Source organism: Simochromis diagramma, unplaced genomic scaffold, assembly GCF_900408965.1.
Source record: "Simochromis diagramma unplaced genomic scaffold, fSimDia1.1 OVJJ01000344.1, whole genome shotgun sequence".
NCBI classification, from domain to species: Eukaryota; Metazoa; Chordata; class Actinopteri; order Cichliformes; family Cichlidae; genus Simochromis; species Simochromis diagramma.
The window spans coordinates 11,058,421-11,184,336 of NW_024387375.1; the positions used below are offsets into that span (position 1 = coordinate 11,058,421).

General features: G+C 40.1%; 6 protein-coding genes and 2 long non-coding RNA genes across 13 annotated transcripts; 6 read left to right on the plus strand and 2 right to left on the minus strand.

The window, feature by feature from the left end:
* Window positions 1-836: 836 nt before the first annotated feature.
* Window positions 837-5,866, minus strand: LOC120719443. The gene is made up of 10 exons (XM_040008600.1): window positions 5,701-5,866; window positions 2,907-3,233; window positions 2,628-2,732; window positions 2,506-2,556; window positions 2,038-2,136; window positions 1,730-1,921; window positions 1,594-1,641; window positions 1,443-1,505; window positions 1,326-1,355; window positions 837-1,247 (listed from the first exon to the last, which is right to left on the minus strand). Exons 1-10 carry the CDS (start codon window positions 5,771-5,773, stop codon window positions 1,189-1,191), a joined length of 1,047 nt encoding a protein of 348 aa, XP_039864534.1. The 5' UTR covers window positions 5,774-5,866; the 3' UTR covers window positions 837-1,188.
* Window positions 5,867-17,766: 11,900 nt separating this feature from the next.
* LOC120719710 (P2X purinoceptor 5-like) lies at window positions 17,767-31,658 on the plus strand. The gene is made up of 13 exons (XM_040009140.1): window positions 17,767-18,282; window positions 20,628-20,778; window positions 20,873-20,944; window positions 23,947-24,022; window positions 24,145-24,241; window positions 24,599-24,679; window positions 24,795-24,936; window positions 25,788-25,924; window positions 26,089-26,182; window positions 28,509-28,574; window positions 28,675-28,757; window positions 30,086-30,148; window positions 30,318-31,658. The coding sequence occupies exons 1-13, from the start codon at window positions 18,158-18,160 to the stop codon at window positions 30,445-30,447; spliced, it is 1,317 nt and encodes a 438-aa protein (XP_039865074.1). The 5' UTR covers window positions 17,767-18,157; the 3' UTR covers window positions 30,448-31,658.
* A 6,461-nt stretch (window positions 31,659-38,119) lies between these two features.
* On the plus strand, window positions 38,120-39,409 carry LOC120719712. Its single transcript, XR_005692739.1, has 3 exons — window positions 38,120-38,594; window positions 38,961-39,043; window positions 39,332-39,409. It is a non-coding gene; the product is annotated as an uncharacterized LOC120719712 (long non-coding RNA).
* An 8,592-nt stretch (window positions 39,410-48,001) lies between these two features.
* LOC120719711 lies at window positions 48,002-49,989 on the plus strand. Its single transcript, XR_005692738.1, has 4 exons — window positions 48,002-48,016; window positions 48,966-49,064; window positions 49,243-49,347; window positions 49,495-49,989. It is a non-coding gene; the product is annotated as an uncharacterized LOC120719711 (long non-coding RNA).
* A 2,221-nt stretch (window positions 49,990-52,210) lies between these two features.
* LOC120719758 (putative uncharacterized protein ENSP00000383407) lies at window positions 52,211-60,105 on the plus strand. Its single transcript, XM_040009222.1, has 8 exons — window positions 52,211-52,586; window positions 54,056-54,223; window positions 54,534-54,580; window positions 55,419-55,459; window positions 55,759-55,842; window positions 56,599-56,693; window positions 57,701-57,824; window positions 59,282-60,105. The coding sequence occupies exons 1-8, from the start codon at window positions 52,563-52,565 to the stop codon at window positions 59,371-59,373; spliced, it is 675 nt and encodes a 224-aa protein (XP_039865156.1). The 5' UTR covers window positions 52,211-52,562; the 3' UTR covers window positions 59,374-60,105.
* Window positions 60,106-62,330: 2,225 nt separating this feature from the next.
* On the plus strand, window positions 62,331-67,789 carry LOC120719757 (SAM domain-containing protein SAMSN-1-like). Of its 2 annotated transcripts, none has more exons than XM_040009220.1 (8): window positions 62,331-62,501; window positions 63,275-63,355; window positions 63,659-63,787; window positions 64,310-64,427; window positions 64,539-64,696; window positions 64,809-65,021; window positions 65,164-65,311; window positions 66,986-67,789. In XM_040009220.1, exons 1-8 carry the CDS (start codon window positions 62,448-62,450, stop codon window positions 67,138-67,140), a joined length of 1,056 nt encoding a protein of 351 aa, XP_039865154.1. In that variant the 5' UTR covers window positions 62,331-62,447; the 3' UTR covers window positions 67,141-67,789. The 2 variants fall into 2 exon arrangements, with proteins under 2 accessions (XP_039865154.1, XP_039865155.1); XM_040009221.1 differs by having other exon boundaries at window positions 62,332-62,501; window positions 64,545-64,696.
* A 708-nt stretch (window positions 67,790-68,497) lies between these two features.
* hspa13 (heat shock protein 70 family, member 13) lies at window positions 68,498-73,865 on the plus strand. The gene is made up of 5 exons (XM_040008617.1): window positions 68,498-68,672; window positions 68,765-69,105; window positions 69,246-69,459; window positions 69,635-69,802; window positions 71,899-73,865. The coding sequence occupies exons 1-5, from the start codon at window positions 68,648-68,650 to the stop codon at window positions 72,468-72,470; spliced, it is 1,320 nt and encodes a 439-aa protein (XP_039864551.1). The 5' UTR covers window positions 68,498-68,647; the 3' UTR covers window positions 72,471-73,865.
* Window positions 73,866-74,257: 392 nt separating this feature from the next.
* gdpd5b (glycerophosphodiester phosphodiesterase domain containing 5b) lies at window positions 74,258-114,955 on the minus strand. 5 transcript variants are annotated; one of them, XR_005692695.1, is made up of 18 exons: window positions 114,571-114,952; window positions 99,853-100,026; window positions 89,309-89,412; window positions 86,839-86,932; window positions 86,614-86,673; window positions 86,135-86,233; window positions 85,244-85,337; window positions 83,896-84,041; window positions 82,665-82,747; window positions 81,218-81,368; window positions 80,167-80,388; window positions 79,826-79,983; window positions 79,555-79,702; window positions 78,192-78,274; window positions 77,512-77,526; window positions 76,188-76,300; window positions 75,711-75,980; window positions 74,258-75,540 (listed from the first exon to the last, which is right to left on the minus strand). XR_005692695.1 is itself a non-coding variant. In XM_040008615.1 (17 exons), the coding sequence occupies exons 2-17, from the start codon at window positions 99,967-99,969 to the stop codon at window positions 75,458-75,460; spliced, it is 1,770 nt and encodes a 589-aa protein (XP_039864549.1). In that variant the 5' UTR covers window positions 99,970-100,026; window positions 114,571-114,954; the 3' UTR covers window positions 75,442-75,457. The 5 variants fall into 5 exon arrangements, 3 of the variants coding, with proteins under 3 accessions (XP_039864549.1, XP_039864548.1, XP_039864550.1); XR_005692694.1 differs by having other exon boundaries at window positions 75,702-75,980; XM_040008615.1 differs by lacking the exon at window positions 75,711-75,980 and having other exon boundaries at window positions 75,442-75,540; window positions 114,571-114,954.
* Between the last annotated feature and the right edge of the window lie 10,961 nt (window positions 114,956-125,916).

Sequence of the window (125,916 nt, forward strand, 5' to 3'; positions counted from 1 at the left end):
AACACGGCAGCTCTTTCCCTTCCCAACCAGTCGGGTAACCCATGAATCGAGTGAAATTATTCTGTTTGCCCTCTAAGACCAACCTGCAATTGTTTTGTTGTGAAGTAGCCTGTCAGAAACTGCACATGACAAACTTTGCCAGCTTGCCCCCTCCATCCATCCATATGGATAAACAAAAAAACGACACATTTAAAATGTAACCTAAACCATTTAGGCAACCCCACTCTCCATCAATTCCGACCTTTTTGCATACACTATTGAAAATATCACGTTATGCTATAGGCTACATGCCGTTAGGCAGAGGGCTCTTTTGAGCCCATTTTTCGTTACAAATTTTAGGATGATCTCACGGAAATCTGTGAATAAATACAAAGTTTTCAAACTGAAGTCAGTGACGGGAAGACATCACACTTTTTAGAGATGGAACTGCAGAAAAACCTAAAACCTTGACATGATTATGAATAATAGAATTATGGACGTTTCTCCGTTTTTGTGGATTAGCCTTTCCATAACTAACGTCAACTACTGTCCTACTTTGGTAAGACTGAAATTAATGTCTTTGACTGTCTTTAGTAGGTGTCTCCTGTGAGAAAGTTAGAACACCGTCCAACTGTCTAAAGATGCAGTCTTTAGCCTAACTGGTTGTTACTGACTCAGCGATGCTCGCAGACATTTACGCACTGTGTTGTGACCTGATTGTGACAGAACAGTGACGAAGAGTGCGATTTTTTTATTATACAAAGAAAAGGTTTTCCACATATGCAAAAAGTGCCCTTTTTTCCCCCTGGAGCACTTGCCCCCCAAAATGTCTGTGCACGCCACTGACTATGACAGAAGGTACAAGCGCTGACAGTGAAAGCACCGTAGAACTGCTTTAACATGCAGTGATAAAAGTCAAACCAAATTTAGTACATACAGGTTCTTTTATTAAGTTTAAGTAACACACATCTCTGAATGTGTGTACATTTAGATTGCAAATATATTATATGTGAAGATCCATAAATGATGAACTTTAGTAAAAGAGCATACAAACATCAACAGTTCAGAAACAAGAACAGTACAGGGAGTGAAGTAAGTGCAGTGATACTACAAACAAATACAATAAGACACGAATCACTTCAAAGAAATAAAATAAACAAATCAGTAATCCTCACTGTGGAAGGAGTTTAAATCTCTGTCCTTCATTCTCTACAGCCGGTTGAGCTGGTCTGAGCTTGTGTTGTAAATCGGGTTATTGTATTCACAATCTGAAAAGGAAGAAACAGCAGTTCAGTGTACAGTATTATTTGATTAGTAACATGCCCACAGATGAAGTCAACACTCACTGTCTTTGTTTTTCTTCCTCTCGCGGCCAACTGGAAAAGAAATGTGAGTTAATAAAGGAATCTGTGTTTTGTGTTTATTGTCAGACATTCTCCTCATTTATCATCAACTCAAACTACCTCTCTTTTGATTCTCCGCCTGCTTTGATGTGGCGTGTTGCTTGCGGAGATCGCGTTGGTTAACTGTGAAATAAAACGGATGAATCAAAATCGGACAGAACTGAACTCATAATAATAAAATAATTTAAATGTAAATATAATTAAAGATTACCGTAATAATGCCGGCTGAGACTTGCTTGCCGTAACCTGCTGAAAAGCTCTAATGGGGTAAGAGAAGACAGTTACTTCACACTGTTATTTAGAAGTCACCAGTAATGCAGTAAGTAAATTGACTTTTTTCCAAGCACCTAAATGAAATCTCTGTCTGGTTCTCTGACTTTCCACCCTTTCAAAGTGAAACTGATCCACGTTTGGATAAATCCCACCACTGCTGTGACCGGGCTGTTGAGGCTGAATGCTGTCCAGATACTGCACAGCTCCACGTGAGTCATAGTGATTTCTGGGGGGTTCTGCACTTGCTGGGCGCAGGTTATCATTTTCTGTTGTTCAAAAAAAGATTTGTTTAAAACGTACTCATCATTATTTCTCAGGTGGGAGACAGTTACTTGATTGTATTTTAGCAAGTAAGGAGGGAAGAAAAGATGAGTAAACTCACCGTAGACGAGATTATTACCGTAGGCTCCTGCTGCCTGTTGTACACGCACATGTACACCCACTGGTACATTGATTGTTGGCATAGGTGGAGCACTGGGATCTGCAGTGGCACATTTGTCAGAGCAAATTAAGGGTCTATTCAGAGAATTTTGGGAAGACAGCTATTCCATGTCTTGACAAATTTTTACAAATTTTGTCTGCTAAATATGAAGCCAGCAGGTAGTTACTTCAGGTTAGCATGTTAAACACTGAGCTGCATGTAGGAAACAACAAACCGGCCTGCGTCTGTTACCTTTTTCCAGTGAAACAGCAATGTTATTTTAGTATATATATTATATATACATATCTTTGTAATCCCAATTTAAATTCCCTTTTAGTTTTTTAGTGTTCGTAAAATATGGTAACAAGTGAAAAAAATTACAAACAAAGGATGTAACACAGATATGAATGTATGGCATAGACTCTGTACCTGCAATGGTGGGAATCTCGGCACTGTCCTGTGTTTTGTTTTTACTGCAAACTGAAACAGAAGCAAACTGTATTACTAAACCACCCAGTTTCAGCTTTGTGTCTGACATGTCAGGTTCTCACCTATGCATTTCCAGTAGATGTAGAAGCTGACAACAACCATCAGAAGGAGTGCAGCCACACCAATACAGATGTAAATGACTGGCCACATGTCGGCGGTACTTGCACCTGCATGAAAAGTTGTGGTTTTACAAAATATGTGTCACAGGAAACAGTCGCTTAATCATTTGTCCCTTCTCGTGTAATGGGTCTTGAGGTTTGTGACCCTGGAAAGGAAGAAACTCTACAGGCTGCTGTTTAGTATTGAATATTTAACATAGCTTAAAATAAAACTCCACTTACGACTTTCCATGACTTGAACACACTGCCGTCCACAGCGGTAACACCCTAGGTCAGATATTTCAAGCTCATCAATTCTAATAGAGTAGTTCCCGTCGATTTGCTCATTTGAAAAGACTTTGACTCGGCCATTTCTGGGGTCCAGGAACTTAACATGCCCTTGAGATGAAAGCTGGACCATCTCTGCCTGCTTTGTGGCAGCGTGGCTCCATGTCACCCAATTGGAGCTGTTTGGTCGAAGGTTACATGGTAGGAGTACAGACGAGCCAAGTGAAACGGTCTTACTGATCTTCTCACAGAAGTTAACTGAATCCTCACAAGATTTTTCATCTTCAAGGAAAAAATGAAATATAATCAAGTTTAGTTATTTCATATTCAAATGACCAAAAAGTCATCACAATAAATACAACTATATTATACAACCCTTACACATTGATTAAAACTGGCCTGTAGTACTACGTTAGTGTAAAAATTTATGATCTTTAGTAAAAATGTTAAAATGATTTAAGCAATTTTAAATGTTTCAACAGAGTAACCATATCTTATGCCAATGTACAGTTACACCAAAAGTAGTTAAAAACTGAAGCGGCAAAGGATCTGTTGATACAAAAACCACAAAGCGTGAAACAAAGTAACATCAAATCAATTATCATCATAATTTTGTGTGCTTGCTGTCTTCTCTGAAAGACCGATATTTGAAAAAAGCTTATATAGGGAATGAGAACAGACATTTTTTTAATAGTTCTTACCACAGCAAAATAAAAAGTTCAGTTAAAAGCGAACAATGTTTACGATGACGATAAGATTAGCTGAAGAGAGCTGACGACAAAAAAAAAAATCTAAAAGCTTATAAATATTAAAGAAGATAATATTATATTATAAATATTATAGAATATTATAGAAGATATGTTATACTTGTACAACAATAAACAAACACATAAAAATAATATAGTGCATGACGGGGAGGTTTTTTCTTATCTGATGGGTCATATGTTATATATTGGATAAAGATACTAGAAATGAAAAAAAAAACAACAACAACAACTCATTTAGTTTCTGCATACACACAAAAATTTAGGCTGACCACAAATAGTTGCACAAAACAATATTGATAAGGAAATGTGCCCACACTGACCAGTACGTTAGGTAAAATTCAGCCTTTCATTAATGCAAATATCACCCAGTGACATAACAGCAACTTCATGCATTTAGGCAAGCGGACATAATCAAAACAACCTCTTGATTTTCAAACCGAGTATCAAAATAGGGTAGAAAGGTGATGTAAGTGACTTTGAATGTGACATTGTTGTTGGTGTCAGAGGAGCTGTTCTGAGTATTTCAGAACAAAATGCTGATATATTGTGATTTTTCCACACAACCATTTCCTGTGGGCCACACCCCACTGTGGGCCACTTTGTCAGCTAAGAATGGGAAACTGAGGCCAAAAGTCACACAGGGTCACCAAAATTGGCCGAAAGCAATTTGGAAAAACGTTTCATAAATCTTAATATCAGCCACAACATTTGGGTGCTAGGGTCAGAATATGGCATAAATGCCTACCTGAGTATTGTTGCTGACCATGTCCACAGTGTGCCTTTATGACCACTATGTACCATCATTTGATGGCTACTTCCAACAGAATCACTGTAGTCAAGTAGTCACCGGATCTTATTCTAGAGCATTTTTGGGATATGGTCGAACAGGAGATTCACATCATGGATGTGATGAATCTGCAGCAACTGTGTGATGCTATCATATCAATACGGATTGAAATATCTGGGAAACTCTTACAGCAACGAGTTGAATCTGTGACACAAAATCATTACAGCGGCTCTGAAGGCAAATCCCGGATTCAACGCAATATAAAAATAATATATCCAAAGAGGTGACCGGTGAGTGAATATGCATTTCTCTGTATTAGACACCAAAACGTGAAAGTATACAGTATTGATTTGAAAAGTGAGACATTAGGTGAGAAAATATTCTATCAAAAGGTAGCTCTCACACCATGGATCATGATCCTGCTGAGAGAATAATCATTCTGTCTTTTAAGCAGTTTGTCAGTCTTTTTATTTATCTGATTGTTTTTCAATTTCCCTCTGCCTACTTCAGAGCTCACACCTCCATCAATTAGTACAGATTCATTTAGATCACTGTCACCAAAAACGAGGCATAGATGGTTCCCCTCTGTGCTCTTTTGTGCAGTCTGGCTGGAGTTCATCATACAAATATTTTAATCACTGCACGCCTGTAGGCTGAATTCACACCTTCACTCTTCCTAAATAAAGCGCATATAACACGCTTTGAGTGCTCCAGGAGAGTAGCAAAGTGCTACATAAGAATGAGTCCATTTACCATTTAAATCACTTGATTATTATATTTAATTAGAAACATCTTATTCTTACTTACTCTCATTGTGTACATTCATGTCACACAAGTTTAGACTTTTTTGAAAGTATACTGACTGTGAAGACCAGATTAAGATGAAGATAAAAACCAAATGAAGACCACAAAAAAGTGCATGAAGACTGACAGTGCTTCACTTTTTCACTGAACTTGTGTGATCTGTATATGGCATTCAACTAACCTTTCTCGCATCATTTACAGTTTATGTTTCCTTAATATTGACAAAATTATTTTATTAGAAAATATATTCAGTGATATGCCTTTTTCTATCAATATCAGTAAAATCGGAATGTTACAAAATCACTGTCTAAATACATTAAATTTTTCATTAACTTTTCATTAGCCGACTTCTATCTATCTATCTATAGATATATATATTTTTAAAACTTACCATTTGAAGACACACACGTGAGGCACAAGGTAAAAAGGAGCGGCCACCTGGCAGCGTGCATCTTCCTCAGCATCTCGTACAATGTGAGCAGCACGATGCTATATTAATCTATTCATTATCACAGAAAGAAACCACAAGACCACAAGTTTCAGTTGTTTAAAGCAATGGTTTGCCATATTTACCTTTATATGGGAGTTATATGTTTAGCACAAAAATCAGTGATCTTAACTGAATGCTAGTAATGCTACATTTTTAACTGAAATGTGTAGATAATTACATTTCAAAGAGTGATATTGTATTTCTGACTGAAAGCAGAAAGCACCTGCTGCGACATTCTGCTTTAGACCACTTCCTGTGGAAGCTTGCTGATATTTCCTGGGCAAGAGGCCCCCTTATGAAAGCCACGCATGAATACATAAAGTGATCATTAGCTACTGTAATCAAAAGACAAGTAGTACATTTTACCCACATCAGTCACAATGGCTGTGTTGCTAGGCAAACTGCTGAAGTTTATTGTAGGTGTTGTAGCAAGTTGTTTAATAAAAATCAAAAGGCTTCAATACTTCAATACTATCCAGATTTCACCCATTTATTGAGACTAAATGTTAGTTTTCATCAAAAAAATATATTTCAAGAGTAAACTGAGCATCAAAATGTAAGTCTTAATGTGACAGTGTAATAACGTGACAGTATAATAGTTTGTTTGTTTACACTGTATCAAATGTGGTGATACTTTGTGTGGTTTTGTTACCTTGCAACTTGCAAATATATTAAAGGTCACATACTTCCACCACTCAAAACCATACCTCTGCAGTACTCAGTGATAGCGCATGGTTACTGTTGGGAAATTCTTTATACGGGTCAAGGTGTCACATCCTTTATTTAAGTTGATTGTACAAGTACCCCATAAAAATCTCTACAGTGCATGCTTGTAGGAAATGTTTACTGCTGTTTTTAAGACTCCGTGTTTCAGTTAATTTTGAGTATGTTCTATTTTTCTGTCAGCATGTGGTATCAACGATCAATCTCAGTGTTTACTATGATTATATCACTGTTCTTTGCATGTTTTGCTGTTCCTGGCAGCTGTGTTATTATGTTTGCACTGAAATAAATAGTCGATGTGCAAAAGAGCAAAGCTTATGGTTATGGTAGTATGAAAAGTATCTTCCTTGGAAAGTTGGCTTACTGTCACGTTTAGAGTCTTTGATACCTCAGTGGTCCATGTGATTGCATTGATATTACAATTTTTAATATTGGAGCAAAATGATTTGTTATTTAGGTAACACCTTCATTAATAAAAACAGGGATTGAATACTGAAAGACTTTAATAACTATATGTTGAGACCTGTGTGATTGCAGGGTCTTTACCATACATCATTTAACGTTCCTTGAGGTGACTGTTACTTAAAAACTATTACAATTAAAAAGGGAATTATGAAAACAACAAAAAAGTCAATGTGTGCTTTGTATGAAAAACACATGAGTGAAAAAATTGGACAAAGTCCATCAGTTTAAAAACAGAAATGAGTAATGTAAAAATATTAAAACAAGCAAAGATTTTAATGAGACATTTGATTACAGCTTCTTTCCTGATTGTGCTTCCTTGCTGCTTCATCTTTAGTTTTTGTGTTTGGTTAGTCTTTTATCTTTTATCTGAGACAGTGCTGAGCAGCATCTCAGAGATACAGTTCAATTAAATTCAAATCAATTTTATTTATATAGCGCCAAATCACAACAACAGTCGCCTCAAGGTGCTTTATATTGTAAGGAGGACCGTACAATAATAGTAATATTTAATATAATATAGTGTGCAGTGTGGTGTGGTTTTGCCTCCTGCTGGCTGTTTACTGTAAAAGCTCAAATTCAAGCTTTTCATAAACAAGGTTCCTCTATGAATGCTGACATCTCTGAAGGGCTGCATGATGGAGAGCTCATTATGACTACAAAATGGAAAAATGGCGAAAATACAGTGGACATACAAACAAGCTGCAAATGAGTAGCAGTAATTAAAAAACATATGATATGTCAATTAAACAGGTGATGTGTAGGATAACCATGTTAAACTGTGCTATAGACTCTAACAGCTGCAATGACCTGTGGTAGCGCTCTTTCCTACACTGTGGGTGTAAAAGTCTCCTGCTGAACGAGCTGCTCAGTGCTCGTGCAGTCTTATAGAAGGGGTGGGAGGTGTTGTGCATGATGGATGTTAGCTTAGACAACATCCTGTCCTCCCAAACCTGCTTGATGTCTTGACCTGCTGCCCGTCTTGACCAGTTTTTTAAGTTTCCCCCTGTCCCTCTCTGCCATTCCACCACTCTAGCAGATCACAGCATTAGAGATAGCAGATGCCACCACAGTGTCATAGAACGTCCTTAAGATGTAGTGATAGTGATATTTCTGTTAGTATTCCTTTGGTGTTCTCTATTACAAAATGTAGAGATGTTACACAGGTTCTGTCATAGTCATGGGAAAGGCGCTACTGACTATCTAGGAGCTCAGTGACAGGGGGACCCTTATATTAGTGTTTTTTGTTTTTGTTTTTTGTTTTTGTTTTTTAACTCCCAGAGCAGTTGAGGTCTGTATGGCTTGAAATAATTGGGCTGAGTGACTAAACTTTGATTCCAAAAAAACCTGAAAAAGTGGAGATTCTCTGATTCCACTTTCAGCTCTTACAAATTATACCAAATTGTTTAGTTCAACCCACCTCAGACTCACCTTTACACCACAACTAATTTATTAGGGGACTGCTAATGTACACTGAGTCCAATCTTTCCCCAGGAAAGTAAAATTGGGGTATCAAATAGAAAAGAAAGAGAAAGCAAACTGAAGGATGTTGACCGTTAGCAGATGACTTCCTTTAGTTTGCTTTCTCTTCCTCTCTTTTAAGTTTTTTCAAAAATAAAATCGTTATTGTACGTTGGACCAGTGTTACTCAACTCATGTCTTTTGGGGCCCAGAAGGCAGTCTGTGGAAGTCAGTGCATTTCAGGCTGATGAAATGGCTTTCAAAAAAAAAACCCAAAAAACAACAACAACAAAAAAGCAACAACAATGAAGGTCTAGGAATGCCATAAGCAGAAGCAACTAGCATTTCTGCCCCAGCGGGTGGAATATAACTAGGTTGGATTTGATGATTTGAGGAGAGAAGTAACAAGTTTGGCCACTTTCAACACTTCCTCTGCTTCCTTTAACCTTCCTGTTGTGCATGACAACTGCTGTCAGGGTGCTTAATTAAGGCCTTTAGTGCCTCTACCTGCATTTGTTGAGCTTCTTTCTCTTGGGTTTGAATTTGCTGATAATCCTAATCCGCCTGCATCCACCTACTGCAAATCAGTAGCATCTGTTAGTAAGCACTCTTGATTCTCCCAGAAACATGGATGTGTAGTTTACATATTACTCATTAAACAATGACAACAAAAATGCAAATAGAACTGGTAAATGTTAACAATTAATAACACATTTAGACAGGCTCATCTGGTAACACAAGAACATTTAAATAGATTGCCTAGACTAGCATATGGATGATACCTACCACATGGAATGCAAAGATACAGTTAGCTTCCACAGTAACTCCCCTCGATACAAATTACAGGTCTTGCAGTCAACTAATAACCACAAAAGCCCTGGCCGGTAATAATCTTTTTATTATTCACAATTGCTTCATAAACGCACAGAAGGAAATGTCCGGTGCATTTAAGGCTTGGAATCACTAGTTAAATTGTCTCCTGTGCACCTCCAGACTCACAGATTCTTCTCCTGGGCCATTCACACTGTTAATAAAAACTTGATTAAGGCAGCAGCACCCAGGACAGAGGAGGTGAAGCCTAGACAAAACACAAGGCATTATTTCACAAAGAAAAAAACTAATATGCTAAATGGCCTGTATTTGTATAGCGCTTTTACTAGTCCCTAAGGACCCCAAAGCGCTTTACACATCCAGTCATCCACCCATTCACACACTGGCTACATTGTAGCCACAGGCACCCTGGGGCTCACTGACAGAATAGGATGTGGGACCTATGGAATCTGATGGGAAAACAACTAGTATAAGGAACTGCTCTCATAGTTAGAGATTGATGAGGCACAACACGTAAACTACGGCAAGAGGGAGCCAGGAAAAGGTCGGGGGAGATATCATCATCACCCCAACCCACGATTGGGCACCAAGCCCCAAATACAATAGTAGAAGGGGTGTTAAGTGTGAGAGGAACTAACCTGAAAGATAGGATCATGGCGACACTTGAAACCTGGACCCTGCGTAGCTGGTTAACAAGTTGGCATGAAGTGCCCTCTAAAGGTCTACTTAATGATGTGAATACAACATTGAACAATTCCTACTGCGACCATCACCGAGACTTATCAGCTGATCAACACTGCGGCAGCAGTGATTAATGAGATGCTTGGCTACAAAAAGGGAAGCCACAAAGAGCAGCACCCTCCATGGAGAAGGAGACTAGAGGAAATTAGCCAACTAATGGAGTTACAGAAAGGTGTAATGAAGAAGGTGCCTAAGAAGTATGGCGATCTGTCCATACCTGAAGCTTTGGAAACTGCCAAGCAAAAACTCACAGCTTTGGCCAGATTGAAGAGGTATACCAGAGAAATAGAAGGCAGGACAATACTCCACAGAACCATCCAAGGTGTACTCTCAGTAGCAGGGGAACAATATGAGAACAGCGCCAGCAAGCCTGTAGATGGAGCACTACTGGAAGAGCATATGGGAGAAGGACGCAACCCATAACCACAATGCTCAGTGGCTAGTGGCTCCAAGAGTAGACCATAGCAACTTCCCAGAACAGGGTCCAGTAACCATCACGGTTAGCTTACATCCAAGAAAGGGCACCAGGCCCTGACATGATTCATGCCTGACATGATTCATGCCTGACATGATTCTGACTGCACTCAATGAGTGTTTGGCAGCACAAATGAACCAGCCATTGAGACACACCCAGAATGGCTAACTGAAGGCTGGACAGGCCGGAGCTCAAAGGGCACCCAGAAGGGACCCGTTCCATCCAACTACTGGCCAAAAACCTGCCTAAGTACCTCATGGAAGCTCCTTCATAGCGGTGAAGATGAACAGGCACATGACTCAATAAATTAGCGGGGCACAGAAAGGAATACCAGAGGAGTGAAAGACCAGCTACTGGTAGACAGAGCAGTTGCCCGTGACTGCAGGAGTAGACTGACCAACCTGTGCACAGCCTGGATTGATTACAAGAAAGCCTATGACTCGATGTCCTACATGTGGATCCTGGAATGCCTAGAACAGGGGTGCCCAATCCTAGTCCTCGAGAGCTACCGTCCTGCAGCTTTTAGACGCATCCTTCTTCTGACACACCTGAATCAACTGAATGCCTTGTTATCAGGCCTTTGCCAAACTTGATGGCATGCTGAAGAGGTAATCACACCATTTGATTCAGCTGTGTTGGAGTAGGGATGCATCTAAAAGCTGCAGGATAGTAGATCTCGAGGACTGGGATTGGGCACCCCTGGCCTAGAACTATATAAGATCAACAGGCTCTTAAAGCCCTCATTGGGAAATTAATGGTGATGTGGCAAACAACACTGGAGCCCAACTTCAAACCTATAGCACAGGTTACCATCAAGTGTGGGATCTAACAAGAACATGCCCTGTCCCTACTGCTGTTCTGCTGTCATGGCAATCATGCAACAGAGACAGAAACCAGAAGACTAAGAACTCTAACAATGAACCAAGAAGACTAGAAATTATAAATAATGACAAAATCAAAGTCCAGTTATAATGCAAAACTCAAAACACTGGGTCACTGACCCAGGACGGCGACAACTGCATAGGCCAGAATTCCCTAAGTGACATCATTGACAGGACTGGCTACAGATACTGCCTATGCAATGGAGCAGTTGTCAGCCACCTCCTATACATGGATGACATCAAGCTGTATGTCAAGAGGGAACAAGACATCTATTCACCGATCCACACCACCAGGATATACAGCAAGGACATCGGAATGTCATTCAGACTGGATAAGTGTAGTCGGATGATAAAGAAGAGAGGGAAGGTGTTCAGAACTGAGGTGATTGAACTACCAGAAGGCAACATTGCAGACATAGAGGATAGATTCAAGTACCTGGGGATCACACAGCCAAATGGGAACCATGAAGAGGGCACTAGGAAAGCTGCAACCACCACGACCTGCAGAGGGTCAGTCAAATCCTGAGGAGTCAGCTGAATGGTAAGAAAAAAATCTGGGCTATCAACACCTACGCCCTGCCCGTGATCAGGTACCCTGTTGGCATAATAAGTTGGCCAAAGGAGGAGATAGAAGCCACTGACATCAAGAACAGGAAACTCCTGATCATGAATGGAGGGTTTCACCCCAAATCCAGCACCCTGAGGCTGTACGCTAAGCTGAAGGAAGGAGGCCGGGGACTGGTGAGTGTCAGCACCACAGTCCAGGATGAGGCAGCAAACAACCACGAATATATCAGGAAGATGGCCCCAACTGACAGTGTGTTCAGTGAATACCTCAGGCAGCAGAAACTCAAGAAAGACTAGGAAGAGGAGGCACCATCATGGAAGGTCAAGCCCCTGCATGGTATGTACCACCGGCAGATAGAGGAGGTGGCTGATATGCAGAAATCCTGCCAGTGGCTGGACAAAGCTGGACTGAAAGACAGCACAGAGGCACTAATCATGGCAGCACAGGAGCAAACTCTGATGGTGGGGTCTATCACACCAGGCAAGACCCCAGGTGCAGGCTGTGTAAAGATGAAAAATTGAGAAATACCAAGGGGTAAGAGAGAACAGTGGTCCCAGTGGTAATCGGAGCGCTAGGTGCAGTGACTCCCAAGCTAGGCGAGTGGCTCCAGCAGATCCCAGGAACAACATCAGAGATCTCTGTCCAGAGGAGCGCCAAGTATGACATTATATCATAAAAGCGACTCTAACATCAGTGTTAAAGTTCCATAAAAACAAACATGTTTGGACATTTAATTAATTTTTCACAGATATGCTGAAAATTGCACTATTTACAATCATTATAGTATGTCTTGATGATCTGTTTTCATTTCTGATGTGCCTTAGCTCCTTGATTGTGTCTCTATACTCCACTGAAGTCTTACACTGAGACGTTCAGCTGCATGACCCACTCTTTTAGCATTGAATCAGCTCATATTAAAGTGCACTGGATCATAGATGGGTTAATTTCCCACTCAGCAATTCAATCACAATCCCTCTATATCTGCTATGGAAAAGTTTGATTTATTGATTTGTTTTAATCATTTCTTATACATTCATTCTCAAGAAAGTATATTTACTTTTTGTTTGGACAGAATGTTAATGCTCAATAATGATAAAAGCTACACCATCTACATCAAGAATTGTATCCAAAATTCTTAAATTCTGTCTGCAGGAAAGTTAATCAGGAGGGAAGAGACATTAGCCCAACCTATGACAACAAGGACAAATATAAGGACAAATAGAGTAGCTATAATAGAGTAGGGGGTTGGTAAATTATATTAAACATTTGTCTTTAAAAAAAAAAAAGAAACAAGGAATGACTATTTTGGGTGGTTTTTTGGTTTACAAATCTGATTGAGGGAAATAATTGTTAGTAACATGGTTTTCAAATGTAAGATCAGTAGTTTAGACAAGTGTTTAAAATCCACATTTGCTAAGCTAATTGGATGATAAGAACAACAACTCAGAGGATCCTTGTTCTTCTTCATCATTAAAGAAATGAACACTTAGTACAGTGTTGGAGGCAGTTTGAGAGACTGAGATGCAAAATCAAAACTAAATGGTCATTTTACTTTTAGGAGAAAGCGATGCTCACCTTCCCTGCCAATTTCTCAAAAAACATTTGTGGTGAACCTAAAAAATGCCCATGTTGCACTTAAACGTTGTGCACAGGCAATCATGTTGGGTGCATTATCAGTGATTAAACATGTGATCTTGTTCTGTATCCTCCATGAATGCAGAAGGACTCTCTTGATCTACTTCAGGTGCTAAGCTGTGTGGGTCACAGGAAATTTAGAGAAGCCCCTGCTAATAACGAAGGATGCACCCAAACTGAATACTGAGGTGTGTTTTTATCAAGTAAGACATCAAGTAAGGCTGATACCAGAAGACAAGCCACTACTCTGGTTTTGTGGTGTGAGATGCAGGGCAAAGAGACTCCAGCTGTTTGTGAATGGCAAGGTTTTGGGTGGTTATAGACCACCAGCTGCTGATTTAGCTGTGGCCAAACCAAAGAAGAACAGAGCCCAGAGAGGGTGCACTAGAACTGTGTTGGTACTGTGTTTCTGTCACCTTGGGCGATATACAGACCCTACCAAACCATAACAACTAGAAATGTGAACAAAGTTTTGGCATCTTAATATTAACCACTAGGTTACATTATGCCATTCACCATGAGAGCTACAATCCTTGCTCCAGCAGGTTTGGGCTAACGATAAGGATTGAGATCTGCAAAGGTGGGCTTACTGTGGGAGTTTGGGCTTGGTGGGCTGTGAAGGTACTGCAGGTGGCCTTTTTTATGGAAACGCACTGTAAAAAACAGGACCTCTTCTGACCACGGGGAAGGTCTTTATTTGTAGCCAAAGCTCTAAAACGTAGGGAAATGTAGTAAATAGTCCAACATTTATCCTCTCCTTCATATTTCTCAAAACTATCCGTCTTGATGCTTGACACCCCTGATCTCGATGATTGAATCCCAAAGTGTGGTCGGAGCCTTTCGCTAATGCTTTCAAGGTGGGCAGCAGTAATAACCAACCCCAAATCAGGGAAAAATGTGTAATAAGGATGTTGGTCATCTCCATTTGAGGACAGGCATGCAGAAGTTGCAGTGTGTTGCAGTACACTGGAGTAACAGTAGAGGGAGATATTTTATTTCAAGCCAACATGAAAATAATCAAAGCATTTAAACATACATTATTAACACATTCAAATGCAAATACATATCAGCCGCCTAGCTTAATAGTTGTGATTCCTCTCCTTGATGTGTTGAAGCTTTGTCCTCCTTGGTGCCTATGCATTTGACCTAGAAACAAAAGATGCCACACTCAGTACAGTCCTATCTACCAGCCAACAAAAACACTTAAACCATTCCACAAGAGATAACAGAAATCATAATCATATGCGCTCGACAACTAACTGTATTCCTAGTATAACAATCCCACGCCAACTGCCGCTCCACTGCTCTCTTAAGTAGGGCTTATTGACAGGCAGATCAGCAGCAGGTGAGGGATTAATCCCAGGTGTGGCTGGCTCAAAGGCAGGAGGCTCTCCAGGCACACACACAAACACACAAACTCACTCCAACTCGTGCACAGGGAAGCAAGGGACCAGGAGCAGATCACACCAACAAACAACCATAAGCATTCGAGAAGACAAATGAAAGTAATAAATATTCATCAAACCCAAAAATAACGCATGATCCCTGGGTCACAGTCCCAGCCCCATGACGACGTTGTGGGTGCAACAATATTATTTCATGAATGACTTTTTCACAGTATGCCTACTAGTCATCCATACATGCAGTGATATGATTTGATTTGATTTTTTTTTTTTTTTAGAAAATGTGTTTCTTTTCTCATTTTATTGATTATTATTAAGACAGGGATTTGTTAAAATAGATCTGAACAGTATTGCAGAGGCAGATTTGTCATGATGAAAACAAATCGCAGGTTTTGTTAAATGCAATTTTAATTTTTGAACTTTACCTGTGAGTAATTTCCAACCAAATATCTGTAGTTACAATCTAGTATCACGGCAAATTAACTGTTTACAATCCAAAGCATTTCAATTTTATATCTTAATGGGCAATTAAGGCGGGATTATAAGTGATTACATTACAAATTAAATAAACAGAAAAGCAGTTAGGGGGGGGGGGGGGGGGCTTAAAAACAACACAACGTCAGTGCCTATATGGACACTGTGGCTCCATTAAAAACCAGACTGCCTAAAACTAAATCTGAGCCCTGGCTGAACGACATGACCCGAGCTGTCGGACTCGACTGCCGTCGAGCTGAGCGCAAGTGAAAAAGGACAAACTACAAGTGTCATTCCAGATGCTGAAGGACTGTTGGCGTCAATATCAAAGAACTGCAAAAGATGCCAAAAGAAAACACTTATATGACATTATTTTTGTCAAATTGCCGTGTTTTATTTAAAACTATTAACTCTGTTCTTAATGCACCATATACTGACTGTATCGAGCCCTCATCAGAAGCCTGTGAAAATTTTTTACACTTTTTTATTGACAAGGTCTCCTCCACAAGGGCTCAAATCTCTCCTTGTGCTCATGACCTCTCAGTCTCTGTTTCCTGCTCTGCTGCCTTTGACAGGTTTGAGCCTGTGACTCTGTCCTTTTTAAAGGAGACTGTTGGTCATCTTAAGCCTGCAGGGTCTCCAAATGATGCTGTCCCTCCTCGACTTTTAAAAGGGGTGTTACCTACAGTTGGTCCTTTGGTTCTTGAGCTGGTAAACCATAGTCTGATGTCAGGTGTTGTCCCTAAAGATTTTAAACATGCAGTAGTCAAACCCCTGATTAAAAAACCTGCTCTTGATCCTACGGTTCTTGCAAATTACAGTCCTATCTCCAAACTACCTTTTCTTTCCAAAATTCTTGAAAAGGTAGTTTACAGCCAAATAATGGCCTTCCTGGAAAAGCAAAATGTGTTAGAAGTTTTCCAATCTGGTTTAAAACCCTTTCATAGCACTGAATCAGCCCTTTTAAAAGTTTTTAATGACATATTTTTAGCGACTGATGCTGGGGACTGTGTTGTTCTTGTGCTTTTTTTGACAGCTGCGTTTGATACCGTGGATTATGCCATTTTATTCTCTCGTTTGGAGCACTGGGTGGGCATTAGGGGCCCAGCACTGGAGTGGTTCAGGTCCTACTTGGCAGGGGCGAATTTTTTGTGTCAGCCTCGGTGACTATGTGTCGTCCTCCGCTCCCCTCTTGTGTGGTGTCAGTTCTAGGGCTCAGTTCTAGGCCCCCTCCTCTTCTCTTTATATCTGCTTCCTCTTGGTTCTGTACTGAGAAAGCACGGCATTGCTTTCCACTTTTATGCTGATGACTGTCAGATCTATGTCCCTCTAAAGAAAAAAGGCAGATACCTTACACAGCCATTACTTCAGTGTCTCGATGACATTAAGGTTTGGATGTCTGTTAACTTTTTAAAATTCAATGATAAAAAGACAGAGGTGATGGTTTTTGGTAGCCCCACTGAGACCCCAATGTGTATGTAGATTCCCTGGCCCAGTATGTTAAGCCAACTGTCACAAACCTAGGGGTCAAAGTGGACTGTGATCTGAAGTTTAACAATCAAATTAAGGCAGTGGTAAAATCTAGCTTCTTTCACCTCAGGCAGCTGGCAAAAATAAAGCCAATTCTTTCACGGCAGCACTTTGAGACAGTGATCCACACCATTGTTAGCACTCGGCTGGATTACTGTAATGCACTTTATATTGGGGTCAGCGCATCATATATTAGTCATCTACAGAGGGTGCAAAATGCCGCAGCTCGTCTTTTAACTGGCACTCGAAAGTTTGAGCACATTTCCCCTGTTTTAGCTTCACTTCACTGGCTGCCCATTTCTTGTAGGATTCATTTTAAAATTCTTTTATTTACTTTGAAAGCTCTCCATGGCCTAGCCCCATCTTATCTCTCTGAGCTGCTACAGCCTTATACACCCACAGCTGCTCCTGAAGATACCCAGGACTGGCCGTAAACTTAGAGGAGATCGTGCTTTTGCTGTAGAAGCTCCAAAACTGTGGAACGAGCTTCCTTTAGAGATTAGACAGGCCAGTTCTTTATCTGTCACTCTTGGAAACCCACCTCTTTACCGACACCACGTGAGATGTTGGTTTTTATTTTTATTTCAGTTGTTTTTAGGTGATTCGATGCTGTTTTATCTTGTTTTTGTTTTAATGTAGGGCTGTTTTAATTTTATGTTTTATTTATTTATTTTGCTGTTTTCTGTTTTTCTATTGTTTTAACTTATTTTCTGTACAGCACTTTGTTCCTGTGCTGGGTATTTTAAAGTGCTTTATGAATAAAATTGGATTGGAATTGGATTAAAATAAATAAGTAAATTTAAAAAAATAACAAATCATGCAGTTTAAAAACAAGTAACTGGATTAACAAACGTAACAATGAATACAGATTTTAATCAGGCATTTTATAGGAGACCCTTTCCTGTTTTTCCTTGCTTAATTTGTTTTTACAGTTAATTGTTGCGTGTTGATGTTCTTTTACCTTTTCCATTCTGCCTTGCCTTTGATACTAGGGAAGTCCAACAGTAATACCTAAATACATATTGTGGCTAATGTACGCTTGGCGGTGGTTGTGCAATGAGGTGTGTTTTCGCCTCCCACGCGGTGTTTGCTGTAAGAGCTCGCATCGAATCTTTCCATTACAATCAAGTTTCGTTTTAACACTGACATCAAACTGCAGACTAAGAGCTGCGTGATGGCCACGGCCGCGATCAACTCCTTACTGAACTACAAAACAGAAAAATACATTGATACAAAAAATAAGGCAGTCGGAGTGTTGCACAGACTTTTTCAGTTATCTGTCATTGGTTACATAATAGGGTAAGTGCATTATTGCCACGTATAATTTCCTGCACTGTACATGTTATTACTTAACGGGTTAACTTAAAATAAGTCACTGAACAAATATAATAACATTTGGGCTTTGTCTGTAGCATATCGTTTGGTAAACAGAATAAAACAAACAAACAAAAAATATTAATTTTTGAATGAGCGGTTCATTTATTGTATTGAATAGTAGACTATTCGCACGTTACACGCTTATTTTATACTTTAAAGAAGTAAGCAAAATTAAAAATAAAATGCTTAAAATGTCAGAATTTTGACCTGTGCGTTTGAGCAAATACCACATGAACGTTTCTCTTTCACTGTTTTGTTTTTTGTTTTTGCCTAAACCTATGCGCACTTGTGGCATGCGGTTCAGCGTCTCGCTTTACCCGACACAATTCAAAAGTGTTACCTGGGACACAACAGGGGCGGAAAACGGAACACAAGGGGTCTATTCCTGGCTTACCGATGACAGCCGAAAACCGCACACAGTAATCTTTAGGTGTCATGTGGGTAGAATGTAGAGAACTGTGCATATAAGTCTGCACAAAACAATTTTTACACAACAGTTATCTTTATAACTGAGGTTAAATGTTTTGGTGTGTGAAAATGCCTCAGATTATATTAGGTTTATGACGTGCAGTGTTTGAACCACGATCTGTTAGGATTCCTTTAATGTTATCAGCACAAAGATCAGAGAGTCCCTGTTATAGTGGGAGGAAAAGGGGGGCTACCCACTCATTCATGGGGGGGGGGGGGGGGGGGGGGGCTTTAATCCAAACTTTGTTTGTATTAATAGTGGAGGCTTTGATGTTGCTTTTATCCCTTAGCAAAATTAGAAAAATGGGTTAGACCACTTTCACAGCTAAGATATTAGGTTACTGCTAATGCACACTGTTACTGTGGTCTTACCTCAAATAAAGAAGAATATGAAAAGCACACAAATGTGACTAAGAAATCATTTGGCTATGAGCTGCTGTTAATATCAGATGTGACACAGTGTTAATGAGGACAGCTGAACACAATGAAACAGCAGGTCCTTCTCCAAATGATGTGACACAAGGTGAGATCGTTTAGTGGCAACTAAAAAGTATTATTAGGAATCATTTTTGAGGATTGCAAATGTGGGGAGGTTTCAAACTGTGCAGACTTTGTGGAAAACCTTTATCATTGATTTTCATTGAACATGGCATATGAACTGCTCATTACTGGCCACCCCAACAATACCCACTGATTGTCATGTACAGCCGCTGGCTAACTTATTCCTTTAAAACATTCGTCAGAGATGTGGGTCAACATGGAAGAGGGTCGCTGAGACTGCTTGTATATTGTCACAGTTTGCTGATTTGGGAGACTGTTTTGAGTGTGATGTAAATACAGAACACAGGCAGGGGTTTAGCAACAAAACAATCTGCTTTATTTGGCTGTTGTAAAAAGTCCAAAAGGCAAAACAGAACCCTAAGAGAAGAAACTAAACTGAGGCATGGGAACAAACTGGGACCAGGAGACTGATGGGACAGATGACACAGGAAGATGGCATTTTCTATAAACACAGAAGGGCAATCGGGGAAGTAGATATAGTTGAACTAAATCATGGAGGATGTGAGAAGGCGAAGCAAAACTAAATGAAAAGCACAAGGGACAATTAACTATCAAAATAAAGCAGAAAGTGAGAAGCGATAATTAAACTACACCAAGTTCATTGCCCTGGAGAACAGCTACAATCTCAGAGCCAGTAGCTGGCCGTGGTTTAAAGTGCCCCTTGCAAACACAGAGTCAGGAAACATTCGGAAAGTCCTCCGAACGTTCTCATTGTCTCACAGCACGTCCTCTGAGAACCACTGGTCCCTCATTCAATAAGCCCAAATTTTACTTGAGGTTAGTATTTGTAAGCTTTCAGTATAACCTCCTATCTGCTAAATATGCTAAAGTATTTTATTCTGCCTATGCGAACAATGTAAATCGCAGTGTGGACTAAACCATTTTGGTTCTTTTTAAGAGATGAAAGGACCCCTGAGCCTCCACAATATGTTGAAATCAAAGTTCAGTCACACAGCCAGTTCATTTGGGCAATTTACTTATGGAACTAATTAATTAATAATAATAAAAATGTAAACAAAAAAACAAACTCTTCATTCCAGGCCTTGCAAGGTTAGAGAGTCCCACTAAGCCAACCACTTTGATACACCTGACTAGCAGTATCACCCCTCACTGCATACTGTATGTCACAAAAGACAGCTGAAAAAGGCAAAAGCATATAAAATATTTGCATAAGGTTTGCACCAAAGCTTTTACCAAAGACCTGCGAGAACACTGGGTAGTTCTGCTTTGATTTAAAGGTGGGTTTTCATAGTCAAGCAAGGCTACCAGGAGATAGATGATGCCATCCAGAGTTCTGTCATAACTAAAGTGAAGGGAACTGCGGTGACCAACACCAGTGAATCTGGTCTGCTTGTGTGGGGACCTGAGGAGTATGTCATCCCCCCACAGGTGAGAACACTTTTAATATTTCAGACTAGATTAAAGCCATGCACTGCTGATGAGACTTTGACATTTTGTCTGTTATTTTCTTTTTGTCATTCAGGGTGAAGATGTTCTGTTTGTTGTAACCAGCTTCTTAGAGACACCAAACCAGAAGATGGGTTACTGTGCTGAGGTGAGAACATTTTGTTTTCACTTTAAATCACTGACTGGACATAATAGACCACAGTGATGGTATTTCTAACTTTAACTAAGAGGTGTTTTCATTGTTTTTAGATTTGATGAATGGCAGCGGTGATGATCAGGTCGTTGTCTCAGTTTTAATTGCTGGTCATTCTACAGACTCATTTGCCATCAAATAAAACAATTCTTCTAACATTCCCTTGTTTTACTGGCAATGGAAATATTGCCTCTCGTGTTGATTTCACTTTCACTTTAACCTTTCACCTGCCAGCCCAATGTTTCTAGCATGCACCACACCACAGACAGTTTCCTCTTGCAAGTACAGGTCAGATAAAGTGTGTCATACTGTGTTGCAAGTAAATGATGTTAACTCTAAGGAGAGTATCCACTATTTATTTAGGGATTTGTTTCATTTTGTCTGTTACTTACAGGAAAAAACTTTTTCTCAATAAGTGATTACATGAGATAGGTAACACCATAAAGTGCCAGAATGTGGAATAATTATATTTTATGAAACTACTTTATCACTCTGCATGTGAATATAACAGACTGTGGAGGCTTCCTCCAGTGCTTCATGGCCCACCTGACAATAGCGTGATGTGTTTAAAGTTATACACATTGGTTTGTGGCTGACCTGTAATTCCTCTCCTGCATGGTAACATATTGTTTGCACGGTAGCAGAGAAGTGTTTTCCTCACACCTCTTAACCCATTTTGTCACCTCCATCATCATCATATGAGTGTGTATGTGTGTCAGTATTCATGATTTATTTTCAGCTCACAATATACAGTATGTGAACCCAGAAGACTCTCTGGGTTGCCTGCCTGATAGCCATCAGCTAAGAAGAAGAGCCAAACAAACAGCCATAAAAATGTGCTCTTATAAATATTGACCAAAACCAAGAGCAGGGTCTGACACTTGCAGGGGAGCCTTTTGGTATCATGCAGCATGTGCCATTTTTAACGGTCGAGTTCTAGTAAAATAGAAAAAGCACAGACATGCATCCATTTAACACCCTTGGCTTCATTTAACTTTCATATTCACCATGTTGCTAGAATACAGAAATCTTCTATTTTAGATTAAGATATTCTTGGATGCTAACAAGTTCTGGCTGCTTTAAATATACTGAAATTTACTTTTTGTGTTATATTTGTAAATTCTGACTTTGTATCCCTTATTTTTGACTTACATTTACATATGTACAGTGGGGCAAAAAAGTATTTAGTCAGCCACCGATTGTGCAAGTTCCCCCACCTAAAATGATGACAGAGGTCAGTAATTTGCACCAGAGGTACACTTCAACTGTGAGAGACAGAATGTGAAAAAAAAAAATCCATGAATCCACATGGTAGGATTTGTAAAGAATTTATTTGTAAATCAGGGTGGAAAATAAGTATTTGGTCAATAACAAAAATACAACTCAATACTTTGTAACATAACCTTTGTTGGCAATAACAGAGGTCAAACGTTTACTATAGGTCTTTACCAGGTTTGCACACACAGTAGCTGGTATTTTGGCCCATTCCTCCATGCAGATCTTCTCGAGAGCAGTGATGTTTTGGGGCTGTCGCCGAGCAACACGGACTTTCAACTCCCGCCACAGATTTTCTATGGGGTTGAGGTCTGGAGACTGGCTAGGCCACTCCAGGACTTTCAAATGCTTCTTACGGAGCCACTCCTTTGTTGCCCGGGCGGTGTGTTTTGGATCATTGTCATGTTGGAAGACCCAGCCTCGTTTCATCTTCAAAGTTCTCACTGATGGAAGGAGGTTTTGGCTCAAAATCTCACGATACATGGCCCCATTCATTCTGTCCTTAACACGGATCAGTCGTCCTGTCCCCTTGGCAGAAAAACAGCCCCATAGCATGATGTTTCCACCCCCATGCTTCACAGTAGGTATGGTGTTCTTGGGATGCAACTCAGTAGTCTTCTTCCTCCAAACACGACGAGTTGAGTTTATACCAAAAAGTTCTACTTTGGTTTCATCTGACCACATGACATTCTCCCAATCCTCTGCTGTATCATCCATGTGCTCTCTGGCAAACTTCAGACGGGCCTGGACATGCACTGGCTTCAGCAGCGGAACACGTCTGGCACTGCGGGATTTGATTCCCTGCCGTTGTAGTGTGTTACTGATGGTGACCTTTGTTACTTTGGTCCCAGCTCTCTGCAGGTCATTCACCAGGTCCCCCCGTGTGGTTCTGGGATCTTTGCTCACCGTTCTCATGATCATTTTGACCCCACGGGATGAGATCTTGCGTGGAGCCCCAGATCGAGGGAGATTATCAGTGGTCTTGTATGTCTTCCATTTTCTGATGATTGCTCCCACAGTTGATTTTTTCACACCAAGCTGCTTGCCTATTGTAGATTCACTCTTCCCAGTCTGGTGCAGGTCTACAATACTTTTCCTGGTGTCCTTCGAAAGCTCTTTGGTCTTGGCCATGGCGGAGTTTGGAGTCTGACTGTTTGAGGCTGTGGACAGGTGTCTTTTATACAGATGATGAGTTCAAACAGGTGCCATTCATACAGGTAACGAGTGGGGGACAGAAAAGCTTCTTACAGAAGACGTTACAGGTCTGTGAGAGCCAGAGATTTTCCTTGTTTGAGGTGACCAAATACTTATTTTCCACCCTAATTTACGAATAAATTCTTTACAAATCCTACCATGTGAATTCATGGATTTTTTTTCACATTCTGTCTCTCACAGTTGAAGTGTACCTCTGGTGCAAATTACTGACCTCTGTCATCATTTTAGGTGGGGGAACTTGCACAATCAGTGGCTGACTAAATACTTTTTTGCCCCACTGTATTTACCATTTAGTTCGATATACTATATCACACAGTGTGTGAATGGGTGGATGACTGGATATGTAAAGCGCTTTGGGGTCCTTAGGGACTAGTAAAGCGCTATATAAATACAGGCCATTTACTTGGTTCTGTGTTGTGTTTTTTTTTTTGTTTTTTACATTGCCTCTGTCCTTTTTTTGTTCTCAGAGCCACAAAGTGCTTAATGGCCACTGTAGTGTTGACGAGGACTGTAAAAAGGGAAAGATGGTGGAGTCTGGTCATGGTGAGAAAGAAACATCCTGATATTAAATCACTATTGTGAAACATGTCTGAATCAGAAACTCTTTTCACATGATCATCTAGATGTTTTTAAACAGGTTTTTTTTTTTTGTCTGTTGTCTAAAGGAGTCATGAGCGGCAAATGCATAAGAAACAATGAAAACTCCAATGGGACCTGTGAAATCTTTGGCTGGTGTCCAACTGAAAAAAACATCAAACCACAGTGAGGACGAATTTGAAATGACCAATCCTCCTTTCTCTCTGCACTAACATGCACAAACATTCAGGCAAATCATTTGTAGTTGTCATTTATCGGGTCAGCACAACAGGTTTGGCACTAAATCTAAACTAAGGATGTCCTACACTGAGACACTCAGCTTCATGACCCAGTCTTATAATAGTATTGTATCAGCTCACATTAAACAGCACTGGGTCATAGATGGGTTCATTTCCCACTCAGCAATTCAATCACAATCCCTCTCTATCTGCTACAGGAAGGTTTGACTTTGATTTGTTTTTATTGTTGTCTTATACATTTATTCACAAAAATTTATATTTACTTAACATTTTGTTTTCACAGAAAGCCTTTGCTCAAAAATGCTGAAAACTTCACCATCTACATCAAGAATTTCATCCAGTTTCCTAAATTCTCATTTTCAAAGTAAGTCTTCTTTAACATTTACAACAATATCTCATTGTACTTGTTGACTAGCTGGATATTGCTGTGTGCAATAAGCAGTTCACATCCATAAATATGTGTTTTTCTTAACTCTGAGGTCCAACATCCTCAAAACAACTGATCAATCCTACTTGAAGAAATGCAGATATGATGAGAAACAATACCCCTACTGCCCCATCTTTCGCCTGGGAGACATTACGAGAAGAGCTGGATGCAACTTCCAAGACATGGCCACACTTGTTAGTATTACATTGTATTTTCTCAAGATTGTGTTAATGTGATATAACCTCAAATGTTACTTTCTAACACACATAGAGTTTATACCCCAACATAATTATGATGACTGAATCCATGACTTAAAGGTTTTTTTTAGTTACTGTTATTAGTCATGACCTTTGCTCATTGTTCTTGGGAGAAATTGTGAGACAACCGAAACATGTCCCACTGAACAAAGTTTCTCATGTTTCCTACTTCATTAGGTACAACTGTTCAACTGTCCCAAATCATTCCACTTAATGATTTGGGATCATTAAGTGGAATATCTAATCAGCCAATTACAATGCACCAAGTCAATCCATTTAGGAATTAAGACATGATCAAGATTACTTTCTGTAGTTCTATTCCTTGATAGCCACAGTGTACCCATTTTCTGACAGCTTCTTCCAGCAGGATAACGCACCATGTCACAAAACTCTGACAAAACCTGATCTCAAACTGTTTTTGAACATGGCAATGAGCTCACTTAACTATAATGGCCTCCAGTCACAAGAGCTAACAGAGAACCTGTGGAATGTGGTGAAATGGGAAATTAATTCCCTTGATGTGCAGCTGTGTGGTTCTGTCATGTCATGTGGACTGTTCTCTGTGGAATGTTCAGTGCCATGAAGAATTAGTTCTTTGTGTTCTGAAGGATTAAAGGGGTCTGATCTGGTACTAGCAGGATGTAGCTAATGTTTAACAAATGTTTTCTATACAGCTGTGAATGAACGCAGGTAAAACACCACTAATGGAATGCATACAAGTATCCAAATTTGAATACATGTATAAAAATAAAAATCTTAGAATAAGCATGTTTTCACTGTTTTGTTAGGGTGGCGCTATTGGCATTGTGATACAGTGGGACTGTGACCTTGACAAAGGCACCTCTCACTGTAATCCAGAGTACCAGTTCACTCGCCTGGATGCCACTGTCTCCAACAAGAGCATCGCAACAGGATTTAACTTCAGGTGAGGCTCACTGCAGAGCATCTTTGTTGGCATGGTGCACAGACATGTAATCATCTTTACAACTTATGAAAGGAATAAAGAACCATAACCATTCTAAATTACCTAAAGGTTATTTATGTTTATCTTTATTTTATTTTTTATATTTTTGTTTTCTTCTCTAACAGACATGCAAGATACTTTAAAAATGCTACTGGTGAAAGCTATCGATCTCTATACAAAGTTTATGGCATACGATTTCATATCCTGGTATATGGGAAGGTATGTAAAATGCATCAGTGACAGAATGAATGCATAAATGGTGCCAATGCATTACAATAAGATAATTTATGTAATAAAGCCAATACATATAACACCAATGCAAAAATACCATTATTATTAGTAGTAGTATCCTATCTTCTTAGGAGAGGGGTTATTAGGAATGATTTGACAATTAGACAGAATACAGTAATTAAGGGCATAAACTGCAAGAACGTGGAACATAAAATCAGACTTTATGCGGATGATGTGTTACTTTTTCTCCAAAACTCACAAACCAATCTCTCTGGGGTGATTGCATTGATAAACTCTTTTGCAAGAATATCAGATTACTCAATTAACTGGTCAAAATCTACAGTCCTTCTGATTAATTGCTCCTTCCATAATTTTTCTTCTACACCACTGCAAACTGGAAATATAAAATATTTAGGTATTAATGTTTCTCCCAAGCTTGCAGATCTAACCAAATTAAGCCATATCCCACTTTTAAAGACAGTAGAAGGCGACCTGGCTAGATGGAAATGTCTACCCATATCACTCATGGGAAGGGTTGCCGCTATAAAAATGATGGTCTTACCAAAAATAAATTATTTATTCTCAATGATCCCAACTAAACCACCATAAGATTGGTTCAGATCTCTAGATTCATATATGTCCAAATTCCTTTGGAAAGATAAACCCCCATGTATAGGCTTAAAAAAACAATACAAAGAACCAAGGATAAAGGAGGATTAGAATTACCTAACTTTCAGCACTACTTCTTAGCCAACAGGCTTCAATTTATCTCAGGATGGCTAAAACATACCCTCTTAGATGAACCTTGGCTAGATGTAGAACACGTACTTTGCAATAATCTAGAGATTTCAGATCTACCATTTATCAGCTCAAACATCCAACAACATGAATGCTTTAAAAGCATCAACATCAGCTCTTCTCTGACAGCATGGTGGGAGTTTCTAAAATTGACGGAGTCTTCATTAATCCCATGCAAATGCACGCCTATCTGGAACAACCCTGACATGTTACAAAACAATATGATAAACTTTCCAGATTGGAGTGGTAAAGGAATCAAATATTTAGAACATGTATTAGAAGGAACAGAATTTATTCCATTTGACAGACTAGTTACACAATATGGGATCAACAAGAAAAGATTTTTAGAATATCAACAAATTAAATCCATAGTAAAAAAAGAAATTTAAACCCCGTCAAGTTGAACTACAAACACCATCGAGTGTGGAACAATTTCTTACTCGTAAAACCCCAAAATTACTCTCCAAAATATACAGAATGCTTTCTAAAACAGATGAATCAATATCACTTCCTATTGCAAAACGGGAAGCGGATTTATCAGTTAACTTAACTTTTTTCACTGCCCTATGCATTGCCAAGAAAACAGTCCTCATGAACGGGAAAAATAAAAAATAATCTTAATTCTAACCAATATAGAAATTATCTAATAGATACAGCCTCTGCCACCACATCAGATCAATTGCTCTGGGCTCCTTTGATCAGCTCCATCACCTAGTGGGGGTGGGGGGTTATAGTTTGGTCCCACCTTCGCTGTTGTGATTGGTATGGGGTAGGGACAGGCTTGGGGCGTCGGGGGATTCCCCAGGGGCGTCTTCCTTGGAGGGCTCAACCTGGGGTTGCGGTCATGTCCTGTTAAGGGCTCTCTTGGCTCTTAGGTGATGGTTTCCTCGTGGCTGCATGCAGCGGGGCTAGGGGAGGGTCTGTGCTGATGGACGTGGGTTACTGACCTGGTAGCCTGGCTGCCCCTGGGTGGGTCCGGGTCGGGTGTGGGGTTCTGGGGGTGCTCCGTCTCCGGGCTGGGGCCCTGGCTGGGCCTTGGGTCCTGGTTGGTATGTCGCCGGGGTTGTGGGTGGGTGGGTGTATGGGGGCTCAGCCCTGGCGCAGGGTGCCAGTACATCGAGCCACCTGAGGGGCTCTTCAACTGGTGGGGGAGGCTGTTATATCTTGCAGGAGGTCTCCTCTCTCCAGGAACTCACTCTGCAGATGGGGGAGATACAGGAGATACAGGAGAAGAACTCAGCCTGGGTGTCTATTGTCTTGTGTAGTCTGGAAGATGAGTGGATGACGGGGTGGGTGCAGTTTTCTCTGTGGTGGGGTCAGGTGGGCTGTCCTCTTTCTTTGCCTTTAGACAATAATTCTGATGGCAAAAGAACCAAACGGGACTGGTGAAAAAAAGAAAAGAAAAAAGGAATGATTTGAAAAGAGCACTGCAGTCTTTGCTCTTTGAACAAAAATAAATTGTAATAAACTTTAAACTTTTTAAAAACATCTCTTGGGTTTCTGATCTCCTCCACAGGCTGGAAAGTTTGCCATAGTCCCCTTGGTTGTCAATATTGGTTCAGGACTGGCTGTGATGGGAGCTGTGAGTATCATTAATAATTAAATCAACATGATATTAAATGAATTGAACAGCATTTTTTTTACATATATATCACAGAATTGAATAAAATTCTTTTCAACAGGGAACCTTCTTCTGCGACATTGTCCTCCTTTATTTAACTACGGGGAAGAAGTCTTACAAAGACCAGAAGTTTGAAGTCTTAAAGTATGAAAAGCAACACACGAGTACAGATGTAGACATTTCTTAGGTTTTTTTCCATATTGAAAGGACCACAGTATGTGTGTATAGAGAATAATGAGCTAGGATAACTTCACATTCGATTTTTTAAAATACATATATTTAATATGATATATAATTTGAATAGTTTGATTGATTTAATAATTGAGTCCAATAACATATGCTATTTAAAATCAAGACATAAGCTTGTGTTTTGGGGTTAATTAAAAGCTATTATGGTCCTCACAGGACATAAAACATGCTTAACCTTAAACATTTCCAGGAGTTATGCTGAGCCCTACAACACTGATAATCACTTTATTACAAGTTCCCAGTTTCATTTGTAATAATAATAATAATAATACATTTTATTTAAATAGCGCCTTTCAAAGCACCCAAGGACACTGTACAACAGATAAAAACTGGAAATATACACAATGATAAAAATAGAAGATAAAAGTTAAAACATACAGAAATTTAAGAATAGGCAATTTTAAACAGATGAGTTTTGAGGGTGGACTTAAAAAGAGAGAATGAACTAATATTTCTGAGGTCCGGGGGTAGGGAATTCCAAAGTCGAGGGGCAGAGCAGCTAAAGGCCCTCCCTCCCATTGTGATCAGACGAGCAGAGGGAACAGAGAGAGAAAGAGAAGATGAAGATCTGAGGCAGCGGGATGGGAGCTTCATCTGTAATAAGTCAGAGAGGTACGGTGGAGAGAGAGAATGAATAGCCTTGAATGTATACAGAATTATTTTAAAATGGATGCGAAATTTGACCGGGAGCCAGTGAAGTTGCTTCAGGATTGGGGAGATGTGGTGGGTAGAAGAAGTCCTAGTAATAATACGGGCAGCAGAGTTCTGGACACGTTGGAGCTTGTTGATAGATTTTTGTGTAAGGCCAAATAATAATGAGTTGCAGTAGTCAATTCTAGAGATAACAAGATTATGGATGAGAATGGCAGTGGCGTGAGGTGTGAGGAAGGGGCGGAGGCGATTAATGTTACGGAGTTGGAAATATGCTGCACGTGTAATATTATTGATATGTGAGTTAAAGGATAATGTGCTATCGAGAATGACACCCAAGCTTTTCACAGAGGGAGAGATAGGGACCAGCGAGTTATTGATGGCGAGAGAGAAATTGTTAATTCTGGATAGCAGTCGTTTAGTGCCAACCAGAAGAAGTTCCGATTTATTGCTGTTGAGTTTAAGAAGTGACGTGTTTTCATTGTGGTTTATTACTTGTTATTAATAAAAAGATCCTACATCATTCATTATTATCTAACTATTGAAGTAATACAGTTTTTACAAATTTTCAGTCAGGAAAAAGTGAAGAAAGGTGAAAACGTCCAGGAAACATGCAGTAATGGGCTGTCAGAGGGGTATGTTTCTGCTCTCATTTGTCTTTAAAGACTGCATTGTTGCGCGTGCATGTGTGTTTGTGTGGATTTTGATTTCTAGTTAAGGATATATGTTCATTTATGACTAGAAAAATGCATTTCTGGTGTGATCTGTGGTTAATTTACGCTTCTTTACTATTTGTTACAACAGGTCTCTGATCTGCAGAAACTGTGCCATGAAAGATATGAAGAACAAAATGGAAAAGGACAATCAAAATAGTGTAACATATCAACTATTAAGTGTTCAAAGGTCATGTCCTAACCTCATTTCACAAGTTTAGCCATAAAATATTTTAGCATCATTATGAAGAACATAAACCAAGTTTACTGAACTTTTATCTGTTTACTTTCATGGCTGTGACTTTTTTTTTCTTTTAACACTATTCAGTTCAATTTAGAGTTATTTATGTAACCCCACTTCACAATAACAGTCACCTCAAGGTGCTTTATGCTACGTCCACACTAGCCCGGATAAATTTAAAAATGGCATTTTCGTTTGAAAATGCTCCATGTCCACACTATCGTTTTCAGTTGTTTTCACAGAGTTGTGTGCCCTCATTGAAACGGCCAAAAATTCCAGTCCTGCGCATACATGAAACGCAGGACGATTTGACCTACCTCATTTCTATCTGCCATTTATTTACTTTCCGGCTCTTTAAAACATTGCAAAAAAATGTTGAGGAAAACCACAGAGTTTTTTAAATAGACTAACAATGAGGTGGAGTTGTTGCTGCGAGTATAACGAAAGTACAAAGTTGCAAAAGCGAGTGAGAATTAAAGAAATTGAAGAAAAGCTATCTGGAGCATGTACAAACTGATATTAATCTTTAATAATGCTGTCAAAACTGAGAGCATCACATGACTAAAATGTGTCATTGTTTTCGAAAAGGCTCCGGGTTCACTGTCCACACTGCGACGTGAAAACGGCGTTTTCAAATGTATCCGCTTTGGAGAGCGTTTTCAAAACATTGCGTTTTCCTTCACAGAAAATGCCGTCTCAGTGTGGACGGAAGGTCAAAACGGAGAGAAAAAGAGGCGTTTTCAAACAAAAACATAGTGTGAACATGACCTTATGCTGCAAGGTCCTTAAAGCACTAGAAAACACCACGTGTAAGGGAAAACTCTCTTTTAACAGGAAAAAGGTTTCTGGCAGGGCCAGGTTTGGGTAGGGGCAGCCATCTGCAGTGACCTGTTGGGGGTGAGAGGAAAGAGAAAATAAGAAAAAGACAGTATAGGACAAAAGGGACAAACACGCACAGGGAAAGAGAAGGCGAAAATCTAATTCTATGCTGCAGTGATATGTAAACACATGGGGAGTTAAGGAACGTGAGTAGTGACGAAGTTTCACAGCAATCTGAGCCCACTGCAGGATAGCTGAGTCATGGTTCTTAATGTGGTACTTTGAGGCCTTTAAGATATGATTGGGGCCTGATTCTTCAAGATTTTACAAGTGAGAAGGATTTTACATACAATGCTGGATTTACGAGGGAGTCAATGAAAAAAGTTAATATTTTAGGACTTTTATCTCTTTTTCTTGTCCCTGTCAGTGCTCTTGCTCCACTGTTTTGGATTAATAGTCCAGCCTACAAAAAATGCAAGCATGAACTATATTTTCAGCATCACTCCTATATAGGAAAGTTTCCGTTTAAGAGATACTGTGTAGATGAAAGAAATCAGTGCTACATTTTTATTTAAATTGACTAACGATGTATAAGCATGTATAATGTAAAAATTACTGATACAAGCACAGACCCCTGTGGAACTCCATGAATGTGTGATGAATGGTAGAATGTCCAAGCGTCATGGAGGGCTTTTGTTTTAGTAGAGTAACAAACAATTTGCAGTGAGCATGTACCACTATAACCAACCAGATCAACCTCTGTGGGAGCAAAGTTTAGGTGGCTGCTTTGTATTTTGTTCGCACATCCCACTGAAGAGCATAACAAAGGAGGAAGCACTTCTTTAAATTTGATTACATCACTTCAGAAAGACATCTAGTGTTTTCCAGTGCTGTGCTGTGTTCTATAGAAATACTGTTAAATGTTCATTGTATGTTTTAGTTTAAGTACCCTGAAGCAGCCGTTGTTCTGTTTTGGTATTATATAGGTTAAACTGAATTTATTTCAACTGAACTGAATTGAAGTGAATTGAACAAGAGCTTCAGAGAGCACAAATCCCCACAGAAAGAAAGGGGTCATACGAAAACTTTGGTAATTTATGTCGTTTCTGTTGCGTCACGCTGGTGCTGGGCTGGTTTTATTATAAAATGCTACATCAGCCTGCTTTTATAACAACACACTGATCCCTGATCTTTGACCTTGAAACAATATATACTATAATTTTTCTGGGTCAACTATGACCTTGGGTACTAACAGTGAAGGTCAAGGTCAAATGCTTAGCCAACCTAGCTACACATGAAGTTTGAAGAAAAATTGTTTGTAATATCTGAACTGAGCAAAAAAAGAAAAAGAAAGAGAAAGTCTGTAGTCATTCAGAACGGTTGGTCTGTTTATGCTTGATTTTCATTGTTAAATATTGGACACCTCACGTATGAAATGGGCATTCAGTGTCATTTTATCACAGTATTGTTTTTCATACTTTATATGATTTTGAAAAACTTCAAATAAAGATGTTGATAAGAAATTATGTGTTGTTTCTATCATACCTTTTAGTTGCTTCCTTGATGTGATCTTTTGTAACGCTCCTATGTACACATCTACACACAGTGGAGACACTTGCACAGATGCTGTGTGACAGTTGATCAGTTCTTGTTTATAGATTGTGTAAATATTGCAGCACAACGTGAAATGCATTCCTTCCTTTTTTTCTCAGATAGGGGATTTAGTCAGCCAGCTGTCGGTTAATATAGTTTATTCATGGTGACATCATTGAAATAATCAGATTTTAAAAAGAACTTTCTGCTGAACAAGTAATTTTTAAACCTTAGCGGTGGAAGTGCATTTTTAATGTATACTTCATATAGATGAATGATAAATTAATATATGTGTGTGTTATTTTCATTTAGAAAATGACAATGATTTGATCTGAATTTGTATTTCTATTTTCCTTTATATCCACAATGTTTTAAATTATAATGTAAATAATGCAAATAGTATTACAACTTCTTATGTTAACTTAACTATGATAATGTAACTTTGTTAATATAATTGTCAGAGTAACAATATTAAATACTTTGTCAATATTAAAAGTAAGAGTGTAATAACACAAACACAACATTAAGGTTTTTGGCCCCAAACAAACCGACTTAGACATAATTTCTCTGGTTGAATTAGTGGAAAACACACTAGTTTGCACCTCCTCAGTGTTGCCTACAGATGTCACCAAAGGACAGCTTCACAACTGTAGCTTGCACAGTATCTCCGTGAAGGTTCTCAGTCTTCCAGGTCACCAGAAGCTTGGAAAGAAAACCGTCTGGACTTTTTGAAATTGCTTGAAGATGTTTCATCTCTCATCTGAGAAGTTCTTCAGACCTTGCACACTATCCCTAAAAGATAGCAATGGTTGCACAGCTGAATAATGCTTTCTGACAACAAATAAACGCTGTGTCTAAAAAAAGTGGTAAATCTCTTTCAAAAGAATACTGGAAAGAACTGTATAGGAGACTAGTAAAGCAAGACTTTAATTTAATAATAAAAGAACTCTACCTCCCGAACTAACACAAATATTAAAACAAAGAATAGCAGTAGGGCGTGTTTGCACTGAGAAGCCAGATTGTTCAGCTCCTCAGACCTGAGGAGCCCAGATGTCATCCAAAGACCAGGAGGCGCCACCAGGAGCCATTTAACACAGGACACCTTAAATAAACTGTAGGGGGCATCAAATAAATATTAAATAGTGACAATAAAAAAAACTAGTTGACATACGTATTACTTCATTCATTACATCTCGGTTGGACTGTTGTAATTTGTTATTATCAGGAAGCCTGAAACCTACCTGAAAAGTTGATCCAAAATGCTGTGACAAGATTATTAACAGGAACTAGAAAGAGAGAGCATATTTCTCCTATATTGGCTTCTCTTCATTGGCTCCCTGTTAAATCCTGAATCAAATTAAAAATCCTTCTCATCACATCCAAGGGTCTTGAATAACCAGACCCCATCTTATCCTAATGATCTTATAGTACCATATCACCCCATTAGAGCATTTTGCTCTCAGGCTGCAGCAAGGGCGTAGATTTGGTTTTGGCATTGGTGGGGACGGATAATTCAACCACTGAAGTCTGCCCTGTTTCTTTTTCTATTTTTTCCCTTTTTGTCTTTGCTTCTTGATAAAAAAAAAGGAGTAACATACTTGCCTACATATGCTATTCTACATGCTTTTAAACTATTTAAAATTACAATTCATAGTTTTATATGTGAATTATATATGTTAAATTACTATTAAACAAATGACTGACTAAGTATTTTAGACTTTAGTTTACTTCAGCCATAATCCATATAAATCAGGTGTCATACAAAGATAAAAATACAGTCATGACAATAAAAGAATATGACTTTAAGGACTTAACAACATTACTTCAGTTATAGTACACCAACATCTCTGATACATTAGCACTAAGGGAACACTGAATGACCTGGTGGTTTTTGTCCATAAAACTACTCATCTAAGATTTCCACAAAGTAAAAGATCTCTCAGCAAAATTATGCAACATTTTAGGCGCACTATTGTCCCTGTTACAGCAACAGACATGGACTACTGGTGTCCCACACAACAACTCAATGTCCACTATGTGAAGGAGCCAAACACATGCCTGCTCCTCTCGTTAACTGAGGTAAACTGCTGGCATATTTGTTTTACATCTATACTGTCCAGTCTCTCCTGGTGGACATGGCACACAGCAGCATTGTTTAAACTCATTTGAGTCATTGTTGACCTTAGCCATGTTTTTAGTCTTCTGAGAGCACTTAAGCTTCTTTCAGCCTCAGTACATGTGTTTTATCCTCAGATTAAAATTATTATTATGTGCTTGATGTGCCTCATCTTTGGCCCAGGCTCTTCTCCTCTGACTGCACTAGGACATATTGCCACCTGATAAAATAACACATTGATTCGTGCCATATAAAAAGTGAGACATGTCAATTCAGATTCTTTGTCAAATATACACTAATAAATCAATTTACATCAGCAGCCTAACAATTGTCATGATAATAAATACTAGTTAATCTATAGCACCGAATCATCAGTCAGTCACCTGTGACCTCACATCTTCACCTCTGTCTGAGCTACAACATGGCAGAGCTGCCTCTGTCACCTGATAAATAACAGTGAGACATTCCACATACATGCAGTCACACATGTGCTTCAAAAACAGTAATGAACCACCAAGTCATCATCCAATCTCTCCTGTGATCTTGTATCACCATTGCTCTCTGAGCTTTGTGTTGGTTCTTCTGTCACCTGACAAATAGGACATACATGACAAGAAGAATAAAATGTGGAGCTGCTTCAGTGTTTCTGTCAATTTGTGCAGATCTTGACTCATCGGTGATGTTTGTAGGGTGAGTGCATTTTTAAAACAATTTGTGCAAACTGCACTACAAGGTGGAATATTTGCAAAATCATGACTACCTCTTGATATTTTGTCTCAAACATTAACTCTATGAATATGTCAGTACCATTAGGATGAAATTATTGTGTCACCAACATTTTAACGTTAGACATGTAATTTTAACAGCCTCTGTAAACTAATATCCTGGCTTGCTCGAGGCTGCCGTTTTCTCTGACAGTTTCAATCAAAATTAGAAATGCTACTCTGAGACTGGGATAACTAATAGTGCTGCCTGTTGTGCAGTTAGTTTCCAAAACACATTATTCATGGTTACATAAAGTTTTAGACTGACGTGGGCCAAAGCCTAGCATAGCCTGTAATGTTATTATGGCGGACACATTTTATGAGTGAACTTGGCTTTAATTGACTTGCAGGTTTCTTTGAAAAATATTTTCTTATATCCAGGTTCTTCCTTTTTGCTGCCATCCTCCTTGCCGCTGCTAAAACTAAACAGAGCTCTCTGAAAGGCACAGCCAATCACATTGGCCATATTTGTCACATGATGTAGGACTCCAGTAGAGAACGTAATTTAACTCTTTCTGCTCCATTGGGTGAATGAGACGTTGACAGATCGTTTTTTTCTTTCTGTCGTTTTTCTTTACTGGCAGAGATCAAATTATTGGTGGAGACAATTCAATAATCGCTGGATATTGGTGGGGACATGTCCCTTCCATGCCAAATCTACGCCCTTGGGCTGCAGGCTTACTTGTAGTTCCTAGAGTAGCCTATTTAAAAGTAAAATGGGAGGCAGAACCTTTAGCTTCCAGGCCCCTCTTCTGTGGAACCAGATCCCAGCTTGGATTAGGGAGACAGACTCCTTCTCTAATTTTAAGATTAGGCTTAAAGCTTTCCTTTTTGATCAACCATACAGTTAGGGCTTGATGCTGTTATTTTTAGATCGATGCATGGAAGTCATGATGGTGATCACTCTACCTGTGAGTGGAGTTGTGGAGCTTTTTGATCAAACTCTTATATTGTCTGATACACAATTCTGTGCTAATTTAATAATGTGATAAAAACTTAAATCTCTACATATTCTTAATGTTGATAATGACAACATGACAATCATGAGACAAACCTTTGCACGTGTGTATTTGAGGTAAAACATCTAAGACCGATAAAAGACTTACAAATAGAGAAGTTACCTTTGCCTCGTTCTTTGATATACATAAATAATTTAATTATGCTTTCTATTTACGAAAAAATAAATCTCACGCTCATGTGTTGGTTCTCATATTCTAAGGCCTCAACCCTCTGTTGTCTGTAAGACTTGTTCTTCATAAAGTTGAGAAGGACAAAGACACAAAAATAGGTTCCCTGTTGAACAGAATTTTATTCAGTTCTGTGACTTATGTAATACTGTCAGCCTCTTTTAATAACACGTTTAATTAATTATTAATGTAATTGTCACTCAAATGGCTTTTGTATAAAAGAGATTAATATTTAGGTTTCTGCAGTTAAAATATTTTTGTTGGACCATATTGTTAAGGTGTGTTTTCTCTTGTGTATGACAACAATTTTTGTTGCCCCGCTATTATCGCGAGGTTTGGGCGTGTTTATAAGAAACTGTGAGGCCTGCGGTTCATCCACTAGCTGTACAAGGTATTTGTTATAATTGTGTTGTAATAGTCTGCAAATTTGTAATGTATGGTGTTCACCAGTAGCGGTTTTAGATACGGGCGACACGGGCGGTTGCTCGGGGCGGCATCGTGGTGGGGGGCGGCATCACGGGCATCGGCAAAAAAAAAAAAAAAATGCTCGTACTCATGCTGCCCGACGTCAGCCAGCGCATATTGGGAATGGTACAGGCACCGATTGGTTTTCTGTCGCCCATTTCCTGGGAGTAAGGGCGCCCTTCGTCTGCGAGGTGTGCCTGCTGCTTGTGGCGCAGAGAGGAGAGGGCGGGGCGGCGGGGGATTCTCTGACCGGCTGGAGCAGCATCTAATAACCAACTCACAAAATAAAAACAAACCAACAAACACGCCAGAGGGAGTGTTCGCCCAGGGCGCCAAACAAGCTAGGACCGCCAGTGGTGTTCACATTACTTTATATGTTAATTTCAGAACCCACAAGACTATACTATTATTTAGCAGAGTGAAGCTGACCCCCCACCCACTTGAAACGTAAAGGCAAATAGGCGGAGCGGTTAGTGCTACGTTTGTGCAGATTTGTGCAGGTAAAATTAGCGTTTGTGCTGCTACGGTTTTTGAGATATTAAACATTATTTTATAGGTCATTCAAAGGTCACCATCCCCCCAGACTGCTCCAAAACAAACCAAAATGGTCTACTTTTTTAGTGCTACGTTTGTGCTGATTTGTGCAGGTAAAATTAGCGTTTGTGCTGCTACAGTATCTGAGATATAATGATTTTAATTATTGCGGCCTACACTGTATAACACCAGTGTCTGTGGCAGTGAGTTTCAGCAGCTGTGGAGTTTTTCACTTTTTCTAGGCTTGCTGCATATTAACTTTTATTAGTTTACACTTTAGTAACACAATTTATTCAGCGGAAAGGTCAATATTTCTTTTGTTACTAGTGCAGAAACGTACACAAGGTAGGCTAAAGTTTTTATTTTTTCTGTGGCAAAACTGAGTTTCATGTGAAGTGATTCACGTATACCTAAATTATTATTATTTTTTACATACCCAGTTGGCCTCTATGATTTTGTTTTGAATTATATATGTTCATTATTATTAATGTAGCTGTCTCAGAAAAAATGAAGTGTTTGCTTTGATAGGTTGTTACCTACGTGTAGAAAACTGAATATTCCACAGCACCTAGGCAAGGGATCTTCAACCTGCGGCTCTAAAGCAACATGTGGCTCTCCGGCCCCTCCACTGTGGCTCTTATAAGTCCAAGTAAGTCATTTTTTTATTATAAAGACAACAAGAAAGGGTTCTGTTAACAGTTTGTTTTTTTTATGAAATATCTGCATTGACTATTCACTGAATGTACAAGGCTTTTAAAAGTGATTTAATGTTTCTTAGGTTCAAATCTGTTTACTGTAATTTTCAAGTTGGTTGCCCATCTTTCCTAATTTTCAATTGTTATGGAAAGGACTCATGTAGCTGGCTTCATTTTAACAAATACTTTTTTCCGATATAAAGCTTTGATGATTCATTGTCTTATCAAATCTAAAAATAAGCATTTTTATTTACATTTCCATAGCTTACACGACACAACAACTCATTTTCTAGATATTTATAGGCTCTTTCTTTTTTTAGGCTCTAGACAGGTTTTGTAGCAGCAGGGGGAAAAGGGGCCCTTTGAAATGAAAAGGATGCTGACCCCTGACTTAAGCCACCAGGTAAACACAAAACAAATACAGAAAAATTATTGACAGAAAAATGGAACGGTTACTTTCAAGGCGACTGGGTGTGTAAAAGCAAATATACATCAGACTGACAAAGAAAAGAGTGTTAAAAGATTTTTAATTTAGAACTTTAACTTTATGTGCAAAACTGAACTTACTGATAACACACACTAGCCATTTGAACACATGTAACTGTAATGAACCAAATAAAACAGAAAAATGCAGGCAGCACTCATTATACTGTGTATAACACAGCATGGGGTTGTATTTTTTTCTTTTCAGATGCTCCTGTCACTCCATTTCCCAGGTCATCATAGCACTCCCACACACATGGAGCTCTCCTGCAGTATGCAGTGTAATACCCCAAACCATCAGTGGTCATCTTTCCATGGAAAGCAATTAATGCCCTCAAAGTGAACGACTTTCCTTGGAGAACCAGGTTGGAGGGAAATTCATTCAGTGGAAATTCTGTTTGGTTTGCAAGGTCAGTATCAATCCACACGATATCTCCAATGTTGTAGCTGTGAGTAACTGTCCCTGCACAGAGCTCATTTCCTGTGGTGCTATCTTCTGTTTTGAATTCTGATGGACACAGAGATGGATTGGAGAGTGGCCTGAGGCAGGTAGACTCAGGTAGGCCAAGTCCTGCTTCCACAGTAGTGCCAAGATGAGCCATACCAGACTCTTTGAGGACAGAGATGGCAAGAGAAACAAATGGCACTTCCCTTGTCATCCCTTTGCCCTCACACAGCTCTTTAGCGATCTGTTCACGCAGGTTTCCAGACATGAACCACTTGGAGTGGCCAGTGTGCAGGGAGAGATCTGTATTTCTCATGAAACACTGGAGCACCATTGGACTATTAATTGCTGGCTGTCTGTCACATGACATTTCTAACTGGCCATGACACTCCTTACAGTCGCCTCTGATGTCCAGATAATTATTGTTGACAGTTGGATGGACCTTTGCTCTACGGAACACAAGTGTACATGTATTTTTGATCTTCTTCCATATAAGATCGTTGATGATATGAGTCCAAGTGCCAGGTTTCAAAATTGTGTATTCCCTTTTTTGGGTAGGAGAAAACTTGTCATTGTATTCAACCTTTTCAGGAATAAATTTAACCCAGTCCTCAAAAGGGACTTCTAGTTCAAAAGTTTGACAGTTTTCTTGTCCAGGAGAAATGCAATGTGAATCTAACTCTCCTTCACTATTACTTTCCTGATCACTGATTTCCAAAGCTGACCAGATGTTGTGTCTATTTAGCTTCACAAAAGTGTACAGGGCCTTTGCTGACATCTTGTCTTCTAGCTACTGACTCAGCTCTTTCCAGACTGATGCAGCTGTAATGGCTATTTTGCCATTTTGGACTATGGCCTCTTTTGAATTGCAAAGAACTGCAAAAATGGAAACCTTGTCTACAGATGGTTTTCGAGGCATCTAAAAAAAAAACACACTACGATTATGATGGAGCAAAATGTGATTTCTGAACTATATATACAGCCAGGAGCAACCCCTCCCCCAAGTTCTCCACCAATCTACACTTTCATATTTTGTGGAATTATTGTTTTTAAGATGGAGCTATTGAATTTGTGAGTTTATTAAATTGAGTCTGAGTATTTAACCCATGTACTGTACAGCACTTTAGTCCAGTGTGCTACATGTTTTAAAGTGCTTTAGAAACTTTTTTCTTGGACATTTTTGAAAATGTTTAACATTGAAAAAAAATCCTTTTGATCCAGACAGTTAGCTATATCATGTATTAACTCAGTAACTAAAACCTCAGTATTTTAAATGTAAGCTTACCTTGTTCAGAAATCAGATGAACGCTGTTCTAAGAATCCTTCAGACACAGTAATGCCAAATAATAGTTTTTTCTGCCAGAAAATGTGTATTTGATGCAAAAGACTGCTAGCTTGTTCGTTTCTCAAATAGCGTTCATAGGAGTGTAAAATGTTCAAATGTAGTTTTCAATAAAGTTTTTTTAATCCACTCTAAATAAAAATAAATACTCAAGCATTTGCATCGTGGTTTTATGAACAAAAAGTGATTGAAGTAAAGAAATTGAAGTTAAAAAAAAAATACACTCATTACAAATTTAGCTGAGAGGGTTTTTTTTAACAGAACTTTATTGAACAAGTGAACACACAAAGTGAAAGGTCATTTGAAAAAGACATTTTTCAGCAGTAAACCATAACAGGATATCTCAAATCATAGCAGCATAAACGCTAATTTTACCTGCACAAATCAGCACAAACGTAGCACTAAAAAAGTAGACCATTTTGGTTTGTTTTGGAGCAGTCTGGGGGGATGGTGACCTTTGAATGACCTATAAAATAATGTTTAATATCTCAAAAACCGTAGCAGCACAAACGCTAATTTTACCTGCACAAATCTGCACAAACGTAGCACTAACCGCTCCGCCTATTTGCCTTTACGTTTCAAGTGGGTGGGGGGTCAGCTTCACTCTGCTCGATTATTTGTCTAGAACGTCCGAAGGCGGCCACGAGGTAATATTTTATTAAAGCACGCGTGTTACTTTCAGCGGAATAAAGAGCCTAAATCTTTTGTGTTTATGTTTGTAGTTTTCACGGTGTCCAATAAGTAAAAGAAGCCGTGCCTGTGATGTCGTTTTGGTGTTGCAGTGAAAACTCACCCCAGCCTGCGCCGGTGAGAAGCTCATTAAGAAGAGTGGTGTGTGACGGTGCAGTGGTGCGACACAAGAGGTCGCTATCACACAAGCTCACCACTCACAAGCAGCCAAGCACAATAGCAACAACGTTATATAACTGGAGTAAATTGGAAATTAACAAAGGGCAGTGTTAAAAGTAGAGTAAGAGTGGTTTAAATCCACAGCGAATTTCTATAACACATCTGTCAAAGGTTACTTAATTTCTGCTGTACTTCAAAGTGATGCTTTGTAGTTTATGAAAGTGTTTTGTGTGTTTGTATAAGGTAAAATTACATGTGAAGTTTACAAAGTTCTTCAAGTTAAAGTACACATATATTAAGAATGAAAGTCGTTATAGCTAAAGTATATAGTAACAGTAATGCCAAAGTAATACTCAAGTTACGTATAAGTTACAAATTTAAAGAAGTATTTTGAAATCAAAGCTTAGTGCATTGACTGACATTTAACTAGACTCACAAGATGGCTGACAATGATCATGAAGAGCAATACTGCTGAGCAGATTACAGAACTATATATAATATAACTTCCGGCACCACTCCGAGCTGGCAGCCAGCATCAGCAGCTCCGACCTGACCGAGTCCTTTTTTCTCTTTAATATATGCTTCTTTGTTGTTCTTGTGTTTCTTGTTTTTGTTTTTCTATTGTGGACTGCTGTTCCCCACAATGGAGCTCAGAATTCTATGGACAATCGTGTTCTTTATTACATTTTTTACCGCATCTGTGTCCAGAGAGCGCGTGGAGGTCCGACCTCCCATTGTTTTCAGCAGGGATCAGCTGTTAGCCCCCTGGGCCTCCGCTGCCCTGCCTACCGCCGAGCAAGCCAACATCCCCTGCGAGGTGAGGAGGAAGAGACGTGGTACTCGGGCCGGGATCGGGCGTCGCAGTAAAGTTAGGAGGTACTGGCCAGCAATTCCATCTATTATTATGGGGAATGTGAGATCTCTCCCCAATAAAGTAGACGAGCTGGCGGCTCTTACCCAACATCAGAGGAGCTACAGGGAGTGCAGCCTGATGTGCTTCACAGAGTCGTGGCTAACCGCGCTAACTCCAGACTCACACATAAACATGGATGGTCTTCATCAGATCCGGGCCGACAGAACAACGGAGAGTGGAAAGAAGAGAGGAGGGGGTCTGGCTGTGTTTGTGAACGATAGATGGTGTAACTCTGGGCATTTATCTATCAAAGAGACGCTATGCTGTAAGGACATTGAGCTGCTAGATAGAACCGCGAGAGTTTACACACGTTATTGTGATAGCTGTGTATGTCCCGCCCTCTGCTAACGCTGCAGCAGCCTGTGAGGTCCTGCACACTGTAACCAGCAGACTCCAAACACAGCACCCTCAGACCCTTTTCCTGATCTCTGGGGACTTTAATCACATCTCCCTGTCCTCCACTCTCCCCACCTTCACCCAGTATGTCACCTGCCACACCAGAGACAATAAAACATTGGACTTATTGTATGCCAACACCAAGGAGGCATACAGCTCATCACCTCTCCCTGCCCTGGGGGGCTCAGATCACAACCTGGTTCATCTCCAGCCTGTGTATAAACCTCTAGTACACAGAGAACCAGTTGTGAAACGCACAGTAAGGAAATGGTCGGCAGAGACTGAAGGGACTGTTTCCGTTCTACTGTGTGGGACAACCTCTGCAGCCCCCTGGAGGATGACCTCAACAGCATCACAGACTGCATTACGGATTACATGAACTTCTGTGTGGACAACACCATACCCAGCATAAAGGTTCGGTGTTTTTCTAATAACAAGCCATGGATAAATCCTGAAATTAAGGCTCTCCTCAAGGAGAAGAAGAGAGTCCTTAGATCTGGAGACAAACAGGAGCTGAGAGTTGTCCAGAAGAAGCTGAAATGGAAGATAAGGCAAGGAAAGGAAAACTACAGGAGGAAGATGGAAGAGCAGCTGCAACAGGACAACATCAGAGAGGTTTGGAACAGCCTGAAGACAATCTCAGGACAAAAACCAACCCCACAGGGTGCAGGAGACTTGGGCTGGGTGAATGACCTAAATAAATATTTTAATAGGTTTGATCAACCACCCACCCCTCCCCCAGCATCGTTCCTGGGGAAAGTACCACAGCTGTGGAAGACATCCTGTGTGGTATCGGTACCAAAGACCTCCCATCCCAAGGACCTCAGCAGCTACAGGCCGGTAGCCCTGACATCACATCTGATGAAGACCCTCGAGAGGTTGGTTCTGAACCATCTGCGCCCCCTGGTGAGGTCTTCATTGGAGCCGCTGCAGTTTGCTTACTAGCCTGGCATTAGGGTGGAGGACGCCATCATCTACCTCCTGCACCGAGCTCTGACTCACCTGGAGAAGCCTGGAAGCACTGTGAGGATCATGTTCTTTGATTTCTCCAGTGCTTTTAACACCATCCAGCCACAACTTCTGAGAGACAAGCTGGAGCTATCAGGAGTGGACCGCCACATGTCCAAGTGGATACTGGACTACCTCACAGAACGCCCTCAGTATGTGAGGACAAAGGGCTGTGTCTCTGATATGCTGGTCTGCAGTTCGGGGGCCCCACAGGGAACTGTGCTGGCACCGTTCCTCTTCACCCTCTACACTGCAGACTTCTCCATCAACTCCCCACGCTGCCATCTACAGAAGTTCTCTGACGACTCTGCCATAGTCGGCCTCATCACAGGTGAGGACGACGCAGAGTACAGACAGTGGACTCTGGACTTTGTAGACTGGTGTCAGCAGAACCACCTGCTGATCAACTCCAGGAAAACCAAGGAGTAGGTGGTGGACTTCCGGAGACGCAGACTCACCACACTGACACCGGTGAACATCCAGGGAGTGAACATTGAGATAGTGGACTCTTATAGGTACCTGGGTGTTCACCTGAATAATAAACTGGACTGGAGCCACAACACTGACGCCCTTTACAGGAAGGGTCAGAGCAGAGTCTACCTGCTGAGGCGGCTGAGGTCATTTGGAGTACAGGGAGACCTTCTATGACTCTGTGGTGGCATCTGTCATTTTTTATAGTGTAGTATGTTGGAGCAGCAGTTTATCGGCAGCTGAGAGGAAGAGGTTGGATAAACTCATCAGGAAGGCCAGCTCTGTTCTGGGATGCAACCTGGACCCAGTGCAGGTGGTGGGAGATAGAAGGACTCTGGCCAAAATAACATCTCTGTTGGACAGAGTCTCGCACCCCATGCATGTAAATGTTGCTGAACTGCAGAGCTCCTTCAGTGACAGACTGCTGCATGCTCGATGCATGAAGGAGCGTTTCCGCGGGTCCTTCCTCCCAGCAGCTGTCAGACTGTACAATCAAAACTGCTCCCAACAAACATAGATGTTTACATCTGCACTGTAACTGCAATAATTTAATCAACCGATTCGCACTACAACCTGGGTTTGCCTCTTATCTGTAGTTAATTTTATTTTATTTAATAATTGTACAGTACTCTGTTTATAGTAACCATTGTCCTTGATGTAAATATGTAAGAAAAAATTGTGTATGTTTCTGTTCCGTGTCCTGTGTACTGTTTATTTGTATATGTGTCTTTCTGGCTGCTGTTACAACCAGATTTCCCCTTGTGGGACAATTAAAGGATTATTCTTCGATTCTAACTACAGACTGTTTGTAAAAGTGAAAGAGTAAGAACACTGAAAAGGGTAAAGAGATCAAGAGGAGAAACTTTCAGAGCGCGAATTGAATGAAGTGATTAACAACATAATGTCACCTGCAGAGATGTACAAACCATTTATGAACAAATACGCCAAAGGACACGCTGGAGAGATTGTATCTCTCGGCTGGCCTGGGAATGCCTTGGTGTTCCCCCGGATAAGCTAGAGGAGGTGGCTGGGGAGAGGGAGGTCTGGGCTTCTCTGCTTAGGCTGCTGCCCCCTGCGACCCAGCCCCGGATAAAGCGGAAGAAGATGGATGGATGGATACACCAAATACAAACTGCAGATTCAGACGCAAAGCGCAAAGTAGTGTACTTCACTTTCCTCATTCATTGTTAAAAGAGCTGAAAAACAGCTACAAGGAGACTTTGCAGATAGTGATTAAGAGCCATGGCCAGATGTTGGGTCGTGCTTAGGATCTCAAAGTACCAAATCAAGGTCAAAATCAAGAAGGTCTAAAAGTGGTTCAGGTCAAACTGATGACCCTCTAAAGTTTAAAGTCTGGCAGTTGTCATTTGAAACCATGATTGAAAGAAAAAACATTTCAAAGAATGAAAGACTATTATCTCAGGAAGTAACTCGGTAGACCCACAAAGAGAGCGGTTGAAGGATTTCTCCTAGTGGGCAGAGATGAAGCATACAACTCAGCTTGGGAAGTGCTGGAAAAGCTATTTGGAGATCTTTTCACTACAGAAAACGCTTTAGAGACAAACTTCACAGTTAGCCTTAAATAAGCTCCAAGGATGGAAGTGAGTTGAGAAAGTTTGCTGGCTGTGCAGCTGTGATGCCACAAATAAAATCATTAGATGGAAATTCAGAAACTCTTGTTGGTTGACAACAAGATGGAACCGCACAGCTATGAAAATTTGTAATGAATTTTCCATCAGCTAGCCATATGGGAGGTATCTGGGAACGCCAAATTCGGACAGTATGAAGCATACTAACAACAATGCTAGACAAGTCCTCAAATAGGCTTGATACAACTAGTCTAAGAACACTCCTTTACAAGTCAATGGCATCATTAACAGCAGACCATTAAGTGTGGAGTATCTTAATGATCCCTTGGATCCGAAATCATTAACTCCTAATTACATATTAACGATGAAATCTTCAGTCATTCTCCCCCCTTCCCGGACGGTTTTGCAGGGAGGATTTGTATTTGAACAAAAGATGGAAAAAAGTATGTCAGGTTGGGTGTCAGGCGCCACCTCTCTGGGGACATCTCAGGCCCTCCAAGGTTTGGAGGCCTATCTCCCCCTACCACCACTTCCCCTGCCAGTGGCGGACTCCCTCAGACATCGGTGCGTTGGTGGTTCTTTGTGTCCGGGGATGCGCGTCCAGGTACACACCGGCTCACGCCCCGAACCTTTATCGGGGCCTGGAGCCTGGGGCTCGCTCGGGCCTCTTCGGAGGTGGGGTGCCCCCGGCCTCTCGGCCTGGGGCTCGGTCACTCAGGCACGGCTGGCTGCCGGCGGAGCTCACGGGCGCGTCACTGCAACTCCCCCTGGCTTCTGCTCCGCGGCTGCTGAGTGAGCCCTCATCTGGGACTCTCCTCAGCTCTTTCTGGGACAGTGCCGCGGCTGCCCCTCTGTTGGTCTTCCTTGGTCTCTTGTGTTCTGGGGGCCTCTGGATGTCTGGAGTTTTGATCTCCTCCATACCTGCTTCATGCCCTGGAGGACGGGGCTGTGGCCCCCCCACACCCTCTAGCAGATCATTACATGAAGGAACCTTTTAAAAAAAAACAAGCGCGTCCATGCTCACAGGTGTACACACGGGTGATCACACCCACAAACTACACCCTTTTTGGCTCCTACCTCAAAGCACTCTGTGTTCTGTTGATCTTATGTGCTGCACAATAATGTTTAATATTTAGTATTTACTGTCATATTCCCATATATCATTGTGATGTTGTTTATTCTATTACTCTTGTTCTCTTCTGCTTGTTTTCTTTTTTCTTTCTCAGCAGGTGACCCAGGTGATTGATATATGCATTTTTTTTCTTTTTTTCTTCTTCTGCCCATTCTGTTGGTTTTTGTCTTTTGCCCTTCTCCCCCGTCCCTCTTCTCAGCTGTTTCTCTTTCCCTCTTTCTTTCTCCCCTTCTTTCCCCCAGTCAAGTCTGTCCCGTATTCAGTAAGTGAAAATAAAATAAACAATAAAAGGTGAATCAAATGGACCATTACGGCAAGCCTGGGATGGTCAATTTGGTAAAGTAAATCCGTTGGGCATCTTTCTTTGCCTTTAGACAATAATTCTGATGGCAAAAGAGCCAAACGGGACAGGCAAAAAAAAAAAAAAAGATGGAAAAAAGTACAATTTCTAGCAAATGATTTTTGTCCACTTCTAATAGCTAAAGTAGGGGTGAAGAACTCCAGGCCCTTAGGCGAGTGTCCTGCAGGTTTTAGATATCACCCTGGGTCAACACACCAGAATCAAACGATTAGTTCACTACCAGGCAGCTGGAGAACTTCAAGATATGTTGAGCCATAATTTAGCCATATAAATCAGCTGTGTTGGATCAAGGATACATCTAAAACCTGCAAGACACCAGCCCTTGAGGCCCCCCACACCTGAGCTTAAGTGTGACTTTTAATTGTCACATGCTTCAGTGCATCGAAAGTAAGCTGTACCAACTGGTTAAAACCAACCTTTTTTTGTCCCAGTCCAGCCCTGCTCAAAAAGAATCAGATAGATCATCCTGTTAATATATGTTTTTAATGTTGTAAAACTTTAACGTTGGCATGTATGAGGATCGACTCACTTTGAAGCCTTTGAAGCCACTACATGATTTTTTATTTAGCTGTGAAGTTTGCTGCTTGGTGAATTCCTACTGAGACGCAACTCCCCAAATATGGTCACATTTGGCTTATGTTCCTATGGGAACACCTGAAATGCCAAACTAAGTGCTTTAGAACAAACAGACTGGTGATGCTTCTGTTGCTGTGTCCATCGTTTGTGCAGCCTATTGTCTGTTACATATCATAAATGTTGTTTATTGTATGTTGACTCGCGTTTAGCTCACATCACTCTTGTGTTAACCGTTCAAAAAGCCTTACAAAGCAGTTGACATGATTAAACTGAACAGGCTGAAAGCTGAACGATAAAAAGTCCAGTCAAGAAATTGATTTAAAAAATAATCTTTAGAAAATGACCCCCAAATAGTGTGCTCTCATTTCATAGTATGAATGCACTGCAGAGTTACCTTGAGCACTGGGTGATAAGAAAACAAGGACAAAACTGAAAAGGTGTTCTCTCGATGTGGGATATGTGTTTTGAAATACAAATAGATAGATCAAAACTAATCACAGATCTCATCAGAGAAATCGAAAGGTAAATATAGCAACACTGATAATAATTCATAGTAGCAGGTTGAACTAGACTTTAGGAGCTCTTATACACGCTGCAAAAAAAAAAAAAAATCCACGTTAATCTGTTACTGTAAAAAGTCTTTCGCTTTCTTCTTCTTTGAGACAAAAGGGTTGAAACAAAAACATTAGACATAATTTACTGGCACATTTATCACAAGGAAGTGCATGACTGAGTTGTAGTTTGGTATGTGGTGTTTTAGTATAAAAGTACCTGAGCGGGAGGATTATCCACATACCATCTGACAACATGAAGGTCCTGCTGCTTACGCTGCTCTTCGTGCTGCTGTGTAGCACCCAAGGTGAGGCCTTGTCATTCTAGCTTATATTCCATTTTAAAAGCAAACTTCTGATTGGGCTAGAAAATAGGTTTGATCTGAGGGAATCATTTGATTACACCTGGACTTCCTGACTGAGATGAAGGCTGTTGTCTTAGTATTGTAACATGTTTTGATGGATTTTATCCTTTTTTTAAATTAGTGCTCACTCTCAATTGCTACATCTGTGTGGATGAAAATGACACAAGCTGTAAGACAGAGACAGTTTGTCCACTGTCAGCGCAGTACTGTAAAACCAGCCTGAATGGTGCGTAGGATTTGTTTTCTACTTTCATTTTGTTTGTTCTCATGTTCATGATCTAATATGTGCGCTCATATATCATGTAAAATAATACAATTCCAACAATGGTGTGATGGTATAGTGATTGTATTTTTATTTTTTATTTTTAAACAGGTGACAGAATTTCTCGATCATGTGAGGAGTTCTGTGCTGAGGACTATTTCACAACCTGTTGCAGAGAGGATTTGTGCTAGGCCTGAAGCACCCCTCCCGTTCACTTTCACTTTCTGCTTAATCAAATACAATGAAAAAAATGAAATTACATTAATCTGAATGCAATGTCATTTGTTTATTTACCCAAACGGAATCTATCAAAATCACGCACACTTGATTAGAGTTTGACTTGCTCTCATTCATTATGATCCCAAATACATGACTGGTGATTACGGTCATGGATTTTCTTGTATTTTTTTGTTTTTCTTAATGAATAGATGTGGGAAGCAGGGCGAAACACACCCACACCCTCTTAATCCTTTCCTGAGTGACTTAGTGGGTCAGAGCAATAAGCAATGCTATGTGGGTCACTGTCTATCTCCACTGTAATAAAAGTTGGACTATTTTTTTAAACTGCTAAAAAAAAAAAACATTAAAAGTTGTTGTCTTAATCAATTTGTTCCAGCTGTCTTTTCTTACAGGGCACAAGTGTCTTGCCTGTTTCACACATTAAAATCTTCATACATTTTCACACGGCCACAACCCCCATGTGGCCACTGTAAGACTCCCTCACTGGTTTCGTTTGGGTGAGGTGAAACTGAGCTGATAACCACGGACCATAAAACGAACATCTCTTTTTAATGGTTCAACATGAGGTCTATAATGATTCGATGCTCAAATGATTTAAGATTTTTCATTTAATCCTTTTTTTTTTACATGCATGTAAACACAGTCACACTTGTGGTTGGCACAGGTCACTCGCCTAGCAGCATTCACGCATCCTGCTTTGTTTTCAGATATGTCACACCTGTTGTTGTTAAGAACCCACAGTATGCAACAGGCCAGACTTGTTCTCAGAAACAATGCACTGCTGCACTGTGCATTGTTTTGTTGATGGAGAGATAAAAATACTGCAGAACTGTATACAGACTAGAAGGCCATTTTAAAGAGGCTCATTAAATCATGGGAGGTTGGCTGAAGTCAGCCACGAAGTGATTATGTGGTTCATTTAGGACTTGTGCCACATTAAAAACCATTATTACGCTTACCTTGCTGTGCAAAAGGCATAACCACCACAACATCTGACACTAGAAGACAACAGTGACATGACTAATCGAAATGAGCTGAAAGGCAGCAAAATACATTTCAGCATCACGTCGTTTTCTTTGAAGTACTTCTTTTATTTTCATGTTTGTGAAAATATAGGTCATATTTTTTAATCTCTCCAGCTGTTTTCTGCTCTGCATTAGAGGAGCTCAGACAGTATGATTTGTGGATTAAAAGAGCACCAACTTCACACTTCATGTGTTACAACTTAGTGCGCTTTGAACCACTCCAGAGGGATGATCGATTAGTCTCTAGGTAACAAAAAACAACAAGAAGAAATGCATTGCATGCAAAAATAACCTTATATTTTTTGTGCCTCACCACAAACTGATATGTGAAAACTTTCCTACATTTATTGTGGTTTGTCAAAAAGTTACTTTAAATATTTCAAAGCTGTGGAAAAATACTTGCCTGCAACTGTTGCCCACACAGGAAAGAGCTGTTACTGAGCACGTGAGAAATGGTGTGCAGCGCGCTCAGTGTAGTGTTTGTTTTATTGTCTAAAAACCTGCCTGAGGGCATGGTTGTCACAGATGAACAGTCTCCTTTCAAGTGCATTTTTTCCACACATTACATTCCCTTTTGCTATGCTGTCTTTAAATTCCTAACTTGTTAAGCCAAGCACAGATATACACATTGTTTTACCTCACTACATTTATTACCTTCAAGTTCAGATTTTAACACATACAATGCACATGTATTTAAATAATCACCCCATAACTGTGAAAAATAAACTGCAACTTCAAAACTACTCCAACTGCTACATTAAAGCACAGCTTACATATACTTAAAGCACATCCATGACAGCATACCGTAAGTAGTATTTGATGTAACTTTATGTAAACAATCTGTTTATGGGCCTGTGTAATTTGACTAGTATAAAGATGCAGGTGGTTAATTACTACATTACTACTACATTTGGTTTCAATTTTGTATTAGTGCTAACTGATTACAGCGTTACAGATAGATATAAAACCTACATTAAATTCCCACTGATGTAAGGAGGAACACATCTTAGCACTTAAAGCTATAGATGATGATGACAGAAAGTATAGAAATTCCACTACTTACCTTGCATCATGGCAGAGATTAATGCCTCAGTTTGCATAATAACAATAAAAAGTCTTGAATCTGGGTTTTTGTGTGTTGCCTCAGAATCACAGGATATGTTTGTTTTTTTTTTAAATATATGTTTTAAAGATTACCCCAGCAGGTCCAGATGTTTATTCTTGCACTCCGTTAATCAGCTCGGTGTGCCCAGATTTAAACCATGACCTTTATGATCAGTCCAATCTATACAATGTGCACCGCTGGAGTAAAGTGGATATAAGAAAATCACTTTTCCAATAAAACGCATGAAAACGCTGCTTATACATTCATATATTATTGATCTCAAAAACTAATGTCATCTCTAGTCAATTGTTCTTAATGGAATGATTAATTTTACCTTGAACCAGTGATCCTCATAGTTATTGATTAATATTTATGATTGATAATATTATTGAGGCAAAAGACTTTTTAGTCTTAAGTCTTCCTAAGTTGCCTTTAATGAGGAAATTTACCTGTAAATTTTTGTTTTTGTAATTTCACTTAGGTCAGAATAAATAAATAACATGGCTGCTCGCTGCTTCCCTACTGGAAAAAAAAGAAAAGAATCAAAACAAAGACAGAGTCTGCTGATCCACCAATAGTGGGCTTGTTGTCAAGAGTGAATCCTGCTTTAGCTGCTAGAGTAATGGTGGGCCATCTATTGGATTAGTGGAGGGATTTCACTGTGGTATTAATCTGAGAAGACAGCAGGCGACCGAGGCTGGCCTCAGACTGAGCTGTTGTGTCTTTCAGCCTCTGGCTTTCACTCGGCTCGCTGTTTGTCCTCCATCTGACGCACCAAAGCAAACTGAACCCGAGACCTCGCAGCCAACATGAACCTTTTCTGCTTTTCTCTGGTAAGATGCATGCATTTGTCTTCTTTACAGAACAGTCTGTGTGTGAGTCGCAGAGTAAAAGAGAAACTTGAGTTGCAAATCTGAGGTTAGCCACAAGAAATATATCGTGAAGATCAATAAATAACACACTATGCATACCTAAATGTGTGGGAAGCTACCAGAGTGTCTATCTAGGTTTTTAATCGCAGTTTTCCTACAAAGAAGCAAAACATGATGCTAAAGCGCGGCACTAATCTAATGAGAATGGTTGCTGCTACATCTTCTCGGTAAATAGATCATTGATAACCTGCTGCAGAAAGTTTGATCATTAGACAAGTCCTCCTGACACCGACCTTGTCTTCTTATCTTCCTTTGTCTGAAAACTTTAAGCTTTGTTTGCCATAAAGTTTTAAGCAACATTTCACAGCAGTTCTTTTATTACAGTATGTATTTTGAAGCCCTGGTTTATGTATTACTGTCTAATTTCTTTATGCCTACAAGTGCTGTTAAAAGTGTTTATTAATGAAGCCACAAAAGCTAAGATAAGAAGCAGGAATACACACGTGTGCACAATATACACATGGGTACCTCAGATGCTCCTGCAGCTGTCATGCTGCACGTGGGGATGTGACATGTGGGTTGGATACTTTAAACTTGTCTCTGCACAGATGTTGGGGATGTTTACAAATGATCAGACTGATTCATCATTGCCTAGAATCTCTAACGGATGTCGCACCTTTTAACCACTCTGCTCAAATAGCACATACAGCAAGTTTTCGTGCTGCCCGTTAACCCAGGTAGAAATCTAAAAAAGAGAAAAAACAAACACAGCAGCAAAGCAGCAGCATCTCAAAATACACACTTGTTCCCCTGCAAATACAGGAACTTACACTTCATTTGGAAGCTTTTTGTTTAAACCATTTTGCACTACATCTTACATTTTGAGTACTCTGTAAAGACCTGTTATTGGCCCACAGTCATATGAGTCAGGGATTGATTTTCTAAAAGATGGAGGACTCCAGTTCTGTCTCAGACCACTCATTAAGAATTTTGTGGTTTGGTTTAACCAGGAATGGTTGAGTAGAGAAAGAATACAAAATCAATACTCTGCACTATCTTTTATCATGTACACCGATGAGACGTCACAGTACAGTCAAGATGAGCTGACGAGAGAAATTGGTTATGCGTTCCTAGAAGGAATCCCAACGAATCAAACAAAATTTAATCCACGCTGAAATCAGTTCTGTCGAAATTCCCTCATCCATGGTTGACAAGCAAATTTAAAGGAGCTTTGGAGCAGCATTGGTGACATTTCCCTGCAGTCATATCAAATCCTCATAACTACAATTTTCATATTTTGCATCTGATTACAATGAAATGCAGATTTATGTGCTGGAAACATGGATGGAAACAGATGAATTTCATATCCGGCTGCCAAACTGCAGCCCTCTAACAACTGTGTGTCTTTTTGTCTGTCCACTGGGCATCAGGAGGGATCTATGGACAGCCTGTACGAGGCGGTGCAGAGCTCCAGCGACGGCCCACCACAGCCTGTCCCGAGCCGCTCCTCCAGCCGCTCGTGCAGCCGCTCCTGCAGCCCGGCAGTCTTGCTGAATGATGGCACAAAGTGGCGAGGCTCTGGAAGATCTATATCCATGGTGTGTGTCATGAAAATCTCTTACATTGAAGCATGTTGTACAGACTGTGAGCGGTGCGGGCTTGTGAACAATCATGACCAGATTGTATGGGGTCACGGCCTTGAGGAGCTGTGACATGTAACCAGATTGAACCTAAAAAAAATAAAGCTGATTATTAAATGATGAGCAGAGCCAGTTGACAGCTGCCTCTGAGGCGAGGCCAAATGTTCAGTTTCAGTGAATCTCTACATGAATCAGCTGGAGGATTTTGTTGAATGTGGCAAGTTGCTCATTTAGTACAGACAGCCTTAAATGCTTTGTTTTCTTTCAGGAGATGCCTCAGACGCAGAGAGCCAACTCGAACAAGAAGAAAAGAAGGTGAGCTCAGACGTAAATTACTCAAGAATGTTAAGATCGTCCTATATGCCCCACATTACAATGCTTTAAGCTCGAAGCTCAATCTGCTCTATCTCCACATATTATGTATGTCACTCCGCTTCGAACGGACAGGAAAATTGTATTAAAAACATCAAGTAATCCTGGAAGGAATTAAGGCTTCTGTTCGTCTAGTGCGTGCTGTGGCCTTATTTCTCTTTCTTTTGTTGGTCGAGCGTGCAGAAAGCATAAAGCTGCCCTGCCAGTGACAGAGCTTTCCCATTGAGTAATAATATGGCTTGAAAGGCTCCCTGTTTATTTTCGCTGTGGGTTAATACTGTAAATCCTTCCTGCAGCAGAGCAGAATAAATTGGAATGCTGCGCTTAAAGAAGAGGGATTGACGTCCGTAAGACACAATAGGAACCAAAAAAATCTATAAATTGTTCAGCTTTGTTGACAGAGAACTGTATTTTGAGAAGAAGGACCCTTCACACTGTTGGGCCAGCAGAAGGCAGATTACGGCTTTGGGCTAGCTGGACTAAGCGGATTCAAGGTCAACACCTTTTACTCCCTTGGCCTTTCTTTGGACAACGTACAACTTTGTTGACGCTGTAAACGCATAGAAAGATTTAACACAGTGGACATCTGCACAGCATGAGTCTGCAGTCTTGTGGTCATGTTTTAAAGCTCATGTTTTGTGGTTTATGTGCTCCATAGTTGCCTTTTTGAAGTCCCAGGCTCTTTACTTTGTGTTGTGAAGAAAATAATAATGTCTAATTTGTTTTAAATAAAAATAATAATCCAAGATAATGAAATATTTCTTTGTTATTTTACTTTTAGAACACATATATCCAAATCTGCATCAGATAATGAAACACTAGGTGAGTATAACAATTTCTAAACTTCACTTTTTATTAGTGCTAAAGTGTAACTTGTGCATAATGACTGTTTACAACATGTGTTACAGCCCTGACTCCCTTTCACAAACCCTGAGGTAGACTGCGATGAAATAAATGTGTATTTTGGAAGCTTCTAATATTATTTATATTCAAACTTCCAGCGAGCTACCAGGCTTTATGTCCGTGTCTCATAATGCTGATAATGATTTTACTATCAGTGGCTTCCATTCACCCCAACTTTTCGCTTTAAAACCTCCAACGCTCGTCTCTCTCCACGGCAGACACTCCCGGCTGTAATACTGCAGTGTGGCAGCATGCCAGGAGCAGAGAAGATTTAGTTCACATCGCCAACAATCACAATGAAGGTAAGCAGGAAATAAAGAGGCTAAGCTCATCTAAAGTTTATGCCAGCACTCATCTGGAGTCCCAGCAGGACGCTCAAAGGCAGGGTGGGGATTTCGAACCCAATTCAGCATTAAAAAATGACCCCAGACTATCGGCCACTGTGATCTTAAATGGGCGGGACCATTGAAATTTGCCTTTCTGTTAGTATAAAGTAATTTATCAGCCCATTTAATCTAAACCCTGAGATGTCTTAATATAAGAAGAAGAAGTGCAATTTTAGCAAACTGTCTCAATTTGTCTACATGAAAAAGAAATGCTGATGCAGTAAATGGAAAAAATGCTGTCAGCACAACTCTCTGTGCTCGGGTTTTAGGAAATAAATGAATACAAATACAGAAAAGGTTCTGGATGCTCATTGTCCAGACTGTTAATGGAAATACCCAGTTCTTTTTGCACAGTTTCTATAGTAGATCATTCAGTTGTTTACCTATTACTTAGTTACTTTGGTGTAGTATGAACAGCAGTGGAGGGAGGTCTCTATCAGCAGGACAAGCTGTAAAATGTAGCGAAATTCCAAAGATGTCCAGTGGGCCAGATTGGAGTCATTTTAGGGCCTGACTCTGGTCCCCAGGCCTTATGTTTAACATTGGTCGGGACAATCTGCAATGATGTCGAAAACAACAAGTGAGAGAATGTTTAATTTAATTCTAAGATTTGCTAATCATTTAAGAAAATTCCTTAAAAAGTCCTCAGGTGTACACATTGTGTTGTTGCAGAGATGCGAAAGACGAAACACAGGACAGAAACCAGAGGTGGGAAAGGAAGTCATCATTCTGGCACCAAGAAAAAGGAGAAACAGACCTCAAGCCAGGTTAGAAGAGTAGTTTCACTTTTAGACTGTTTCGCTCAAAACCCTCTCTGCAGACATGTTTCAGTCATGCAATGCATTCAGATCTTTGTGGGTACCACAGCGGTATCAGTTTGGTTTTAGGTTTTAAGACCATTTTGTTCATTTGGTTGGCTGGTTTTAATGCCTACTCTGAAGTTTATTGCTCCCAAAAGGCTGATAAATCTGTGCCAGCATCATGTTTGAGCACCTTCAACACACCACAGCAGAGCATTTAACAGCACCGACACCACCACCTGATGTGACTTCCTGAGAGCTACCGCTGGCCCAAATGGCACAATCTTTTAGCACAAATGCTGATTGGGTTTTAATACAGTGCAGATGGTTCAAAGAGGGGTGCACCTCTCTGTGTAATCTCTGGACCACATGGCAGAGAGGGATGTGAAAACTCTGTGTGTGCGTGCGTGTTTAGAAAGGTTTAAAGGCCTCATGCCAGGTTTCTCAGTGGCCAATCTACCTATTGCCATCATAGTTAAATGAAAACAAAGCATAGCTTGCCAAAACCGGTTTAGCAGCATTTTTCCTTCCTCAAAACACATTATGACAACACTGACATTGTCACATGATCGCTGAGCACATATCTGCAAAGACTTATAATGTTTACAAATCTTGCAATCCTGTTATCCTTTGTTAATTGAATCTCATTACTATTAATGGTAATGAGATTTTCCTCACCCATTCAACTCTGCCTGTTTGTAGTAGTCCTGCACAGCTCTCCCCTCTAACAGAGAGCAGGCACCCTCCCTATCTGTCTCCTCACAGATCTAAACTAGAAGTCAGCGCACCGGCTGAAAGAATCTAAACTTAACCCCCTAAATTTTCCATTGCTCTCATCAAGCCTGTTAAACACTCCCTGCTATGTCATAGAAGGTCCCACACAATGAATCAATGTTAAGGGGTGTGGGATATTAGAGGTTCTGCAATGAAAGTGTTTAAATGGTGAGTGTGTGTGCATTTGTTTATCTTTTCAGAGTGTCCATGCCAACGGAGTGGCGACAGAGTCCAAAGCAGCTGTCAGGAGAAACCCCAAAAACAGCAAGAAAGCAGGCGGGAAAAGTGGGAAAGAAGGGACAAAGAAAACAAACAGCTCCAGAGGTAGGAGCTTTCACCAACATTAACCATCATTTCAAACTCTTGGTTGCACCTTTATTCACAGTGGTTAACACAGCAATCAGCTGCTTTAATATTTTAGACCGGACACAACCCCAAATGGCTTTGTGTCTCCTTCTAGAATCAAACCAGGTATCTTTAGCTTGTTATGCAAACGTGTAAACCACTATAGTATATTTAATACAAAAGAATTAATGTCTAGTAATCATCAGTAAATTTAAAATGTATTTCACGGTACAAATTACATGTCGGAAGATTGGTGGTTCAATCCATGTCTGCATGCTAAAGTATCCTTGAGCAAGACAGGCTACTGAACCCTGAGCTGCTCAGGATGCATTCATTGCAGTGTGAGTGTGTGTGAATGAGTAAATGAGGCAAGCGCACACTAAATGACAACTTTAACATTTAATATATTGTTTTATGCATTGACATCATAGCTGATAAAAGTAATACTTGCATTATGATGATGTGAAAACATCTAACACTTCGTGTATCTCTTAATCATGACCAAAGGTTTTTGTGGTTTTGTAGAACAGGTTTCATTCTTGCTGCTGTTTTCATTCCCAGAGGGTCAACTTTAACTGTTTAGTCAAAGTCACTGATAGTGCACAGGACATCCTTTAGTGTCGCCACTGTGACCTGTTGTAACAATAGTGACGTTGCTCCTAACTTGTTGCATTTTTAAACCAAACCACAGTCTCTTCCTGAACCTATTTAAAACACTAGTGAATAAAATTCAGTTTTTCAGCATTTACTCTAACCTACACCTACACCCCGCTGCCTTAAAACAAAGATCAGAAACATTGCTTACAACTTTACAATAGTAAAAGAGGTTTTTTTAATGATATTGTTATTTTTAAAATGTATTAATTGCTTTGTAACTATTTTTGGTTATCCTTATTCATGATGTGTTCCCAGCAAGCTATCTTGCCTTTGTCCTTCCTGACGTTTCTAGAATTTCTATGACTCAGTTATGACTAAGAAAGATTTTGGCTCAAAATAGCAGAACAGCTACAGTTATGTGGCAACTCCAGTTAAAGCCCTTTAAAAAAGTAATTAACTTTAAATTCTACTTCTGCTATTAAGAGTTGCAGCACCTTCAAATTACGTGTCTGCGGCATCCTCACACCTCTCAGAGGGCCACAGCGGTTCAGGATGTGAGGGTTACAAAAGCCAAGGACATACTACACATACTCTGTTTGGCCAACCTCCTGTTTCCTCCTTCTCTCTTTTCGGTATTGCTTCGACATGTAAAGTGATCCTCAAAATGAACTGTCTCATTTGACTAAGTCATTTCCAGTTCAGTTTAACTCTGATGAGGGTTAAACAGCAAATCATTGCATCATCTAAGTTAAATAAAGTTACACTTGAGTCTGATCCCAGTTTGAGAATGGTGAGAATTGTTGACTTTAAGTCACTTTCTTTCTTGTCCCCTCTCTCAGTGTGCTCCCCACCTGGCATGATGAGCCCACAGATGGGACACCACTTTCCCGAAGTGCCGTACAGATCAGACAGGAGGCCCTACCCAGGGTAAATTCTCCACCCTCCCCTCTCAGGAGAACACAACCCCGGGCCGATGCACTGACATGGCCAGCCTTCCCGGTGGAGCGACGCCCACCCACCACCAGCGGTGGAGTAACCCTGCTGACAGTAGTCTAGCCTGGGGGACTGTACAGCACACCTGCCGCAGGCCTCTAACAGAGTATCGCGTCTACTCCCATGACTTCATCACAGCGCACGTGAAGGAGTGGGAAGGAAGACAGGAGCACCGGCAGGTAGTTGCCCAGGATGGTTGCTTGAAGCAGGACTGTAAACCTGAGATTCCCCCAAGGGTGCCGCGATCTATCACTGATGTGGACCTGTCAGAACCAAATGTAAGTTTCATGCTGATTGCCACACAGTACTGAGACTGAACTAAAGAGCAGTGAACTAAAAATGGCAACAGTTTTTCAAGGTACTCAGCAGATTGGTTGTCCCAAGAGAACTTCCTCTGAGTGTTTCAGCTGCCTTTCGACCCAGGCTGACTGGATGACGCTGAGCTGAGGGTTTTGTGGTGGACATGTGATCAGCTGTAGGATTCATATCTGTCTTGTCACTCAAGATAGTTGTCTGTGGTTTGTCAAATGCAGTCGAATGCATTTAAGACCAATTAGGTGCCTTGCTGATGACATTTTGTGGTCTATGAGAATTAATTCTGGTCACTATGTCAGCGCTATTGACATGTCCCCAGCCTCCTCCCATACAGAACATTTTGCATTTTCAGAGTGGATTGAGCCCTCTTTTCTAAGTGTGACCAGTTGTTCTTCTTTGGCCTCGACCTGCTCCCTCAGCCGCTTTACCTCATCTTCTGAGGTCATCACCATATTTTGTAGAGAGTCCTTTTCCTGAGAAAACTCAAATTCCTTCTGTTTCAGCAGGTTTTCTTTAACCTGAGCCTGCTCTGTTGCAGTCTTCAGTGATTCATTCAAAAACTGCACTTGACCCTGAAGACTTTGGATCTCATTCTGTAGAGCCTCTGACTCCATGTAGTTGTTGGTCTTCATCTCATCTACCTCAGCCTCTTTAGTCTGGATTTCCTGCTTCAGTCGATTCACTTCTGCTTCAAGAACTGAAATTTGCTTCCTAAGCTCTTCAATCTGCAAAGTGCTTTCCTCTTGCTGTTTGGCCATTACAGCTTCTCTGGCTTGAGCGTGGTCCTTGGCCATCTCAAGAGAATGGGTCATGCTCTTTATTTGGTTGTTCAGATCATCAAGCTCTTGCTGCAACAATTCAGAGTATGTAGAGGCCTCAGTCTCTAGCAGAGCCATCTGTTCTTCCTTAGCATGAATATCTGCATTTAGCCTCTTGATTTCTTTAAAAACGTCTCCTACAGATGCTTATATTGGTTGAACATTGAGATGTAGGTGTGGAAATTGATGACTTTGTGGATTTTCCTCATTGCGCAGCTCATTGCTAACATCACGCAACGGAGTGCACATTTGCACGCACATGACATCTCTCAAAGCTTTAGCCTCTAAGCGATACTCGGTGAGCACGTGTGGCGTGTGAGCCATGTGTTGCGCAAAAACAGTTGTCAAAGCCCAGGATGACTAGGGAGAAAATTGTCTGATGAAAACAACCATCCAGTGCAGAGATTACAAAATCCCCATGGATCCGTGGTGTCATTCGTTCTTAGAGTCAGAAAGTCATTTAACAGAGAATAAATCCCCAGAGGACTATAAACAGAGATGGCGCAGGGTGTTAAGACTCTATCTTGTCCTTTTACGAACTTCCCGTGAGATAGTGATAAGAAAAGAAAACAATCAAGTGAAGTGGTTTTAATTTAATTTCCTCTGAATTTGCTTATTTCTTGTTTTGTCACTGGGGAAGTTAACATTAGCTCTGCAGAACTAACAGTGCACACAATGCATGTCAGAACAGTTTTGATATACTTTTGGCATAAAACTGTATCTCAACAAAATATTTCAATGAAGATAGGGTGGGTTTTTTTTTTAAATCAGACAGGAAACCCCTAAAGTAAGAAATTTAAAATCTTGATCTAGAACAAAATGAGTTTCTTTTGTTGTTGTTGTTGTTGATTGCAAGCAGCAGGATTAGACTGAGGTTTAGGTCTGCAGAATTCCCTTTTCCACAACCGACCGCAGTGTAAACATGGCAAATCCCCAATGTGGCGACATGAGAGAGGCAAGGTGGAATCCTGTGGAGGCTAAAAACTCCCTCACCTTTTCTGATTCAGTGGAAACACTATGAGTGTGTGGGTGTGTTTGTAGATAAGAGTTTTGTAACTTTTATCATTCGTCACCGATTTTAGAAAAAGGGTGACTTGTTTTAGTGTATCCAAAAAGACATAAAGCCAAAAAACCCTCAGTTCCACACCGAGAGGGGAGGTCGACCGGAAGGTATTTCGACACACCAAAGTTGCCACTTTCAGCTGTTCCTCTGTCATAAATCCACACTTCCTCAAAAGCGTTCTGCCCCACATTAGGAAATGAACTCAGAAGAATAATTACTCCAGCATCATTTACCGCAACAGAGTTCCCCATTGCTGATAAAAGGGAAAATTTGAGGTATATTGAAAGAAGAATTGAATTAAACAAAAGAGGTTTTGTCTTCTTTTTATTCCTGAACTACATAAAATAGCTTTCACTGTGAAGCTTTTAGCCTCATTGGATAATTGAACCTGAGTTGAGTGGCTACATGTATGTGATTGTGGCATACTTATGCACAGTTACAGACCAACATGGTGGTGTGGCTCACCATCAGCATCTAAAAGACGAGTAGCAGATACAAGACAGATGTTTGAACAAGCAAATGCCACATTTATAAAACTGAAGTGCCGCTATTCCTGGAAGTGGTTCTAGTTGTTTCGCTGAGCTGGCCACAAAATGCACACATAAGCATTCGTATTTTTCCCCTTTCAGAGCTGCACTGAAAGAAACAGTGTGAATTGCCTCACATCCTGTGCGTTCTAAGGAAGTGAGCCAGCCAGCCCATCAGACAGATAATCTGTGTGTCAGTTAACACTTCTCTGTAGAGGAGTACAGCAAAGACAAGAGCAAAGGACTAAGATCTGACTAACACCTTGAAAGAAAAAAAAGGAGTTAGAAAATGTTACAGAGGGCTGCATCTAATGTGTCAGACAAAGCAAGGAGCAAACCAAAGGTGGGTGAAAATAATTATGATCAAAGCTTCAGGGTCCAAATTTCACTTGTGACATCGACTCCGTTACAAATTTGTAGAAGATGAGGCTCAATCTAACATCACCAGTTATTGAATTAAAAACTACAGTCTGCTGGAAGCAGAGCGATGTTTTTGGAGAATATGTCACAGTTCATTTTCTGAATGGTGAAGAAAGTCTTTAAAATAAAACCTTGATTTCTGCCAGTGTATTTTCAGTCAGAGAGTGCACTCAGAGCTGCATTAAATCAGTCTGCACAGGGCTGTCTAGGAGTATGGAGCTCATATTTAACCAGGATTTCCAGGGATTATTCATTTATATGATTATTTTTGGTGCTGTGCTGGGGAGATGATGGAGGCTTGGGAGAGATTAGGCTGACTATTAGTTTTATGAAAACCGTGGGGGGGGGGGGGGGGGGGGGGGAACTGAAAGAATTAAAATTGAGCCAGAGCAGCAACGACTTGTCGTGTCACCAGTGCGCTGAGGGTAAACTGGTTTTATCAACGTACTTGTGTATTCGTTTAAGTTTAAAACACAAGCTCTCATTTAGTGTGTACTTGACTTAAAATCGTAGATTTTAAAGGAAGGATTTTTTTTCTTTTCTTGTTGGTTTTTGTCTTGTCCTAGATGTTTTGAGACTGTTAAAAGAAAAACTGATTATATTTGGCCTGTGAAATCTCGGGTCACAGCACGATTGTGCTATTCAGACGTTGTTTAGCCGTCTTTGTGTGACATCTCTTTTTACTCTTCCCCACAGCGCTCCACAAGCTTTGGCAAATTTGAGGGTCTCAGACATCACTCATCACAGGCCAAACCGAAGGAAAATGGAACCGCTATGGTTTGTAGATGTGCTTGTTTTTCACTTTTGTAACCCTGATGTCAGCAAAATTTACTTCAATAGCAATAATAGTGTAACCGATGCATGAGACTGCCATACTTAATGCAGGTTTTAATGCGGACTGAAAGCGACACATTTCACTGGATTTTTTGAGAACAGAAAAACATGTTGTCAATACTAAATATAATTGTAGAATTGTAGAAAAGAAAAAGAGTTGGTGTTTTGTTTTTGTTTGTTTTTATTTTAGGTTGTATTCCTTAATATCCCCATTCAGTTTGTACTAAACCATGTTTCTTCACACAGGTCACAGAAGAATGTGAAAGTTTCGACCCAAACAACTCAGCTGGACTCCGGAAGAAGATGAAGGAGATTTCACTGACCATGCGCAGAAAAATGGGCAAAAAACATGCCAAGTCTTTATCCGAGGAGACAGTGAGTCGCTGAATCACTCACACACACTTTTACATCAATTAACCGAGCACTCTGATAAGGTTTTTGACCGTTCACATACACACATTAATGCTTTAGTTCTCCAGCGCTGTTTTATTGTAAAGAATTTGTGCGCAAGTGATCAAAAAGTCCCTCAGCGTGCAACAAATTCGAGGCCACGGACATCACTTACTGCAAACCTGCTCTGTTTATCACTTTCATCTCCTCTGAAACCACATCCTCAAACTGTGACGCAGTTGTTGGCGATATTTAGATGACTGTTTGCTGTCATCTGCATCGAAAAGTGTCTTCCTGCAGTATCTGTGTTTTTCTCAAACAGCGATTGAAAGATAAGATGTTTTGATTAGCTTTGGAAATTTCATAGCCTACACCTCCACCTCCACTTTTACATGGAGTCGTTCGATTAGTCTGCCTAATTGTGCACACTCCGTCCCTGTTTATCTGTTTATGTAACATTGCTGCCTTTTAAAACCGTGGGCCTTGTCGTTTTTTGCTTTCCTTCAGGGCGATGACACAGACAAAGAGCCAGATGCAGAGACAGAAAGCAGCCCTCCAGCTGAGAAAAACTCCACACAGACAAGCAACTCCTTGGAGAGTCTTTACAGTGGCCAGAGCTCCTCCAGTAAGTATCTGCTCATAATGCACACCCAGACATAGTGAATAAATGTGTGGTGTTAACCAGTAATACTCTTAGATGAGTGTGTAATCCTCCTGTGCTGTGTTGTGTTTGTGGGTTCAGGTGGTGTGACCAGTGAGTCCAATGGCTCTGGTCAGAGAGACAGTCTGAGGCTGGAGGAGGACGGCTCGTATCACGGACAGTTCTGTGGCCGAGCTCGAGTCCACACGGATTTTGTTCCCAGTCCATATGACACGGACTCCCTCAAACTCAAGGTAACTCTCCATGTCCACGCTTTACATGGACATGGCTGTACTTAGACAGGGAAACATCTGCAGTAACAATGAAGCAGTCTCAACCATCTTTTAATAGATTTTTTTTTCCAAGGTTGGTGACATCATCAACATCATCAGTAAGCCTCCAATGGGCATTTGGACAGGCATGCTCAACAACAAAGTGGGCAACTTCAAGTTCATCTATGTCGACGTTTTGGTGGAGAAAGAAGAAGAAGAGGAGACTCCCAAAATCAGACAGCAGAAGCTGTGCAAAAGACCTCGACCTAAAACACTGCTGGAGTTACTGGAACGCTTGAATCTGGAGGTGAGGACCAGATCTGCTCACCTGGGGTCTTTTGTCTTAGTTTAGGGGACGAATCACAAAGTTTTCAAAGACTTAGTCATGACAGCAAAACATTTAAAGATTTGTGCTTTAGTTTTACAGTCGGTGGTTGCTCTTGTTTTAGGAATATGCTTCTGCACTGATGCTAAATGGCTATGAAACAGTGGAGTCCCTGATGCACCTGCAGGAGAAACATCTTATAGAGCTGAACGTCAAAGACCCAGAGCACAGACAGAAGCTACTCACTGCTGCTGAATATCACTACACAGAAGGTCAGAAACACACCGAGCAATCATTGTGACTGGTTCTAATGCTAACAAGTAACAATATGCAGCACTTAGTCAAGGGAGATACTGCTTCATAAGAGTTCACTCCTGAAAAATGAACATTCTGAAAAATAAAAATAAAGATCCTCTCATGAAGGTTTCAGTATTCAGAAGTGGCCTGCACAGACTGGCTCGCAGCAGAGATACAGGAGTCAGCAAATGAGACTAACAATTTTTGTTAGCAGGCTCAATCGGTGTTATGTTAAGCCTGAAAGTAACACCACACTGAATGTGAAGCAGCTGTAAATACAATACAGTCTTCACAGAGACTGTATATTAAAGAAGTTTATAGCTACCTCACTTATTGTCAATCACAATTTTATTTAATAGCACATTTTATTATACACAAACTAAATGCTTTTAACATAATAGAAAAATACATAAAAACCTAAACCTTTGTTCCCAGTTCTACCCTTTATTTCCTGTCTGTAACCCGTCCCAGCAACCATAAAACAAAGAATAAAAATTGTACAATTGGCTCTCGTCTTTTAACCAGCAGTCATGAGAGTTACATTTTCTGAGTAAATAATAACTCTGTGTGTGTGTGTGTCTGTACAGACAGCAAAATCTTTGTCCAGTAATTAAATACAATTACATCCCTAAAGTCTTTTAAGCAGCATGTGGAGCTGCTTTGTTTGATTATGGTTAAAACATGGTAGAATTTACTCATTAGCCAATCAGAAGTGAGCATTCAAACAAACAGCAAGATAAGGTAAAGACTGTATTAAATAAAAACTCTCTTTTTTAAATTAAGAAAAATATTTTATATTTACCATAAATATAAAATGAATGGAAGTGTAATTCTGTCACTTTATTTCTGTGGGACAATAAAAAAGGGTTCACTCTGTAAATATGTGGGTGGAAACAGGTAAAGGCTGAGACATTTGTGCCGTAGAGAATAGAAATACATTATGCACACTGTGAGAAGCTTATTGGTGACTTCCTGTTACTCAGATAGAAAGTGCTTAACATGACAGAAGGTGTTCCTGTAATCTGAAGTCTGGAAGCAGTCTGACTGATTATCAGAAATCCCTGCATGAATGAAAGAAAAACTTTCCAAAACAATCCAATATGACAGTGGAAAAACATCCACAGGCCTTTTTTGTGGCTTCGTTCATGTTTTACTTTGTGTAATTTAAGCAGATGTGCACAAAGTCAAAGTAAATGTCAGTGTAATTTCTTTTTTAGCTCGGCTTGGTTGACAGTGAAACTAAACAGATGGCAGCTGCTGCAGCGTGATCCCTGCCAAGCTCACATTAGACACCAGTAATTTAATCAAGCTGAGCTAGATTAGTCGGATTAGCGGCTTCTGTTAGTGAGTTTAAAAAACAATGAGGAAGAATATTTTTGCAGTTTACAGGAAAAAAAATTAGGTGACATATTTTCTTCTAGAGTTTCCTGGTTCAAATCATATGTATTTGGGTCATGTGACAACTCACATCCTCTGGTCTGACACCAATAAGCAACATTTGCGATAATGCGTCGCTATCATCGCAATAAATCATATTAAAATTAAACGGTGTCACCCTTCCGCATCTAAATATGGCTTCAATTCTGCAAAGTAGTACAGATTTGAATATTATGACATTTAATTGAATTCAGTTTGGTTTGTGGCTGCAGGTGATGATGTCAGGGATGCGGAGGAGCTCAAATCTTCCCACAGTCTGCAGGAGGAAGACAGCGACTGTCCCAGAGACTCGGGCTGCTTCATCCCGTCAGAGTGTTCAGACAGCAAGGAGGACACAGAGCCCGTCACAGACGCCGTGGAGTCCTAAAGCACATGTTTGTCATTTGTATACTTTGATCAGAGTTTAAAAGTTGCACATTTTCTTATGACTTTGATGAAAATGGTTTTAAAAGACTCATTCCATAACTTTCTGAAAATGTCACAATTGTATCCCTTGTTCCAGTGAGGGAACAAGGGATACAATTTGCTTTGTATATGCTAAAGCTTTCTAATGTGGAAGCTTTAGCATATACAAAGAAGAGACAATATTCTTAACTTCATATTATCTTTTTGTCACTTTATCACTATGATAGGTATAGGCATTGAGTTTTGGCAGTAAGTTGCCAAAATTTTTGTCACATTAATGTCATTTGTATTTATTGCATTCTAAATCTTGAATTGTTTTTGCGTGTAAAGCTTTTATTTATCACAGCTGCATCATTTTGACCTTTCTTGTTACGTCTGATCTCTGTTTAACTTTCGGTCTACTTTCCTTTCCTGTGATTTAACAGCTGTTTGTATATTCAGATCTTGTCTGTAATGCATACTCTACAGATTGACAAGTATACTTTTTTCTGAAAGTGCATTTGAATGAGATTGTGTGTGAGAGAGCCTGTGTGTGAGCATTCCTGTGAAAAGGAGCATTCATTTATTTTCAAAACTTTTTGTAAATAAAGCATTTTAAAAATAGAGTTAAATATGTGGTTTGTGTTTATTTAAAGACTCTAAGTAATACAAGAGTACAGTCTCTGATAGAGCCAAGTCCACAAGTACATCTGTACACACGGATTGCACCTCTACATGAATTTAGCTTAATTACCACTAACACATGACCCTACACTGTGTTCACTGCATCATTCCATGTTTGGCACTGATCACCACCTGCACTCATATCTATCTACTTAGCACTTTTAATTCTTATGCTTATTTTTATTTTCATGTCTATTTTAGCGTAATTTATGACAGTATGTTTGCACTGAAGCACCGCAGCAATTTCCTAATGTTGTAAACCTGCTCAACATTTGGCAATAAAACCCTTTCTGATTCTGATTCTGATTCTGATTAAATTAAGGTCTACTTTTAATAGTACTATTGCTAATATACTACTACTACTAATAATAATAATAATAATATTTAGTTAATAATTAATTTATTATATTTTACTTTTATTTATTCATGTTTGTATCGATTGACTAATTAATTTAATTAGTAATTTATAAATAAAAAAAATAATTGTTTCGCCTTTCCCTGATTGGTTAACCTCGTGCATACGTTTCAAAATGCTCCCTTTGCGGTTGGCGTTGCTAGCTATATGGGATTTGTAGTACAAAGCGGCCGATTTCTGGGTTTCTGGTAGCGTTTGCGTAAACGGCGTAAACTACATTACCCAGCATTCCCCACGAGCGGTGCAAAGTTGACGTGTATTTTGTTGGTGAACTGAAAATTTCCCGTTTGTCGTCATCCAGTTGTCAAAAGCCGGACACGGTTTCGACACAGCTTTTAATACATTTTTTGTGAATTTTAAGCGTCCGTTGACTTCGTAACGGCTTGTGACGATGGCCGGAGAAATCTCCATGATTGGTGAGTAGAAGCATAGCCGTTTTAGGGTGCTAATTCATGAGCTAATAATGGTTTGGTCCACCTGTGATGCGCGTGCTGTTACCGTCCCACAGGTTCGGTGATTCTGGCCCTGTTCTTGGCTGGCTACCTGGGTCAGCAGTACCTGCCTCCCCCAAAACCCAAGGTGATCGGTTTGGACTTGGGCACCACCTTCTGCTCCGTGGGGGTCTTCCACCCGGGCAGCGGGGAGGTGGAGGTGATAGCGGATGAAGAGGGGAGGAAGAGCATCCCTAGCGCGGTCTCTTTCACCACCACCGCGGTGCTGGCCGGACACGAAGCCGTGGACCTAGCTGACATCAACCCCCAAAACACCATCTACGATGCCAAAAGGTTCATCGGGAAGATTTTTGAGCCAGAGGTCCTAGAGAAGGAGAGCGCTAGGTACCCGTTCAAGGTGGGTCATCCTGGGCTGGGTTTGGAAAGTTTTCAGCTCAGACAGGCAACCAATCTAGCCACCTTTCCTAACTATGTGTATGCAGTGATATTAGATCCACACTTTAAAAAAAGCATCCTCTCATCCTTCTCTTGCCATAGGTGATAAACAACAAGGGCAGTGCAGAGTTTGTGATCTCCACCAACCACACCTTCACCGTTACCCCAGAGTTCATCGGCTCCAGGCTGCTGCTGAAGCTGAGGAAGATGGCTGAGCGACAGCTGGGTGTGGTGGTGCAGCAGGCCGTCATCTCAGTGCCTGCAGAGTTTGATGAGAGGCAGAGGGACTACACAGCGAGGGCCGCTAACCTTGCTGGTCAGTTTACTAATGAGTCTCAAGACTGCACATAATTAAACTGGGTTTACAGAGAGCTTTACCCAGTCTTTGAATCCATTACAGCGCTTCTTCTCAGGCATCATTAAAAACAACTCGTACCCCAAATTAATGTTAGAAGTGTGTGCACGCTAACTCTTCCTTCGCTGTCTTCCAGGCTTGGCAGTCTTACGTGTGATCAACGAGCCCACGGCTGCAGCAATGGCCTACGGCCTGCACAAGGTGGACGTGTTTAACGTGCTGGTGGTGGACTTGGGAGGAGGGACTTTGGATGTGTCTTTACTCAGCAAACAGGGAGGCATGTTCCTCACTAGGGCAATGGCAGGTAATGTGCTTCACAGCTCCAGAAATAAAAGTTTGGTATAGTTGTAATAAAGTTGCGATAGACTAGCGACCCTTTCCAGGGTGTACCCTGCCTCTCGATAAACCCCACCATTCCTGACTGTAGAATATAATTTTAAAACACCATGGTAACAAACAAGCAACGTTACATGCTTCTATATACTCTGGAACCTTTTTTTTATGTTTGTCACACTTAAGTTTCTGATCATTTCATTTATTTATTTATTTCACACTTGGTTCAACAGTTTCATCAGTCATCAAACAAATGTAAATATTAGACAAAGATGAGACAAGTAAACAAAAAAATGCAGTTTCTAAATGAAGGTGTTTGTTATTAAGGAGGAAAAAATACAAACCTACTTGGACCTTTGTGTAAAAGTGATTCCACCCTAACCTAATAACTGGATGGGCCACCCTTAGCAGCAACAACTGCAATTAGGCGTCTTTTACAGCGCTGTGGAGGAATTCTGGCCCACTCATCTTTGCAGAATTGTTGTAATTCAGTCACATTGGTGGGTTTTTGAGCATGAACCATCTTTTTAAGATCATGCCACAGCATCTCAATCAGATTCAGGTCAGGACTTTGACTAGGCCACTCCAAAGTCTTCATTTTGTTTTTCTTAAGCCATTCAGAAGTGGACTTGTTGGTGTGATTTGAGTCATTGTCCTGCTGCAGAACGCAAGCATGTTTCAGTTTGAGGTCATGAACAGGTGGCTGGACAGGATGTTTTGGTAGACAACAGAATTCACGGTCCCATTTACCACAGCAAGTCTACCAGGCTTCTGAGGCAGCAAAACAGTCCCAGACCATCAAACTACCACCACCATATTTTACTGTTGGCGTTATGTTTCTTTTCTGAAATTGTGTGTTACTTTTACGTCAGATGTAATGGGACACACACCCTTCAAAAAGTTCAGCTTTTGTCTTGTTAGTCCACAGAGTAGTTTTCCAAAAGTCTTGGGGATCATCAAGATGTTTTCTGGCAAAACTGAGTCTTTTTTTTCTTTTGCTCAGCAGTGGTCTTCGTCTTTGAAATATGCCTTGCATGCTAAATGACCTCATGTTTGTGTGTTTATTTTTAAAAAGCTGCATAGCTGCTGCTCTTCTGACTACCAAATAAGTGACTTACTGCATCTTGTGGTTCAAAGTGGTGTTATGTAAGATTACAGGAGTACTGTGTCACTGTTGTTGTGGTGTCACCTCAGAGAAACGTTACGCTAAGGGTGGGGTGGGGGGGGGGATGGGATGGGGCATCGATACAGCATAGTATTGCGGTATTTTGTATGGCGACATTGTATTGATACAGGGACATCCATATTCAACATTTTATTAAATAAATGAAAAGAATTTGGGAACACTGTAAACAAGAGGGCTCACCTCGTGCACTCCTGAGATGATGTTAGCCAAGCAAACTTACATGCAGTCCACTCGAATGTGTTAAAAACTATCCAACTAGCTTTGACAAATCTACCTACTTGTTCAAAGCAAGTTAACAGCTCAGCCACTCAATTAAAAATAGGACAGCAACTTGTTTATGTCTACAAAGAAATTGGTGGCTGCCTGGGGATTGTATTGAATATTTTCACATTCTACGACATATTATAACTTGTGGCGACTACATTTTTTGGGTGTTGCACATTCCTGACCACTTTTGAACAAAAGGCAGTTGCACAGGTTGTCTGATAGGAGGCAACCTTTCTGCAAAACAGTTGCAGTCTGACTTGGACGGACTGCAATCACTTTGAGAATGTTAAAGGTTTGCAAATAATTGTATCATTTCTAAATGCAGACAGTCTGGTTGAGTCTTTGGCGATGAGCACAACTCAAGGGGACTTGACTCAACTGGCTGCCTGCTGAATGTAATCTTGTTGTATTTCTGCAGAACAGGATTCCTACTGGCAACCACTTGATACTCAAAAATCCCATCTGTTTCAATCATTACTGGTGAATGGCTGCAGAATGAAAGCACTTACTCTTTTTGATATACTCTGTATTGTGACAGTGTTGTATTGTGTATACTGTACCTCTATACTATCAGTCTATAATGTTAAAGGGCTCTTTTGTTTGTTTGCTTTCAGGCAATAATAAGTTGGGAGGTCAGGACTTCAGCCAGAGGTTGCTTCAGTACACAACAGAGCGAGTCCGGCAGGAGTTTGGAGTCCCACCCACCCTCAAGGAGGACATCCACCATCTCCGGCAGGCTGTAGAAGCTGCCAAGCTCAATCTGACCCTCCAACCTAGCGTAACCATCCGGGTGCCCCTGCACCTTCGCACTCTCGACAGCTTAGACAGCTCCACTCCGCCTCCAGTTCTCTTCCAGGCCGTACTCACTCGCACGCTTTTCGAGGAGCTCAATGAGGACCTCTTCCAGAAGATTCTGGCACCTGTGGAGACCGTGTTAGCTGAGGGTCACTTGGACAAGGAGGAGGTGGATGAGATCGTTTTGGTTGGAGGCTCCACCAGGATCCCGCGAATTAGGAGGCTAATTAGTGAGTACTTTGGAAAGGAGCCCAACACATCAGTGGACCCTGACCTGGCTGTGGTCACCGGCGTGGCCATACAGGCCGGCATCATGAGCGGCTCCTGGCCTTTACAAGTCAGTGCCATAGAAATACCCAACAAAAATCTGCGCAAGACGAACTTCAGCTAATCTCTGTTCCAGTGTTTTATTAGTATTTCATGCTTCTTTAATGCGCTTCTTTAACATCTGCTGATGGGAGGAAAAATAAACACACACACAATAAACCCGTCACCAAAAAGCTTACGATGCACAGCGGTCCTTCTGCTCGGTTGTGGAAATCGAGCGGACATCAAAGAAAGCAGACGGTGTACTGAAACAACATTCCTCTACAGCGACTTGTAACATCAGAGGTGAACCGTCTGGTTTCACATTCTGAGTAACAGCTGCTTTTGTTGTGCGCCAACTTGCAGTAAGACAGTGTCTCTGTCACGTATCTGCTGCACCGTTCAGCTTCAGCAGTCGAGGCTTAGTGGCATCGGATACTTAACTTGTGTTCAGGGAACAGCCACACCTTTAGAAAACATCAAGACTAGCCAGTACTGCTCTAGCTATTTATTTATTTATGTGTAAATTGTGTGGGTCTGATTGTGTTCGTGTGAGAGAGACAATGCGTGTAGGTGTTTAATTGACCTTTAATCTGAGTTCTTAATTATGCACATGCCTTTCAAAGGAGCTGCTACATTGTTTGACCTGCTCCCTCAGAGGCCTTCGTCCTGTTCAAAATTTTGTAGAAGTCACAGCAACTAAGTGAGACCAGTTAAAATGTGTCCATATGCTTTTAAAACACTCAAATGTAGTGTAACTGTGAGGTGCAGAGTTCAGTCAACAGATGAAGGTACGTGCTGTGGAAAGCCTTCGTTTTTTTTTTTTACAGTACTGTAAATCATTAGCATCGTGAGTAAAATCCACATAAGGTTATTTGCCTTTAAAAGGGACTGAGGAAACGTGCTCAGTGTTGCACTTTAAGGACTCCACATGTTGACCAATGAGACTTTTTTGTGCAATAGAGCTGCTTTATTTAAATATTTGGGAGGACGAAGTGCTTTTGCTGCTGTAGTTCAAGATGAGGATGACCAAAGCGTCACTCATCGGTGCCTTGTGTGTTTGATGCTGAGAAATGTGTTCCTGTCACATTTGGATATTTAAGAACGTGTTTGAACGAGATACAAGAAATTTTTGGTGTATATCCAGAAGTTCATCTCTGGAAAACAAACAGAAAAGCCGCTCTGATAGTTTTACTTTATTTCGACCAAGAATTCAGTGTGCCCACATTCCTTTGAAGTATCGCAAACTGTTTTCCCCCCCTGTTGTAATTCATAAATAGGTGTATTCACACCTGCTTTTGCATTTCACATTTTGATGTGTTAGAGCCTCCAGTAAAGATACTGTATGAATCATTTCAATTCCTAACAGGAATAATACCAGGATCTATTTTTATATTGCAACTTTCACCAAGTTTAAGTGTATTTGCCTGAAAATGTCAACAGTCTGCTTTTTGACCTATTAAAATGAGTTTCCGTCTTCTTCACTGTCCTTTCCTTTTGCAAAGTAAAACTTTTTTCAGTTTTGTATTTATGACTGTCAGGTACTGAGGTGGGGTGATGCAGATGAAGCTCATGTACTCATCTGAATTTTATCTGAGGCCTCTAATAGAAGGCGGAGAAGTTCAGAGAGTAGATGAGTGAAGCTGTAATACCTCCCATTAAGAACATAAATACATTTAAGCTCTGACATACATGAGTTACTCAAAATAACAGTTTCACTTCTGCCAAGTGACCTTTACCAGATAACTTAAATAACCCTTTTTAAGATCTTAATGAGGACACTGCACCCTTCTGAGAATTATTGAACCCACACGCTTTACACTTATCCAGACAAACATGATTTCAAAAGCTGTGCAAGAGAAAAGGGAAATATAACCCAAAACACTTTGTTTTATTTCATTCCTTAAGACTTTAATTTAGAGTTTATAACATTTGCTTCTGAGGCACAGTAATACCCAACATAAGAAAACACAAAAAGGTAATCATCTCTTGACCTGTTCTGATACCAGTCGTATCCCTTAGATTAACTTGCAGCTTCATTTTCACATTTGGCGCCCACTTCATCTACCTCACAGCGGTCAGTTTCACACCAGCAACCAAGCTTTAGATGCATTTTGTTCGTCTGCACTGAAATACCACAAGACTTGACTGCTGTACTTGAACTCAAAGGCTGTACAGGAAGTGAAATCTAATAGGACCAGACTATTGCTAAACTGTCACGTAAGTTCAGATGTCTTTGTGGGCTAGAGCATCTCACGCATTAGTCACCTTTTACATACAATTACACACTCAGCACTGCACACATTTATATACCCAGTCAGAAAACACATAATACACATTAAAAATGTACATTCACCATTTACCATAAAAACAGGAGCACAAGTCTTCCCCCCCCCGGACCATTTAAACCAGTTGTACTGGGAGCACAGCTCACATGAGTCAGTAGAAGGGATACTTAGAGTTACATGCATTGGTAGGACAGCAGGGCTCTGAGCCTCTATCAAAATAATTCTCTTACATACACCATGTGAGTTTGTCACCTGGAGGAGAAGGCAGGACTTCTGTAAACAGCTGAGGTTTTTTTTTTTTCTTTTCTATTTAAATATAAATATTACTGTTGGTAAGTTTACTATAAACTACAGCATAGTGCTGCCAGGAGGCAGGATACAATGGGCTGTAAGCTATTAGCCCCATGCTGCAATAAAGCCACAATAAAAAATAAAATTCATCTGAAGAATATCTGATGGCGCTTAAAAGAATGAACTGCTTTGGGAAATTAGCTCAAAAGAAATAAAGAAAGTTGATCTTTGTAAAGAAACAGGCCATGGGAACTCAGAGGAACATTTGGAAGTGAGAGGAGGAGGAGACAAAATTCAATCAGTACAAAGTGCTCTTTGAAATTGTACAGTATGTGTGAGGGGGAGGAAAAATAGTACTATTTACAGAGTATACACAAGGATACTGCAGTCTGCCGGTTAATCGGGGCAGCAGAGGCAGAGAGACACTTTTACACTGATAAACTGGAATGACGGGATCGCTGAGTAGTGTTGTTTTCATCTTGTGAGGCCGAGATCACTGGCTGATGCCCTGATTGGCGTAGTAGTCGTAGCTGTCTCCATAGAGCTCCTCGGCACTGCCAACTCCGTTCCTCACCTCTGGAGGGCGCCAAAGGACAAGAAACAAAACAATTTGTATCAATGATACATTTCCAGCTCTTTCTGACCTCTTCTCATTTACACAAACACCTTTCCCCAGCAGGTTAACAACACTGAAGGATTGGAAAAATGATAAAGAACCACAAACAGCTGGCACTTACATCACTCACCTTTGACCTCCAGTACCAAGGGCTGTCTACACAGACTGGGACATGATTTTCCCCTGGCAGGATTTTGGGGGAGGACAGATGTGTGAAGGGATGGATGGATGGATGCAGGTATGATGATGAGGAAAAAGGGCAAAGTAGGCAGAGAGGTGGAAGGTAACAAGGGATGCAACGGATGAAGGGAACAAAGGAAGAAGTCACTGCTTGTGAAGGATGAAAAGGTGCTGAACATCACACGGAGGATGTAGGAGGGAGGCTGTTACTGGGGCTGACCTTCAACATGGAAGAGAGGAAGAGGAGGACCAAGAAGATTTACAGACACTCAGATGCATGCTGGGATGGACTGGCATGCTATTTGGGCACCTGAAGTCTAAAAAACAGGTTACGGAGGTTCAAGAGCCCAAATTAATGAAAAATAAATAAATAAATAAAGACAGGTAAATAATTCAATTTGTCTTTATTTCACTGCACGGGCCTTACCAGAGAAAATAAGTTTCTCCTTCATGACGTTGATGTCTCCACTGGACCTCCTGACCGCAGCATTCAGCATGATCTGTTCAGGGTTGTAGCTGCGCATACCGCTCATCCGATACCTGCAGTGTTTGCACAGGCTGCATCAGAAATCACCACGAGACACAAGGACACCCTAAAGACAGCTGCACTGGATTACAGCCTAGACATTTCAAATTGTAATAAGCAACCTGGTCTGTGTGCATGCCTCACTCTGTTAAAATGTACAGATTGGAACAAATTATGTTCAGGAATTGTTTGTTTGATACTTCACATGCTATGATGCAACATCCAACTGATGTTGGTCAAGTGTATGAAGTATGGCGTTCAATTTGGAGGAAAAAAAAACAAAAAACAAACGAACAAAAACAACAGACTTCTCATAGTGTGTATATATGTATGTATAGGTACTGATCGGGTTTAATTGTGAGTAATAAGGTAAAAGCGTCACCCCTTTATCTTTGGAAACACTTGAACGTATTTCATTAAAGATGTGCATTTTGCTGGCAAAATGATCATTTAATTAATGAGTCAATATTCACCGCTCTACTGTTCTCTTAAAATATACTGTCACTCATAGAAAAAAACAAAACAATGTTTCGTTAACAATTAAAAACATATCAACTATTTTCTTATACAAGTGGTTTATCACTGTTTTGTCTTTGCTAGATTATCGTTCCTGACAGGCCACTGATTTCATTTCCTGCCTGCCACAACTTCATCCTCGTTTTAATGAAAACAGCCCCGATTTCAATTCAATTAACTTGGAAGCATTAGTCACAATGAACTGTGACTAATGCACAGAAGCATTTAGAGACACAAACAAGCCAGGATTCAGAAAGCCAATCCTGAGGCCTTTCCTGGATGAATCGAGAGCTCCAATTCATTTTGGAAATTTAGTTGTTAACTTATTAAGACTGATGAGACATTTAAACTCTCACTGTGGACTATTTTTTGTGCTGTGTGGGTAGATTACATTTCATTTGTTTAGCAGAGGAGAATGAGGATGAGAAGTCGTCGCTGTCATAGAAGAAAGCAGCAGCAGTGCAATACATCCATTCAGGTGAGACAGAGAAGAAGGTGAGAATAAATATAGGAAGTGGAACTAAGGTGGAGAGAAAAAATCTGGATGAGATGGATGATATAGTAACAGCAGAAAAAAAAAAGAAAAAAAAAAAAAAAAAAGAGGAAATCAACGATGCATCAAACAAAGGAATGATGGGTAAAGATTATGAAAGGTAGAAAGGTGGTGAAAGGAGAGAAGACTTTGGGTCAGGAGAGGCGACCCAGTTACCTGATCATGTGATAGCTGAGAGAAGATGCCAGAATGCAGCAGGAGGAGGAGGAAGAAGAGCATGCACGTCAGGCAGAGGAGAAAGGACGAGGAAGAGGCGGAAAGAGAAAAAAGGACAAAAGAAGGCGGGAGACAAGAGATCAGTTTAGAAGCCAGCAGAAGCTATTAAATAGCTCCAATAATCAGAGCAGACTCATTTTGGACCCTTATTGTGGAACAGATTAATAAATAAATCAATGCCCTTGGTGCCAGTGATGACAGGAGGACAGGCCATCTGTCTCTGGGGTCATCAGAGAAACAAACAAACAGCACTTTTAACACAGCAGAAACGCAGGGCAGGGAGTGTGAAGGGCTTAGCAAAGAGAAAACGCGTTTATATAAAAACATTCACCCTTCTCCAGCCTGGGACACAACAGAAATACACATGACGGCTTATAATGCCACAAAACAAAATGGGTTTTAAAGGGATTCTCATTTGATTAAAAAACAGCATCATTATGTATGAGCTGCTGATGTGTTCCAGACAGGGAGATGTCTACTGAGTAAATGTGTTTGTCAATTAGCAGTAATGAGTGTATTTAAGTGTGAAAGAGGAATAACACACCTGCAGAAAAATAGAGGAACATTAGCTGTTGTGTAAGAGCTCGCTTTAATGATCTCACTGCTGTGTGTGTACTTACTTTTGGAAAATGAATATGCCTATGACTACAGCGAAGGAGATGAGGTCTGCGGACACCCACGCCAGGCAGTACACATTTGGTCTCTGGAAACACACACACACACACACACACACACACACACACACACACACACACACACACACACACACGATAGATCTGAGTTTTGTCTTGAAGTCATTTACAGCAGGATCCATCACAGGGTGGCGCTATATGCCAAAGAATACAGTTAATTTCAGCTGAATTGTGCTGAACTGTTTTTTCTGAATAAACCCACTAAAATAGCAGTTTTTTTAAACAAACACTGACACTGTCAACATTATCATTTACTACAAACATAAATGCAAATCTCTACTTCCTTCCCCATTACCTTCTGTAATGACAACTCATAGCATATTTGAGGGGATATTTTTCACAGTTGGGTTTAACAGACAGCGCCGCAGATGCTACGAAAGCCTAAACTGTCCCTGAGCCGTAGCAGTGAGCTGGAGGTCATGTCCACATGTTGTCATGCAGAGTTCCCGTATGGTGCCACAGATGGGGGGAGCGGTTTGGCGCGCTGCACATATGAGGGCGAGTGGAAGGATAGCAGAGAGGCTGCCCATGTTGAGAAGTTTCAACAGGAAGACTGAACTAGAAAAGAATGACACTACAGCAAACAGGAGTTCAGTTCAAAGCTAGGCTCTCCTTTTGATATCAATCAGTAAAATCTAATTTAGTCAAAGAGAGGATGAAGCTGAAGGAGAGGGAGGTTAAAGAGGGCCCTCGCAGCCTTTATAATAAGCATGTATCTAGTAGCTCCCTTAATTAGGTCCAAATTAAATTAAGATACAGGTGGGCTCCACTCGAGTTGTAGTAGCATCTTAAGGACCACTGGTTGAAGCAGGATAGAGCCAAGCTAATCAGCGATTGCTATAACTGAGGCTCTGAATACAATTTTATTTAATTTTTATTTGTTTGGCACCAATCAAAAACAGGTAAAGAGCCTTCAATATTAGAGAGAAACCTCAGCAATCAGACATGAGTAAAAGTAAGAATTTTAAACAGTAAGTGATCTACATGATGCCTGCTGGTTGGAAGAAGAGGCTAAACCTTACAGTTTATAAATGGGATGCGTCATTCTCTTTGATTTTCTATAAATTAATAAAACACCTGCTGAATACACATATTTTAAGACACGTCTGCAACAAGATTTGGAGAGCAGAAAAGGTCTGAAAAAATCTCAATGCAGTAAAGGAGCAAGTGGGGGGAAAAAGGAAATCATTCAAATAGAAGATCAAACCCCCCCCCCCAAAACAATTAACTTAAAAACAAAATGTGAACCCAAAAGACTTATATAAAACTACTGTGTGTGATGAGTCCTTACCATTAACCAGATGGGGTAAGGCACCTTTAGGAGGACATGCGGGGCCTCTGAGGAGACTGATGACACCCCGCTGCACCAGAGCACCGAGTACAGCCAGGGCTCGTTGACTGTGTAGAGGGTGAGATTGATGTGGGCCTCGGAAAAGTTCCTGGGAAAAAAGGGGGAGAAAAAAAAAAAAAAAAAAAAAAAAGGAAAACATTCAGGCACTTATAAATCTTTGTGCTGAAGCTGCAGACTGATAACACAACATCAGGGCTGTGTGTCTTCCTACCTGATTTCCTCTCTACTGACTTGGTTGTATCTGAGCAGCAGGCTGCTGATGCCGGACTGCTCCAGAACTTGAGGGCTCCGTTTCACCACTGAGGTCTGGATCAGATCAGGTGCTAGCTGTCTCACCTGGGCTCTATTGTCATCAGGCGTCCACATCACCTGGACACGGCACAGTACGTCAAACAGTTACAGCTTTGAAACTCTATCACCAACACAACTATTTTTATAGGATTTGCATTTGAACTCATTCGTTTTGCATGTAGCATGCAAACAAAGAAACACCGGACATCACGCAGTGAAAAAGAGCAAACACACACTGCCATTTAATCCCTATATAAGTACCAGGCTTTGAGGAACCCCAGATTGCTGCACAGCTTGTAGTGTATCGTTGATCCAGCTGTCGTAGCAGGGGTGCTTGGGAGGAGGTCTACGCAGCCTGAAAACCACCGTGCTGTTGTGATATGAGGCTAGTTCTAGAAGCTGCTCCAGGCTGCACACGGTCTGGTTGGCAATCCGTTCCTTCTCACGTTGAAGCAGCGTGTGCACAGTCCAGAAGGGGTCATCCTGAAACATCACACACACAAAAAAAGGAAGAAAACAAAAGTGATCATCAGGTTTACAGTTTAAATGAAAGAAAAATACAGGTTACAATACAGCTTTATAACACTTTTATCAACATAAAAACTCAAAAGATCATTCAGTACATCGTTGGAGGACGCCACATTTCTCGCTACACTGCTTACTCCCTTTGGAGAAGATCCTGAGAAGATTCTTTTAATCTATGATAAGATGCCATTTCACTTTTTTTGACTAGAAAACACTTCATTTCTGCCTTTTATATATTGTAGAATACATATACACTACAGATTAGGTGATGAAAAATCATTGTTGAAATTACATGGAGTGGTGGTACGGCTTTTCTTAGAAATGCAATATCTATCCACACAGTGTGCACACATGCAGTGTAAACACAAGAGGGGAAAGTAATGAAGATTCAAACAAATACAGACAGCCACATCTCAGTCTTTGCACATCATGGTCTCATCTCATAAGAGCTAAGCTAAAGAAGGAAACATTTTAAAGCAACAAACCTGCACTTTAGACATGGACAGATTAATGAAAAAGCAGTCCTCGAGTGACGGCTGCTTCATGTACAAGGATGACAGTGAAACATGGCACTCATCACACCACAGCTCCCAGTAAAGCTTTGGTGAGTTAACATTTTGATGAAAGCCAACGACATCGTGAATGATCAATGTGCGATGTCGTATAGCATTTATGGCTCACTGGGATAATGGCTTTTGTTGCACATCAGTGCATCCCGGCACGCTAAAGCTAAGACTGCTTTCAAATAAATTCACAGATTTAGTCTTTATTAGAAACCAAGAACTACCTTGAGGAACCAACGTCCAGCGTTGAGCTGCTGCAGATCCGTCCAATTGAAAAGTGAGGCTTCGTCCATCTGTCTATCTGGAAAAACCTTCTCTACGTCTGTGGTCCTTCGCAGGGTAAAGTCACGCATCAGGAAAGGAACACCATCCATGCTAGCAAACAAAAGAGTTAAGAAGTAATTAATATTTGCAGCTGATGTGTACGAGAGAGATGAAGGTTCAAAAAATAGCAGAGAAGAGATAAGAACTGAAATCGTGCCAAAAAAGGAAAATGCTGCTGCTGACCAATATGTGAATAAAAAAAAACAAAAAAAAAAAAAAAAAAAAAAAAAAACCTGAGCTCACATCAAGATCATTTCCAGGAAAAGACAAAAGGAAAAAGCCCTTCCATTCTCTGTATTTGTCATTCAAATACTAATCGGAAAAACAAACTAAGCATTTGACTAACAAATATAGGTGGGTGTTTGTCTGTGTTTGAACTGTTTCCAAAACATCATCATCATGTGTGGGGGAAAAAAAAAAAATAAAAATCATGTTCTATATTATGAATGCGTGCACACATGAGCATTTGTCTCCAGTCTGCTTCAGGAGTGGAGTCTCTTTGTGGATCTGGCTGTCATCAGGTCTAATTACTCAGCACCGTTAGGAGCCCACCTGTCAGCAGCCTGAACATCACACACCCATTCACCTCTCTCAGGACTGTACAGTGAACACACACACACACACACACACACACACACACACACACACACACACACACACACACTGCACCAAGATTGCTGCAAAAACATCTAATCAAATTAGGATGCACTGACGGTCTTAAAACACTCTGCACTATGAAATGTGGCTCTAAAACACAAACACACACTTTGTGGTCGGCATCACTCTCCACCTCCACACAATCACTCATCCTCCATAGCCGTACATGCATGAGTAGACATGGGCACCCACTATTCATCATATAGCACGGCGACTGGAGTATCCACCCACCCAATTCACTGCCTTCCGCCAAGTGTGCCTCTCTGAGCTCAGCCCGTCTTCATTTATTATGTTGGTAAAATCATGCAGGAATTGATAACTACGGACTGCTACTATACTTAACAGCGGTATGTTCAATGCATAATGCCTAAAGATTGTCCTTTTGGTATTTGGAGTACACAATAATAATTTAAAAAAAAAAAACAAAAAAAACAAAAACAAAATCCCAAGCAGGTCTAAATGTGATATGTGGTCCTGTGTGACGTTAGTCCTGAACTGATTGAGAAATTTTTGAAAAGCCAGTGATTGTGATAATCTATGAAACCCAGTGTGTGTGTGTGTGTGTGTGTGTGTGTGTGTGTGTGTGTGTGTGTGTGTGTGTGTGGTGGGGGGGGGGGGGGGGGGGGGGGGGTACTAAACCTTTTATTTGCTTTGCTTTATCATTCTCTTGTATTGATTGTGTGTGCGTACCTGATAGCCACGTCAGCCTCCAACCCAGTGACGTTCATCTGCAGCGCTCGCTGGAAGGACCAAATTGTGTTCTCTGGAGCAAGCTACAAACACACTCACAGTAAAGGACAGGCACAGAATTTTTTTTAATTTATTTTAACACATAGCCCCGTAACAATGACCTAACTTCTGACTTTTCTGAAGTTGGAGCTACATCTCTTGATAAGAAAATGACACAGAGAACACGTTTTTACATGTATTTATAAAGCTTTCACACTTTGTCCTGTTCACAAAATAATACACACTCTGCCCTCTGAACACAAAGGATTGTGTGTAATGAAAAAAGTCACAGCTGCAGCTTGCCCTTTAACTCTTCTGGTCGAGGGTATGATCAATACCATACCATCACTTACTAGAATAGTATCATCCTATGAAAGCCTGTGAGTAAAGCTACTTGCCTGGGAACCACAGGAAAGGAATGATGCTATAATCAATACAGAGTGATTCTGGGACAAAGAGTCCAGTGATGTGATCACTGTTTCCCAGTGGGAGTCTCACAGCCTTCCACAGCCACTCCTAAATTTAGATTCCACAGTGAGAATCAATTGCCTTGCACAAATAGCACAAAAATCTGGGTGTGTTTTTGAGCGTGTGCGTGACTAACTGTTCTGAACAACCATCTTCTCGTTCCTTCTAACAGTTGTGTAATACTCAACAGTACGTTTTGCCAAGGGCTTAAATTTGTCTGCAGGTGATGTTAAGAAGCAATGGCATTAACCCAAGCACATAAATCAATCATGCAAAAATGCACTTTGCTTACAGATCATATGTTAATGTGGCTAACCATTCCAGCTCCAAGTAAGAGTCTAACTGGTGCTTAAAAAAAAAGCTACAAACAACACTTTGTCTTTGGCTGGGTTACACCGCAGTCCAGAAGAAAATGTAGGTATGGAGCGCTCCCAGCTCACATAGTTTTTCTATTTTTCAGTTACACACAAGTTAATATGCTGACACAGTCCTTTTGTTTTTCATTCAGAAAAGTGAGAAAAACAAAACAAAACAAAACAAGGGACTAATATAAAAAAAAAAAAACAATATAAAGCAGCACAATTTTTCCTGGGACTCTGGGAGCCTTGCTGCAAAGCCAATATCAGGACTCTGATGTACATGTTCGTACAGTAACATACAATTTATTTATTTATTTCGTTTTAAATTCTCATTCAGAATGGAAGCTGGGCATCAGCTGACTCACCATAGGGGCTCCCTGATGGCCAATAACAGCAGGGCGTGGTTTGAGGGTGGCTGGGTCCATGATGCAGGGAGAGGTGATATGTAGGGGCACCATGTAGAGTGCTAGTAACACACTGACATACAGCAAAACCACCACCACCTGGAACACTGCAAGAAGATATGCAGCATCAACATAGTTACAGTTATTAGCTGTGATATAATGAAGTCTAGTTTGACTTTGGGGAAATTTGCTTTTATGATGACGACTGTAAGAACACTCCAATAGGAGCATAGCATAATAACTGGAACAGGGGAAATAGGTAACACAAAATCTACCATTCAGCACCTCCAAAGCTCACCAAACAGCTCATTATACACAGTTTGTGAAAGATGCTAGGTGCTAGGAGTGTGCCAAAATCGGTTACCTGTGCAAAGGCAGTAAATATCTGAATGTTCAGCAGTGCTTAAAACTACACAGTGGCCAACAACACATCCATCGGGGCCATAGAGATTACCCTGTGTCCAACTCTGTATGAGTGTGTAACGATGGCTGAAAGTGGGCACCCACACACACCCACACACGGGAATGTATTTGTTTCAAGGTCAGCTCCGGGGCGGGGTTCAGTAGCCAACTCTTGTTACACACAGGAGACTCACACAACCCTCATCCACCCTCTCACTCGCACACACACTCATACCCTCTTTGATATTCAGTTGCTGTTCTGCACTGAATAAGAGATATTTTGCCAAGACCTTTTCACCTCATCAAGTATATAAAAAAAAAACCCCCCACAAACATAAACATAAAAAATGAAGCCAACAACTAAACAGTCAGGAGAGTTATTTTCCATCTTTCAAAGAGACAAGGGCAAATTCTCTTGAGCAATGATCATTTAGATGTATCAGGTTTTATCACTAAAGATACATTTATCTTTGAAAAAACAATAACTTGTAAGTAATTAGCAGTTAATGATATACCATTAATGCATCCGTTTTTTGGTAGCCAACACTGTGGCTCCCCCTTGTTCAAAATCATAAATCACAAAGACTTTCAAGTTTTCTTTAGGTGTCTGCTTTACAGACACCAGTGGCAGTGAGAGTGAGGACAGAGCACACATACAGAGCTAACGATCCCCACAAGGAGTCCTGAAATCAAGGACAAACAATTCAAAATGTCCTGGGTGGAAAACATCACATGAGACCAGAGGAATGTTCGTTATCTTGGACACCCTGGGTGGAGGTCTTGGCCTCTTGTCTACATAGTGTTAATCATTCACAACTCCTCCTGTGTATGTGTGTGTTTGATCTGTGGCTGATGGTAACGTCAGGTAAGAATGGACTTGAATGTTGTGTTACAGAAGCACACATACTCATTTTTTCTGCACGGGTGACCTGTCCAGCCACAATCCAAGATAGTGCCGTGACTGCGGCGAGAGCCCCGATGTGCAGGAACGGGCCTGTAGCCTGGACAGAGGTGTGAAACAGAAATGTAATGCGGGGGTATGTAGACAGAAAAGGTTAGAGAGAGTTAACGATTGAGTAGAGGAGGAGAGAAACAAAGACAAAGAAGACAGAGAGACATGGAATTACAGATATTATCTGGAGTTGAAGCACTGGCAACACTATTTAGAGATAATAGCTGTAATTTGTACTGGCATTTAATTTTAATGGCCACAGTTGGAGTGAAATCATGTGTCCACTTCAATCACACATTTCTGGTGGTGCAACAATCCCAAACGGACACACTAACTATAAGGTTATTTAAACTTCTCTGATGTAATTTAATTTTAGAGACACTGTAGTCGCTGTAGTACCGCATAGACAGTTTACATGATTACACATTCCTCCAAATGGCAACCAGCAGAGTATCAACTGCTACAGCAGGCACACAACGATTATTTTAAAGGGACAAAAAAAGCTGTATATGGATGTATAAGATGGACCGATTGCTGTAGACACCGATGTCTAGTGTAGGAATTACACCAGTTTAAATGGGCATGTGCAAACCTCCACAGCACTACAAAGGAGAGACACTTCAGTCCACCCTGGCTGTCTCTGTGAAAGAAAACTGATTATAGCTCCATTACTGAGCCATTATTATATCAAGGCCGACAACCTCTGGTCAAAGTGTTGGTTGTTGTGTGAAAATAACACGGTGCCTCTCGCCTGTGGATCACAACACTCACTTTAGTACGGAACCTAAGCACCAGCTGTGATGTCTACCCATCACAAGTAGTTTAGGGTGATTTAAGTCTGCTGACCTGCAGGGAGATGGGGATGACATCCCACTCTTGCGCCCATGTTTGATTGACAGATATGACCCCAATGATGGTGGTGAGCAAGGCAGCAGTAACTCCTATCTGTGTGGAGAAAGAGGGAGAGACACAAAAAGAGGTTGTTTGTTTAGACATACATATGCACCAGAATAACCCAGAGTAGCTCGCAGCTCTTTCACATCTCAAACAGTGTTGGGTAACTGTATTTGATTTGCTGACAGCATTTCTGAACAGCTTGTTTTCTGGGATTTTGCAACTCTGCTGGGACAACTCCAAACTATAAGTTGGGAAGTTCAGCTGATCAGCAACGATTGGACACAGCGACACACACAAACACTAAGTAAACACATAACAGAGTTAAAAATACATATGTAAAACTCGCCCGCCCCCCTTCCACCACCCATTTTTCACAAACCACACACAGACACATTAACAGTTGCTCAGCTTCACATTTGGCATGTTACCTTATGAAGCCAGTGCAAATTTAACTGCTGCCCAAGTGCAACGTGGCAAAGTGCTAAAACCTGAAGAGAAAGACAGAAAGAAACAAGAACAAGGTTCAGAACAAGCCTGCTGCCTTACAGATCTCAACTTGCTAACCGTTGTTATGTAAGTGGTTACCATATCTGGCAACCCATGAAGACAATTTAAAAATCTCTTCAACGAAGCAATTGCGATCTGTGACTCACAATTAGAAAAGCAATATAGGTGAAGCCAGCAGCGGTGGTGGCTAGGATGGGAACAGTGCCATCACTCCACTCCCCAGAGCGGTTGTACAGGAACCTGCAGAAACAAGGATAACAACATTTCTTGTCTTCATCACACCTAATAAAAAAGGGTGTGAAGGCTTGTGAGAATAGAGTGTCAGTGTATATATGTGTCCCTATTTTCTCCCACCTATTATCAGCCGTTTTTCTTTCTTACAAAACAAACATGACTGACAAACTACCAACAACATTATGTTAGATTAGCTGCAGAAGTCCACAAAGAAACAGACAAAATGATGCAATCTACAGTTGAAACATGACATTGATGTAGAAAGTTGAAAATGGAAACTATTGGTTTACTAAAGGTCTCTGATTGACAGGCAGACATCAATAAAGTGCTCTCAAGCTTTGTGTTAGCAACAATAATGCACAGACTCTGCACAGTGACCACAGACACTGCTTTTGTGCCACAGGGAAAATCTGACAAAAATAGATTATGTAACATTATTAATGGATGGTTGGACAAATTATTGAGGACTGGCTTCTGTCTTATGGGATGCTTTACTATAACATGCAACTACACCAGGTCCACAGCTGCAGAGAAAAGACGAAGTGCCTGAATGTATTTGTTTCTGTGCATTTCTTTGGGTGTGGGTGTGCACATTTTTAAATGACAGCTAGGTCCTTTACATTCAAAGCCTTGTGCATGATTCTAGTGGCATAGAGCCATAGCAGGGTCACTTAGTGCAGATGCTCCTCAGCCCTTTGTGAATGCTTTTTATGCTACACATGGACAGAGATACTCCCTGCAGCTAAATCACTGTCATAAAGACAGGGATGGCAATTGCTGTGATCATCTCTGGAAATCCCACAAAAGCAGGGTAAAAAGAAGGAAATTTGCTATAAAGAGGGATGGCAAATGTCTATTGGAGATGTAAATGTGGATAAATACACACAACTTAGACAGCAGATAAAACTGGACTGTCTGCAGAGCTCCAAAGAGGATGGCAAACATAGGCAAAGGAAAAGGTAAACAGGGGGCATTGTAGTCTACTACAGCTCCATATATTCTTGGATACTACTAGGGTTGTTTTGCATGACTCAAAAATAATTCTTATTTATCCTGCCCTGGGCTTGGTGCAGCCACTCAGTTCAACCACTGTCTGGAACAGCCCGTTTTAGCTCCCTTTCATATAACTTTCTACTGTCTGGCTGCCCCTCGCAAACTCGAGCTAAACAGGAAATGGGTGAGCTGTGCACCTAAGATGGTCATTTTAGGGATATTTGCTTTCAGTTAAACTGCAAAGGACCATGAGTGGGGAAAAAAATAATAAAAAAAAAAATCTACCCAAAACTAGTCTGAGGCCTTTAGGCCCATTTTAAGTTAGCTTTGTTACTTATTGTGAATCAAAAGCTGGGCCTTAAATGAAAAAAAGAGCTGGGAGATCACTGAAAACTACAGAGGTGAAGAAACGAGGAGAGGTAATGGAATGGATGATAATAAGAGGAAAAGGTGACATTGTTGCAGAGATCCCTGAGAGGAGAACAGAGAGAGGAGAGGGAGGGGAAAGTTTTCATCTGAAATCATGTGATGTCTGCATGCTCTTTAGAGATTTTGCACTAAAATGGAAACAGTGTTGCTGATCAGTTAACATTGCCTTGCATTTAGTATCTTAAAAGGCTAAGTTTCCACAGACATTGATTAAACCCATTCCTCAACCATAAACACAGGAGGCCTTTACTGAATTTTTCTTTTAGTCTAGGATTAAACCGTAGTGTCTGCTCTGTGAGAAGCTGTAAGTGGTTGTCCCAAAAAACAGTAGTGGGTTAACAAATACAAATTTATATTGTCAAATATACATTTGTTCGATTAAATGTGGCCCAGGACTGAGTGGTGTACAAAACAGGAAGTTGATGGGTGAGGACCTCTGTGACGTAATGGTGTAATCTGCACAGGGTTGGGTGGTCTCTGTTCAGATTAATAATGCCTTGATTATACTCCGTTGCAGACACGGACAGCTGAAGAGTCGAGTGGTCGTTCCTATTTGACTTCTTTGAAGTTCGTGGCCTTTGGTGCATGTGTAGAATAAATTATTAGCAGACAAGACCGCATAGTCACAAAATGCTAAAAAAAAAAAAAAAAAAAAACCACACCAAAAAACCCCCCCAAACCCAAACAAAAAACAAAACAAAGCAAAAACAAGCAGGCAGATGTCCCTACAGACCCTTGCGCTCACTGCTTTTCACTGATTGTGAAATGTACGTCAGTCAGATCCGAGCGGACCATAGCTGATCGAAGGTGCTGGAAGTATAATTGAGGCTTCTGGCAGAAAACAGGTTAAACTGACGGTTTACAAAGACAACAAGCCAACAAGTAAGGCTTGAATGTGTTTACAGCCAAAACTATATGCTGGCAGCCTCTGACAACACACAGGGGCACTTTTGTACTCACCAGTTGAACTCGCTGTAGTCATTATGTGCCTCCCACCAGAAGTAGAACCAGACAAGCAGGAGACAGAAGGTAAGGAGGAGGATCAGGGACCACAGAAGCTCCCACTGCACACACAGACACACAAACAATTATTTATGTGGCTCCTCCATATTTAATTATAACAGACTTGAAAAGATGACTTAAGTCCTTTTGACAATAATAAAAACAACTGAATTACAAACAATCTGCTGAATTCTACACACAATAATAGAGACACTCTGTATAAATTATTGGATAGACAGTCACAATTTAAGTACCACAGGAGAGACCAGCAGAGTTCATAATAAGTTAACTTTTCCTAAACTTACCTGAGCACATGGCACCGAACTGACCCGAGTATTCCCTTATACACTTTGCTCATTAGCAAGGAACAGCTTTTAATAAAGTTTGTATGCAAGCTGACTAATTACTGTCCTCATCTCCATGCACTTTGGCAAATATTAAATGGGCTAAATCTTCACAGAGACAGAAAGAGACACTGAGGACATGCATAAGAGGTGATGAGCACACAGGCATTTCCATCGTCCTCAGCAAACTTTAAATACTTCTACAGTTGTGCTATTATCCAGACAAAAACCTTCTGACCTTTTCTTAAAGCAAAGAAGATTGATTTAAGAAAAGCTCATTGCGCCCTGATGAACTAAGCATCAGCAATGATTGCTCACAAACCCTTAGGTAACGCACACAAAGCTGATTGAATAAACCCCGCGGGCTAAAGAGTAATGGGACTTTAAATGATTTGATACCAGTGACATGCAGTGAGTTTTGTGAAAATCATACACACAGTTTGATCACAGTTATATAAAAAGTCAGAGTTTTGTGTAATCTGGACCAATTGCATGATACACATTTACTAAGAAAATCAACTTTTCAAACCTGCTCCTGGGTCAAAAACAAGTGTCTGTAACTGTAGTGCAACTGTAGTAAATGTACATGTGTGGTGAGTCTATAGGAAGTCTGAGACAGTCAGCCAAATATCTGCATGAAGTTTAAAGATGTTGCTTATAGAATCTGGTATGTATAAAAATTATATCCAACTAATGAAATAACTGATTAATAAAAGAAAACTGTTTTTAATAGTTTAAGCTTCTTTATTTGTTGTATTTGTTTATCTTCTGTAAGTAAATTTATATTTGAAGAGCCACTTTGAGTTCCCAGAAACCAGTTATGAATATTTTATAACAATAATTAATCTTAAAAAAAATGAAAGAATAGACAAAAAGTAATAGGTGTGCCTTTTGGCATAGGCACACTTAACAAAACAAAACAGATGAATGTATCCTTGCTTTTGGCCTAAACATCAAAAACCATAAGTATAAAAAAAAAAACTTGTGAGCTTTATGTGGGTTGTAGTGTTAAGATAAAGTCACTTGGTTAAATAGCCTAAGCAGCTAAAATGCACCACTGCTGAGTGCTGAGGATCAGATCATTATCACCTCAACCAGCTGATGTAAGGCAGTATGCCTGACCTGCTTTTATCAGCTCTCGTTTTCAAGGTGTGTGGGTGGGTTGTTTTTTTGTTTTTTTTTCGTTCATTCTTTTTTTTTTTTAATATTCAAAGCTTTCCAAAAGCTGGAGCTAAAGGTTTGTGGATCATGAATAAGCTTTTCAGCTTAAAATGATGTTAAACACAGCATCTAAATGCCATACTTTGACCTCAAGCTAGTTTTAAGAGCTTCCTTAAATTTCAGCATGCAGATCATATTCAGACTCTTATGAAATTCCTGATGGAACACATGTTATTTCACTAACAAAAAAACCCACTACAATAATAATGAATAAATAAGCCTCTCAAAAACACTCAGTTATTTTCTGAAAAACAACTACTGCTTAGCTTCCACTGCAAAATAACAAACATTTACCTGGATCCTTCCTAACATTCAGATAACAGCTCAGCGTGGTTACAAAGAGGTTACACTGATCTCTGTGGGAGGAAGAGCTGTGTGTGACAGGCAGGTCTGGCCCGGGTTCCCATGGCCCTTAATGACTACCTGGAGACACCTGGGAGAGCCGACCTTGCTCTTGAGAGGAGCCATTGTTTGGCCTGCCCCCCCTCCCTCCCTCTCATTAAATGCTCCACCTTCTCCGTTTCTTTGGATGAACCTGAGAGAGCTGCTATGATGCACAAAGTCTTTACTACTAATACTGAATGAATATGAATAGGGCACACAAGGAATCAAACAAGACAACCACAGGTCAAGAAGAAAATTCTTAAAAAGATCATCTTGTTGGGTCTGTTAGTCCGTCTTCCTGTTTCCCAGCTCACTCAGCAGCAGAGCTCATTCAGTCAAAGATGACTTGACCTGCCCTCGTAACGTCACATTACCATTCTGCACAGCTGGCTTTTTATCCGGGCAAAAGAACACATGACACAGGCCAACAGCGGGCCAACGGAAATCTATGAAAATTCAAAGCAGCTCTGGGAAACAGTGTTTGAAAAGCACTCCAACACTTCTCCAGGCTTTATTATGACAACATTTCCAAGTAGAGTGCTAAGTTGTTTGACTCTTTAGGAAATCACAAGAGCGTATTCTCCTGAGGAAGACCAGTTATGTAATCAAACTTAGAATCTAAGTTATGCTTATTTATCTTATATGTATAATCTTGGCTGTGTCTGTGTCTGAAATGACCATATTAAAAGGACAACATATATGATTCAGTCCATACTGCATAATGAACTAAATCAAATGCATTTCTGAAATGTTGAATAAAAAGTGCAAATATTTGAAAAGCTTGGAAGTGGCAGAGCTAACTGCTAAAAATAGAAGGATCAAATGGATCAAGGAAAATATTGCTGCAGCATATAAACACTCATGTTAAAACCTTAAAAGGATACATTCCAGAAAATCCTCCGCTTGCACTTTGTTCACAAAACTCTTTGCAAGTAGTGGAGACAAATGCCATAACAAGCTTTTACCTACAATGTTGATATGCTGCTTCTACAAAGCATCGACATCCCTTCAGTCACATAAAGCATTCATCATTTATGAAATGGTACTGTACATTATGCTCTGTCAAAAAAAAATATATACATGCTGCCTAAGAAAACATTAAATGGTGTCAAAATAATAATATTTGTGATTCTCTATTGCACTCAAGAAAACGACACCAGTGAATTCATATCTGGAAAAGTCAGGTATGGAGCACAAACCATATGTGGTGTGGAAAAATATACCTTTTGCTCTTTTTCCAAGACGGCTGAAAGCAGAGAAAACATTGCTGTTTTAAATTAAAAAGCTGCACATAGACTTACTTATGGGGCCAAGGGCTGTGAACAACCCCTGCACAGGATAAAATAAAAGTAATAAAAAGGAAGTCTAAACAAATTTATATGAGTTACTCTTCCCCACCTCCTTCTTCAGCAGCATTTTATTTTTAACTGCTCACAGCAGGGCCAATACAGTGGATTATTACTGCAGCAGCCAACAATATATTAAATAAAGCCTACTGGATTGTTCCTCTGTCTGCAGTAATGTTCTTTTGAATTTTATGGTTTAAAAACAACTCAAAATGTCAGCTCAAATTCAGTGTCTTCCCCTTGTTGCAGCTTAGTAAATATTCCCATTAGAGTGCAGTTAAAGGCATTTGGAATGTTAAGTGGGAATGAATCAACCTAACTCAACCCAACACTTACTGCAGACATAAATTTAAAAAAAATCCACAAAAACAACAGCAAAGAATCTCAAGAAAGCAAATTCAGCAAATGGTCATGCCCATGGGTTCCATACTTTCAGGCAGCAATTGAATTTGCATTAAAAGGAATCCTTATATTATGAATCCACTTTAGAGCTTGTCAATTTGGATGGACTACCTCAAAAGGTCTTTAATTCCCAAACTGTTGATGTGTTACTTTTGTTAGACCCCTGGAATCAAAGTTGAAGGTCTACAGTGAAATCACTCCTTGACCGCATCATTTCGGATCCACTGTGGTAGCTTTTGTGGAGATTTGCTAGCTCCTTCCAGTTGGTACTTTGTGACAGATAATTGGTTCTCAGTCAAATACTGAACATCATCATATCTAACAAGACGGCACAATCAAGGTATCAGTGGGTAATATGCTACCTATAGCAGTTAGAGGTTTTGATCTTTTGTCCTTCTTTTCACTGTAAGGGTGACTGCTAACTGCCAATACGGCTGATTCAATCTGTTCTGTGTTCTCCAACAATGCCTCAATATGCCAGACTGGATCGAGTCTACACAGTTTCACACTCAAGATGGTAACTATTTATACTCATGAGCTGTTCTACAACAACACTTGGACAGGGTTGCACAGAAGAAAACACGTGATGTGTGATTATTATACAGAACTGCAAATGGCCTATTGTGTATACTTTCATTTGCATCTGATTTGTAAGTGTAGCCCAGACAGAACTAGGATGTTAAGTTCTGTAGGATGGATAAAAATAAATTCACCCATGGAAACCTGTCATCCTGTGGATTCACAAGTCAAGTTGTGTAACTGTGGAAAATGTGTCTTAAGCTTACAAAGGCAACTATAGCATGCTACTCTGAGCTTACCTCTGGCTACGTGATCAGCAGTACATACCACAGGCCCACGTCACCACATTTGACACTTTCAATACCTTTAGATACAAAAATGCTGAAAAACATTTATTAGCGATTAACCACAAAGGCTGTCTGTTAACTTATTAAGGTAGTGGCTATGGTTAGTTTAAAAAAAAAAAAAAAAATTGTAATGTTAATGCTGAAGATAAATCACAATTATTTATGTCGAAAAGGTTTTTCAGTTGAAGTCCTAGATTGATGCCAAGAAAATCTACCAGCAGTCACAGAGTGGCAGCCGACCTTAATAAATATATATAAATATCTGATCAGCAACAAAAATATGGTGCCAGGTCTGTATCATGACAACCCCAATAATAACAGTATACATTTGCCTACTGCTCCTTTTATAGGAGCTCAGTATGAAATAAACTCTGTAATGGAGGAGTCTGCTGGAACACTACATGGACAAACTGTCCTTGTGTCACATACAGTATGTCTCCTTGTACAGTGACACAGTGTAAGCTGTCAACACTTGCACACCAGTATCACAAAGCAGCTTTCAGAGCACCTTTTGTGCTCAGGTTATTATTTATACATTGTGATTTAATCAAATGTAATTTAACTGTGCTAGCTGCAAAATAACTAAGTCGATTACACGCTATATACACACATACTAATCAATATGTTTCCATATGTGATCATCTCAGTATATTTTAATGGCCATAAATATACAAAAAATGGATTCAGATTCACATATTGACCTGCTAAATTACTACAGATAATAAGTGGAACTGGAACTGTCAGGAGGGGTCATTGTGACCCCATCCTGCAACAACAACAGCAGTAACAGCAAATATGTTAATTTCTTCAAGTTGTTCATTTTCATTTCATTTGTCAAATTTTAATTAAGATTTGACAAAAACAAGTATTTGAGATCACAATCTAATGTAATCCCTAAAAATTTAATAAATAAGAGGAGATGTACCAAAATAACTAACACACAAGTTAAAAACTAATTTTGATCATTTGTGACATTAAAATAAATACTGTACAAAAACAGAGTGCACACTCTGAGACAGACTGAACTACACATTCTCACAGACTACATCTTAAATTGACCGAGCTACAAAAAGAAAGAAACATTTAAATAATTATTGTGAAAGTTACACAGTCAAAATTCATCATCTTGTCCAAATCTGCTTTGATCACCGAACCTGCAGCCCGTCTCCTCTGCTCCTCTGTCTGCAGCTTCACCTCCTCAGGCCTGGAACATTTTTGGCTGCTGTGCTCTGGATTTCACTCTATTTGCTCAGATTATTTCTGGTGTTAATGACAACTTCTCTTAAGTACACATTTACATTACAGATTGATTAAAAAAAAGAAAAAAGCTAATCCAACTGCCCAATGTCACAACTTTAGTCTGTTTTTTGTTTTTTTATGCTTTGGATATATTGCATATTGTGTCACCAAATGTATTCAACAGATATCAGATTTATTTACTTCCTAGACATTGGTCAGGCTCTGCAAGAAACAATTAAATGATACATTTAATTAGACATGGCAGCTTGACACAGTATGCTGCAATTAAACATGCCAACACTGCAGGATGCTGCTTAATTTCCTTCTGCTACCACAGATCAATACAGGCAGAAAAAACCCCAAAAAACCCTTTTCCTGTAAACTCCAACCTAACATGCTACGCTCTCCTTGCCGCCATCTTCACTGGACATAACATCTCAGTCACTTGTCACATTCCTGAGCAGATCCAGTTAAGTCTCTGACATTTCACACAAGCCGAGTAAGCATTTTAAAATGCAGCTATATTACCAGCCTGCCAATAGCATGAATGGGAAAAAATAATTCAAGGCCACATTACTACTTTTATCATAAAAAAAAAAACTAATTCCATACACAAGATTCAGTTTAAGTAATTTTGCATATATGAGAAATGTACACACAGCCAGCATTTCTTCCTGAAACATGAAGTACACCCATCTCAACCCTGTAGATCAGTAAAATGTCAAATGTTCAAACATGTTTCCAACCATAGGAAGGTCTGGATAGGAGACCATGTTAAAAAAAAAAAAAAATCCTAAAAAACAAAGAATGCACTTCAATTACATGCTGATTGATTTAAAATCCTCTGTGTACAGAAGCAGATATACACTATGTGTCACTGTCCAATAGCTCTAACTTTAGACATTTACTAGATGTTACTTGTTTGAAGGAGGCCACACATTTTAGAATTTGTTGAAAAGTCACTGTTTGGATCACAGGGGTGAGGACGCACACACTGGGAAGAAGTTCAAGGATTTTCTAATCAAAGCAGATAAAGTAAGTATGTTAGCAGAGTTGCGGTACTTTGTTTCACTTCCTTAACAATAATAATTTGAGTCTGCCATAAAAAAAAAAAAAAGAAGGACTGTAAATGCAGAGGAAAAAAAGATATCTGCAAAATGTTCATGTCCAAGGCAACAGTCCAGAACAGAAATACACTGCACATATATTTAATCCAACAAGTGCGTAGGAGACGGACAAACTGGTCCAATGCTGCAAACAGACTAATGTTAAATGTCTAGTCTGTCAAATCACTGGTCCAAAAACTAAAACTCGTAAAAATAAGCTGCTTTTCATCAGTTCCAAAGAAAAGGAACAACTATTATAATCTAATACTGTTCAGTCTTCAAATATCTTCCCCTTTTATCTGCTAGCACAAAAATTCAATGTTGCAGAGCAGCAATCGCTTCAAGTAACTGCTAGCTCTAGCTCCTGTCCAGTATTTCACAAGCCAGGGCAAATGTAGACCACAAGATTATCAAAGCTTTGCTTCTATTTTTGAAGCCTTTGTCCCACTGAATTGTAAAGACTGGCTAGATGGAAATACTTTCAATTATTACTGAGAGGCCAGATCGGCTTGCACTGTGTGACGTTGGCAGTCTTCCTACAAAGCACCTTGAACAGACAGGAGGCAGCGTCACTAAGGTAGCCAGTCAACCCGAACGACTCATTAGAGTGAACAAAGATGAAAAAGGGAGAGAAACTACACAACCCACTTGTGGATTATAAATGGGTCTATAGTTGTTGCTTGCTTGTCAAGCTCCTGTGATTCGCTGAGGTCCAGTTACACATACCTGACACCAGCTCCAAGTCGCAGTTTGCTTACAGAGATCAGTGAAGGTGCAGTTTTTTATGAAATCACCACATCGTAAGCTAAGAAACATTCTCTATGGAAATCAACAGTAATTTTTTTCCAGTATCAGCACTAACAATTTTAAATATTAAATGAATCCAAATGAATTAAAATAGACTGAAGGGTCCATTTTTGCACTGGAGTCAAGATAAGTGCTACCCAGCACCACAGGCTCAAAACAAAGGATGAGCACCTTGGGGGATTGGGGGTGCTGACTTGGCAACATTTATTCATTTGTGCTTGTAACAGGAAACAGAGCTACACTGTGTCCAGGTCCCTCCAAACAGGAGGAAAAATGAGGTCCAGTGTATTCCATTTATGAAATGCGGGTAAATATACCCTTTTTGCCTTCCTGTGTGTTTACTTATACACCTAAACAGGTTTATATAGGTAATTTGCTCACATCAGAGTGTGTGTGTGTGTGTGTGTGTGTCCGCTTGTGCCCTTTGTTTCTGCCAGTTTAGAGTATATTATATGGGCATAAATAAATGAATGTAAACAAAGACATGTGCTGTGTGTTTGAGTCTGTTGGAGCAACATAACCCAAGTGTCCTTCCAAAATAGCAGAAAGAAAGGTCACCTTATGCAATACTTTTGGCATCCAGCTAATATTAATGGTGCTGCAATTTTATAAAAATGAGCCAAATGAGCCTTCAAAATTAAATTATTTAAAATGTTTTTTTCCCCATGTAGGCATTTATACTTACAAATGACTTTGACCCCAAGGTCTGCTGACCTGTCAGTGATAAATGAGACCCTTCTACAGAATGCTTGCAGGGTTTTCTTTACGTGACAGGCTTGAAGTTCAATAATAACACGCGCACAAAATCTAATTCAACCTTTTTTAAAATTTAAAAAAAGGGTGCAGAGTGTATGTGATGACATACAGGTAGAAACAATGGAGTATTATAACTTCAAGCTTGACCATAGAAAGCTCAAGGTTATTGAATGAGGGAGAAGCCAGCAAGGACATAATATGGTCACATGTATTTTTCTTAGTATGTAAATTAGGGTATTTGGAGATCATGGTGTGGATATAAAAGCACACCTCTTTGGAAGAATAAGAACAGTTTTATAGGATTTATGCATTTTTTCAGTAGTATATTCAACAGAAAATGTAAAAACTCCTACACATCCAGCTTGTTATTCAGGGCTGTGAGGAAAAAAGAAAGAAAGAAAAAACCCACACCACATTACTGTAGCAATACAATAATAATAACTTTTAAACTTAGCAATTAAACTTTAAGGAGAAATGCCAACTTTTTAATAAAGATGCTACTCTTAAAAATGTAGGTTGAAGGTCACTGGAAGATCTATAAAAAAGCCAAGTAAGTGAGTTTAATTACTAAGCAATAAATAACAGAAAACCTTGTTTGTGGAAAGGGAGTGAAATTCTCTAAGGACTGTGGGAAACTGACCTTGGTAAAATAAATTGCGCACAGAACAAGATGATCGGATCTCATTCATCCACAACTGTGCGCTGGCACACGTGAGTGCGTGAACAGCTTCAAATTCTCTTGTAACAAAGAATGAGAGCAGGGACAGCACTGACTCCATTTCCTACTGATGTCCTTCTTGTACACAGTGTTATGTAAATCTATACACTAATCCAGCCATCATAAGAGTTTCTATACAAACAAAAGCTCTGTTAGAATGGGGGAAAAAAAAAAAAAAAAAAAAAAAAAAAAAAATCAGGTCAGTCAAATGTCATTCTTTCAATTAACAGACTGGCTGCTAGTGTCGTTAGTATGCATCTCTAAAACAATTAGACAAACCTGAGAATACACTGTAAATAAACAGGTCGCAATTACTGTGATGGTGTCATTCTATGATCTGTATGGGTTTGAATGCAGGCTATCCCAAAAACTGCAAATTTTTCCTTTCACTTTAATTTCAGTGTAACCTGACTTTTTATAGTCAAAAGAACCTGTGTGAGCAGCAACTCTGTAATAAAATTAGGAAACACTGAACTGAATCTGACAACAAAGCCTTTAATTCATGTAGCGTGCTCCTGTCTCAGAGGTTTCCCTAAAGTGTATTAGGAATGTTATGAATGATAACTCTGACTATGTTACAATTAATAGAAAAAATATGGTTCCCAGTCACATCAGCAGAGTTTTGGTTAGGTCAGTCTCGTGTTGTTGGTATGCAGCAGCCCATCTTAACACTCTGAAACAGGTAACGTCAGCTGAATTGTCAGTGCTTAGCTAGCAAACAAAGGTAGTGGATGACAGTCTCTGGGGGTTGCAGCAGTCAAACAGAATCAACCTACTGTGACATTACTGTAATATTTGTTGCTCCAGCTAGGCCAACATAACGACCATGAAGTCAGCCTCTGGGAGCTTCTGCCCAAGTTGTTTCCATTCTTGGCATACAGCAGCTGACTTGCCCCCCACACAATATAAGCAGAGTTGCTAAGTAGTGCAATAAACACTCGGCACCAGATTGACAGTGGACAGTGAAGGTAATGTCAAATAAACCTTGGTTTGCGTGGTACTCGCCAGGTAGGTTGTCCCAATCAACTTCGGAAAGTATTCACGCTTCTATGGATTTATTTTGTCCAAGTTTTATGCTGTTTCTTTACATAATCCCACACTGACAAAGTGATGGTGACTACAAATGATTTTTTAATCCCTTTTTGTTGGACACTTGAAATCTTTGCAGTGTAACAAACATGTACTACGTCCTGAACTATGTGCTATGGTACAGTGTGAGGCATTACTCTTTTACAGAAAGGAACTCATGGATAGCAATATGTACTGTACAGAAATGGTAAGGTTTCTGCATTGTTTAATAAAGGGCCTCTCACCTTGGTGGTGTCATCATGGGAGCGTTGATAGCGTTTCCATCTGCAACCATAGATCCCAGTGATGCATGACAAACAAAGCTGGCGCTCATAGACTTGGAGGGGTTGGTGTTTCACCATGCTCCTTCAGTCAGTCCGGCTTCCAGAGCTCTAACATCCCACTGGCTGCGAAGGATCCTGTGAGAAATTACAAACAGCGTTAATATTGAAGCAAACAACGCAGCAACAAATTGTTGAAACCACAAAGGCTGTGTTTGACAACCCATGGAACAAATGGAGTAACATGTCTGGCACTTTAATAAAAAACACATGCTGCCTTGAAAAGCTCGTCCTGATAAAAAGCACAGCTTCAAATTAAGACCTTGTGCATGTTTCCAATGACAACTGGGACTGCTAGCAGCTTTTCATCAATATGATCAAGGAAAAAACATGGCAAAGAACATTGGTAAGGTGATTATCTATTGAACATCACATGACCAAGAACATGAATATAATCACCCACTTATAATAGGTCTGGGACAAGGCAGTGTGCAGGCACCACCTCTCCCATTAATCAGGCCAATACGAGGAAATGCAAAAGCAATACCAACAAGTGTACGTGTAATAATACAACTGTGACATTTTAGCAAAAACCTTTCAACCTCTGGGAAACTTTAAAAAGGTCAAAATGTCAACTAAACCTCCAGGTAAAGCAACATGATTGTCCTCACTACCACTTTATTTTTTTATAATGTGCTATAAAAACAGGGGGTCTCTGCATCATTGGGCACCTTATCTGAAAGTCTTACACTGCCAGCACTCACTATTAATAAGGCTACAAACCATGGTGGAGTAGCAAGGCACATTATACTTCAGAAGGAAAAAAAAAAAAAAAAAAAAAAAAAAAAAAGTCTTGATTTTCCTTTCATCCTTGTCTGATGTCGTTTTAGTAAACATGGTAGGCAAGACTAGTCTGTGTTGTGTGTGAATAACTAGAGTTATGAGTAATCCTCACCAATGAGCCTGCTGCTGATTCACCACCAAGACTTTGTAATCAGCTATAATAACAATAATGATATTACAGCGGTGCGGACTGTTATCACAAGTTTACCTCACTCTCCAGGGACACGATGGAGCCTGTTGTGCTGCAGCTGCAAAACACACATCAACCAAATCTGGGGTTGAAAGTGCAACTTTGTGTTTTCAAAGCAGCAAATGATGCATATATAATGGCAGGGTGAACAAGCCGTGTCGATGAGAGGCAAACAAACATGAATAAGAGGCTACAGCAAGATGCAGACTTGCTTCAAGCTAGTTATATTCCTTTTTCCTTGCAGCGGTTGCTAGTGTGTAGCGTACTTGCATCTGATGTTTCAAATGCAAGTACATGCAGTAATTCTGCACTCTTCCTGCTGTAATCAGGCTGTCTCAGTCTCTGGACAGCTGCTCATTAGCATCTACAGCATGGGCCACGTTTCCTGTTATTAGCGAAACTGCTCTGAAAAGGGTGGGCTAGACCCAGGCAATAATGAATCTAGCTCACCCCAGCAGGACTGCAAAGACTGTCAGTCAGTGTGTTATAAATGATTTGTGGGTTAAAATGAAAAGTGTTAAATGTAACTTCTCCAATGCAGCAGCTTTGTTTACAAGCCTTTTGTATAAGTATTATATATTAACAAGCCAAACATTTTTTCATAAGGAAAAAAAAAAAAAAAAAAAAAAAATCTGTACTCTTACAGGACAGTTAGTCATGCTAAAGGTTATCGACTGTCTGAAGATCTGTACTTGTCAAATTCATTGCTTGTACTGTGTTGAAGAAATGAAAATCAATTCACTGATACTTGCACAGTTAATATAATTACTCAATGACTGATATAAAATTATTGCTGTCAAATAAAACCAGGCACAGAGATCACATGATTACAAAGACTCACTTCTTGTGTCCAACACAATGCACAGGTGTGTTCATTAATCACCTTATACTGCACCAGTATATTGGCCAAAATCAAACTACTTTGCAGCCAGCCTCTCTGCTGCAAAGCAGCCCAAGGGATTTAGACCTTGATCAGACTGAGCACTATTTCATGCTGCCATGGCCATTATAAGTGACATTTCTTCTCAAACCATGTCTGCCAAGTTGAAAGAGATCAGAGCCTTGTAAGGACATGATTAGGAGTATAATTACGGAAAAATATCTACAAATCTGCCAAAACACTAATGGCATAAAAATCCTCATTTTGAGGCAGCAAAGAGTCTGACATGTTTGGTCATGACATTAAAAAAAAGAAAAAAAGAAAGTGAATTGCCACCTGCCTGCACATTAAAGCCAATGTGTTGTCATCAGGGGTGCAGCAGTAATGTTAACAGAGAGCCAGAGAGAATACTTGCTATTCTGGCCAGATTCTGGAGGGGTGTACATACAGATAATGTGGCCTTAACGTAAGACGTTTGGCTTCTTCGTGGACCCTCACACAATCTTCACTTGACCACTTGCTACTCTGCGTCATCCTGTGTGTGCGCACAAATGCACAAACACATTGAATTGAAACTGAAAAATGTCTCAGGTTCTTTTGCTGGCACGACACACGACACATCAAGTCTGTTTATAAAAAAAAACAAAAAGGGTCCTAATTGATAAGCAGTTTTGAAAAAAAAACATTTTCTGTTGAAACATGCAGCCCTTTTTTTTTTTTTTTCTTAACAAAAAAAAAAAAAAAAAAAAAAAAGGACATTAATCAGTAGAGAGTTATGTGGGAAAAAAGTCTTACATTAAACAGTCTTTAACCTACAAGCTTATGAGTACAATCTCATAAGCAGAAATAGCGTAGGTCATATGAGTGAATCCCATGTGTCCCACCTCCTGCATGTTTTTGTTAAACCGCAGTATTTCTAGTAGTGAGAGAGAATGCAAATTGGATTATGTCCCATTGTGTGATACACATGAGAAAGGAACCTCTCACATGCTTCAACTCACTGCCCAAACACTTTCTAAAGTTGATGTGGAAAAATAGCAGTAGTAAGCAGCTTTAGCTGAAATCAGGCACAGTGTAGATTGGTCAAAATGACTAAAAAAAAAAAAAAAGAAAAGAAAAGAAAGGCATCAAAATCAAAATTCAGCTCAGCTCTTCAGTGAGGAAAACACACGCACACACTTTTGACATCTTCAAAATGTCAGCTGGGGATTGTAACAAAAACCCACAGCGGTTTGGAGTTTCAGTTCAGTTAGTGGAATTACACAGTTCAAGCGCCAAAGACTCAAAACAAACAAATGATTTTAATTAATATTTTTTAAATGAACAGAATTCAAACAATTCGAGATTCTGAAAAGAGCTGCTTTTCACATTGCTGCTGCCGACACTGGAACAAAAAACAAATATGGATTTATGTTTGGGCTTGTCGACCAAGCCTTTAAGACAGGAAAACAAATGTGAAGCTGACACAGCAAAGTTTGGTGTGATCACAAAGGCAAACTAAAAAACACTTTCAGCACTGTCATGCCATCTCTTTGTTGACATAATGTTCCAACCGGTTGCCACAGAAACACCTCCATGTTGTTACAGGAAAGGCTGATGTCATAACTTGTTTACCCCCAAAAGCTTCCATTCATGAAAGTGTTACATCCACTTGTACTCTCAAAGTCAAAAAAATATTACACGCCATAACTACTTTAGTTGAGATAAACATCAAACGGGCCTTTAGAATTCCACCTATTTGATGAATGATATCATCGTAAGTAGATGGAGCAGCACCGAGAGCACAGATTTGTCACCTTAAAATGGAAGGCTTATGCATTTTTCACTTTGGGGTTAAATACCCCCATCGCTCATCTCCTCAAGCCTGAATAAAAGAAAGAAATGCTCTTCCATTAATCCCTTTATCAGCATAATGTCTTAGCAAAAACTCATCAGCCAAATACAGCCCAGTGGACACAATTAATTCTTAAATAAGACGCAATGAATTAGTGAAGCCTAGTTAATTACAGCACAAGTCGTGATGTTCACCACAGACTGAATACATGTTCAGCCAAGACTGGAGCTACACTATCATATTTTGCCAACATGGATGTGACACCTCTGACCACAGTAGGTGTGGAAATGTAACCACCATAAGCAGTGTGGGCTGCCCTGTCACAGTGACTCACTGAGTCACAGACACAACAACCGAGCCACAAAAACTGAAACTTTGATTAAAATCTTTCAAAAATTACACAGTAAGAAGAACAGAGCTTTCTGCATATTTAGCAACACATCAGAAGAATAGAGCAACTTTTCAGATCCTGTCACCTAAATGGCCTCATTCTGGACTCAAACAGATTAAGCGGCAAAGTCAACAAGTGCTCAAAGCTTTCGTCACACGAGAAGCAGACTTCCTGCCATTACTGTCTGTCACAAGGTGTCTGAACTTGTGTGGAGAGGAGGAGAACATGAGAGGGGTGCATGGAAAAACCCCTAAACAGCTTTTACCATCTTCTTTTCTGCTGCCTCATTTCCTCCAATCAGAAGTACACCCAGAGAAAACAGTCAGCAGGGAGAGGAAATGCTTCAGCAGTTTCCCAGCAGAAAACATCGTCTTCCTTTGGTCAGGGAACTGAAAGAGACCGAGCAGCAGAGAACTGCAAGACCAAACGCAAACCTGCTAACTGTGAATAATATTTTCTTAAAAAGATACTTCACAAAAACAAAACAAAAAAAAAGGGGGGGGGGGGGGGGTTGCCTCTACACATCTGCTGCAAAGTAATCAAGACCATTTAAAAAAAAAAAAAAAAAAAAAAAAAAAAAACCAAAATAAAAAAAAAAACCCAAAACAAGATAGCTAGTGAGGATGGACCTGCTGAGAATGCAGAGAAAATGCTCACTCAAACTTTTCAGTAGATGACCCAAGGGTTACATACATAATGAAACAAGAGGAGGTCCAGGAAGTTCTGACAATGCAAAAACTGCAGCTGCATGTCATGTTCCAATACTCTGACATGCTTATTGAGATGTGCAATAGATACCTAGTAACTGAGCTCCATGGAGACTTTGCTAATGGGTGATAAAGCCTATTATAAGGAGCAAAGGGAGAGCACTGACATCAAAGCTGTTAAAGCTAGTTCATTCTAGAGGTCTTGCATTTAGGCCACGGAAGATCAATTGCGCTTCAAACAACATTTCTGACACCCTCCTTTTCTTGTGTTTAATATAAACAAATCATTGTTGCTGCTTACTGTTAAGAAAACCCCATGACTTCCTGTGCACTTTAATGACAGACCTGCATCACAAGATTCCAGTGTTTACCACATCTGATTCACAGGTTAACAGTGCAATGTTGTTCACATTTATATATTTATTAATAATACAAATAATGATTAAAGTAGAAACAATATAACAAAGCCAAATAGTTCCCTGCATTACACTGCATTGAAACCTCTGCAAGTCTTAAATTGCCTAATGTAAAGATCAGCCAGGTTATGTGACATCTGAAAAGACGCGCACGCATGTCAAATTCCTATTACCGTGAGAAAGAGGCTGGTGAGTTTCCTGGGAAACCAAAAATCTGGAGACATGTTAGAACAGGCCAGTTGACTGACTGTTTAATTTCTGTGTTTATGCCCATGACTATGTAAACCAACTGTTCAGGTGACGCAAGGGGAAAATAACTCCAACCAACAGATTCTGGTACATTGTGATTAATGTATAGAGATACTAATTGAGACTGCACAACATGCATTAGTAAGACAATAACAGCACTTGGCTAAGAACAACAGTTACACTTTAGTAATGATTTACAAGTACTTTTCATCCTTAGCACTCCTTAAGATAAAAACGTGTGTGTAGTGTGACAGAAGGTTCACCAACAGCTGGTGAATGTATTTACTTGGTATCATTTAGTAATTGTGGGCAAACATACTAAAATCATAAAAAATAAAAATAAAAAAGGAAGCAGATCTCATTTCAGCTGGGACACAAAAGGTCATTTGAAGTCAGCATGGTGACCTCAAGCCTATTCCTTCATGTATTCATGAGAATTAATGTAGTTTCACCTATAAGCAAAGGCCTATGGCTGTTGCATATTCAGTAACATGCTTCAGTGTTCACGCTCCCCTAGTGCTCTCAAGCTTATATCAAGATGAAGAAACAAAAAACAAAAGCAAAGCTGCATATTCAACACATGAGTAGAGAGTCGCTGACGCCAGAACATTCTGGCCTGAGAAAAGAGGAAAACAGCACAAACAAAGCTCAAATAAAGGCTCTTTGAGGTTTTTCCTGCTCATGACCAACATTTTGAACAAGTCATAATTTGCCCCATAATGTACCCCAATTTTGAAACAGACAGAATTATTAAATTAGATGAATAGAATTAGGAGGACTTTGGAAAATGCATTATAATCGTATAGCAGTTAAACAGGACATGTTAAACAGCACGACAGTCTGAGAGTTTGTTGTCAAGGTGAAAGCAAAAATTAATGCGCTGACCAGAGATACTGTCAGTAACATTTGGTGATTATAAAGACACATCTCCTGGATGCACTGGTACGCATCTTCAGTGATGTATCCTAGGGTCATCAGGTGTTTCGGGTCTCACAACATCATACACCCTCGCCCAGGCGACCCAGCCGGGGGTGATCAGGCCCCGACTTGCGTACCAGTAGCTACCCACGGATCAGCCCTCTTAATCCACAGCCACCTTGTGGCTTTCTCTGCCGCTTCACTCACAGCCTGGATGGCCCTCTTCTTGGTTGCCCCAGCCACGCCCAGCCGGCCTAGGACTTTGCAGAGTGATCGTCCTGCAAAGCCCCTACAACCCACTTCTATGGGCTCATAGAAAGTCTTCCAGCCCCTTCCCCTGCACTCTTGCACTAGTTCCTGGTACTTTCCTCGTTTCCTTTCATTAGCCTCCTCAATCCGCTCTTCCCAGGGCACTGTGAGTTCCAGCATGATCAGCTGTTTTGAGGCCTCAGAAATAATTATCAAGTCTGGCCGGAGTGATGTTTTTACAATGTTCTGAGGGAACTTTAGTTGTTTACCCAGGTCAGCCTGTAGCTGCCAATCAGAGGCTGTGTTGAGAAGGCCAGTTGTCAAATGTGGGCGCACCTGGGGTTTCTCTCCAGCCTTAATAAAAGAGATTGCCTTCCTCGGAGCATGATGATGCTTGCTGGTGCTGATTGCTAAGGCAATCTTTTCAGCAACTACTCTGAGCACCTGGTCGTGCCGCCAACGATACCGACCATCGGCCAGGGCCCTTGGGCAGCTGCTAAGGAGGTGTTCTAGGGTCCCTCTTCCAGAGCACAGGGGACAGGCAGGTGTCTCGCTCTTTCCCCACAGATGGAGGTTTGCTGGGCTTGGCAGAGTGTCGTATACTGCCTGCACTAGGAATCGGATCCGGTGGAAGTCTGCCTGCATGATGTTTGCCCAGGTGACCTTGCGCTGCAAGGTGCTCTCCCACCTTGTCCATGCTCCCTGCCGCTTAAGGCCTACAGCTCTACTTACTCGCTCCTCCTCCACACCTGCTCGGACGAATGATATGCAATGTGAAGTTGCAGGCGCTTAGGTACACTTATTGCCCTTCACACGCATATGAACTTAAGTCTCTTTTCTTAATCCATAGGGTTTAACATGGTGTGGGCCTACACTTTGCAACTATAACATCTGCAACTCTTCTTATGACTTGCTGTTGTTCCCAGTTCCTTCCATTTTGTTATGCCACCAACAGTCGACTGAGTAGAGGGAAAATCTCACAACTGGACTTGTGGTGGCCTCCTATCACAGCATCATGCTGGAATTCACTGAGCTCCTGTGAGTGACATATTCCTTCGTGATTGGACGCGATTGGAATGAATGGCATTGGAATGATTATTTTTCCACTGTTGTCCAACTGAGTTTAACAGATGAAGACAACACAGCATTTTTCTGCAATAAAGCCTGAGATTTAAAAGACCAGCTCCAGAGCTGAGCTAATTCGGAGTATTACTTTGGCTGAAAGTCAGATAGAGGACGTATTGAAAGAAGGGATGTATTTCAATCATTTCAGCAGCAAATAGAAGAATTAGTAGAGCCAGTGGGGGTGGGGTGCAAAAACATTCAGACAATGCAGTGCTCTTCAAACTGACAGCTCATCAATCTGCAAAAATATAGGTCAGTAATAATCAGATGAAAAATAATTGATTTAATCACAGTCCATCAGTGTCTCTTAATTAGAACACTGAAAGCGGAAAGAGGAAGCGACATTATTGTCATTACATTATTTGAGCAAAACAAGGGAGCACAAGCACAGAGAAAAATCTCCCCACTCAATTCAGGGCGGGCAAAACAAGGTGTTAAGTAGGGTCAAGTGATGCATCAGTAAACGGGTCAAGTAACGTTCCATTTTTTTAAAAAACGTAGGTAAGAATAAGGAGTGGGCTTCAGCTGCAGTATGAAGCGTTCTACATGGCCTAAAGGTGACCTAATAGTAGAATATATATGGAAAGCACGCCACCTAAACACCCGTTTTTATCCACACTTTGAAAGAACCAAATATCGAAAAGAAACATCTCAGTCAACCTTGTAGGATTTGAACTCCTTCCTGTTGTGATGTGACAGTACCGTCCTCTCATCTGCCTTGCGACTGGTTAGGCAGCTGATTGTTTGTGGGTTTGGATAATTACCACATTAAAATAAAGAGCACACCGACTCCTGTCTGCTTAATGTATACATGCACTGTGCTTTCGCATCAACCTTAGGACAGCATGTGATTTCAGATGTCTCGAGGATGAGGAGGAGCATCCAGAATAGGAGGTCAATACCACAGAACAGTGTCAAGCTCTGAAGAGCTATGAGGATGGAGTTTTATGACTGTGTCCAGGATACGCACACAAAAATTCACAAGAAGTCCAAACTTCAAAGTTAAATATCGTGGTTTCATGTGGCAAATGTAAAAGTGCTGAAATGCTTTTAACAACTATCAAGTAGACGTACCATCTACCACATTCCCCATCTCAGTTTAACATATTAGCATGCTAACATCTACCAATAAGTAAAAAACAAAGCATGACTCAGTGTAATGCTAACATAATGATGGTACGAGTCAGAGAATAGCTAAAGTGACTATATTCCATCTTGGGGAGAACGAGAACATGTAAGCTAGACTAAAGTGGCTTTACACTTGAAGAAAAGTGTCAGCATTTTGGTGGCTCAAAAAGAGAACAAGAAAAGAACAAGTAGGTAAAAACATCTCTACAAAAACACAGCTTGTGTGTTTTAAAAAAGGAAAGAAAGCAGCAACAAAATTGCAGAACTACAAAGGATGCTTTGGGAAAGGCAAAGGAAAAGAACAAGAGCGTGTTGTTTCTTTTGTCAAAGTTTGCTTGCAGTGTATGACATCTGGATCCCATCTTATATGAAGCAGAGTGACTTATAAGCAGCTTTACAGTCTCACTTTCATCTGGATTTAATCAAAGCTTCGATATTGAATGAAAGCCAGGCTTTAAGGTTCTGTGCCCAGCATGTAGAAGCTTCCATTAAATAGAATGTTTCAGCTTTCAAAGATAAAATTAATTCATTAAAATGACCCGTGAGCCTAGTAATGAAAAAGGAAAATATATAAAGTTATCCTTGAATAACTCTCCTCTAATGCCTAGTGATAAGGTAATAGTCCATTTACTGCATCTGCGAAATGTACTGTGAGAAAGGAGCCAAAGGCAACAGACATCCAGTTGTGACGAGCACTTTTCAGCCTGGGAATATTTCTTTTATGCTTTCTTTTTTTTCTTAACAATTTATAATATTATTCAGCTTGCAGTATCACCACTTTAAAGGTTTCAGAACTGATACCGTGACCTGGAACATAAACAGCTAACAAGGATGTCCATGCCATGCAGAGATAATACTCTTGTTTGGTGGTACAGACCACACAATTAGCTTAGTTCACTCAGACCTCTTCAGTCACTGTGTTTTTCCACAGGGAAGCAGGAAAAGAAAAAAAAATAAGTAGTTGGACTACAATGTGGTATCAAGGTGCCATCTGTAAGTCTGCACGGGGCCCTTCTCCACCATCTGTGTGTTGACATCACACCCGTCTCTGTCCTCCACTGTGACTGCCATCTGAAGCTGAGAGGCAGGAACAAGCAAGCCAATGCCGCCATGGTGGTGAACATTTAGCTGCTTTAATTTGGGATGATTAAACATAGGTGACATAACTACTTTGCAACAAGAAATAAATGGAAAACACTACTGAACTGAGTTTTCAGCCAATAAGATTAGATGATAATTTTAGATTAGATGATAACCTGAGGCACTAAAGATATGAAATGAAATGTACATTTTGTTTTTGCTTGCACATGACAAAACAGACTTCCGTCAAGAAACTACAATTGCTCTGATAAAATAACGTGCCGTTTTGGGCTTTGAACAGAGTTCAAGTTGTAAACTAGGAAAGACGGTGCACCAAAGCCCCCAGTCTTCCTCTGGGAGTTAAGGCCAGGATAAAATTCACTTGATGAGTAGTTCTCGTCTTAATTTCTCGTCTGTTGGGAATTGGAGGATGCAAACACAGTTAGTCCCATCAAGAAGTTGGAGAATTCACAGAAAGCCGTTATTGAGACCTACACAGATCCTTCCATACTTGTGTATGTTCAAAGCTTAACGATGGTGAGAAGTCACAGAAATTTTCTCCGCAAATAAGATGACACGTAGGAAAGCAGAAGTTTTCTGAATTTTCTGGCAGGCCCTTTAGCAGCCTCTTATTTAACCAGAATTCATCAAAAGCTATAGTTAATGAAGTGGCTTCATGACATGTCCATGTAACAACAGGATGTTGCTACTTGCATTCCAAATATCAATGCTTGATTTGACTTTTCTGCAAATGCAAATCTGCTAAATAGGTAATCTGACTATGTCACCATCCAGAGCTGGTACAAACCATGTTCATGTCTAAATATAAGGGAAACAACTACAGATTCTTGTGATGCTTGTGCATTTCAAACTTGTTTAAAAAATACATTTTTATTACCAGTCAACTACAGTTCCATAGCAAGCTACAACAGGCAAAAACCTCAAACTTCCAACCCAGCACAGATTCAAAACTCTTCAGCACAAATTCCACCCTTGGGTTTGCCAACATCTGCTCCATTACAGACAGCAAGTCTGTTCAACAATTGGGGAAAAACACCCAGAAATTTGAGGAAAAATTGGTTGCAATATGAAGTGCTATGGAAATTATAGTCTTCTGGATGTATCACATACAGCTTTGTACAAACAGTGTTTCATTTTTCCCCCTAAATCTAAATCCTAATCCAACTTAGTTATCTATTACATTTGCATTAAACATTTGCTATAGCTTCAGTGAGTAAACAAATGAATGACAACATTTTTCCCTATGGGTACTATGAGTTCAGAGCATACACTTTGATATGTGGTTTCCTTCTAGCTTTACAGCACCAATGACATTTTCCTTTCTTCTCTCATGTATGGAGCTTTCAGATAATACATCCTACATATCAGCTATTGATGATATTTGGCATATTTTCTGACAGGGAAATATAACCAACACTACACTCAAACAGACAAAGTGTTTAGCTTTTCACTGCAACTTTACACAGAGCAGAGCTCCAACACATAAAGCTTCTTTTAAAAGCTCTAAATATTTCTAACTAACTTTCTGTGTGTGTGTGTGTGTGTGTGTGTGTGTGTGTGTGTGTGTGTGTGTGTGTGTGTGTGTGTGTGTGTACACACACACAAGAAAAGGGTAAACAAGTGAATCACTGCAATGAACACTTCACTGTTCTTAGACCCAGTATGTCACCAGTTCTTCTGAACCGATTACCTTCAGTTGTAAAGTAGACCATTTTATCTTTCATTGTAAAAGTAAGGCACTGGATTAAAATTAGACCCTGTGTATAAAAACCAGGAAATGGTAGGAATATTTGCTGTTTCCAACATAAATTACATAATATATGTAATTTATGTTGGAAAAAATGAGAAAGGAAAAATCATCATTTGGATATATTAAAATGAATTATTTAGTTCATTGTCTCATTTCCAAAGCACAATTAAAGATGGATAAAATGTTTTCCCCTTATTGGAATGTTATAAAGAATATTATGTCCTTTGTATGAGAAACTGGAAATAAAATATCAGTCCACGACCAGCAAAAATGTTGTTTCTACAGGCCTTTAGATCTGCTGTTAGAGATCGGCCATTCAAATAATTTAGGTACAAGCCTAACAACTATATAAGACAAACTGTTGCACAGTTGATGATCTGTGCACATTTTTCACATATCACAGAGTGCAAGGTCAGGAAGTACAAGCAACATTTCCCAACATGTCACCCTGCCGACACAACTTTTCAGAACGGGCATCCATTGTTAATCAGTCACCTGAAGCATCAAACAATGGAATAAATATTTGCAGTTAAAATTCAGTTCATAAGGAAAATGTATACTACATAAATAAAGCTAGACTCTGGTTCACAAGACAGAACAATGACAAGCGACTGACAGCAACATGGTGACCACAGACATTGATGAAGGAGGCAGAGGGGGAAAAAATAAAAAATCTTTTACAGCTTCAGAAAAAATACTTTGGTTTTGGTTTTATTTTTTGTGCTGCAAAATTAAATTTTCCTCCATATAACACTCAAACCTGCCATAAATGTTGCCATAAGACAGATTCAGACTGCTAGAAATCCACAACTGAATGGGATCCGGTTGGCAATTGCCTCTCATCAGACAACCTGTGCAATTGCCTTCTCAACAGGACTATCTGTGAGGAACACTATTGATCTCTGGGCAACCATTTAGTCAAAACAAGTTGCAATGGTTAAGATCATCCCAAGGTGGTATTGCATGAGATATTCATAGTATTCCTAAAGAATTTAAATATATTTAATAAAACATCAATATCTGGATTGATACAATGTCACAATAGGCTGCTGTATTGATTTTTCCCCCACCCCAACCAGTGGCCAACCATCAAGCGGTTTCCACATCAAAACCAGTCGCTCATTGCAGACAGCTATGAAGCTGATTGCTGGTGTCTTGCAGACATTTAAGGTTCTGGTTGCCTAGGTGACCAACTGATACAACTACTACCAAGTCATATGTCTACCAGCAGTATCCTGGGTTCTCATTAGTAGTCAATTTAATTGTTCACCTGGAAGTTAAAGAAAGAGCTTTCTTGGGTCCCACCCACTTCCCTTGACCAGTGGTCATTTCGCTAGAAGTCGGCAAATATGGCTTCCTTTGATCTCGGGTCAACACGTCATATCAAATGGCTTCCAGTGTGAATCAAAGTGAATCACTCCCTTTTTGCACACAGCTCATAGTGAAACTTTTATAATCTGTCCAACTGTAACTAAATGCAGCGAATATGTGCATCTACTGTGGAGGGGCTGCTTTAACAGTCACATTGACTGGGCCCTGATGTACTTAGGTACTGAAAGACACACGTTTGATTTAAGGACTTAAAGCATTCTCTGATTTTTTTTTTTTATTTTTTTTTTTTAACTTATAAATTTATTTTTTGTAAGTAAAGAAGAAGAAAAACAACCTGGGACTTATGTGAAATTTCACATCCCTATTAAGAAGTATATCTTTCCCCACCCAGACAAACCTGAGACAGTCAGCTGAGAAGCATTTGATAAAATTTAAACATAAAAAAAAAAAAAAAAAAAAAAAAAAAACAGCTCTGCCCTTTTATACTTAAAAATTTCAAAAGAAACAACAGTACAGGTTATTGTATTTATGTCTAAATTTTTACACATCGCTTTAAAATCCTTTTGCTCAGTTGAAAGAGGAGCAATAACTTTGCCTCAAGGTAATAGAGAAATAAATAAAAATAATGTTCTGGCTGCCATCAGAAAAGGAGCTCCCCTACACTGTGCCATCCCATAGAGGTTCAAAAATACAGGATCAGCATACTCCACTCCAAAGACAGTTAATCCATAAGAGACCAAAAAGCTTGCATAGTCACTTTGAAAGTCTTTACTCAGTCTCAGTCATTGATTTTACTGAAACTCCGTCTAAGCAAGCTCCAAGTCCTTCAAAAGTAATAGTTTACATGCCTGTGAGACATAAATAAATACCATCTGTTAACACTTTCTGTTCAGAAAGTGTTAGTTTGTTTTGTTTTTTACTAAAGTGTAATTAGTAGCAGATGGGGAAGTGTTAAAGCTGCCACGAAGGTTATTAACAGTTGACCAAATGGATGCTGTCCAATGGACAAAGTCTGAAGATGAATAAACTTCCTCCGATAAAGTGCTTCATAAAACAAATCTAGAGGGTAATCTTGTATTCTTGTAGTACACCAGGGAAATCCAAACAGCAATAATCCTCTCCAAACAGAAAAAAAATAATAGTGCCATGAATTATGCAAGTGGTAACCTAAGAGCAGTCCACAACACATCAGCAAATGCACATTGGGCATATGGATGGAGGACCCCGTGTTCAGCTTCCTTAGTTCCACTTGCATTATGAACCTTACTGTCCAATAGATAATGAAGAGAGTGCAGCTGATGTATGATTCGAGCCCCTCCAATGGGAAAACATCACCATGGGCGTATCCACCAATATGCCGTAAGTGATGCGTAAATGCACATGGTCATAGCTAATGGACTGCATGCACTTCTAACCTCTGCATGTGAAAAAGGACACTTGACTTGCCTCATATTTAACCGCCGACACGTTACGGGACTGATTGCTAGTGGTCAACAGTCTCTGGAACATATTTTAATGAGGTGTGTAACTGCAAATAAACTAAAACAGGTTAGAGATAGATACACTCACCTTTCTGGGTGCCTTTATTTGTTTTTAGCTGGCTCGAAGGTTCCGTGTAAAAAGTTTCTTTTCCTTTGAAAAAGAAAAAAAAGCCCCCGACTCAACAGTCAAACGGGGACACCCCGTGCCAGCGGTAACGGATGAGGAGCCGAAGTTTCACCAAGAAAACAAAGGAGAAAAATGCCGGCTGAGTGCGGACGCTGTGACCGGTGTATGTCCTAGCTAAAATAACTCCTGTCTCCTTTATCTTTGAACCGCTCCGTCCGGGTTTTTCTTTCCCCCCTCTCTTCTCTGTTAACTCAGCCTCCCCTGCGTGAATACGGATACTTACACCGACAAAGTAATTCAATGTACTGACTAGTGGGAGGAGTGAGTGTCGGTCCTTTTATCTCCAGCCCTCTGTTACAGTGAGGAGGCGTCACCGGGCTGACTTTACTCCCGGCCTGCGCGTTCATGACACATCAAAAAGACACAGCCCCCAAACCCTCCAGTTTGTTTGAATTAACCAAAAAGAAAAAAAGTGACCAGTTTTCTGATAAATTTGGACACATCATGCCGCCGAAATAAATTTCTTTCAGCACTAACACCTCTGACGTCAAACGGTACCCTCATTACCATCAGCTGAGATGTCAACCGAAAATTCGAGGCGACACGAATGCATCAGTACTCAAATACAGTAGTTTATAAACCAAAGAGCACTGGCTTAATCTGTTATCTTAACTGCATAACTAATTCACCAAGCTGACATTAAGAAATCTTGATCAAAAGCTGACCTTTGTTTGACAATTGCAACAAAAGCCATCTGAGCTTGAAATTATTTTTTATCTGCTTTATACGTGACATCATAACTGTCTTAGTGTCTGTGAAGGTTCTCACTAACTGTCTTAGCATAGATTTTAAATGTTTTGTTTTTGCTGTCACTGATTAAGGTACAATGTCTTTCCATTTAGCCAAATTCCATTTTAAACATAATTTCTTGATGTCCATATTTTCTGTGATTCTCTTTACCAAGTGAAGAGCTAAAGCTCTGTTTTATAGGATTTTTAAAACCAATACCGATGCCAGTATTTTGTCATTTAAAATTCGATATTCCGATATATCAGCTGATACTTTTTTCTTTCAGCCATATGAAACATGAACACATTTCTCTCACGTTTATTATCTGTAGTTTGTTTGGGGGGTTTTTTGTTGGTTTTTTTTTTTAATGTATTAGTTTATACTCTTCCTAACAGCTCAGATCAGCTGCTTGTTGTGTTTGTGGCTCTAAAGACATTTGCAGAGTGCCCTCTAGTGGGCAACTTATTCAGCATTAACACTTATAACATGATTGAATATCTCCCATGTCATCTTTACTTTTAATACTTTTATTTATCAGCCATAATAAATAGCAATCTTGACAGATCGACAAACAGCAAATATCGGCCCAAGAATAAATTGCTTGGGCTCTGGATCAGTGTACCTTCTTGCACCACTTGAAAGCATTATATCTGATTACATTCATTTAGAAAAATCACAATAATCCACCACTCATTTGTCTGTGCACTCAGCCTTTTTTTCAGTTCAGACTTGATATGCAGACACATGTCTATGACTCATCAAACGAAAGCGATTTATTGATTTCTGTCAAACAAACACCATCTGCAGTTATAATCAGAGACAGCGTGTAATGGCAGCAGTCCCTCATGATCGACCGCTGGACGCACTGTGAAATGTTTAGTACTCATGTGCAAAAATTGACCACATGTGGAGAAACCATGCAGAATTTCTCTGCACATAAAGCTTCTTGTGATAAAAGTAAAACTTATTCTCACGGTGATGATCTGGTTGTCTTAGAAAATGGAAGTTCACAAGTGGGAGAAATGACTCATCTGCAGATAGAGCATTTGAAATTTTCAAACGTTTTCAAGATGAGTTGCATTTAATTGCTTTGCCTGAACTTTGGGTGTTCCTTATGTCAAGAGATGTGGGAGTTGTGGTTAAACCAAATCAGGTTTATCACCAAGGAAACAGTCAGTGCCAGTGATTCTCAGCTAATGGAGATGAAGAGCTGAAGCTATCTTACATAAAACAGTAAAAATAATGCAGTCTGCTTTCACAGAGAGATGATCAGCGGGAGCAGATGTAGTGTCACATGACAAAGAAAAGGTTAGGTGGGAGAACTCATGGGGTAAGGGTAGGTGTTGGTTGTCAAACAGCACATTAGTTTCCTGGCACAAGTAATTCAGATACATGTTGTCAGCCACCTCGAATACTCACATACATGGAGTCACCAGAGGCACACACACCTTGACATTATCTCTCTATGTGCCTCTGTGCGTGAGGATGCAAGAGATCCTATGACAAATCCCCATTTGATGTGGCTGGCCCGGGCTTCCCTGGTCCTCTCACCACAGGTTGGCATTAGTCAGCAGCTCCAGCTGCTGTGCATGCTTTTGAACTCCACCCATTTTAAAATGCCAGCCAGCATGCACAGAGGGGAAGGGCAGGATGGCTGGTGGGGGTCTCCCCTGCAGGTATTATTATGTAATATGGCAGAGCTTGTGACTGATGCTCACTAGAATGAGACAAAATTTGAAAAGAGCAGGAAAGATTTGAATATGGATGAATTGGTGAAATGCAAAGACAGTCAAGACTGAGTGACTAAAAAGCCAACACTGCAGCTTTCTTCTGACTTTGTAGGTTTGCTGGAATTTCACAGCTGGGTATGATGTTTTCATATTTCTCACATCAACTCAGAGAGGCGCTAGCATGGCAGCAACTCAGTAAAATATCTTGTAGAGGAGCTGATGAAGTTATTGGACGGATTTAAGCGATTTCATCATATATTCAACCACAGTCCAAGAGGTGCAATTTTCTCCTGATGTTGGCAGCCAGCAGTCAGCTCTTGAAGGTTTATGCTTTTGGGAGGATTTTTCAGTTTCCCTTTGGTTTTGATATGTAAAAAATATTAGGACAGAAAGTGCTACTCCTTGACTATCAAACTCACAGCTTTGCATAATTATATGTTTCAGATCAAACAAATTTAAACCTGAGTAAATAGAAAAAGCTCTTACCTGTTTGCTGCCAACTTGTTTGACAAATTAAAGCAGGCTTAAAAAGCTCCAAAAGGAACACTTCATGAAATAGTCTAAAGAAAGTCAAGAACAGCTGAAAAACAAAGTCAGTGACATCAATCAATCGAGCTACAACGCCATTTCTAAGGTGTTGTGAACCAGGTGAGAGCTATTATAATTATTAATTAATTATACATGTAATTATTATAATGTGGAAAACTAAACCTTCTCATGAATGGCTGGTCTACAAAAATCTCCCCAAGAGTGCATTGATTACTCATCCAGGGGTTCACAAAAGAACTCAGAATATAATTTAAGGAACTGCAGGCTTCACTTGCCTTAGTTAAGGTCCGACTTCATTATTCAGCAATGAGAAAGAGACTGAATAAAATTGGCATCCATGGGAAAGTTCAAAGCTCATCTCACATTTTCCAAAAAAACATCTTGATGGTTACCAAGACTTCTGGGAAAATATTCTGTGGACTGACGAGACAAAGGCTGAATGTTTTGGAAGCTTCGAGTCCTGTTACAGCTGCATAAAACGAACACAGCATTTCATAAAAAAGAACATCATATAAACAGTCAAATATGGTGGTGGTAGTGTAACGGTCTGAGGCTGCTTTGCTGCTTCAAGTCATGGATGACCTGATGTAATTAAAGGAACAATGAACTCTACTCCCTGTCAGAAAGCCCTAAAGGAGAATGTCGGGCCATCAGTTTAAAGTTTAAGCCCACTTGGGTTTTGCAGCAGGAGAATGATCCAAACCACAGCAGCAATTCCAGCTCAGAATGGCTTAAAAAAAGAAAAGACAAAATTAAGCTTTTAGCCTAATCAAAGTCCAGACTCAAATCAGGTTGAGATGCTGTGGCTTGACCTTAAACAGACTGTTCATGCTCAAAAACTGTCCAGTGCGATTGAATTAAAACAATTCTGCAAAGAAGAACAGGTCAAAATTCCTCTACAGTGGTGTGAAAGACTCATTGCCAAGGGTGCTCAAACTATTTATTTGGTTTTGGGGGGCAATTATTTTTCCCACACAGGACCAGGTTAGAATAGCTTTTTTTTTCTCATTTAAAACATGCATTTTATATTCATTCAGGTTATCTTTGTTTAGAATGAAAATGTGTCTGATGATCTGAAACATGTAAGTGTGACCAATATGCAGAAAACAAAGAAATCAAGAAGCAGGCAAATAGTTTCCCACAACACTGTACACAAAGGGCCTTGAGGTGACTGTTGTTGTGATTTGGTGCTATATAAATAAAAGTGAGTCCAATAAAACTAAACTGAATTGAACTGAACTATATATAGCATGTGTATGCATGGTTATACCTGATATGTAATTAATCAAAAATGAAAGAAAGTAAGGAAAATATTTTGTATATAGTGTATTTGATTCCAGGTCGAAGCACATTTTGCTGCTTAAAATGCAGAGAAGCATGCAGGTTGGATTCATAAAACAAAATAAATAATGCAAGACTAAATATTAAATGTAAGCAGGTACAGTTTAAAGCATGTAAATAATGCATGCAAGTTACTAACCCTAAACAAAATAAAAATAAAAGAATAGATTGAACGACAATTAATGTATGACACATCAAACCAGTTTTAAAGATAACAATAAAAAAGGGGTGGGGTTAAGTATAATAATAATACAAATAGAGACAAGTTATCTGTCTGCCATGGTCACAGAATACGGTCATAACATTATGTGCAAAACATGGTTGTGTATATCAGGCACTGAAAGATTATATGAGAACAGAATATGATACTATGGAGTCCTTCATTCAGCCAGGTCAGCTTGACACAGAGAAAAGCAGAGAAAATAATTACTTAAGAGTAAGTTTTAGGCTTTAAAATTAGTTTTATAAATGATTCAGATGATTTCATTACAAATTAAAACTAAAAAATTCACTAATAAACAAAGTCTGCAACATGCACCACAATCACTATCACATCTAAATAAGTTAATTATCAGAGAAGAAGAGTAGTGTGGGGAAGCTCAAAATTAATTTGGGATAATATGCGGTAATTATGTAAATAAAGAACGGATTAAAAACAGAGCTTAGATTTTTTTAATGGCTTCACATTGGCAACAAATAACTAACGAAATAAATAAATAAGGAAGACATTTTAATAATTAAATTACAGTAAAAATGTGACAGTAAAAGTGTGTCCACAGCCTGGTGTTGTTCCGAACTGATTGCCTACCACAACGTGAGTGCCAGTGCTTTTGCAATCTCCAACATTTTTGGTTATATTGATAAATAGGCTTTAATAAAGATGAGTTATGAAGTTAAAAATAACCTGTTTTGCAAGTATCTTTATGACCCTGCCTTATTGTATTGTACATAGGCTAAATGTTCATTCTGGCTCAAAACAACTTGATACCTTTCATGAGATACAAGTTTGAGATATAGTTGCGGTATGGCTGCTCTGCTCTGAGCATCACCCTGCAGTTCCCCCACTTCTCTGCACAGACATGCCAAAAAAAACTATGTTACCTTTGGCAGTTCTGGGTAAGAATATACCTATTTTCTTAAAGATATAATATATGAAATGATGGGGCTTTGATTTAACAGTTACATCATTTTAAAATGATCTAACAATAAAACCCCCGATGGTTTTATTGTTTTATTGTTAAGATCAGTAGCACTTCCAAAAACTGGCCCATGAATTAAAATGCATAAAAGAGGCAAAAGTTAAATATAACAACAACTACAGCTTTGGCAATTTATTTCTGAGGATGCTGCCAAAAACTGCAGTGGTGTAATGGTGTCATGTAGTAAGTTGTGTTTTTGCGCCATCTAGTGGTTGTTGATTCACATCACACATTTTATCTGTGGGTCTGATTAGCATTTGTTTCAAATTTGAAATGATTGCCAGTGGCTGGGCTGGCTGGGCCTTGGGTCCTGATTGGTTTGTCGCCAGGGGTTGTTGGTTGTGGGTGCGTGCGCGGAGGCTAACAGAGATGGAAGATGAACTCATCCTGGGTGTCTGTTGTCTTATGTAGTGTGGGAGTTCACTGAATGTTGGGGTGGGTTTTTTTTCCTCTACAATGGGGTCAGCTGGGCCACCCCAAGCTCTGTAGGGCTTGGCGGTGCTGCTTCTGTGGGCCCCATTCTGGATGGGCCCGGGCTCCCTCGCCTTGCTGGATTTCGGGGAACAGGGGTGCCTACCAGGGTCAGTGGCTGGCTCCAGGATGTGTGCATGAGAGTGGGAATGGATCTCTGTGTCTGTGTGTGCCTGTTTGTCTGTGTCTGTGCGTTAGGTTGGGTCTTAGACTGCACCTCTCTCAGTACATCTCAGCCCCCACCCCCAGGTATGGAGGCCTATCTCTCCCCACCACACTCCATGCCAGTGGCTGAAGCCCCCACCTGTCATTGTATTGGTGGTTCTCTGTGTCTGGGGATGGATGCCCAGGTATGTATTGCTCACTCTCAGTGGCTGCTTGGCAGGGCCTCACCCCCGTGGCTTGGTCGGGTCCCTTCTGGGGTGTGGAGGGCCCTCAGTTCTCCTTGTGCTCTTGCGCTCTGGGGGGCCTCTAGATGTCTGGGGCCCAGATCTTCTTCATGCCTGCTTCATGTCTTGGGGGGAAGGGATATGGCTCTGTGCAAATCTTCTTTTAATGTCCGTAGTGCCAAAGTGCAATAACTTTATTGCAATTCAGTACATTGCCTTTATTTTAAGAAAAAGATTTTGAAATAATTTAAAGTAATTTCTCCAGAAAGAATTCAAACCTGAAAATAATATCCTACTTTTATTACAGTAAAAAACAATAACACACAAAACAAAATGGTCATGTTTTAAGGGAGCATTCCATTTGTCCCACCAGGGGGCATATTCATGCTATATAGGCCCTCTGAAGAGAAAGCCATGACTGGTGATGACCTTAGCCCTAAATTTAACCCTAAAGGATATGTATTCTGTTTCCCTACAAAAAAATTATTTCTGTTTGCTTGGTTGAAAAGGAATTTACAAATTTAGGGTTAATGTTTGGAACTTGGGTTGGGATCATCACCAATTATGACTGTAAAGCCTTAAAACAATAGTGGATACACAGTCACATCATGAAACTCAACTTTTTAATAGAGTTTACCTCATATGCGACCAAAGCATGCAAGTAGGGCTGGGCCATATCATACCATTCACAGTAATACTGGTATAATGTTGGGCAACGATTAGAAAATGAAATATGGCGATAGAATATGGGTAAGACACGCATGCGCAGTGCCTTTGTTTTCATACACACGTGGCGGAAAAAGCATGGCGGTGACGGAGAATAAGAAGGGCGAAAGCGGATCGTTGAATGAAACAGATGAACCAGAATTGGTTTGTTAAAATGCTGCAACTTCAGTGGTGTGAAACTGGTTTAGCTTTCGTCCGTCGGATACACAACAAAGCACATTTTCTGGTAGAGCATGCTAGCGGGCCGTTGTTATTACCGTGTTTTTTGGAAAATACGGCACACTTAAAATCAATCCTTTAATTTTTCGGAAAATCGACAGTGCCCCTTATAATCCCATGTGCCTTATGTATGAATTCTGGTTGTGTTTACTGACCTCGAAACGATTTTATGTGGTACACGGTGCTCAAAAATCTGTCAAATGTTTTAGTAAGACTTTGCTAAGCTACGAAGCCGCACCGCTTGTAGTGATGTGTCGGTCGCGAACGAAACGGCTCTTAGAGCCGGGTCTTTGAAGTGAACGACGTGATCCGGATCCGGATCCGTATCGCAAGCTGTGGGGTTTTTTTTTTTTTCTTTCTCTCACCCTCTCTCTCGCACTTTTTTTCTGCTATACTCTGCACGCCTGTGCTCTGGGAAGAGGGGGGAGGGGCGGTAGTTACACTCGCAGTAGCACAGGAACAGAGCATGAGGGAAAGAGAGAGAAAGAGAGCCAGGGACAAAGGTATAGTAATCATCCACAACTATTTTGATAAAGGATTCAGAAAGTTTATTCATGCAGGCCCATATGACAGAGAATATGCATGTCCTTTTCGTTTTCATATTTTAATTTATATTTAATTGTGTTGTGGTTTGCAGTGTTTTGTGTTGTTTTACTTTAAATTTGTTTAAAAGGAAAAAGCTGAAAATTTAAATATTTAAAAGTTGAAATGTGAATAGTTGGTTTTTGTATTATATGATTTATTTATTATTTTATGTGGAGTGAATAAATAAAAGTATATTTACGGTCGCCCCTACAGACAAAGCACGTACAAATTTCAAAACACGTACAAACCCCAAAACACGTAAAAACTCAGAAGCACGTAAAAACTCCAAAACATGTACAAAAGACAACAGAAGTGCTCCAGAATGCTAGGGGCAGTGTTGAGCTTTTGTTACCTAGAGGCTACACAAGCCAGCAAGTACCAACGACGGTATTTGGTGTGTGGTAGTAACAGGTAAATGAACATATTTTTTTTAATTATTTGAATATATATATGAGTGCTTGTGTGTAACTGCACAAACAACACACATATGCTTTCAATTGCGTAATTTAAGTGATCTAGGTAGCTCTGTTTTGGAAGTTCAGTTAACGCTAGAAATATGTTTTGGAGTTTGTACGTGCTTGTTTGTACGGTTCGGAGCCAAACGAGCCGGCTCTTTTTAGTGAGCCGAGCCAAAAGATCCAGTTCTCTAAAAAGAGCCGGAAATACCATCACTAACCGCTTGATGGAGCATTACGGCTATTGTAGGCAGGCGCCTCGCAGAGTGATACGTACTGTGCTTCAACATAATATTACCATATTGTGTATGTATAACCTCTTTTTAAGTTTTGTGGATATTATACATGGTTATGCTGAGGATATGTTGGCCAGTTTCCACTGGAAATGCCTTTTGGTTAAACTGTCAACAAGGAATTTGCATTTGCACTATAAAATTGTTATATAACTAATACATATAAAAAAACAGCTGCTTGTTTAAGTGAAAATACATTGATTTGCACTAATAAAGTTGTGGAGTTGTAAAGTATTTTGTCTAGTGTCAGTTATATCATTATCGCAAATTTTCAAATGTATATTGTGATAAATATTTTTGGTCATATCGCTCTGCTCTACATGCAAGTATACCATCAACACTGACACAAATACAAGAACACAGCCTGAATAGCTGTCAACTGTAGTGACCACCAGTGTTGGTCAAGTTACTTGAAAAAGTAATCAGTAACTAATTACTGATTACTTCCCGAAAAAAGTAATCCCACTGCTTTACTGATTACTTATTTTCAAAAGTAATTAGTTACTTAGTTACTTTTTTAAAACATGATTTATCCACTAAATAGGTAATAAAGCAATAGATCTTTCAGCTCAATTCAGCTTTTTCTGTATAATCCATCATATAAAATGTAATCAAATGGAAAAGTCTCTTTTTAAAACTTGTTTTATTTGTTTTAATTTTTTTAACTTTATACATCAAGCAAACATTTAATTATATGCAACATTCTCTGACTGGAAGAAATTTGTGTAACAACTATTTTCTGCATATTCCAGAACATAAAATAAAATAGTTTTTTGTGTTTACACTCACTCTTTCAAATAGATGCACGTAAAACACAGCAGAAAATAAATAAAATCAAACACTCAGCGGTCGTGTTGCTCTTTTTTCTCCTGTATAGCAGGAGTGGAGCAGGCGGAGGTTTGCCCTGGTGCAGGTGTGCTGCAGCAGTCAGTGGAAGCAGTGGTTCCCAAACTTATTTTGCTAGGCCGCCCGTTGTTTTACAAGAAAAATGTTCGCACCCCCCCCCCCCCCCCCCCCCCCCTTGCATGCACACGCACAAACACATCCTCCAACCACACACCCCCATATTTTGCTCCATTGCAGTTTCTTTCACACCTCAAACATTTAGTAAACAATTAAGCAAATACAAGTAATCTGCAATAAATTACAGGTAGTAATAAAATAAACTACTAACTCTGTTACGCTACGGCGTGAAAAAGGAGTTTTAAAAAACTCCTTTTTTACGTTTATGTGTGGACGAGGAATACAGAGTTCCTCATGCAAGGTCAAAGGTATGTGCCTTTTTTCACGTCACGCTGTGCGCACGTTATTGTTTACAAGAGATGAATTGCAGAATGGCAGATCGAGACAAAATACTGTTAATCTGACTATCTTCAGGTTTTACACGCTTACATATACACGCAGTTACTGTCCCTCCATTTAGAAAGGCAGAGGCATCACGGTGTAATTATTTTACGTGTAGTTGTTTATTTTTCATGTGTAATAATATTCAACATTGCTATCAATGCATTTTTCAAAAATGCCTCTCTGTGCAAAATGGGTTTAAAAACATAAACAACTGTGGGATACTGTTTGTCCGTGATTTGAAGAGCCCAGCGCTGCTCCCGACACAGGGAAAACCAATTCTGCAGGGGAGACCTACCTTGGCACTTGTGCAGGTGAAACCAAAGGGAAGATAATCTTTACCATATTTTCTAGTCTTTGGCTTAGAATGAAGTTGGTTTGGAAACATATTCAGCGATGCTTCATCTCCTGCTTTGCGTTTCTGTGGGCGCCCCCTGCTAGCAGTGTCCAAGCGTTTTGTCCCCCCCCCTTCATACCGCGCCCCCCCTGCAATGGTTCTGCGCCCCCCCTAGGGGGCGGGCCCCACACTTTGGGAAGGTCTGAGTGGAAGGATACGGCAGTTTCTCTGTGAATTTCCCATTTGTGGCAGCGTACTCTAGCTCGGAAGTTTAGGGTTTTTTCTGCTGTAAAAATAAGTTTTCTTCCCATGCAGTGAACAGCAGACACTAATGTTTTTGTCACTTTTTTATGGAAAAGTGGAAGTAAGCGTGGAGGTAAGGTCAGTACTTCAACGCTTTAAATGCTGCATGGTCATACTTTCTCCCACACTCGTTATATTATCCATTTTTGATCTGCACACAGCTGTTGCCATGAATGTCGCACTCGCTTACATCATTGTCATGAGACACTCACAAAAAAAATTACGGTTTTAGTAACGCAGTAACTAGGGCTGCACGATTAATCGTTAGAAAATCGCGATCTCAATTCATACTTATGTGCGATCTCATTTCCAAATGACAACGATTTTAAAAAAAAAAGAAAAAAAAAAAGACGACGACGATTGTACCGCATTTTGATCCGGGATGTAATCTGGATGAAAACAAGCGCTCACTCTTCCTGCTCAACAAATGACAAGGGCGGAGCCTTATACCACGTGATACAGAAGCTGTTCCGTGTGATGCTAAAATTAGCAGGGAAAAAACGACGGAGAGCACGTCAGGGATGACGAGAAAGTGACTGGAGAAAATCCGTCCTGGTCAACCACCCAAACATCAATA

Excerpts from the sequence above, each read along its gene's own strand:
- LOC120719443 (XM_040008600.1), bottom strand. The coding sequence starts at position 5,773 with ATGCTGAGGAAGATGCACGCTGCCAGGTGGCCGCTCCTTTTTACCTTG. Across the intron at positions 2,733-2,906 it reads TGTTCAAGTCATGGAAAGTC|GTGCAAGTACCGCCGACATG; the intron begins GTAAGTGGAGTT and ends CTTTTCATGCAG. Across the intron at positions 1,642-1,729 it reads CAGACAGAGATTTCATTTAG|AGCTTTTCAGCAGGTTACGG; the intron begins GTGCTTGGAAAA and ends TTACCCCATTAG.
- LOC120719710 (XM_040009140.1), top strand. The coding sequence starts at position 18,158 with ATGGCCACGGCCGCGATCAACTCCTTACTGAACTACAAAACAGAAAAA. Across the intron at positions 18,283-20,627 it reads GTCATTGGTTACATAATAGG|GTGGGTTTTCATAGTCAAGC; the intron begins GTAAGTGCATTA and ends TTTGATTTAAAG. Across the intron at positions 24,242-24,598 it reads GAAAAAAACATCAAACCACA|AAAGCCTTTGCTCAAAAATG; the intron begins GTGAGGACGAAT and ends TTGTTTTCACAG.
- LOC120719758 (XM_040009222.1), top strand. The coding sequence starts at position 52,563 with ATGAACCTTTTCTGCTTTTCTCTG. Across the intron at positions 52,587-54,055 it reads ACCTTTTCTGCTTTTCTCTG|GAGGGATCTATGGACAGCCT; the intron begins GTAAGATGCATG and ends ACTGGGCATCAG. Across the intron at positions 54,581-55,418 it reads TCGAACAAGAAGAAAAGAAG|AACACATATATCCAAATCTG; the intron begins GTGAGCTCAGAC and ends TTTTACTTTTAG.
- LOC120719757 (XM_040009220.1), top strand. The coding sequence starts at position 62,448 with ATGTTACAGAGGGCTGCATCTAATGTGTCAGACAAAGCAAGGAGCAAA. Across the intron at positions 62,502-63,274 it reads AAGCAAGGAGCAAACCAAAG|CGCTCCACAAGCTTTGGCAA; the intron begins GTGGGTGAAAAT and ends TCTTCCCCACAG. Across the intron at positions 65,312-66,985 it reads TGAATATCACTACACAGAAG|GTGATGATGTCAGGGATGCG; the intron begins GTCAGAAACACA and ends TTGTGGCTGCAG.
- hspa13 (XM_040008617.1), top strand. The coding sequence starts at position 68,648 with ATGGCCGGAGAAATCTCCATGATTG. Across the intron at positions 68,673-68,764 it reads CGGAGAAATCTCCATGATTG|GTTCGGTGATTCTGGCCCTG; the intron begins GTGAGTAGAAGC and ends ACCGTCCCACAG. Across the intron at positions 69,460-69,634 it reads GAGGGCCGCTAACCTTGCTG|GCTTGGCAGTCTTACGTGTG; the intron begins GTCAGTTTACTA and ends GCTGTCTTCCAG.
- gdpd5b (XM_040008614.1), bottom strand. The coding sequence starts at position 99,969 with ATGGTGAAACACCAACCCCTCCAAGTCTATGAGCGCCAGCTTTGTTTG. Across the intron at positions 80,389-81,217 it reads CTGGACGTTGGTTCCTCAAG|GATGACCCCTTCTGGACTGT; the intron begins GTAGTTCTTGGT and ends GTGATGTTTCAG. Across the intron at positions 78,275-79,554 it reads CTTACCCCATCTGGTTAATG|AGACCAAATGTGTACTGCCT; the intron begins GTAAGGACTCAT and ends GTGTGTTTCCAG.